General features: G+C 43.7%; 1 protein-coding gene across 1 annotated transcript; it reads right to left on the bottom strand.

Moving 5' to 3' along the window:
- Nucleotides 1–20,360: 20,360 nt before the first annotated feature.
- On the bottom strand, nt 20,361–80,983 carry pou2f2a (POU class 2 homeobox 2a). Its single transcript, XM_076106390.1, has 16 exons — nt 80,884–80,983; nt 34,044–34,109; nt 33,718–33,746; nt 32,881–32,937; nt 30,669–30,884; nt 29,495–29,773; nt 29,218–29,326; nt 28,846–28,937; nt 26,991–27,230; nt 26,754–26,895; nt 25,436–25,581; nt 24,640–24,837; nt 24,462–24,510; nt 23,686–23,827; nt 22,963–23,036; nt 20,361–20,737 (listed from the first exon to the last, which is right to left on the bottom strand). The coding sequence occupies exons 1-16, from the start codon at nt 80,981–80,983 to the stop codon at nt 20,361–20,363; spliced, it is 2,316 nt and encodes a 771-aa protein (XP_075962505.1).
- Nucleotides 80,984–111,498: the final 30,515 nt, after the last annotated feature.

The raw sequence follows: 111,498 nt of genomic DNA, 5'->3' as shown, positions 1-111,498 counted from the left end.
AATACAGTTTAAGGGTACTTGTGGTATTTCCATTTTATACCGTTCTAAACTTCCACACAATTTTAGCAAAATTTTGCTGAATGCGTCAATAACAATAAATCAATAATTTCAAAAATGTCAGAGGGCAGGATCCCAGATACAGACATACACTTCTAGTGGGTCAGAAGTGATGCTTCAGAGGGATTACTTTATCAGTTTTATGATATTTTATTATCTAAACATTGTTTTTTAGAAAAGTCCTACTCATTGTGCCTTTGAGTAAAAGTAGCAATATCTCACAGCAAAAGTCCTTCAAAAAGTATACAAATATATACAAAAAGCACTTGAACTTGAACAAAAGTAATAGTACTTTGAAAGGCGCCTCTTATTGTAATGCTACCCCATTATGTACTGTGATGCGATTATTATAATATAACATCGTTGCAGATGATTAAGGTGAAGATAATTTGAAGTGCACACGTCACTATTTGGTAGTTCAAACCTTAAAGGAGCAGTGCGTAGGATTCAGCGACATCTCGTGGTGAATAGCCCTCCTCCCGCCCCTCCCTTTACAAGTGCGTGTTTGGAGAACTACGGTGGCCTTCAGGTAATGTGAAAGGCTCTCTCCGGAGCCAGTGTTTGGTTTGGCCGTTCTGGGCTACCGTAGAAACGTGGCGGTGCAAAATGTCGGACTCTGTGAAGACGACCTGCTCCATATATAGATATGAAGGACTCATTCTAAGCTAACAAAAACACAATGATTCTTAGTTTCAGGTGATTATACATGAATGAAAACAGTTATGAATATTATATCCCATCTCTGCTAATAAATCCCACTAAATACTACACACTGCTCCTTTAACAATAGATACATTTTAGTCACTCGTTATAAGCTTTTCTGTGTTTCAATCTGAAAAGTAACTAAAGCTGTCAAGTAAATGCAGCAGTAGTAGTAGTAGTAATAGTAATAGTAAAACCTATGAAGTAGTTTAAAGGAAATACTTAAGCAAAGCACAGTACTTAAGTAAATGTACTTAGCTACATTCCACCACTGCAGACACTTAAATACTTAATAATAATAAATAAGGAACAAATAAATCGGATTTAAGTCGTCCTCTGCTCTCCTCTCGAGCTGAAAAGTGAAACACTCCCACATCACACTTCATCATAATGCATTTCATTGTATTACCGGCACTAAGTTGCAGTAGGGGATTTTGCATCAACCAGACGCAGTGGCAGAGTATGCAGTCAGTCCTACTCGGACACAAACACTCTCTGTTCCCTTCTCCCCCCCCCCCCCCCCCCCTCTCTCTCTCTCCCGCTCTCCTCCAGCTGGTATTCACACACGTGTAATGGGATTAACACGCTCCTGCACCGGGGAGGAGAGAGAGAGGACAGAAACGGGAGGAAAGAGGGGAGGATGAGGCCATGGAAGAAATGGGGGAGGAGGGTGAGGAGGGGGACAAGTAGGGGAAGGTTGAAGGGGAGGAAAGAGCGGGGTTCCTGAAAAGGAAAACAAATGTGTAGAGGAAAGAAAGAGGGGCGGCAGAGCTATTTCCATTAGCTTGTTATTAGGCTGCGGGAGGTCACGGGGGACATTCTGGGCTCATTTGAATGTCGGGGAGGAGGACAGCTCCCGAGCAGCTCCATCTGCATACAGTCAGACCAAGAAGTGTCTGAATAACAGCCTGCAGCTATCTATAAATAGCCACCTCACAAGCTGTCAATGGTCCTGTGTTGATCACTGGTGGCAGTTTATTAAAGTAAAACATGAGCAAGCAGTAGACAAGTCAGTGAGGATCAATGTGTGAATTAGAATGTGAGCGTGCAAGGGGAAGATTTGTAAGAAAGCACACGATGAGAGGATGCAAGTACAGAGTGGCTAGTGTTATGAATATTATGAATGCAAACGTTATGATATTTGACTGAGGAGCTGAGGGACTGACATCGACTTTCAAGTGTTGTCACTTTTCAACACATCCTCAGACAACGGTTTGTATGATATTCTATGAAAAGTGAATCCTCATTTTTCATATGTTTTTCTACGAAAGTCTTTTCAAAATAAAACTTCCATCTTCACAGGAAACTACTTAGTGAGGTTTAGGAAAAGATCGTGAAATACTTGATTAAGTTTAGGCAACAGAACTACTTAGTTAGGTTTAGATCATCATTTGGGTTAAAATAACTAAGGAAGTGTCGTCGCTGTAGTTCGCAAGTTACTCGACAAATAAGTCAACGTGGATTTCTCTCTCCTGGTTAAATAAAAACAATTTAGTTTGTCTTTTTTTATATTTAGTTTCATTTATTGTACCTAGTTCTTGTCCTTTCTTTTGCTTTGGGCTTCATGTCTCTGCTCTGACTTGCTGACATTCCTATATTTTGTCAGTATGTATTATTTTGATGTGTGTGTTTTTGTTTGAGATTTACTTCGATCCTGTTTCATATCTCTCTGCTCACCATCAAGTTGTGTCCAAGAAAAATTCAAATGAGCAGATCACAAAACCTGGGCAAGTAAAACCAAAACTACCAATGACTTCTTTGTAATACGGTTGACTTGAACCAAATTCTCGACCCTCCGTCTGCACTGAGCTGGTGTTTTTGATGCCTGAAAATGGCCGACCAGCATGGATTCCTCTGCAAAGCCTGCTGTTTTTCTGTGGACGAGGAAAACAGAGCTTTTAGAAAATGACTGTGAGTCAGAGATCAGAGATCACTCATTATACCCGATAATGTTGTCATTACGCCGTATTAATGATCCCAGAGAGCAGGAGGGGACAGAATGATGTCCCTCTCCTGAACACATGATGGACAGAAAAAGGACAAAGAGATTCGTCCATTTTCCTTGTGTGTGTCAGTGTGGTGGGAGATCTTTACCAAAACGGTTTCAAAAGGCTTCAGAATCTGTCCTAGGCGCTCGGAATGATTACCACGTGTCTTTTGCTCCTTCACGCAATAGTTTTGTCGCTGATGAACCTCCGCAGATCATCACTCTGCATAACGAACCGCGCGAAAACAACTCTCTCCACGTGGCCGAGCGGTGGGAACGTGGAACAAAAGCGTTTGATTACGTGCGAGTCAGCTCTTCTGCAGAGAGACAACGCAGTCCCATTAAATAAAGCTTTAATGTGGAGAGAGATAGAGTTGAGTCCCTGGAGAGGAAGAGGGACTGCAGGGAGGATTGTGAGGGTTATATTTGAACTCTATTTGCAGCCCTGTGCCAAGTCTGTACTGGAGAGAAGAAGAAGAAGAAGAAGAAGAAGAAGAAGAGGCAGAAGAAGAACATGAGCAAGGGAACCCAGAGAGGCCGAGTACACAGCCGAGAGGAGTCAGTGAGTGAAGGAGAGAAGTGTGAGTTGGCAAGAGAGGGGAGAGGAGGAGAAGGGGAGGTGTGATGGAGTGTGTGTGGGGGGGGGATTACAGAATGGAGCAGCCAGCAGTCAGTCAGTCAGACTGGAGGTATGTGTGGAACGGTGTCAGTCTATACAGAGCTCGGTGTGTATGTGTTAACAGCCTCCTCCGTCTATCTCTGGAGGAACTCCCTCTTCCTATTCCTATTGGCACCATGCAGCCGCTTCCTCCCATACTACACTCCCCCAAATACCCAGACCGCTCCGTCAACTCAGTCAATATAGCAACACAGCAACACAGCGCCTGTGGCCTGTATGTCAGAGGATATCCGCGATATGTCGCGGTTCCTTCAGCCTAACGTGATGAGGGCCTGATCACACCGAGACGCAGCCGCTGCAGGCGGGCGAGCTTCAAAAAATTCAGGAAAAACTGCATGACAACAATAGTTTTTGCGGGCAACACGGTTCAGTGTGGTTTGGGGCCTGTTGTTGCAGATTGCAACCAACTAAATACTCACACTTCCTTTTCCAAGACTGCGGCAACGTGAGCGGCAGAGTACAAAACCATAGTAACGCCATTCGCCTCCTCAGAGGCCATCCTTACAATAATAACACTTTAGGAGCAACAGGAGTCAGAAGGAGGCTGGTGGTACCGCGGCTTTGCCCTCTGCAGCTCCCGTTACCGCAGTTTCACAAGTGTGTGGGAGCCAGTGTTTGGTTTGTCCGTTCTGGGCTTCTGTAGAAGCATGACGGTGCAACATGGTGGACAAGAGGTCCCGCTCCCTATATGTAGATATGAAGGAATCATTTTAAGCTAACGAAAACACGACGACTCTTGAAGACATAAGTATGAATATAATTGTCCATTTCTGCTAATAGGTTCCCCTAAATGCTACACACTGGCCCTTTAAATGATCTCCTACATTTCCCAGGGTTACTTACAAGCGGGTTATGTGGGGAATGAATACTGCTTAAATAAAGCTGGTTAGATTGTTTTGGCCACTAGGAGTCAGAAAAAGTCCTTCTTAAACATTCCGCCGACATGAAGCTGTGTTGGTATCTCATGTTTTTGTGGCCTCCTGATTCACCGGCCTCTTAGCTAGCGTCTAGGTTCTGGGTCCACGTCGACCTTTATTCAACTGCACTACCTGTACAGCACCAAGCGGCTGACAGAATTAGCGACTAACTGGAGAACAAAGTGGAGCATCTTAAGTGACATGAATGAACATCTCTTCTTCAAAGAGTTTAATATATTTACTAGTTTTGTGTATTCTGTTTTAGTTTTATCTGTTACCACTTCAATGTTGTTGCTTTGATAGTTTGTATCAAGTGTAGGCACTCCCCCTCAAAAACCAGAGGAACCATCTTAAAGGGCTTATCCTGAATAAATAAATTAGCATATTAACATTATCAAGACATTGGAGTCATTTTTCTTCCACTTAACAAATCCCAAATTCACGTTTTTTAGTAAGATCTCTGTGATGATGGTCTTCAGCTGCTGACTAACTGTGTGTGTTGTTCTGTGCAGGACAGGGAGCCTATGTGTGGCTTTATCAGATCTGTTTCTTTCAAAAAGCAACGGACCGACGAACTAGATTAATTCCTTCAGAGCAGAATATTTGACTTTCAACAATATTTTGCCATGTTTTTGTGTCTAAGTGACAGTTTGAGAAACTGTTTCAGTATTGAAGGAGATGCTGCAGCCGGCAGCCGATAAACAGGCTCCTGTGTAACCGCTCGTCCACTGACTGGCTCAGGTTGTTATTAGAAGTGTCTGACAACATCACGGAGAGAAGCATAGAGACAAATAAAACCTTTTCTGGGGCTGATCCGCTCAGTGTGTTATTGTGTATCTTGTGTCTTATTCTGAATTCTCACATTGTGTCCACATTGTGGAAATCAGCTTAACATTCTCCATTAGTCACTTAGACACAAAAAACATGGGAAAATAGGGTTAAAAAAATACCAAAGCTTCCCTTTAAATTCATCAGATCAACAAAAGTATCTCTTCTACAAAGACTATTGCCAGATCAAACGTTTCTGCACCTCTCCCATCAGATATGGATATTTTGTGTTCATACCAGCATTCAAATATTTTTGGACCTTTCCAAAAAACTTTACAATTCTTTTTTTTTAATAAAGTAAAGTTTTTTATCTGCTACAAATCCCCCAAATACTACCATGTTACTTATTATATAAAGTGGCTGACAAACTAGTAAGGGTAAGACTAACCGTAGAAATAATACAGCACACAGTGAGCAACCAATGCACATACAAGATGCAGAAGTAGGATTGAAATGAAAATAAAACCAAGAGACAAGTGCTCTGAGTATGAACAGTGTAGAAATAAGAATATGCCACAAAGTAGCATACGTCCCTGGTAAATGCTTCCTATTCAGGATGCTTAGTCTACGTTCTCACTGACTGTAAATCACTCCCAGCAAACTGAAGTAGAGGCCAAATTGCACTGAGTAGTGATGGTGATGCTAACAGGCCAGTCGCCTCCCACAATCTCACAGTGCCTCATTCATACGGTTTTTAAAGTCTGTTGACGGCAGAGACAGAAAAGTATGTCAAAGTCGGCAGCAGCCGGCTCAGAGACGGGCCAATGAAAATACTAACGAGCTGCTCGGGTTTCGGTTCGCTGCTCCTGTGAAAGTCTGCGGCTTGGATGCAAAGCTGCCTACTTGTTTACTATCTCCTTCATTTATCTCCTTGCTTCCTTTTCCTGCATCGTCCTCTCCTTTTCTCCCTCCTGGTTCTGTTCTTCGTCACACCGTCCTCTTCTCCGGTTCTGTTTCCTATTGGACACGACTCGCAGCCTTCTTTCCCCTCATCCTCCTTGTTTTTATTGTTTGAATGTAATGTATATATTCGGACTGACATGTATAGTCTACCGTGCTGTCTTCAGGCATGCGAGGCCCCTGTTGTACGTCGACACCTTCGTGCCTCAGAGACGAGTTATAGTCGCTGTACTGGCGGATTGAGGTGACTCTGACTCTGAAGTGTTTAGTTGGCCAGTTTCACAGCCAGGACTTTTCTGTCCCACTGAACCTAAAATAAAAACTTAAAAAACTGCCTGACATAGAAGGTTTTTGGCTGCCTAGTTTTCCCCTCTGCTCAAAGACGGAAAAAAAGCCCCTATTAGTTAGTACTAGTTATTTGAATTATTGTCTTTTACACTTGGATATATTTGTGATTCATGGTTTTGGCTCTTTGCTGTCCACAGCTTCTAACACTGAGTGGTTTGTGGTCTAGACTCCTGCTTTAAGACTTTGACTGACAGACAAGTCAGCTGTCGATGTGACCAAGAGTTTGACCTTTTTAGATACGAGACGCCACCCTCTACCCACGGGGGCCATCCTGCCGCCTACAATTATGATGATTTCTTCCACTGTTTTGCAGTTCCGTCGGGGAGAGTGTTGGTGTCTCCAGTATTAAATATCAAATGCTGGGTTGGGGCCGGGTGGAGTGCGGTGGGCTTGGCTGCACACAGTTTACACTCGGGTGGCTTTGGATCGAGGCGCAGTGTGTCTGAGTCGGGTTGAGATTGGCTGGCACTGTGTTTGTGCAGGTCTGGTCGGCCTATAGGCCCAGAAATACGCAAAGAGTCCCGCTCCTCTTGGCTGCAGTGGAGAGCGCGATGGCAACAGACATCACACCAGGGCTGCGGTGATTAGCCAGCAAGACTACCCGCCATCCAGCCAGCCGGCCGCAAGCAGCCGGGCCACCTACCACACGCCACGGCTTTTGTTTCTATAGCTACAGAGGGACTGCCTGCATCAGCGCAGCCACCGGGGGTGGGGGGGGGCGTTGTGTCTGGATACTGGGAGACAGTCTGGAGAGACACTGGGTTTCCACATAAATACAGAACTTCTGACATGTTGAAAGGATCAGTGTGTAGCATTTCAGGGGAATCTAATAGCAGAAATGTTATATGATATTCATAACTATGTTTTTATTCGTGTAAAATCACCTGAAACTAAGAATCATTGTGTTTTGGTCAGCTTAGAATGAGCCCTTCATGTCTACATAGGGAGCGGGTCCTCTTCCATGGAGTCCACCATGTTGCATTGCCGTGTTTCTACGGAAGCCCAGAATGGACAAACTAAACACTGGCTCCAGACGTAGTGTTACCCGGAGGCCACCGTAGTTCTACGACAGGCTCGTGAAACCTTGTTTCCGCCAGCCGCTGTCTGACCTCCGCTGCTCTTAAAGTAGTCTTATTATGGTATGGAAGGCCACTGAGGGGGTTACAGCGGTTTTACACTCTGCGCTTCACGTTGCCGGAGTCACGAAAAGGAGGAGTGAGCAGAGGGGTTTTCAGTTGGTTGCAACTCTACACACCGTCCCTTTAGTAAAACCAGATTGAAGTAACTAAGTACATTTACTTAAACCCTGTACGAGTACAATTTTGAGGTACATGTTACCATTTACACCTGTACCTGTCAGAGGAATATATTACATGTTTTACTGCTCTACATTTATGTAAAGTTGTGTTTCAGATTAAGATTTTACATTAAAAAAACATGATTTTTTTTTTACCTCTAATTTTGGGCTCCTTGTCACGTTTCAGATGTCTGTGAGATTTAAGCAGTTCCACCAAAGACACATTTACCTCTCAACTTCTGTGACAGCTTTATTTTTTACAAAATGGTTAAAGAAAAGTCCAAATCATGAATCTCCCACTAAACATCTCACGACCCCTCAGATTTATCTGGTGACTCGTTGGAGGGGCCCGACCCCTTGTTTGGAAACCACTGGACTAAAAGTTCTAGTAAATAAGTTAAAACCAGCTCCGCCTCGAGCAGCTTCATCCATCATATTAATAATCAATAATGTCATATATGATAGGTCACAGGGTCATTTCTGCAGAAACCATAGTTTTACTATTGATGCTAATATTGATATGTACCTACATTTACTTAAACAGGATTTTAAATCCAGTGACTTACTTTTACTTGTAATGGAGTCTTTATTGGTACAGGTCCTGTACACTAACAGATCAACTAAACAACTCATTAATAGTGAGCTGTTTGCCCAGCTATTTTAATATATATTCATAATAACTCAAACCAGTGTGACATGTTTGTACCGGTTTGACAACACAGTTTAACTGTTGAGACAGAATTTACATGTGAAATACAGCAAAACAGGCCAACTGACTCTCCAATTTAGGAGCAGCTCATTTCCATTCATGATAACAGAGACGCAGAGCAGATGGAAGGACAAGTGTGTGTCTTTACCGACGGACCACCTTCAGCTTATGAACACGTGTCTTTGCTTTAAAAGGCTTCAGCTCAAGTGAAATACAAAAAAACAAAGTGCTTTCCTGTGATCGACTTCAGAAGAGTTTCATATTTGAGACAAGATTTTATTTATTAGTATTTTAGTAGAAAAGTGGTAGAAAGAAGGAGATTCGCAAGGTCACACGTTTTTTTTATTTTCTCAGCCTTCGGATGAAGATGGAGCGTGATTTTGTTATTTCTGACTGAAACAAAATGATAAGATGTGAAAACATCTACGCTTTTTAAATGCTGACATCAGAACGCCTGTTTGTCTGAGCCTAGGCATTGTCATGTAGTTCTGAAGTATGAAGTATTTCTTTATGTACATCGGAATTTGTACTCCAAGTCTTAAATGAGACAGTAAAGAGAAACACATTCCTTCACTCATAACGCAGATACTATGTACTCACATTGATAGGCAATGGAATGGTTTGGAGAAGAGTTCATATAAATCATTATAAATTAAGACCACATTGATTTATATATTCACAGAGACAAAATAAATATGATCAGTGCTTCATTTCTAGATGATCTCCAGTCTGAAAGGACAAACAAGTGACCTGTTCATGTTCCCATTGAGTCTCTTCTGTCTACGTGATCTTTTTACAGTGAACAGGCGCCATCTAGTGGTCACAAACTGCAACTCAACATACTGTTCCAAGCAATGTCAACGTCTTCAAAAAGAACAAAAGCAACAAGACTCTAGTTTCAAACAGAGGCCATGAAATCTCAAAGGAACAATGAAGAATGGAAATGATGGAAATGAGATTAAGATTAAGGCTACTTTTAATTGTTTTTTTCTCCTATATTTCCCTTTAAAAAATACCTTTTAAAAGAGGGTTAAATATTAAATAAAAATATCTAATAATAAAGTATTTTGTCTATTGTTGAAATGATAACAATCCACCTCTGTATGAATGTGGTTTATTGAGATGTTCCATTTATAAAATACATTTAATTTAAGAAAAATATGTCATTTTTTGTAAACACAAATTGTATTATCGTACTATTTTTGGCGTCTTTTTTTTTTTTTTAGCTTCTTCTCAAATAGTGTGTTTACTGCTGCTGAAACATATATCCTGTGAAACCTGGTATATACATGTGCTTTTATATGTTTCTTTAAGATCAGAGACATGAAAGCTAAAGAGATGGTTATTTGGCTCATAAATGCAACTTTTTTTATTTAAATGAATCCCTGAGATCACAAAGCCCACTAAGCAATTACACAACGTTTCTTGCTGCTCTGCCATCTCTACACTGCTCTGTGCTCCTACTGATTTCACGGCTGCCTCACACCTGGTATTTACATTTTTTTTCGGTTCCCGAAACATTTGGCTCGATCACATCTGGCACGCAGACCGTGCGAAGGTGCAAACAGAGAGGGTTGGTTCACGGAGACGGAGCCCGGGCTGGAGTGCGAGTTATAGAGACGGAGTTTGTCTCCTTGCAGCAGGAGAAGTTACTCCTGAGGGACCTGTGGGTTACGACATGTTAGTTCCCAGAAGAGAGACTGGGACTGACTGGAAACACACACACGCACACACACACACGCACACACACACACACACACACACGGGGCCACCCAGATCTGAACCACCCAGGACCGCCAGCAGCATCATTAGGCTACTTCATGGGATCAGTTCATGGATGTCACAACTACACATCATCAGTTTCACACAGAAGCCTCGTATCTGCCTTTTATTTCACCACAGCTGGCAGCTGCTGCCAGAACATATTTCACACGACTGGTGAAACATCTGAGGTTTAACGTGTTTGAGAAGAAAACACAGTGATATTAAAACTCTAAATGACAGCGTGGAGGCCTTGATTTGAGGCCTCAGATGAAAGCGTGTGTGTTTTTCCAGGTTACCGGGCTACTGGTGAGAACGGGTGCCCGGTGGACCGATCCAGTGGGTTTGACTCGACGTGTCAGCGCCCAGTCATTTGTTGGACAGGGAACTGAGGGAGCTAATTCGCACCCTGCGGCTCTCTCTGTGTGTTAGTGTGTGGAGTTGGATGCACTCGGTGTGATTTACTGGAGATGGGAGGAGCCGGGGGGGGATTTTTCGGTTTGGCAGATGTGTGACTTCACAAAGCATGCGAACCACCCTGGATCACCCTGGATCACCCTGGATCCAAGCTCATGAAAAACAGAGCAAGGAGAAGAGGCAGCCGAGAGAGAGGAGGGAGAGGAGGAAGCATGAAGAAGCCGGGTGACAAGAGGTTGTTGTTGTTTTTTTGGGGGGGGTTCTCTCCCTAAACAACGCGGCGTGGAGGACGGTGGTGCTGCCGGGCAGAAATAACTTGTGAGTGTGTGCAGGGGCGCAGCTAGAAATCTTGGAGCTCAACAACACATTAAATATATAATCCCTGTCCCGCTCCAGGCCCCCTGAATCATTCAGGGGGTTCCCTCCCAGAAGGCCCCCCCTCGAATGTGCACAACTGTCAGAATGTAGAGCTAAGTGTGTTAAAACTTCTCCCGCCATGTCAGCAACTCTCCACTAACCCAAACTGTGAGAAACATTGCAGGACAAGGAACGATGGGAGAGGGAGATGCACTTCTACTCCACTACACTTCAGACTGCATTCATTTATTCCTTTAAATTACTTTGCAGATTCAGATTAATAAAACAAAATACAAGCAAAAAAACAAATGATGATGTATTGCTATAAATAAGAACGCTTAATTGATCCTCGTAACTGTGGGTCACTGGCTTAAGAGGGTTGTCTGGCAACCGCAGGGTCAACGGTTCGATCCTCGACTGGGACGTGCCACATGTCGAAGTGTCCCTAAGCAAGACACTGAACCCCCGGCTCCCTGGGCGCCTGTCATTGGCAGCCCACTGCTCCCTATATACAGGGATGGGTCAAATGCAGAGGTCAAATTTTGTGTATATGACAATAAAAAGGGTTTCTAGGGTTTCTATAAGCTACCCAGCAGCTTGTAGCTGCAACAGTAAAGTGATGAACACATTCATCATAATCAGGCTCTTCTCATCCAGCGTTCGTAACCTACGGAAAATAGTGTGCTGAAATCTGTAGATATCCCACGAAATAATCCCGTTTGTTTTTCCCTGTAATCGTGAACGAGGAAGTATAAAGACCGCAAAAGCACACACAAGGCGAGCGGGAGGGGGATGTGTCTGTCCTCCAGGACGCTGTTCGTTCCCCGTGTGAAACAAGAAGTCAACGTTGGTTTATTTGTCACATAACTTACGTACGTAAAGTAATTCCCAATATTTTCCTAAACATAACTAAGTGGTTTTGTTGCCTGTATATGACAATGAGGAGTAAGTTTTCATAAGATATCACAGGAAATGTTGTACGAGGATACGCTGCATAAATGCATCAATAATTGTAATCCAGCTATATATTATATACAATTCTGAAATGGTTCATTCTGGATAATGAGTACTTTTACCCTTGGAACTTAAAGTGTATTTTGATGCTAATACTTTTGAACTTAGGTAAGCTTTTGGATGCAGGAGTTTTACTTGTAACAGAGTATCTCTACACTGTGGTGTTGCTACTTTTACTGAATTCAAACCCTAACCCTGGAGCATGGTGTCAGAATGATACGGCCTGTTAAGTGTAGCTACTCTGAAATGAGAAAATGATGAAAATATCATAAGTGATAAGTGAGACAGGAAAGCACCAAAACTCAGTTTGGGGGATTTGAAATATAAAAGTACTGTACTTACACAGACCGGGTCAGAGGCTTCTGTCGGCGCTCCAGCGAGTGTCTGAAGAATGTTTCTTTTTTGTGGCTATTTCTATTCATTGTGAAGAACAGCTCAACATTTCTATTTATTGACTGCATGTGAAACGGTTTGAGTGCTTTGATTAAATTGAGTTAGACACATTTCATGCCAAAATCCACCAAAAAGTATTCACTCTTTCAGTGAGAATGTTATTGACTAGAGACATAATTTAAAGCAGCATTAAAAGGTTTGTTTTTGGCTTGTGGGCAGCGGAAACACAAAACATCCTTTATCCTTTTTAACCCAAACCACAATGTGTGTTGGTTAAAACTTTGCACTTTAACAGAGATCACAACGTTTCTAACTTTCTGTTTGTTAGTTGTGTTTTTACAGCAGCCTATATTCACTCTCGTTTTGTCTGTATTTTTGGTCTACAACTTATGAGTAGATGATCTGTCTCTTTAGCTGCTGAATGCTCTATGTTCGGTTCAGTTCAGTTCAATTCAATTGTGGAAGAAGTACTCAAATCTTTTACTCAAAAGGAGCTTTAACTGGAATTCAGAGTAAATGTATCGAGGGATTGCCTCCACTTGGCTCTCAACATGGCGACGGCATAGCCGGTGGCTTGCGGCTAACGTTGCTAACAGTGCTGAAAGAGTTAACAATGTTACCTGAGGGGGGACCGGAGGGTGGGCGCTCAGTTTGCGACGACACCGTCGGTCAGGACCATAGACTGTATATGAGAAGTAGAGATAGTCATCGCTACGTCACCCATCAGTGTGTGGACTGCCGTCTTGAAACCTTGAGTTCGAAGTTTTGGCCGTCTCCATCTTGGATTTTTTTTGCCGTCGCCATCTTGCTTTTTTGCAACCAGTGAACAGAAGTGACCATATTTGGACTGTGGAGGAGTGACGTAGAGACGTCGTATACGTCTCTGTAACGACCTGTCAATCACCATGTAGCCCCGCCCTAAGGCATACTCTGCTTTATGGTCTGTTTGACTCTAAATGGAGCATAATCTACTAAATGAACATCATGCTGTATTGAAGAAGACTTGCAACCAGTAAATGGAAGTGACCATATTTGGTAATAAATCAAGAGAGAAGTAGAGTCATTCTCTCATAGACTTCTATACAACCAGAGGAGTCGCCCCCTGGTGGACAGTAAAGAGAATGCAGGTTAAAGACACTTCTGCATCAACTTCACTGTTCAGAACTGGAGGTTGCCTCCTGGATGGGATGGTGTTATACAGAGTCAGCTGATAATTGTCTGTTGGTTTATCATAACGAATAACCCCTTTCACATTATGTATAGTTATTTTTCACATAAACATATTGATTAATGCAGGTTTATTATAGAAATATCACTAGCAAATAACAGAAATACTAAATAGTACACATATATTTGTACCTTTTATGAAATGGCCTGAGTTTATTTATGTGAAACAACTACCTGCAAAACTTTATTCAGAACTCTGTGAACTCATATTCATGCACTAGAAATGTTGCATCATCTGTTTAGTGTATTCCGGGAGTCGTATTCTACTTGCTGTTTGTTTTCTATCATATCAAGACAACAAAGACACAGGAGATGACTTTGGTCTAAATTCGCACTTTATTCCTAACACTTACAGGTTTGTTTTGTCCCCGTTTCCCTGGCCCCCAAAACAACAGGCACACAGATAGCGATGAGTTCAGGGACAGTAGGGAACAGTTTCAAACTCAAACGTTTCCAACAGAATCAGGTTATAGAATCAACTCAGACAGAGAGAGCCTCGAGGTCAAAAAACAGCATATCGTAAGCATACTTCAAAACAGAAAAAAACTGACCCGAAAAACAGATACTAAAGCTTACAGAGCAGTGTTTGTTTCATCTTTTCTGTTCATCGCCACCATCATCATCACCATCATCATCATCAGGCTATAATAAAAGAATGCTTTTGGAGTTTACAGCCATCAGAAAAAAACATGGGAGTCGCACAATGCGGAGAAAAGAAAATCAAGGTGAGAAGATACAGTGGAGCTCTTTGGTTTTCACTATTGAGGTTCTTTCTTTAGCAGTAAAATCTATCTTTGCTGTCCTCTTAACCTTTGGATTTAAGCTGCATTGTAGAAAAAATAGAAAGGAAAACGTTTCTTTTTATTACTTTTCCTAAATAAATGAACGACAAAACGGGGCAAACAATATCGACTGGAGTTACTCTCTCTCTCTTTTTTTTAACGTTGTCAGGTTTTACATTTTATGATCTCAAGGCCAAAGGAAAAAACAAAGGTCTTTAATGAGTCACGGTGACTTGGAAAGTTGAACAGAGTAGTAAAATGAACATTCACAGCCACAGAAGAACTACAGTAGAAAACTGTCAAGGCCTGAAGTGCTCTTATTGTCCGACAGTGTTTTTATATCAACGACAGGCGCTCGGATGCCTTTTATTTGAGCAGATACAGTCCCTAACAAGAATCCTGGATGTGTATTTACACGTGGAATGACTGTGAGTGTGTGTGTTGTTGTGTTTGTAGTGTAGCGTCTCACTGTGGTGGTTTTAACTTTGGTATCATTCTCTGTCCACCACAGCCGAGCCGGACTGCACAGGCACACAGAGAGCTGCACTGCTGTCGGGGACAGAAAAAAAACACAAATCGTAAAAATATTAAAAAAAACTTTAGGTTTACTTTGACATCCGCGCAGTTTTCAGCTCTGCAGTGGATTTTTTTTGGGGTAAATTAGTATTTTAAGTAAAAACATGGGGGTTCAAATGTTTTCCTCCGACAGCAGTGATGAGTACACACACACACCTTCCTCTCTACAAAACACAGCCACCAGGACGTGGTGGTGTGTTCTGTGGGTTAAAGCCATAAGAACTGAAAATCTTTGTTTCTCCATAGTCAAGCCCGCCGGGGCCAGTTTCACATCCCTCGCTCCTGAGTTCAGACAGGTCACGTCTCTTTTTTTTTTAATTTTTATTTTTTTTTTATGTCATTAAAGCTTGAATGTCTATTTGGTTTTTTTTTCATCAGAGTATCAGAGGTATGAGTTAAAAGCCCCTTCGTCCCTGACGAAGAGACGAAGGGGAATCAGAAAGCTTTTTTAGAGAGCAGAGGAGGAGACGTGAACGGAGGAAACTCACTCAACGGACAGATTTTGAACCAAAACAAAGGGCGAACATTAAGAGAAGCTGCTCGTATTTTCAACGTTAGTTTAGTTTACTTCCTAACGACTGACAGCACACCAGACTCGCTATGTGAAATGTCCTGAAGCAGCAGGACCGGGTTGCACGAGCTGTTCGTAAAATCCACCCCAAAAGTGTGTTTAAGTTCTTACAAACTAATATCTAAGTTTTAGACATGTGATGAATAAATCAGGTTGCACCACGCAAATGATAAATGTCTTAGTGATGAAGACTTTAGGAATGAAGACTTTGTTTGTGAGGAAACATTTGTAGCGCCATCTCATCGAGCAACTGATAGCATCACAAGCTGTCTTAGTTCCCAGTCAAAAATGTTTCACTGCAAAGTTGGATTTCCGACTTGGAAAATTGGAAAAATATCCTGACCATAAAATCCAAGATGGCAGCTCAACATAAGTGGAGGCTGTAGTAACATGTTGTTTGTTAGCAATCCGGTGTCTCACTAAATCAGTAGTACACGCAGTACTGCCAACTTCTACCTGTGGACATGTCGCTACTGTGTTTGCGTGTGTACTGTGTACTGACGTATTGGTATTGCTAGCAATGGCTAACCTGGCTACAATGGGCGTCCATCTTGGTTTTCCAACTACTGGAATGCTATCTACTCAGGTGTGATGTCATTCCCAGCTCACATGTCAGAGGTAAATGGAACGCAGCACTAGAAACAACTAATCTAAGAATTAGTTTTTATGGTGCAGACAATTTAAATTTGTAAATCTCTACTCAGTAAACACTTACAAGGCTACGGTTGAATTAACGAAGAGCTGGTGCAACGGTAACACATAAGTCTGATCTAAAATGAGAAACCCAAAGTTTCTTTAAAAGAAAATCTGTGTTATATGTCAGTAAACATCACTGACCGAATATTTAAAAAACAGTAACACACACCCCAAACAGCATTTTCCTCCGTCACAGTTTCCCTGCTACTTTCTCTCTCCGTCTCAGGTTACAACAGTCTTTAGGTTTGGTTTTGCTTTGAAACATTCGTTTGGCATCTTCTCTTCTTGTCTCGATCTCAAGAACCCCCCCCCCCCCCCCCCCCCCCCCCCCCGCAGATAGCCTCACAACAACCCCTGAAAATACTAGTACAAAGATCCAGAAAGACATAAATAGAATCCAATAAATACATAAATAAAGAGTCAATAAATAAAGGTGAGAGACAGAGAAGTTAATAAAATACAAACGGACCATCTTCCCCATCCCCGAAAAAAGCACAGACCTCCCTCATACAATAAATACAAATTTTTTTTCCAACAAAGAGCCCATGAGAGATAAAGAGTTTTAAAGCTTTTGGTTCTTAAATCCGTCGTCGTCTCCGGTCGTCATCATCAAGAGATAATAGTCTCAGTCTTTTTATACATCAGCAACTAGTAAGAGCAGTTGAACATAGATTATTTTCCCCCTACAAAAACCTAGAAGAGCTAATGGATACATTCCCTCTAACAGTGGACGTTTTTAGCCTTTAATCCGCCTCAGTCGTCAGCCCCCCCCCACCATATCATCTTATCAATGGTTGCCTTCAGTACCTGTGTGTGTTACATGAAACTCTGTTTTCAACCTGGGCCTTGAGAGTGTTTTCCTCCCATCAGAGTGATGATCGCCTACTGCTTCACCATTAGAGGCATTGAAAGCTAATTAACTTGAATAAAACATATTTTATAATTCGTCGTTAATCAAAGTGTACCACCGGTTTTTAAATAGCTGACCGCTGGTTTGCACCGTTCCTTTTAAAAACTCTTCGTTGGTGATGCATTTAAGGAAAATGACCATATGTACCACATGTATCTCCGCTTGTTCTTCTTGTTTGCAGTTTGACTTCTAGGTTCGGTTTCCAGGTCACATTATTTGTGAATATGTCGTCCCTGCTCTCAACTGCATTACAATAGCAGAACTCTGAAGTTATCCGATTACGAATAGACTAAAAACTCAATTTGTGCATCTTTTTTGGTAACAAAATGGGTTTTAAAAAACACGCTTTGCCTTTTGAAATAGAAAATGTCTGCGCTCCAAGCGGCAGGAGAGACGAGTTGGCGACGATAGGTTTGATGGGAAAGTGGGTCCAGGTTGAAAATGAGCAGAGTTTAGCTTTTAGCTGTCTAAAGTAAGCATTAAGCGATGTTACTCTTGTCCAACATGTTTACGTGACAGAGATTCGTTTTTACGTGTTGTGTGTTTTGCGGTTTGGTTTGTATGCAAGATCATTTATCTTTATACCGACACACACACACACACACACACACACACACACACTCACACACACACACACACACACACACACTCACACACACACACACACACACACACGCTGAGCCACTCGTACAACTTGTGCATTGGTTTGGTTGTTCTATTTGGTATGGTTGTATGTCTAAAAAGTTTTGCTTTGGGTTGTTTTAGTTTTGGCTTTTTCACAACATTTTGGATCAACAACAAAAACAAAAACTTGTCTTTTATCCTGGAAGCTACATTTTCAGTTATTTACAACCGTAGAGAAGAATAAAAAAAAGGCCAGAGCACAACCGAAGAGACAAGAAGATTTGAAAGTAGGCAACACGTCGCCCAGCACCTCACCTCACCCGCCCTCCCTCCCCCTCTCCCCCCCGCCGCATATTAAGTAGAAAGCAATGAGACAAATCCATACATCATTAACAGACACACTATGGAAAGCAAAAAACAAAAATATATATATATATATTCTCAAAGTCAGTTTGTTGAGGTTATTCCATATTTGTATCCGTCCAGGAAAAAAGAAAGTGAGAAGAAAGCCGAGGTTTGCTGGCAGAGGGAGGGAGGGAAGGATTTCTGTCCGTCGATACAAGAACGGCAATCACAGCTAAAGACAAACAGACAGACAGGGCCTTACTCCCCCCTCGGCTCCCCCCGTCCTCCCCCTCTTTGTTTGTATTTGGTTTAGTTTGCGGTTCAGTCACTCACACATAATAAGTAGCAGTAGTAGTAGCTTTTGGTTTTGGGTTACTTTTTGGTTATTTGGTCCGCCGCTTCGAGCGCACCTCCTCCTGCTCCTCTTCCTCCTCTTCTTCCTGCTTAGCCCCTGCAGCTTTTTCATACCTTTGGCTCCTCCGCTCCTGACCGCTTCTTCTCCTCCTCTTCTTCTTCTTCTTCTTCTTCGTCTCCTCTTTTCTTTTGGCCCTTTGATCGGATCTTTGGAGACAAAGGAGAGGGGCAGATGGGAGGGAGGGATGGAGGGCAGGGGTTTGGGGGCAGTAAGGGGAACGCTGGTGCTTCACCTCTTTCCTTTGTTCTTTTTTTTTTGGTTTGGACTCTTTCTTATGCTTGTAGTGTGTGTGTGTGTGTGTGTGTGTGTGTGTGTGTGTTTTCCCTTTGACTCTGCTGAGGTTTTTGTCTGGACACTCGTCTCTCGGGCGAATCAAGAGACAACGCTGCCAGAGGCGATGCTTTGGTATCCAAGAGTGACTGTCTGGTGGTCGATGAGCGGTCTGGAGGATGACATGGCGATGGTGCGAGCGTGGATGGGGCGATGATAAATAAAGAAGAACAAACAACGCTGAATATAATCCCAAGACTGTCCACGTCCGCCCCTGGTGTCCTCTTTGTAGGCAGTAGAAGGAGTGTAGAGTGTGTACACTTCAGTCTGAGCAGACGTTAAAGAGAACAACGAGAATATTGATAATGGTGATGGAAAAACCTGATGGAAATGTTCTTTGTGAACAGAAAATTAAGATCAAAATAATTAAATAAATAAAATAAATAAATAAAAAACAAAAGATCAACGTGTTCATTTTCACCTTGGTCAAACACGTCCGCTTGGTTTTATTCTATTGACGTGTCAGAAGGGTAGGATTTAATGAATACCAGCCTTTTGAAGTTAAGTTTTAAACTCCAGTTGGTACGTATTGGGATCTTACCTGATGCTATTGTAATTCTAGTAGTAAACCCCACCCGTCTGCCACTCCAGGCTGTTTAAAACAAACACTGTCTGTTCTAATGTAAGGTACGTTCATCACTGTAAAGCTGTAAAGAGAGAGGTAGATATCCTGCATGTGGGATCAGCTTAAACATTTACCTTTGGGAAGGGATACCATGAAGAGCGATGAACACAAAATGATAGAAAAATAGATGTTTTGTAAAAACTGAGAATGAGACTAAAGGAAATCCTGAGTGAAATGCAGAATGCTTGGCATGAAGTAGAATGGAGCATTGAGCTGAACCTGGACAGATCAGGATGTGAAAGTCTTTTTTTGAACTAAAGCTTTTCTCTCCGTTTGTTTTTTTTCGTTTGTTGTCTTTTTTGGTTTTCAGTTTTTGGTATTTGGAGATTTTGGTTTTCATCTTTGTAAGTGTGTGTTTCTCTTCTAGCATCTTCTCTTTGTTTTTTTAAATTCGGTTACAACCACGTGACCTTCCGAGCTTGTTAAACAAATCTTTTCTGCTTGCCTCCCATTTTTCACACAGTCTCTCTTCTCATCCCTGCCCTCGGCGAGTTCGTCTCTTCCTCCAGCAGATAAAAAGCATGCTGTCGGTTTCCCGATGCCAAGCGCAAATAAAACACTCCTCAGTGCCACCTCTCCAGCTGTAGATCATTATTTGGTTTCAAATCCCCCCCCCCCCCCCTCCGCTCTTCAGTTCTCTCTATCCTCTCCATCCTCCCTCTCTCTTGGCTTCGTCCCGTCATCCGTCCGTGTATATTTTTGGCTTCAGAAGACTTCAGCGGGGACGCAGAGAGAGAGAGAGAGACGATATCGGAGACGGATCAGACAGAGAGATGGCTTTGGTTGAAAGGCGAGGTTGTAAATTTAAGATTTTTTTAAAGCTCCTTTAACTCGTCCTCTTCTTCCTCCTCCTCGTCTTCCGCTGATAGGATACTTTGGCTGTCAGTCGAGGATCACTCGGCCATGGCCCCTCCCAGGGGCGGTGGCGAGGCTTCGCTGAAGGAACAGAAAGAGGCGGGACTTGAACAAGGAGATGCGGACTCCTCGGGGCACGAGGTCGGGCTCATGAGGCCACTGGTGCCCGGGGGCGGAGATTGGGAGAAGGAGAGCCTCGGGCCGTACCCGCCAACACCGCTGACCAGTCCCATGGAAGGCGTGGAGGGTGTCGCCATAGAGCCAGTCACCATGGGGAGGAGGGTGGGGCGGTTGAGGAAGAGGGAGGGGCGGAGGGAGTGGGGTACGCCGGGACACCCGGGTCCGCCCAGAAGCATGTGAGCTGCTCCGCCCTCGAGGCCAGAGATGGACAGCTGCCCACTGCTGGCTGCCAGGGCTGCTCGGGGGGGAAGAGAGGAAGAGGAGTGCGGACAGTGATGGAGGAAGAGCAAGGAGGGGGAAGATGGAAAGAGAGATGAGACAGGAAGAGGGGAAGAGATGAAAAACAACAACAACAAAAAGATGCAAGAAACTCAAGAGAAAGCAGAGGGATCGAAAGAAAAAGGCAAAAAAGTGATGAATACAATGTGAGGGATGATGAAGAGAGGTAGAGAAAAGGAGTGAGGATAGGAGCGGTAGGAGAATGAAGAGGACACCGAGAGCAGAGATGGGACACAGCAACAACGGAGGAAGAACAGAAGAAGAGGTGAAAAGAAGGATAGACAGAGACAGGAATAAAAGAGAAGTCAGTGAACACATCAGGTAACCACAGATACAGATGATGAGGCACGACACCGTCTTATCTACACAACAGGAATAAATGATTGACAGGATGGCGTGAATGGTTAAAGGGCTCAGTTCACCAAACTCAAAACAAAACAATTTTCAAAAGAATAGAAGAAGACGAGATCTGAAAACCAAACTGTCTGCATGGATTCTTTGTTTGTAATTTTAGTGAACTGAACCTTTACAAATGAGTCTGTTTCTATCTACATTTGGAGGTGATGAATACGCAACCCCAGAATGCAAGGGGACAAATGATAGTCAGCAAAACGGTGAAGATGATGATGTTTGTTTACCACACACATGACCGTCGGCACACGAAGCCTCGCATCGCCACGGTAAAAAAAAAAAAAAGGACAGAGGTCCAGCGATTCACAAACTTCTTTTCTGGGGACCCACTTTTCGCGACCCGATTCCCGGTATAGGCCTTATCTATGTAAATTGTAAATGAACAATCCTGGCCATTTCTGCATTCATCTTTAATAAGTAAATCAGCCATTTTGAAGCGATCTGCGACACGTTTGATGTATCACAACTTTGTTTTATGCATATGTTATTGAAAACACACACATTAAATACAAAAATAAATAGTGAGAGTTACCAAGCTATTTCCTCTCATCAGTAATAATATGATATTAGATATTAAATATTATTAGTACGCTACAATTATCAGAACAATAGGAGTATTCAGGCTCCCTCGTGTGGCTGTAAAGGGTTCTGCAGATATTAAAGTTAAATAAAAGACTATGGAATAAATTCTAATAATTTGTTTGGCGACCCAAAATAATACGTCCTGTGACCCACCTGCGGGTCCTGACCCAGTCTTTGGGAATGACCGCTTTAGATATCGTAAACATATTTTCAAGGCATCGATATATTATTTACATCTTTAAGAATCTTTTCTGCAGAACTACTGCGGTGAACGTGGCAGAACAAACCCGTCAGACAGAGCTCTGCTGTAACGGAGGGAGTGAAACCTTCTATAGCTTCTATCTATTACAGCGCCATGAGTGTAAACATACATGGCGTGTGTGTGTGTGTGTGTGGGGGGGGGGGGGGCTAGGCCAGGGGGATTCAAAGCAGAAATCCTTTTTTATTTTTTTCGCTTCAACAACTTAATTTCAACCCCGGAACTCCTCTTTCTTCCCTCCTTCAGCCCGTAATGCTATCAGAGACCGGCAGTGCCAGAGCTGCAGTTTCCGTAACAGACTGTATCCTTCTCATCAACAGCGGCCTGGAGGAAGGCCGGCCCTGAACCGAGCGGGAGAAAAGGGGAAGGTCTGAATGGGCGCTATAGGGAGATGGATCACGTAAGGGATTCAAAGCTGAGCTCGACGGACCTTATTTGTGATGCTTAATTGATTTGGCAGCAGATCGCCTCCTTCAAAAAGGGGAATTTTGAGAGGAGACTAGTTATTTAGCCGACAGGCCTTGGTGTTGAAGAAGGAGGGGATTGTGCCTGTTCATCTGTTTACTGTAAGCTGACTTGGCCTCCTAAGCTTTGCCACGAGGGGCTCTTGTCACTTTGTGATAATGGCGGGGCTATTGTATGAGAATCAAATTGAATCTTTCACCACACTGAGCGATTCAACAAGTTTGTGCTGAGGAGGAGGAGGAGGAGGAGGAGGAGGAGCGTGCAGCCGGGCTCGCTGTTGGCTACGGTCGTCGGAGGCTGCGAGGAAATTAATTTTGAGCAGAATGGATGAGGGGTGAAATGGGAAGAGGTCTTTAGAAATGGAGACTCGCTGGGCTGGAGGGGGACAGCCTGCATGCACACACACACACACACACACGCACACACACACACAGACACACACGCACACACACATGCACACACACCTTGCATGGTAGCCAGGGGGTTGCTGCCAATGAGGGCCTGGTTCATCCCTGTGCTTACTCCCATCATTGTGTTCCTGAAATGTGGATGGACCGCAAATTCACACACACGCACAAAAATTCACACATGTAGAGAAAAAGTCGGCAGGTTAACGTACTTATAAGAGACCTCAGGGCTTTGAACTTGGCTTGTGTTTCGACTGAGGCATCAGCAGCTTCTCCTACTTTTTTGTGCAGCAGCTGCTGTTTTCTATCTGTCAGAACCGCATGCCTTAGCTGTGTGTGTGTGTGTGTGTGTGTGTGTGTAAACATGCAGAATTGCAGTAGAACCGGCGTGGCAGCGGTCTGAATGGCTGAATGCCACAGATTCCTTTGTAGCATGCAGCTACATATGTATCAGGTGATGTCAACTTAACATGTTTTCATTTATTTATAGATCAATTCATTATAAATTTTTTTGCAAAATGGGGATTTATTAAATCTCAATTTATCTGACCAACAGTTCAAAAAACAAATACATAAATTTTACAAAAATAAATATATATAAAAAAAAAAGTAAGACGCGGAAACTGAAGAGCGTTTGATTGTTTGGCTTTTGCTGTAACTTTGACTTAAAAAAAAGAACATGTGGGCGGATTGAAGTCGAGCCGCTATGCTAAATACTTAATAGTAAAGAAGTGCATTGTTTTGGATCTTGGATGAAAACTACAAAGCATAAACACTCACCCGGTGATAAGCCCGTGGGCCCCGAGGCTGTGAAGGGCGGAGCTAGCTGTGCTGTGAGGGGGCGGGGTCACAGAAGAAGAGGTGGAGCCCACCGTGGCGGAGCTGACGGGAGTCATGGGGCAGGATGCTGAAGAGCTTGCGGCTGAAGAGGAAGAGGAGAAGAAGAGGGATGTTGATGCCGTGCGGCGGGTTTGAGTTACAGCGTTGTTACTAAATAAGGCTCAGGATCCTGACGGTTCTTCATCAGCAGTCAGGATCCTGAGCGTCTTCTTTAACTCCATTCTACTGCGGACCGGAGAGGGAGGTTGCCGAGCGCAGAGCGCTAGCCTCGGCTCAACGGGCCGATAAATTTCCCAGCTGTGTTTGTTACCTGTCAGGCCATCTGTCATATCTGTGAAGCCCGAGATAGCTCGCACTGTAGCCTGAGGTCTATAAATCACCAAGACATGTCGTGACTCATGGAGGTAAACAACTCGAGATGGGACCCGTGCCTCCATGTTGTCGTCAACAAAACATCATGTTTTCTATTTCAATCTCCCTCTCGCGGAAATCATTTTCTTTAAAGTGATGATTCTTCAGTGTTTCATCAGACCAGCGAAAGGAAAGGCTCCGACAATACAGAAACATCAACTTCTCCCAAATAACGCCAGCAGCACTTTAATCTTCCCGTGTCCGGCCTCAGGGTTCCAAAAAAAAAGGCAATTGGGACTCTGACCTTTAATAATTAATGGACGAGACTCTGCACGGGCACAAACAGTAATTACAGCTGAGCTCACCTGTTGTGCTGAGGCAGGCGGTGACCTGGGACAGACCATGACTCGATATCTGGAGTGGGAGAGAGAGAAAAATTAGGAAATGCTTCCAAATCCATCTGTCCAGCAAATATCTGGCTACACCAAAAAAAACTAAAAAACGCGGTCGAGTAAGAGTTAGTGGACGAGCGGTGGACTGTACCATGTGCGGGCTGTAGCAGGGGGCTTTGTGTGTCATGACAGGTGAGGTTTGGCTGGGCAGGGGAGGCGTGGTGCTGCTGGAGGGGTTGATGCGTTTCTCCTTCTGCCTGCGGTTGCAGAACCAAACGCGGATCACCTCCTTCTCCATGCTGAGCTGATCCGTCATGAGAAGGATCTCCTCCGAGGTAGGCTTCTGGTTCTGAGGAGGAAAAGCGTCAGACAGATGAGCAGATGGGGAAACCCATGTGACAATGCTGGTTTTTACCCTTAAACTCCCACCTGGGGTACCTCAAATGATTTGTCTTTAACAATGTTATGGTGTAATAATAAACAAAGAGAGCCATGGAAGGGGGTAATATTTAGAGGAAAAACATATACCAATACAATTAATTTATTTGGCGGCTCACAGTACCGCAGTGTTTAACGTGGCCCCTGTGGTGTGTCCAACCGTTCAAAGAGATGAGGTTCCTTAAGAAACATAACTCATGAATTGCCAATAAAAAAAACATCAATTTGCGCGAAAAATAGTTTTTCCCCTCTAAATCGATAAGTTAAATTTGTTTTCATTTTCACGTTTATTATTACTCTAAAATTAAAGCTGAGACTCCACTCTTGAATCTGCTACCTGCACCATTTTACACAATTAATTTATCTACAATAAATACCTTACTTTTCAGATACCAGCTAAAAATGTAAAATGCATTGAGATAGGATTTTTTTTCGAATGACTTGATATCATTTCATGGATCTGTCTCCATGTGCAGATATGACCGATACAGCTTCCTGTGTTCTCCTACCATGTGGAAGTTGCGCTCTAAGGCCACTCGCACGTTGGTCTCGATGCTGGTGCGCTTCTTCCTGCGTCGGCCGGATAGACCCTCGATGCCCAGCATGGGGGAGGAGAGAGACGGGCTGGGCAGCATGCTGTCTATTGCCATGTGTTCTGTCGGAGGGAACACAGTGAGACAAGAAGGGTTTGTTTGAAGTAAAACAACCATCACGTTGTTTCTACTCATACGGTGACGGCAAAATAAAAAAATGTATCACATTGATGACTTTGGATTTATAGAACTGTTGCTGACATACAGTATAGCTGAGTAATCTGTCAGCTAAATGGATGGATTACGGCTGCATTATGGATGTATCAAAATGCCATATTATCTAGTAAGATTAAATAACGCGTTAAAGAGAGAGACTTTCAGATTGTTCAGTTTACAATATTTATTTTCAAAAATGACGGCATATTAGGGCAATTGTAGGGAATAATAAACAAAAGCAATTTGGAGGCGTGGGATGAGGGCAATATTCAGAGGAAAAACATAATACTAACAAAATGAATATATTTGCTGGCTCACGATACAGCAGTGTTTTACCTGCAAATTCATGACTTCATAATCTAAGAAGAGTTTTTTCTCTTTTCAATTTACAACTTTAATCTCAGAGAAAAACCAAGAGATTTTCTTATAAAATGCACAGCTTTAATCGTGGAAATAATATTAATAAAGTTTTTTTTTCTGAAAATGACCGCGCTCCCCTGGCTCTATAATAATTAATTGGAGATAAAACTTAGCTGAATTTCAGGAGCAGGACCACACCTCAGCCACTCGCCCACTTCCGGCCACACTCCTATAAATACCTACCCACTCTAGGCCTCGGCTCGCTCGCGTTTTCTGCATCCCACCCTCCCTCCCTCTTGTTAATAGTTATCTCCCCCCATAGTCATCATCCTCCTATCCCATATGGAGACCGGGGGATCTGCAAGGCCCGGGAGCCGCAGTGGATCCTCAGCTAAGCCTCCCCCAAATCGCATCAGGCTAAATCTCCATCAACCATTCCTCAACACTCCAAACAACTGACGAAGGCTCGCTCCGTCCGAGGTGGGGTCCTAAGCTAGTGAATAATAACAATAATTTGTTTTACCTACAATGGCCCTAATACTCCGTTGTACTGTCAATGGAAGTGTTAAGCTAACTTCAGGTCATTTAAAACTTTAAAGTCATGCAAAATGATAAAGTGCCAGGAATAAACTCTGCTTTCTCCATGTTCCTGATGACAGACCGGTGTCGGCAGTCGACCGGGTTAAGCACCGGCTCTGCTGAGTTTTTCGTTGTTTACCTGCATCTCCCAGCCACTTCTCCAGCAGCGGTTTCAGCTTGCACATGTTCTTAAAGCTCAGGTTGAGAGCTTCGAATCGGGAGATGGTGGTCTGGCTGAAGTCGTTGCCATACAGTTTTCCCATCGCCACGCCGACGTCCCCCTGGCCGAAACGGACGAAACAAAAAATCAGAAACAGAACTGAGACTCACGCGACTTACTCCGCTCCACCTTCCTCTCATCCCTGTCGGATTGTACCTGGGTGAATCCCAGCTTGATGCGTCTCTGTTTGAAGGTGCGGGCGAACACCTCCAGCTCCTCCAGGTCGCTGGGCTCCTCCCCCATGTGACTCCCGTGACCTCCGGGAGTCAATCCGGACGCCAGCGAGGAACCTATGGCGCTGCCGGACGCCGAGGTGGCTCCTACAGACGTCCTGACGCCGCTGGCAACTATGGAACCGCCGCTTCCACCGACCACAACATCGCTGCTCTTCTCCCTCTGTCATATCAGGAAGACAGTGTTATTAGGTAGGTAGGCAGGTTTGTGATTTAGCTTTGAAGTGCTTTGTAATTTTGTTTTGAAAGGTGCTATATAAATAAAGTTATTATTATTAATACTACAAAATGATGCAGAGCTGTCAAGGCATTGAAAAACATTCTCTGAAATGAAACTTTCCAAATAAACTGGATAGTGAATAAACATGCATAAAAAAACAATAATTTGACCCTGGTGCATTGACAAATCATAGAGATTACTATGAATCTATGAATCTAATATTGCGTTTAACCCTCGACGCAGGAGGAAGGAATTTGCCCCAGCATGCTTTGGGGGTATCGACTAATTGACCAGATGCATGCGTGATATCTGCTGCTGCACGCCTCGTTTACATTCACCGTCTCTGTGCATAAAATACACGGACAAGCAGGGGACGCCCCGCCGCCGCGTTTGACATGACTTCATCACGGCCTAATGAAAAAATCCATAACGGCCCCCAGGTGTGTGGAGACGCATTCATGCATCACGTTATGGCAGATAAAGGCGGAGGACACGAGGGGAGGCTGTGTGAATGCATCGTCGGGAGCCAAGATCCCCGTTGGACTGGGAGACTGCCTCTTAAGATGGAAAGAAGCAGCATTTTCCAGCAGATATTAGCTATTTGCTTAAACTACGAAGTGACTCGTGTCTCCTAAAGTGGAGCGTGACAATCGAGCGTTTTGCATTCTGCAGGTGGTCTGCAGCAGACGGCCGTTGATAGCGCTGAACGTCAGTCTGACAGAGATTCAACAGCCATTCCATTGGCACGGAAATAACACGACAAGACCCACTTATGTAGTTTCCAAAGGTCTCTTTTTCTTTTTCTCACTTCCCCTCTCTCCCCGTCTCCCCCCTTTCTCTCTCGCTCTCTCAAATTCAACTAGCCTTATTGGCATGACCACAAATTGCTGTTTTTTCTTTGAAAGGAAACAGTATAAAAAAAATCCTTAATGTGACAAAATAAAGGACATAAACAAATAATAAATTATTAGTATTATATTGATTATTATTATTATGTGTGTGCAAGATATAGTCAATTATCTATGCATTTGATACATAAATTAAATGAAAACTGTCTTCCATTTCCCTCGGTACGTTTTCTGACTGAATAAAAATGTGGATGCCTATTATTAAATATTGTTTCCAGACAGGTGTGTATTTTGGGCAGCGTGTGAGGATGTGCTGCTCCGTCTCTACCACAGGTGGCACAGTCGCTGCTCTTTAGCGTGTTTCCTTACATCTGACTCTTTCTATGTGGGAGCAGTGAGCTCTCAGTCTGTACTGTGTTAATAACATCAGTCACTGTCACAGTGAGCTGTCTGCTGTAGGACCAGGGAGCTCATTCTGTTTCTGTTCTGTTATCATTTGGTTGACTCTGATAGCTCTCATCTCTCTCTTTCTTTCTCTCTCTGTCTCTCTCTTTCTTTTCTCTTCATCTCTCTCCCCCGTCCCCTCTCTCTCTCCCTTTCTCTATATCTCCCTTCTCCCTCCCTCTCTTTCTTTCTTTCTTTCTTTCTCTCCATCCCCCTCTCTCTCTCTCTTTCTTTTCTCTCTCTCTCTCCCCCCAGACATTTCCTACCTGTGCTTGGAGTCCCAGGCGAGGTGGAGTTGTCAGTAGTCCCCCTGAGCTTTGCTGAGGTAGCTGGATCAGATTTGGTGTCGAGAGCAAACCTGTGACAGGAAGAGCAACCAATCAATAAACTAAACAATCCACCAAATGACTCAATTAATTATCCGGTAAAGCAACCAGGTAACAACAACAACGCATGCTGTAAAAAGAATCAACAAACAGTGATTTATGGCTCTAAAATGAAGTATGCATTATTTTTGATTAAAAACAGAAAGATTTAGTGAAATCTCGGTGGTTTTGGTCCTTCAGAGTTCCTGTTCTGTGGCTCAATTGCGTATTTTATTGTAATCATTAGAACTGAAGATCAGGCGATGACCTCACCCTGCTGCTGCGCCTGTGCTGGCTGAGACAGGAGGAACTGGGCAGGAGACTGGAGATGATGACCCGGCATCAAAACCAGCTGCTGGAGCTGCAACAGCTGCTGGATGTCCTGCAACGACAGACACGGACATGTGTCAGTCCACAGCACAGAGAAACCGGGCTTCAAGGAAACACAGAAGTCTTTGAAGAAGTGTTAAAGTTGCAACTCACGGGTGAGATGCTTATCTTCATGTGTATCTATCGACCAGCAGGGTGGTTTCAGTAAAAAGGTTCATACCTGGGCTGTGAGCTGGATTGGCTGTGACAGGGTCAGCTGTGGTGGAGGCGGGACTTGGATAGTTTGTTCCTGTTTGGTTTGTTGCTGCTGCTGGGATTGCGACTGGTTCTGCTGCTGCTGCTGGTTGGCCTGTTGCTGGGCGGCGGCGTGGGCTGCGTGGGCTGCGTGGGCTGCATGGGCGGCGTGGGCGGCGTTGGACTGCTGAACGGCGGCCGCCAGGAGCTGAGCCTGAGCCTGTTGGAGGAGCAGCTGCTGCTGGGCCGGGAGGAGAGCAGCAAGCTGTGTGGGGGGGAAAGAGCAGGGGGGCGAGGAGGAGGAGGAGGAGCGATGGCGTTGAGGCGAGAAAGAAACGAGATGAAGACGTACAGACGCAGGAAGGGGATGTGAAGGACAGGGCGAGGTATGACGACAAAAGGAGGAGAGAGCGGTGAAGGAAGAATGAAATGATCGGGACATGAGTGGAGACATAAAGGAAAGTCAGCAGAGAGAACAAAGAGCAGTTCCAGGAATAGAGGCGTAGACGAATCTGTTAGCGCAGAGTAAAAGCATGCCGGAGCCAAGACAAGCAAGAGAAGCCTTCCACTTAACTTACAGAACATTTAGCTCAGGTATTTCTCTTCCTACGTGTTGTGCAAGTGTTTTCATGTCCTTCAGGGCAGTTATGCCATTTTACTGAATGTTCCCCTGCGCGCGACAGTTGCCACAACATTCCTCTGAGCTTAACATGGAGAAGTGAACATAGGGTGGAACATACGAATGCTGCTTATTTCATTCACAGAGCATTTAACTCAACTTCATTTAGACACAGATGTGGACTACTGCGGCTACATCTTCTAACACGAGGCAGAAAAAGAGCAGAAGGGCTGAGCTGACATTTCAAGAGAGACTTTGAGTCTTTCAACTTGTTAAGAAAGTGACTGAAAAGATAAAATAGTTCTGATTTTGTAGATAATGCCACATTTTTCTGTACAAATGTTGCTAAATTTCCAAATGAAATCAGTTTTCATATAAAGTCAAAATGAACTGAGGGGAACTGTCCAGCTTTGAAATCAGTTAAGACAGTCGCCATGTTGGACAAGAACGGGGTCAAAACGTTCCACTTGGCAATTGCATTACAAAAAACAAAAACATTTTCTAAACACAATTTACTGTGTGTGTGTGTGTGTTGTCTCACCCCTGCTAGCTGACTGCCAGCCAGCATCATCTGTGTGTGGTGGTGTTGTTGCTGTTGCTGTTGTTGTTGCTGTTGTTGTTGCTGTTGTTGTTGCTGTTGCTGTTGTTGTTGCTGTTGTTGCTGTTGTTGCTGTTGTTGCTGTTGCTGGGAGGGAGGTGCAGGAGGTGCAGGAGGGACGGTGCTGTGGGTCATCTCCTCGCTCTCCTCGCTCTTTCCCTAAAGAAGATCACAGAGGCCCACCTTCATTCAGCAACTTCGGCATACTGCTGATCGGACTTTTAGTTGTTTTGCTGGAGCGGACAAATGTTCTCTACGTTCATGTAAACTCAAGTGGTACTGAACCTGCACAACAATCCAACGCCGAAAGAATAGGTCTGTTTTATTGCAGACGTTCAACTCAATATGACTGACTATATTTCTGCCTCCGCTTTCCGCATTTTGCTTTCTCGCACAAAACACGATGCAGTATTGAACCAACATCTGACAAACAGCAGACGTTCAGCAGCTGCATACTGAGGAACCAGTTTGGCCCCCACTCTCACAAACGTCCCATTAAACCGGGGCACAGGTTTCTCAGAATGTAGAGCCGTTAGAAGACAAACCAGATTGTGCAGGTGAAGAGAGAGAGTCAAAGATAATTCATCAGCGCTTCATCGTGTGACTCCGTGAGCTCGAGCCTCTATTGCTGCTCACTGCTGATTCAATTGTTCAAGTGTTCGTCCCGTCCAGAGGGTTGACTCAACCCTCCTCGTTTTTCGAGGTGTCAGGAACGCTGCTTACCTCTGACCTCCGGCTGTCGTTACCCATCCATCACCACCGCACTGTGCTGCTTCTTTACCTGTCAATCACTCACTGCCACCTCGTTCACATCCTTTAGGATGGACAACACTTCCACACTTTTCCAGGACTTTATCAAGGACCCTTAATAGCATTTATAACTGTACCGTATGCTCCAAATGTTAATTATTGTATGAAAATGAAGACAAACAACTTTTTCACTCTCTAATAGTTGGAAAACAGCTGCGGAAAATAAAAATTCACTGTAACAATTCATTCCGTAGCACACAACAAAATTCTTTCCAAAATGACTTTCCAAAACCTGTCACTCTCAAAAAATGAGAGTGTAATTTGATCCTCTCTTCCTTCTGCCTTCTCTCTCTCAGGGCTCTTTGGCTCTCAGTAAAGACGGACGGAGACAGATCTTATATAATTAGTGCTGCCTACAAGAGTGTCACCTTGGGCACCAACGTCATTAAACACACCACAGATGCCTTCATGCCCACACAACCACCCGCTCACACCCAGCTGCATGATCACGTCAGGCAGAAACCTCCGGTTCTAAAAAGTAAAGCCAATGCAGAAGTGCCTTAAACCTGCATTCTCTCTAATGAGGGGGCGACTCCTCTGGTTGTATAGAAGTCTATGAGAAAATGACTCTACTTCTCTCTTGATTTATTACCTCAGTAAACATTGTAAACATGAGTTTATGGTCTCAATCTCTAGTTTCAAGTCTTCTTCAATACAGCATGATGTTCATTTAGTACATTATGGTCCATTTAGAGTCAAATAGACCATAAAGCAGGGGATGCTTTAGGGCGGGGCTACTTTGTGATTGCCACAGCGTTGCTTTCATCTTAGAACTTTAACCCTTTCATAGTGTATCTTCAGTTCATGTTACCACTCCGACGTGTTATGTACACCCTCCACCCTCTCGTGTCCTTTCTGGTTTCAAAAGAACAAGTTGGTCGACAACCAACAAACCAAGATGGCGACGGCCAAAATACAGAACAGAGGCTTCAGAACGGTGGTCCACAAACTAATGGCTGATGTCACGGTAACTACCTTCTTAGATACAGTCTATTGTATTCATTGTAGGAATTGTTCTTTTCAATACGTACACAAAAACACAATTAAAAAAACATAAAAGGTATTAAAACTACATTTGTTGACAACATTCAGAAGTCGGTACAGGAAAGTGATTTTTAAAGCGTGAACGGATATAAAAAAGAATCACTCAGCTCTTAATGGCGTGTACACACACACACACACACACACACACACACACACACACACACACACACACACAAAAGGTTTGATTGCTACAGATTTTTGATGTTTAAGCTGATGACAGCCAATATTTATGAAAGGGTTATGAGCTGGGATTGACCAAAGCAACACACACACACACACACACACACACACACACACACACCTTGCTGACAGCCGGTGTGGGAGAGAGGCTGAAGGGGCTTGTTTTCATCGGCTGGACCTGCAGGAGCACACACACATACACACACACACACACACACATACACAGACACGAGTGTTACAAATACAATCATGCACATTCCCAACATCAGCATCATCAGGTGAAACACAACCCTTTAATGTGGGTCAGCGAGCTCCCCGAGGGCCTCACAGGTTCAGTTACTCTCCCCTACAGCGGACTATGGAGACGGCTCAGACTGCGTATCAGTTACTCAAACAGCAACAGAAGTGGAGATCCACATGAAACCACAATTTCCCATGACTTCCCAAGATTGAGTTAATTTTGTTTAAAAAAAAAATATATAGTTAGTTGTGTACTGTATGCGAGCGTTATGAAACAACAAAGTTCACTTTAATATTGATGTAGCAGGATCTTCGAGAAAGCAGGTGGTTGACTACACACTAAATATCAAACCACTCTGATGATGAACAGAAAAGCAACGTTAAATGTCACTGTGAGGATTTGATAGAGATATTGTTGCTGTGATTAATTCACTTATCTAAATCTATTTTGTATTGTGATAATTTATAGTCACAATAACAAATTATTGTATCCGTAGTTTGATGAAGATTCTATTTAATTTCATTCATTTGTTATGGAACAAGAGTTTCACTGTGTATGATTTGACAGATGACAATAAAACAAAAGTTTATGAAACTCAGTGCCACGCTTACTGTATTCATAATGACTCCTTTAATTAATGTAGCTAACTATTATATACAGTATATATATATGTAGAACTATTATTATCAGTCATAAGAATAAAAGAATAAAACCCACCTGGTCATCAGGGCTGTTTCTGTTAGAGTCTGAAACACAGAGGGATTGTTTATTAGAGTGTGTGTGTGTGTGTGTGTGTGTGTGTGTGTGTGTGTGTGTGTGTTCACTGGGTCGTAGAAATTGCACCATGCCAATGACTTAAAGGAAGTAACGTTCACTTAAAAACACAAGAGAAAACTGCTCAGGTTAATTCACGTGTCACATAATTGAACTATGATGATTTGACATGTGTAAATAAAATGTCATTATTATTCACATCATGAAATATGTATATATATATATATGTATATATGTGTGTGTGTGTGTGTGTGAGTGTGTTTGTGTACCTGAACTGTCCCCTGGATACTCAGCCCCAGGCTTCTCCTCCTCTGCTGCTTTAGACATCCTGATATCTGCAAGAACACACACACACACACACACACACACACACACACACACACACACACACACACACATCAGAAAGGGTCACGGAACATACACAGAGGTTTGTAAGGCGATGACGCGTGGTTAAGAACACAGAGAGGGTTGGCGGTTCAAATTCCTGGATGATGGGATAACACACACACCGTTTCTCTGCATTTATTGAAAAATAATGAGAATAAAAAAGCTTCATTCTATCAAAAAAGCAGTGGAATCGATAATGAATGTTGAAAACTCCAAACTTTTTCATAATCATAACTTGCATAATGTTTGAACTTCTCCCCTCTGGGAGGCGCTGTAGCACAACAAGCAGACAGAAGAACAGTGTCTTCACTTGACTTCATGTCATTCGCTGTCAGTAAACATCTAACAGCAAAATATCTGCTGCTGCCGTGAAAGATCATCATTTTTACAGTTTTAAATGCACTTTACATTTGTTTGTACATATCATCATCTGTCACTGTCAATATAAATCCTGCACACTCACTATATATATCCATTCAGGATTTACTTCTTTGCACTATTTATATTGTTGATTTGATCCCCTCAACTAGTTCTAGCAAATAAAGGTGTCAAACTACAATTTTATTTCATTTTTTTTAAACAGGAATCTACTGACCGAATGAGTTTTTATCATTTTAGTCAAACTAAGTAATTACTAAGTAAAGACATCCCCGGTGCAGCTCTTGCACACACACACACACACACACACACACACACACACACACACACACACACACACACACACACACACACACACACACACACACACACACACACAGATATTTTCTTGAGAATCAAACTCTTTCACCATTCAGATCCACAAACAAGAGCACAAACAATCACGGCTGTCTGAATGAGAGGTCAGTCCTGCAGTACTCTCGCAGGTCAAAGTTCAAGCGAGATCAACGCCGTCGGGAATTCAAAAGAATAGGGAGCGAAATCCGGCGAGACCGCGACAAATACTTTGCAAGCAGTCAACTGTTTGTTAAAGCAGTTGCCGTGGAGGGGGAAATAGTTTGGCTCTATTGTCCCGTGATAACCTCGCTGCTCCGGAATTGAACCCAAAGATGATCTTCTTAGTTCCTAAAAAGTTCAGGCTTGGAAGATACTATACAGCTTTCTACTCTGCTTTTCATCCCGTTTTTCATTGCAAACAACCGAGAGAAAACCCTGCTCAGCAAAATAAACCTCACATGACCCAACAGAACTAATGACACCGTCCTCTGATTTAGCTCTTTGAATGAAAACTTTATCGACCCGGGACGTGAGGGCCTTAAGGAGCGGCTTCTCGTGGCAGATATCCGCCTGACTACCGTCGCTGTGCCGCCCGTGTGCGGTGGCTTCTGGGAACCGTAGCAGTAATTGGCGGAAGACGGGGCGACGCCAGAGAAACTGCATTACTCAGCACTACCGCCGCCATCTTGGAATGAAATGCTGCTCTTTAACTGCTGTCTGTCTCATGCTTTTTCAGGACTGTTGCAGAGAGGAGACATCTCATTAACAAAAGAAAAGCGGCAAGAAAGAGCTGAAAAAAATAAAATCGAAGTACACCTGATAAAACCACAGCTAACATCCCCTGTCCTTCCCCTCCTCTTCCTCGCTATAATTACACCTATAGCTTCTGTCCTGCTGCTTCGCTGCCTCCTTCTTACCCTATGGAGCACACACACACACACACACACACACTTTGTGTATGATACAGGAAATGTGAGACAAGGATAGAATAAATACTTGAAAACAAAAGAAGAAGAAGAAGAAGAAGGGCTTATTGGAAACGATATATAAGCCTGGTGTTTGAGTGTGTGGTAATCTTATCATCAGGGTCACAGACAAGTTCAAGGTGTGATGAGGGGAGGTGGAAAATAGAGGATGGACGGGGTTGAAGGCGTAAGAGAGACAAAGAGGAAGAGACGGCGCCGCACACGGAGAACATTTAGAACCCGCGGAAAAGTAGGGGAAGATGAAATATAAGAAAAAAGACAAAAGACGAAGAAGAGAAGAAAGACAAAACAATATTTACACACTGATGATAACAGTGATGCAAACTCCATCACGCACTTCTCTTTTTCAGTTTGTCAACTTCATTTGTTTCTCTTCTCTGTAATAATGTTAACCTACGCGGTAATGTCTCGTCAATATGAGGGATTAAAGAGGAGGAAAGCAGCTGATGGCATCGGGTGAGGTTTTTATCCATTCATTTGTGTTGTCTTTCATGTGAACATCAATGAACATATTGAAAAAGTCTGTCAGTCTTAACCTCTTGCCTGGGACCAAAAAAAGGCTGTAGTTAAAATCCAGTTGCATTAATTAAAAAGGGAAATACATTTTTCTTAAAGGACTGTTAGTGGAGGTGTTGCAGTTACATCATTTAACCAGATGGTGGGAGCACCCTCCTGGAAATGCTGAGCCTCAACTTTATGTGTGTGCGCACATCAGCTATGCACTGTAGCTATCACAAAAACTACCACCTGCACAAACAGCAGCTTTCCACCATTTAAAAACACAATTTCACTAAAACGTTGGATCTGTTTCATTCACACGAGGGCTTCAATGTAATACACACACACACACACACACACACACACACACACACACACACACTCACCCACACACACACACACCCGTACACTCACACACACACACACACGTACACTCACCCACATGTCATGGGGGGGGGGGGGGGATCCCATAAAATCATTTTATCATCCCACTCCCCCCCTTTCATCTCTCCTAGCCCATAACGCCTCAACTGCCCCTAACCCCTCTGGCCATGGGGCCTTCAAAACCCCACCCATCCCAACCACTGCGTATATATGCAAACAAATCAAACACACCAACTGCCCCCTTCTCGAAAATGTCACGGCACACGTGACATTTTCAGGATTTTCAACAAACTCTTTTTTTCCCCCTCACGCAGCTACAAAAGTGTGTTGTGTGTTTTTGATAATCTCTAGAGTTTTTGATTTCAGGGTCAAATTTCACATGCCGTCCCAACGCACTCCTCCACCCCGGGGTGGCAGTTTGACAGCAGCCGCTCGGATGGAGTCCACCCCCCCCTCACTACTACTACTCTACTCATCCTATCAGTGCTAATAGCATAGAGAGAGGGGGGGGGGGGGGGGGGGGGGCAGATGATGTATCTGTCTTCTGCGGTTGACATGGCCAGTGTGTGTGTGTGTGGTTTGGAAGGGGGTGCAGGGTCACTGTCAGGGAATTAAAAAAGGGGGAATAAGTGAGAGAGAGAGAGAGAGAGAGAGGGGGGTTGGGGTTAGGATGGCTGGAGGGGTCCCAAACTCACCCCCTTCCCCCCTTCCTAGTTGCCCACCCACCCCGCCTTGGTCACGCCTGTCAGTGGCCGCTGACAGACGGCGCGTGGGTTTCTCTGTGTGTGTGTGTGTGTGTTTGAGGGAAGGGAGAGGGGGGGGCACTGTTTGGCGTGTGGAGGTCAGAGGTCAGACACATGGTCTCAGCCACTTCGCGCCTCGCAGTGACACACACACACAAGCTGCCTTTCCCACCTGTCCCCTGTCACATTCAATACCAAACACACACACACACACACACACACACACACACGCACACACACACAAATCTGCAACTGCTGTAATGAGAAGACTTTTCAAATCAGCTGTGAAACTCTGCACTAAACAAAAAAGGAGTAAACACATGATATTCAGGGCTGCAAATAACGGTTACTTGTACTATCGATTCATTTCTTGAATGTTGAGTTAAAAAATTGTGGGAAAAAAAGGTGATGTCTTCAGTTTGTTGGCTTTGTTCAATCAACAGTCCAAAACCTAAAGACATTGAATTTACTGTCACATGAGAGAAAGAAACTAGAGTATATTTGGCATATTTGCTTGAATAATGACTGAAAGAATTGAAATATTTATTGCAGCTGTAATTATGTCAGATATTACGCAGTAAAGAGAAACAGGAAAGACTTTTAATTTGAAAGCTCTCAATGATTAGAGTGTGAATTTGTTTACCTTTGGCCAAACAAACATGGCAGCAGAGAAAGTTGAGAAATCACAGCGCTAACATTTAAAAAAAGAATAAAAAATAAATTTAAAAAAGAGTTTTACAGCAGTTTGGTCTTCAGTGTTACGACCTCTGAATAACATAAAAAAGTTACACAACTTTAATGTTATAAGGTCAGAGATGAAAAACATTTAACAGTTCTACAAAAACTAAAACAACTTTCAATCTAACTGACTAAAGAATGAGGAAACATTCACAAAGTGTATTAAAAGTTTCACATTTGCGTCTTTGTTTCTTTCGCTGCTGCTTTTGAACTCAACACATCTGAGAAAACGGACGACGCGTATCGCGTCTCATATTAATGACCATCACGGCTGAAAACGAAGAGCAGAGCTGTGTTATCTGAGCACGTTGGTCCGCATTTTAATGAGAACACATTGGGCTTCAGACGAGCGGAGAACATGCGGCATGTACAAGGTAGACTGTAGCAACATTATGTCTTCCATACTGAGTCCTTCAGCAGAGATATTTGACTTACAAATGATGGCACCCTACTGTGTTTATTGTATTCCATAGTCTACATACTATGCTGTGTGTTGTTTACCATTAACAAGGTTCACAACTTGTTGGATATTTATGTGGTTAAGCAGCATGTCTTGCCTTGAAAATATGTGTTTTATACTACAAAAGAGATATCATGAGAATGTTTTTCTTTTCTTTCATATTCACACAGTAAACATTTCTCAGATTGCACCGTACTTCTGGAAATAAGACGTTTGCTCCTAATTTCTACAGCAGGTGAATACTGGGGATTTAGATTTCCATCTCGGGAGCTGCGGTCTGCTCCTGGCTCCTCTCGCCTTCACCCCTGTGCTGAGAAATGATCCGCTGCATCTGCGGCCCTGGTTTAATGAGTCCTTGTAGCTCAGCGAGAGGGAGTGAGCACAGTCACTTATAAATACAAACCCAAGTAATTCTGGATTATTGGTGAGCGTTATTGGCTCTCTGACACTCGCGTGACAACAGGAAGAGCCAGTTCGCTAGTTCACCTTCACTTTTCCTATTAGCGTCGCTCCTCCTTCACTATGTCCCTCACCTCCTACCTTTGTCCTCCACTCGGTCCCTCCTTGATTTATTCGGATCTCTCTCACACTTCCTCGACCATCTGACTTCTCTCTGCCCCCCCCCACCACCCGCTTTCTATCTCCACCTGTTTCCTTCCCTTAATTCCTCCACTCCTAGCCTCTCTTACTCACATCCTCACCTTCAATACATCATTTTTGAAGCATTCTCTTTTCATACATTTTGCGCAAACGGTCGCGGAGCTGCTCTGGAAACGGACGCGCACATTGGGGTGGAGATGATTCTCATTAGGGTGGAGGGAGTTGGCTTCTGGCAAACCTGAGGGTGAGCGAGCTGTAACTAGCTCACCTGTGACACTTGCTGTGGCTCCACCACAGTGAGAGCAAAACCGGCGCCTGGTCTCATGAAAATAACGAGTCCTTGTGATGCAAAAAAAAAAAAAGAGAGAATGCAAACGTAAATATTGTTAACATGCTTTGAAAAACAACTGTTAGTGTGGACAGCTGTTCTTTATGCAATATTCACTGTGTGCTGCGTCAATATGTATGTTAGAGCTACCAAAGGACTAAATGAAACAGATAATCTTTATTTGAAGTCATTTCTGAGACTTTCGAGAGAAGAGTCTGCTTCCTAATAATCGTCCGCTTCCTGTCTTTCTAACGGGCTTCCTCCACTGCTTCAGTCTGATGTTACTGGAGGCCTCCCATTAAGCTCCAACGTCCACCAAAAAAACCCACATGATTTCTGGTCAACGTGTCTCTCCCTTCGTGTCTTCATCCCTTCATACCGTCTGCCTCTCCTCCTCCTCCACCCCCCCTCTCCTCCAGCAGTGGTCAGCTGCAGCGGTCATGGCACCACTGGACAGCGCTCCGCTAGCACAGGACACACAGACTCGTTGCCAGGCAACAGCAACGAAAGATCACTGTGTGTGTGTGCACGCGTGTGTGTGTGTGTCCACATGTGCGCACATCTCTGTGTGTGTGTGTGTGTGTGTGCTTGTCTGCTCCTCGTATGTTTGTGTGTGCACCTGTGAGAGTGTTAATCATTAAGAATAAACATGTTTCGCTGCCTGCAGCTGTGTGAGGCACACAGAGTGCCCAATGCTAATGTCTCCACCCATGTTTACACTTTATCAAACGCTATTGAAGGAATATTACGTTTATTTTAATTAACATCACAGTCGTCCGATAAGAAAAAGGCAAAATCAGAACTGTATTTCACATTAATTCAGCCGGCAAAGTTGAACGATTTTAAAGGAATTAGGATGTTTCGTAGGTTGTTAAGAATGTGTTTCATTGTTGCAGTTTTATGTCAATATGTGAGGAAAAAACTCTTTTCAGTGTTTTCTCCAGAAATATCAACCACTTCCTGTCTTCAACAGGCCGATAATATCTTCAGGATCTGTGTGAGCAAAACGCACACACGCACAAAAACCATAATTCCAGCACGCCATGCAGGCTTCGCTAACGCTGATCTGTACGGAGTCGCTACTGCTCATAAGTGACTTGTTTCATGCTTCCATACACTGAGGAGCGTATGAGTAACGCCGTGTGTGGACGTCGTTTGTATGAGTTTGTCCACAACTGTGTATTGTGCACACATGCAGCGTGCGTGTGTGTGAGTGAGTCAGAGACAGAGAGTCATTACACGAGCGTGCTCGTACGCATGTGTGCTCGCGGGCACGCGCGAGCGCTTTCCCGAATATGTCTCTAGAGTGTTTATTATATCCGATACAGTACCTCTTTCTCGCACCACATATTTCTGTGCCGATCGATTCTTCTGACTCCCGACAAGACAATAATCGCACCTCCCTCCCTCTCTCCTTCCCTCCACCATTATTACTGCCCTCCCCGAGGAGCGCAACGCGGGGATGGAGGGATGGAAACAGAGAAATTGAAGGAAGGGAGGACAAGGGAAAAGGAGGAAATGGTCACTGTGTGTTACTTCCCCCCCCCCCCCCCCCCCAGAATCGCGCAGATGGAGGGAGAAAACGGGGAGATGGAAACGAGTGAGCAAGGAAGATGAAGACGAAGATGAGCAGATGCTGAAAATTTAGGGGGATTTTTAGGGTGGAGGCTGGTGGAGGCTGGGAGACATGACAGAGGTGCTTTCAAAGAGAGAATACAAGGGGAGGAAAGAGACAGAAAATGGCAGAGGGAGTGATGGGACAGTAGGGAGGACGCATGAGGGGGAGGGAGAAAAAACAAATGAGGAGAGAAGATGAAAAAAATGCACTAGCGAATGACAAACAGGCAACAACAACAACAAAAAAGTAGGAATCTGAGGATAATGGCTGAAGGTAGAAAAAAAATAACGAGGTGTGGTGGAAAAGGGAATTTGAGGGGAACCCCCCCCCCCCCCCCCCAAAAAAAAAGAAACGCAAGGGTGGATAGGAAGAGCAGAGTGAGTGTAATGGGTGAGTAGGGAGGACGCTGGAACAGTTAGTGAGGAATAGAGGAAGGAAGTTCATGAGCAAAAAAGAGGGACGCTAATTTAGAACATGCGGGATGAATGAGAGAATCTGCAGCAAACACAAGTGAAGTGAAAACGAAAGGAATTAAAGTGAGAAAAGAAACGCGTGTGGAGCGGAGTGAGACTGCGGTGAGACGGTGCGTCCCTGCAGGAAATAACAGGAAGTAACAAAAGATAGTGACAATTGGACTAACAAAGACACACAGCCTCACCTTGATGGTGTGTGTGTGTGAGCGATTGGACGAGGAGGGAGGGGGGGGGGGGCTAGATTGTGTGCAACAGAGTCGATGACAAAATGAACAGACAAGACCAAAAGATGAGATGAGATCAGAAGAGAGAAGAAAGAAAAAAGGTCAGATAAAAACCCGGAATTCATGTCCGAACTGTGTCATCACATTAACGCAGAACAGGAATCAAAATAAAGACTCATGGATCAAACCTAAAATCTAATTATAAAAAATGCAAAGGTGTATTGTGTCCCGAAAGAGACTGCATTTGAAACTATTTCCGTATGAAAAAAATGTGTTAATTGTATGTATTTCTGTCTGAAAACATGCAGTCCGGAAAATTGTTCTCATTAATTTGCACACAAAAATGAAACAACATATTTTTTTTAAAATACAAAAATAATAATAATATATATAATTTTCTCAGACCCTCAGTACTAACTTGACCACCGCATTCATTCAATGGGGGCTGAAAGGATCTCATAAGTCCAGAGATGGCAGAATTCTCTCCACCCATAGGAGATCATATTATCCTTCAATTTGGAGTTATGAGGTTGTCATGTGACTGCAGAGATATTTATGTTCAGACTGTTTGGATTCAGGGTGAAAATCCCAGTAGTGTGTGTGTGTGTGTGTGTCTGTGTCTGTGTGTGTGTATGTAAAAACAACAGCCCGTCTAAAAATCGAGCCTTTCCTGTCTGTCTTTGTGACATCGTTGATTCTGATCTTTCGTCTTGGTGCAAAACCAATGAATGAATGGCCGACTGTATGAGGCACGTAGAAACCAGCACCCCGTCCTCTCCTCCAGCCACGGAAACCCCGGTGATCTACTGCGCGTGCCGCGAGCCGTTGAGACGGTCGGGTTTACAGGTTTATCGATTGGACCCGACTTAAATTGGCTCCCAATTAAACAGAGCGCTTATTTGACCTCTTTACCCCCTTCCTGTCCTCTCCTTTCCTGTCCCGTTAAATACCCCCCCCCCACACACACACACCTCCATCTCCTCCTTATTCTCCCCCACCTCCCTCGCAGCCAGCTCCTCTCCATCGACACATCCATCTCTCGCTCAGTGTAATACCTCTACTCCCTTCCCCCCTCCGTCTACGGCCGTCTCCCCATCCCCATTTTCTGTTACAAGCACCTTCTCCCCCCTCTCTCTTTCTCTCTCTCTCTCTCCCTCTCCTTCACCATACCAGCACCGCCTTCGTCTCCTCCCGCCGTCCATTTCACCACCTTTCCCCACATCTGATCTTCCTCTCTTTCTCTCAGTCCATCCATCAATCTCTCCTTAAATACCAGCAATGAATTATTAAGTGTATTTATTCAAACACCATTAATTATAAAATAAAGCCAGCTTGTCGGTCCGCTCGCTTTGGCTGAGGCCCGATGAGGCCGGATGGGGAGGGAAGAGAAGAAGAAGAAGAAGAAGAAGAAGAAGAAGAAGAAGAAGAAGAAGAAGAAGAAGAAAAAGAAGAAGAAGAGGTTGGAAGTGCAGGAACAGTGGAGGGTGAGCTGGTTTTGTGGTTAGGTTTGGAAATGGGAGAGAAAAAATGAAGAAAGGGGGGGGGGGGGGGGGGTAGGAAATTGGTGTGGCTAGCGGAACAGCTCCCCTCCCTCCCCACCACCCCGTCCCTCGCTCCCTCCTCCCCCCTTCCCTTCCCCGCTCTGCTTTGTATTCTGCGGAGATGACAGGGGGAAAGCTTTATTGCTCTGAGTTGGTATCGATCGGGGCCCCACAGAGGGGGTAGCGAGACCCGCGCACACTGGAGGCCCTTTCGCAGAGGCCGCTGACTCCTGCCTACAGCCCCCCCGCCCATTTTCCCCGCCCCGGCCAAACAAACCCTTCCCTCTCCTCCTGTTTCCACCTGTCTTTCTTCTTCCTCTCACTTTAAAAAATTGCGGGCTCCTTTTTTCTCGTTTCGAGAGGTCAAGAGACGAAGCTCGGCCGGCTTCTATTTACCTGCGTGCAAACGCGCCCGGACACAGAGAGACTCGCACCGGCGGCGGTCGGAGCGTGAAGACTTTCCACGCAAACGAGCACGATCAGAGGTGAAGTGCTCACATGAATACGCTCATATATGGCGGCAACTCACACTAAGACACACACACACACGCGCGTTGCCATGACACAATCCCAGGCTGCGGGGCTGAGCTGCTGTCCTGACCAGTTGCATCAGAAAATCCCTAATCTGGGAGCGTGACCGCCCTCAGTTCCAGCAGGCAGGGATCAGGATGCTCCGGGCAGATTCAGAATTTAAGGATAAGATGGGATGGGGATGCAGGTTTCTGAAATCACCCCAAGGGACGGAGGGATGGGATGGAGCCAGGGATGAGAAGGGGTGGAGGTGGAGGGGGGGAGTTGGAGTGGTATGATTTGTGCACCTCACTGTGCACCCAACTTCCCAGCATTCCTAGGGGCCGAGGGCCAGTGGAGAACCACGGAGGTGGAGGAATTACATTTGTTTTTTTGTCTGAATGAGCTGCAATCCAAAGAAAAGCTTTGAGAGTGAGGACTTTTTACCACCTGACACAAGTGCCACTCGGGATGCAGGTGCATGAAGTGCATCGCAATTTACATTTTTTTTCTTTTAGAGATGGACAGAAAAGGATTGAGAGATGGAGAGAAAGAGTATGTTAGTTGAATTATCTTTGTATCCTTTTCATACCATTAAATCATACGAGAATGTATTTTATTGAATATTATGCTGTTTTTGTCTTAAATACTGTCACACGGAACGAGAATATTTCACAGAGAAAAGCGAATTATTTTTGATCTTTTCGCACCATGAATAAAGGCATCGACCAATCACGTTGTGAGTTGCGCCTATATTTATGAACAACACGTAGGCTCCGTAGTCTGAACCAAAACTGTATTACTCCTTTTAACCTTGACAAACTCAGACCAGATGTTCTTGCCTTTCACAATAAAAGCCCTAGACATATAATATTCGCATCCCCCCCCCCCCCCCCGCCCCCCTCAGTGTGTAAAGGCCTTAAGAGTTGTTTTCATGATCTACAAGCATGAATGGCCTATTCTGATTGGTGGAGAACGATCCAAGATATCTCCACGCACAAACAGCGTGACCAACATAGATTTCTTCAAAACAACAACAAGAAAACAAATCAAATGTTTTCCTTCAAGGCTATAGACGATGTGGGATTTAGGCCTCCCAACTCTCCGGTCGCTCTCCTACATGTGACCTCCCTGCCATTCCACTTAACAAACTCCATTTTGTTGAGGTCTGGCTGAACGAATCGGCGAGCCAGCCACGGAGAGAGGAAGAGATAGACAGAGAGAGGGAGAGAGAGATGGACGAATCGACGGCTGGAGGGAAGAATGGGTGCTCAAGGCCACCCTGCTCTGACCCCCCCCCCCCCCTCCTCCTTCAACTCTTTCGCTCCAGAGTGGCTGTTATCTCTCTATTTTTACACTCCTTCCATCAACAGACTGCCCTAGACCCACTTATGTTCACTCACCAAATGACACATGGACGGACACGCACACACCCGCAAAAAAAAACCCAAGACAATTACAGATGTAGACAATGACCGTGGTTGCTGCCAAGCCGACTGCGAGTCCTCGGAGCGAGTGTATCCTTTAATGTGGGCCGTACGCGTTTGTGTGTGTGTGCACCGCGTAACCTTTTACAGACAAATCACCTGCTGTTTGACCAGAGGGTTTTGATCAGGAGTGTTTTTTCTTCTGCATTAGGGCCGGTTTAGAGGTGCTTCTCTGAAATGTTGTGCCTCACTTTGTTTGATTTTTCAAAGGAAATCTTATATGGAAGGTGATTTTGAAATTCAACTTGAGTGGACTCCTTGGGGAAGAAAACAATGATAAAAGCTTGAGGTTTATCAAGGTTCAGGTGATTTTGTTTTTTACATATGAGATTTTTTTATTTCCCCCCATCAAATCTTTTTCACTATTTTAGAAGCAAAAAGGTTTTTTGGGCAGTTTTAGATTCCTGCTTTGATGTTTCTTATAGCACCTGAAAATATAGACCAAAACATACACTGAAAATAATCACATCAGGTTAAGCATTACACACACACACACACACACACACACACACACACACACGCACACACACACACACACACACACACACACACACACACACACACACACACACAATTACAGGCTTCCAGAGCAGAGATAATTGTAACAGCAATAGAGAGAACAGGTGTGTGTGTGTGTGCCATTGTATGGATCAGATCCATAGGGGGTAGACTATACAGTAACGACCAATTTAATGGAAAAGTCTATCTTTTGTGTCTGTGCTTTTAGACCACAACACACAACAGGGATGCCAGCTTGATGCCATTATAGGTTTCACCATAATATTATGCCTGCCTGGCGCTATGTGTCTATATTATTTCTAATATAATCATGTGTGTGTGTGTTTGCGAGCGAGCACGTTGGTCTTTATTCACTGTAGATGAAAGCCTGCTGGCACACACTGGACCACCACAGTGTGATGTCCAACTAAGACCCCTCTCTCCTTAGCACACACACACACACACACACAGACAGACAGACAGACAGACGCTGTCTGGCTGACTGACCTACCGCCATTTCACACCACTGACCAGTACAAATTGGATAAGGGTCCATTCTCTCTGCACCAGCACACTTTCACACACAGACACAAAGCGCTCAAGTACACATATCTCACTCACACACACACACACACACACACACACACACAAACACACACACAAACACGCTCTACAAAACAAGCTCAAAATGGCCGAAACGCTGCGGTTAGAGTCGGTCCCTCAGTGGCGAGTAAACTTACAGAGCACAGAGGGAAGGAGAGGCGAGATAAGGAAGGAAGGAAGGTGTGCTTTCTTCTTCTCTTTTACGCTCAACTTTGATTACATTTCGGAGATCACTGCTCAAATTTGGTGTAATTTTTCTGTCCACGATTTTCACAAAAATAAATGCAAAATTGGAAGCTGGTTAGAAGCAAAGTTAAAAGTATCCGAAATAATTTCCTGCCAGAATCACCGTCTACTGCGCGGATCAAATCTCCTTCGACCAACTACGACTCAAGAGGCTTCCCAGCACTCGCTCTCCTTCAAACTGATGACCACTCCTGTTATTGTTGTGGTACGGAGTATATGCATTGTCCGTTAATGACGCAGCGTCCCGTCATGCACGTATTCATGTATCTGCACTCTGCAGTTCGTGTTTTGTAGGTGTTGAGCTTCATGTAACATTTTATTTCACTTGATTCAACTGTAGTAGGACAGCACTGAAGGCCCAGGTATAAAATGCACGGCCCGCCACTGCTGAAATAGTACAATGCTATAATACAATAATACATGAATTTGACTTTTTATTTATTCGTGTGAATTCCCTCACATTTAGGCTGCATGTTCAGACTGCAGGCAGATCTGATTTGCTTCTCAACAGCTGGCTGTCTGAACAAGGCCTTGGAAATAAAAATATCTAGGTTTTAAAATCACCAAACATTTACATTTTCCGGCAGTACATGACACTCTGAGGCCCACCAGTGGGCTGATCTACAGATTGGTTACTGAACACTGAAGCGCCAACCAGACCCTCGAATCATCGTCTCCCAAAGACGCACTGATGAATGACTTCATTTCAATACAGCTGAAGCCATTAAACGAAGCTTCGCCAACTGACTTCACCAATGCCCATGTTGCTCGGGCTGATAAACAAGGTGGGGGGGTGTTGATTCCATCTACAAGTCTCTTTACAATTTAACCTCCAAACTTGATTCAAGTCATTTGAAGCTCTTGTAGTAAAACCCCATCCAATCATTCCACCTGGTGGTTCCCAACAGATCGCCGTTTAGATGAAACCTGAATCAGGCCAATACCCTTGTTTTGGCCCTCCCTGGTACTTTCTGGTTTCACTCAGTTGGTACAGCAACCCACTCACTCCAGTCATAACACCCTTGACTTGCTTCTGTCGCGCGGGATAGAGGCCTCTGCTCTGACCGTCTCCCTCCTGTCACACCAGTGGTATCAGATCACTTCCTTATTGAACGTGAAGCGACACCAGCCTGTCCTTGTAATGCTGGTGCTGATGTATTCACCGCTCGCCACGTCGGTCCGTCAGCTCCAACTGCACTCTCTGAGCGATGGCCCGTGGTCCCGGCTCCTTCCATCGGGGCGACAGGTCCTGTTGAACATCGCACCGGTGACTGAAACACAGCCCTTTCTCGTCTCCCGGTCCAAAACAAGAGGGTCAAAGGGTCCACTTGTCCCCTGCATCTTCAGCCTCATCTCTCTCTCTCTCCCTTTGTGTAAATTATTCATGTATTTGTTTGAGCTTTGTCTCTTGCGTGCTTGTGTAGTCCCCTTCATGTGGTTCAGGTCTTCCTCCTGGAAGTTGCTCAACGTCCTCCTGGATCCATATTCCTCTTGTTTACAATTTATCTTTAATTTTGTCATCCTAATTGTCCGTACTCTAATTTTACAAACTTGTTCTACTCTGCAGACGTGACCCCTTTTGCATGGAGGTCTGTCCTCTTCTTGGGGCTTCTTTCAAAATTGTGATTTGTGGTATTGGGCTACATAAATGAAGTTGACTTGACTCAGTGTTCTCACCTCTCTATTCACTGAGATGAAACACTATTGATTGTTAGCCAGGCTTTCAATGCAGCAGCTCGGGTCACAATGCAGCGCAGTATATAGCGCTACCCTTTGCCTCCACCCAGTCCCCACCCCACTCAGCTTCATCTAGAGCTATGTAATTATAGTGTGGCCTTGCCATACCCCCCTATAGTGTCTAATTGTGTGGATGCCGAGACCGCATGCTGTTAGGGAGGGCTGCATTGTGTACATTTCAGATGTTTGCCTTTATGTGCCGGTCTGGCGTAATAATGTCCACGAGAGCCAGGGAGCGGAGAGAAAAAGATTCATGTGTATTTCCCGCATTCTTTAAATGCTGTGCGGTATTTCTATCTGTGAAAAGACTTAAGACAAGCTGAGTTTACATTCTACAGCTTTTAAATCCAGTCTACAAAGTGTGGTGTCATTTTTTGGAATGATTTTTTTGACATAAAAGACATCCTTTTTTTTCTACTCATTTTTTAGCGAGGAAAATGTTCCACCTGATGACTGATAATGTACTAAATAGAGATGAAGAACGAGCTGAATTGGTGTATTTTGCTTTAAATTAGTTAACATCAGGTTAACATCATAACCTTCATGAAGGTGGGATTTATGGCAGAGCTGTTGTTAGGCCAGTATGTCCCAAACCTTTTTTCTGGGGACCCACTTTTTAAAAATAACAAACCGTCCAGATCTATAAATCGAGAGAACGAATTTGTGAGTAAATTAACGTTCCTGACCATTTCTACATCACTTCATATTATCTGGAATAGGTAAATCAGCCCTTTCAGAGAGATATTTGTTTGATGTATCACATTGTGTTATTGAAAACATTGACACATATTCATTAATTATAAATGAAATACATTTAGGCTAACTCATTCTTTTTATTCCCTGTCATCAGTAAAACAAACAGAATGAATGTTAGCCTGTCATATTAGATATTAAATGTTATAAGTAGGCTCCGATTATCAGAACAATACGAACGTTCAGGCTTCCTCGTGTGGCTCAAAGGTGTACTGCAGTTATAAATGTTAAATACAAACCTAATGAAGTAATTCTGCCAATTTATTTTGGCCACCCTAATAAAATCTACAGCGACCCACCTGTGAGCCCCGACCCAGTCTTTGGGAATGACTGTATTAGTTTCAGCTAGGTGGACCTAATAAACTGATGACTGAGAGTATATGTATATATAGTGTATATGTGTACACATCAACCCAAACCATGAAAATCAAAGCAGCAATTGCCTTTTGTATCAAATGACAGCTAACGACACACACTATCTGACACTGATAGAATGACATCATAGAGTCATCTTTACTGCATATGTACACACCAGCAGAGTGCTGTTTCAGTACATCTAAGCAGTTCAGAAAGTCAGCAAAAAAGTCCCCTTAAATCCTATAGAACTCATTTAAAACGGATGTCTCCCAGTCCTCATATTTGTTCCTTGGGCGGTTGTGTGTGCAACTCTTTCATGAAGCCACAGGAGAGCTCGGCCTGTAATTGCTCAGCGGCATTTGTCCTGTGACTCCATTTAATCTGGAAAATGACTCTGTTGGCATTAGTGATTGATGCTCTGATGAGGAGGTTGCTGATGACTGGTCAGGATACTAATGTTTGACTGTAAACTGTCGTTATAAAGTCAAGGAACTGTATTTTAATCTGTAGATTATTAGAGGACCATCCGTGTGATGGGAGCCACTCACTTAATAACTACAACAATGTACCCAAATTAATTTTCCTGTGATAAACAAGCTACGTTTTGACAATGCTGAGGAGCCCAAGTGATAATTCCAACAGAGCCTGTGACAAACCTAAAGTACTGTAATTACCTGTTCCAAACCCTGAGCTGCTCCAGGTAAAGGGGTAACCAGGAAGTGATGCACCGTATTGATATAAGAGGGTTTATTTACACAGAATAAAAGGAGACAGAATATTTGCAGCGTGGATTCAGACATCCGCGTATTTATATATATATATGGAATATTCTCAAACCGAAGGGCCAAGTGTGGTCATGATGTCACATCGGGATCTCTCTGGCGGCTCCCACCTGACGCTTAGTGTACATTTGTAAATCTGAATATTTGTGTACTGGCGCGGGTGTATGCACTCACAGTGGAGCCACGTGGCCCTGGTGTTTACAATTGTTGAATGGGGGCACGTGGGGCGATATCTCACGGTAATCGATGAACAAGGGAACAGGGGGGGGGGGATTGGAGGGATGGGGGAGGGAAAAGAAAATCGGTAAGGAAAGCAGGTTATCTCCTGTCATTAACGGAGGGATTCCCGCGTGGAGGGAAGGAGGGAGGGCCAGGCGGGTTGCGTAGGGGAAAGACCTGGATTCATTGAGAAAAAAACGCAGGGTGTTTGGCATGAAGAGAAAGCAGACAATTATCTATATTGATTAAAGCCAGCCAGCCAGCACAGAGAAGACAGAAAACTATGGCCGGATCAATAGAGAGGGAGAGAGGGATGTAGGGCAGAGGATAGAGGATAGAGGGATAGTCGGAGACAGACGGGGCGGCGAGGGCTGGAAGAGTGACGAGGCCGGGACTCGACAGATGAAGAAGTGAGCGGAGGGACGGAGTATTAGTACGTGAGACTAAAAACAGAAAATGAATTAAAGCTGAGACGAGAGGAGGCGTGAGAAGTGGCCAAGAAGAAGAAGAGGAGACGACCGGGAAGAAATCTCACGGCGAGGGATGAGGTCGATGAATTTAACCGATGATAATACAAGTGTTAATGAAAATGATGGGCGGGTATTTGGTGACTTGGCATGTAAGGTGCACGTGGAAGAGAGTGTAAGGAGATCAATAAGTAGACGTGTTCGCCATACATGTTGCTAGACGGATTCAAAAAGGGAAAGGGAAGAGGAGGATGAGGAAAGATGGAGAAAAAGAAGGAGGAAAGAAAGAGATGGATAAACAGAGAGATGGAACAAGGCCGACGTTTGGTGAGATGTTGGTAACATCATCCTCAGATGTTTCCGAGGGACTGGGAACCATGGCTGAGGGTGGTAACGCTCCTCGTAGACCGCCGTCTGTTTGTGTTTATGTGCTCCTGTTACATTTGTGTATCCACATCTGGATCAAAGAGACAGCCAAACACCTGGCTCGTACTCTACCTCTATAGGACGGTGTCCATACCGCACAAACACAGCTTCAGAAGGTAAGAGATGTTGGCAGCAAATATCCATCAAATACAGCATCTCAGAAATGCACCTGTTGTGGGCTAACTAGAACTTAGTTAGGCTTAGGCAACAATAGCACATGGTACGTTTTAGGCAACAATAGCACATGGTATGTTTTAGGCAACAATAGCACATGGTATGTTTTAGGCAACAATAGCACATGGTACGTTTTAGGCAACAATAGCACATGGTATGTTTTAGGCAACAATAGCACATGGTATGTTTTAGGCAACAATAGCACATGGTATGTTTTAGGCAACAATAGCACATGGTACGTTTTAGGCAACAATAGCACATGGTATGTTTTAGGCAACAATAACACATGGTACGTTTTAGGCAACAATAGCACATGGTATGTTTTAGGCAACAATAGCACATGGTACGTTTTAGGCAACAATAGCACATGGTACGTTTTAGGCAACAATAGCACATGGTACGTTTTAGGCAACAATAGCACATGGTACGTTTTAGGCAATAGCACATGGTACGTTTTAGGCAACAATAGCACATGGTATGTTTTAGGCAACAATAGCACATGGTACGTTTTAGGCAACAATAGCACATGGTACGTTTTAGGCAACAATAGCACATGGTATGTTTTAGGCAACAATAGCACATGGTATGTTTTAGGCAACAATAGCACATGGTACGTTTTAGGCAACAATAGCACATGGTATGTTTTAGGCAACAATAGCACATGGTACGTTTTAGGCAACAATAGCACATGGTACGTTTTAGGCAACAATAGCACATGGTATGTTTTAGGCAACAATAGCACATGGTATGTTTTAGGCAACAATAGCACATGGTACGTTTTAGGCAACAATAGCACATGGTATGTTTTAGGCAACAATAGCACATGGTACGTTTTAGGCAACAATAGCACATGGTACGTTTTAGGCAACAATAGCACATGGTATGTTTTAGGCAACAATAGCACATGGTATGTTTTAGGCAACAATAGCACATGGTACGTTTTAGGCAACAATAGCACATGGTATGTTTTAGGCAACAATAGCACATGGTAAGTTTCAGGCAACAAAAGTACTTGGTTAGGTTTATGAAACAAAAGTACTTGGTTAGGTAGACACGTTTTCATTTTCATAATTTACGTGTATCTGGACTCAAAGAGCTGGTTTCACAAAGCTAGACTTTGGTTGTAGCTTAGATCTAACAAACTAACAGTCAGACACATGTCAAAGTTCATTCATTGCCCAAAGTTGTCCAGTTCTTGCATATCTTAGTATGACTAATTTGCCATGAAGTCTTGGTAAATTAAACAATCAAATCAAATCGCTCAGATCCCTCCACTCAGCACGTTAACGACGTTTAACAATAAGTCAGTCGGTCTCCGGATGATATTCAAATAAAAAAGTTTGTCGTGCTCACAGCTCTATATTTCCAACAGGTTACTGCGCTCCTTTCTCATTACTCGCTCCACAACATTGTTATCGAACCACAAATTAGGAGCCATATCTTACTCTCCTCTCGTCATCTGCTGTCACTGAGTGTTACCATGGAAACGTGGCTCTCAGTTAGCTTGGGGTCGGGAGGCGAACTTTTCAGATTTAAAGCGTAAATTTTAAAAGTCCCTCATTATTTTTCTGTAACCCTAACCTGCACTAGACTGATCTAAGACTGGCCGAACAATATACAGTCTCAAATCGTTCTGTGGCACCATTCCCAAATTCCATGTCAGTTTAACTAGTGTGTATTTGAAACATTTTTGACATCCATGTTATAGACATGAACTTGAAAAAAAATGTAAGACCGAGTTCCCTTTGTATTCTTGCAACTAGCTCCTCTTTGTCGCTACATCTCCCTCCTCATCTCTGGCTTTAACTCTCCCTCCGTTATTTTCTCATTCTCTCCTGGTACCCCCCCCCCCCCCCAATCTCTTTTCTCCCACTTTCATTCACAATTCCTCCATCTCAATTTGTCTCCCTCTCTTCAGTCCGGCCTCTGCCTATTCATTGCCGCTCTCCCCCCTTCACTCCCCTCTTCCTCCACAGGGTCAGCCTGACGGTCACCAAGGTGCTGTCGTGAGCAGTACGGAGGATTGTAGGTCTGGGGCGAAATGGCCCTTAAATGGCTCTCAAACTCACACTGGCTTTATTGATGCTCTGGCCTGACGCCAGCTAGCCTCACTGCTCTCTGTGTGTGTGTGTGTGTGTGTGTGTGTGTTAGGGGGAGAGTGCTGCTGATTGCTATGTTGATTATACAGAGTAGTCCTACACCACTCTGAAAGCTTCTTAACACAGATGGTGTAGAGAGACAAGACAGAGACATGGGGCAAAACACAACGCTGGTTGGAGTTTGCATGCACTGAGCTGGTTGTTTTTAAATACACTGTATATGTCAAATGAAAAACAAGAAAAGTAAAAAATGTCAGTTTTAAAAGGCAAAGAAATGTGCCTGTATCATAAACTTCTCACTGTAACTTACAAAAGGAATATGTCAATATCATAAACTGGCAACGTAAAACAAAATGCAAATTGTGAACAGCAATAAGGTGACATTTATTTCGGAACTTTTTTCTGAGCTTTTGTTTTTACCGTGAATAAAGGCATTAACCAATCACGTTGTGCGGAACAGACATATTCAAAATGTACATTAAAGAGACAACACTGAGGCTCCGTAGTCTGAACCAAGACGGAAACTTTATTACTCCTTTCAACCTTGACAAAGGCAGCGCAGACCGGATCCACTCCCTATGTTCTTACCCTTCACAATAAAAGCCCTAGACATATACACTGTGTAACTTGTTACCAGAGGGAACTGAAATTCACTCAAGAGCATTTCACTATAAGGAAACTCGATAAAACAGCTCACAGTAGTTGAGACTATAAAACAATTTAGCTCAGACAGACTGCCAGACGCTGCTCTGGGTCAATATGATCATTGTCATGGTAGTTGCTCCTCCGTCTGCCAAAATCTATTCAAACCTATTATTGAAAACTGTCGCAAATTTGCATCGCTGCAGGTATGAATACTTTTGATTCTAAATATTCGTGGTCTAAATATACATATATATATATATATATATATATATGTAGATACAGTATATATGTTTCCGGTGTGTAAAGGCCTTATAAGGGTTCAAGGCTTAAGTTCTCCTCCTCAAAACTAATACATTACATCATGAGCTTTCAAAATAAGATGGGGAATTTTTACAAATAATGTTAAAGTACATATTGCGTACAATGTGTATCCGGCAGTTAACGTGATATCTCAGACACTGTCATTTTTCTTTGCCTGCATCTGGAGCAATGCCAGCTGACGTCGCGCTGCGGCGGTCAATCAGGTAAACCGGTGATCGGACCGGAAGGTAGATAGGAAGCAGAGCCTCGTGTGCCGCGTAGCATTGCACCGAGCAACTGTGAAGATGGAGGAGAGACCGATCACCGCCCTGATGACCTTTCCATTTAAGTGACACACGCGAGCACACAGCCCGGCACTAATTGTCCCAGCGCCTAATTTGGTGTGAAGGCAGCCAAGGGGGGTGGATGACATGAAATAGGTTGAACCAGAGAGGTTGTGGTCACTTAGTCAGCGTTTTACACCACAAGGCGAGCAGTTATAGTATATTATGTTCTGCATGCCAACAATCTGTTTTTGTACGAAAGAGAAGGTGTTTTTTTAAACACTTTAACGTGTTCATACTGTTTTCTAGTGGTTTTTAAATCCTATAATGCAAATACTATTAACACTAAACGTGCCATGAAGATGCAGCTGTTACGTAATGTGTAATCAGGGATGAGGCCTTTACATCCTCCAGTGGTCCCAATCATTTCAAAAGTGGACCTGAGCTGATAACTGCATGCTGGTGGGAAAAACTCTAGTCGCTGTGTGGAACGAAACACTGTGGTGGTCATATCTATCTCTCTCTCACTCACACACACATACACACACGCACACACACGCACACACACACACACACACACGCACGTAAAGGCTACATACGAGTGGCCTCAGTCAGTCATATATAGTTAGGAGTCTCATCCACATTGTGGCTGAATGTCTGGCTTCCTTTCCCTTCAGCTGATGCTGGCATGTTACTGTGAACACAATGCAACAAAAAGAGTGTGTATGTCTCTCTCACACACACACACACACGCACATACACAATGGCTGGTCTCTCTGCTCTCTCCCACTCCCTCACTCTTAAACAAACAGAGATGAGGTGTGTAGAAATCACAACTTTGACTTTAAATAAGGATTACAGCTTTTTGTTTCTTCAAATACCTGTCCCGTATAAACAACATGCAGATACGTTATTAGCACATCGTATTTTCATTCGGCTGAGGAAAAAGATGAACTCCTTTGACATATCTCCGTGAGGATGCCTCGGTAACTAGCCTCGCTTTCATTTTGCTTCTGACGTGCGATTGACGAATGACTGAATTCAATAAAACACAATCTACTCCGGCAGACTTGATGACATTTGGAATGCAAACGTATGTTAAAGTATGTGTTCTGTATGGCACCGGGAGGCCGGCTGCAGGGTTGCATTGGTTATAAGGAGCGGTGGGTGTGTATGTGTGTGTGAGTGTGGGGGGGGGGGGGGAGATCACGCTTTATGAAAAATAAATTTCAAAAAGCCAGCATTACCTCTGCTCAGGCCCGAGCTCCAGCCTTTGCATTTCAATGTGAGGTGCAGCCTCCATTATTTATGACGCTTTACACCTCAAAACCACGGCCTGCCTCTCTCTACCTCACCCGCTCCGGCTCTCTCTCTCTCTCAACCCCCTTATTCCCATAGTAACCACTAGCTCTGGGTCTCCAGAAAACACTGTTTGTGTGTGCAGAGGGAAAGAGGCAAGCTGCCGGTGGGATGCAGGACAACGTGCAGGAAGTTCAAAATCCACTTCAGACGATCAGCTGAATTGTCACACTAATATTTAACTTCACATGCGAGCGTCTCTGGAGACCGACAGTGGGGAGATTTTACCGCTGCAGACGACAGTTACGGATGTTTTCTCAACGTTCACGTCGGTGGTATATCTACAAGTTTGTTCAGTGATAGCACCGGCTGTCACAACGTTCACTCTTTGCTGTCTTCCTGTCCGTGTCTCTGCCTGATAGGAGGAAGACTTTTATCTTGACATGCGAGGGGAGACGCTGCCACAAACTGTATATCTACACTGAATAAAACTAACTTCTCCTCAACGCTTAGAATACTCAGACATGGAGAATCTTTAAGAAACGACATGCAGAATGTACTGTAACATTCATGTTATGAATACTTATCGCCAACTACCACAGCTTCACTGCGTTTCTCCACAGTTGTCCCCGGCAACAATCCCTTCACAATGAGGATGTAACAAGGTTTATAGGAAATGAAGGGTTACTTTAGAGAAACTGTCGCACCGACAGTATTGTTGATTTAAATGACACAAGCAGCACTTGCAGTACATTTGCCTGTAGTATTTTGTCATGGGGTTTTGAAATGGCAACAACTGATCTTGTTCAAAGGTATAAAGGTTATTTCAAAAGCAGGCTAGTAAGGCATGAAAATATCCACTTTGACAATAAACTATGGAACACCACCTTCTGTGCCGGAAAAATCACTTGAGCTCAAAACGGCACTTGGACTCTTTTCAGATGGTGAATTCTATTTCTCAAAAATTCATGAGGAAACCAAACTTCTTGGCGGAGACTCAGTTACTGTGGGATCAGCAGAGGAGTCAGAATGTCTGACTCTGAGTACATGGTGACAGGATGGCCCCAAAAAGTCTCTAAATTGAGACTAGGTCTGATATCGGTTTTCAAAGCTGTTAAACGTGATTGTGTTTAATGGTCCCATTATATGATGGAAAAGGAGTGCTGCACCAATTTGGCGTTGCACTCCTGTAACATTGTCCAACCTACAATGGATAAGTTAACAAAAAAAAAATGGAGAGGTAATTTGTTCCATTCCACACATTCCATTTCCCTGTCAAAACCTACAGCCTACATTACCCACAATGCAACGCGACCACTGACAGTTCAGGTCAGAGATTCCGGTGTGTTTTGATGATTCTGATATAACCCCGAGCCGCTAGCCTCCCACAGAGATGAGGAGCGAGCTACAGAGGTCTGGTAAGCTCTAATTCCTCATGTCCAGGTTCTTGTAGTCTTCAACCCCAACCAGCGCTGACTCAAGTGACATCACTTGAGGCACATTATCAGAATACGAGCAGTTCCCTCGGGAGCCAAAAAAAGGCTTCATACAAAGTTTTTTCACATATACAGTAGAACTCCCCACGTGTAGCATCCATTTGATTGGTTTAAGCTTGTTTGGTGGCCATTGGACTTGGCCACACATTAAGAGAATTCCACTATTTACCACTTATACTCATAAATGAGTCCATTTTGACTGTGGGTCATACTAACGCTGCACTCCACCTCCATTATTATGGAGACTCTGGCAAAAGCATGTACATAGGGCTTCCTAAATCACCACAATGAGGCGAGCGCAATAAGTTATTATGGCCCATTATCAGAATAGCCACAATTATAAAACATACCATTTTCTTTTTTCCCCTTTTTACACCATATAGTGAAAAGGAACGGTCCAGCAATTCTGATAATTCCCATCCAATATAAAGGACAGAAGAAGTTTTCTCTTACTGACCTGATAACAGAGTACAGAGTTTGCACACTTCAGTAAGCATTAGGACCGGGCAATATGTAAATGTCAATCAGCTTTTACTGCCTCACATCCGTACCTGGCCCGTGATGAGACTTGAACCAGCAACCCTCCGGTCCCCACGGACTGAGCTACTGCAGAGAAAACAGAGACTGAATGCCATAGTTTTCTGAAGAGCTGTTGTGAAGCTTAAAGTGGGCGGCTCCGGCCGTCGCCACCATAGCGGTGACGACACGGCCTGACTCCCGGCTCATCATCGAAAATGGCCAAAGAGGTAGATCGTCCTCGGGCCCAGGTGACGCAGCAGAAGACACCTAGTGGCTAGTGGCCTGATACGGCACCCTCCTGTCACTCAAAGTGGCCACGCCTGGATGTAAACATGTTTATTTCTGCTGTAAAGTTGGGCCATTATTACATGGAGGTCTATGGAGATGCACTTTTTGGCACTTCCACGTTGGCACCGGAGATAGCCGTTTGGGAGAAAATCTAATTATCTTCAGATATTGTAGGGTTGACCATTGGTGCTTTTACAAAATAGTTACATAATGAGATGTTTGATAATCATCAGTAATGTGGACATAATGACTTATTGGGTAAAGGCAAATAATAGGTAAGACAACACTTATGCCACATAATTATATCCAAAATCTAAGATGCGTAGTCTCATATTGATATAATATCAATATATTGCCCGGCCCTAGTAAGCGTTGTATATAAAAACCCTTGAGGGTCATCTTCCCTATGTTTGTGGCCTCTTTGGTGCTCAGCTGCTCCACAAACATAATCAAGAATACAAAAGAAAAAACATATTTTCACCTTCGGGCTCTGAATTATTTTCCTCAACTCAAATCCAGCTGAAGTGCATGTGTTTCCTATAATTCAACTAAAAGACAGGATGCGTGTCCCGTACATTGTCCAGAAGATTGACATGTGCGGTGCGGGCTCGGTGGCCTTGTGTGCGAGTTAAAGTGTAAAATGAAACTAATGTAATAACCGCGGAGGGCCTGGAAGGGACGAGGCTTTTCATAGGGGGGAAGATTTATAGCTTTGGAGCGCAGGAGAATCTCCATTTCCTGAATTAGAAGCGGACTGACCCCCCCCCCCCCCCCCACAACCCGCCGCGACAATAGTTGGCGTGTAGCGTTAGAGCATCTGCCAGATATTAGTCAAACACACCATTGGCTGAATGATGAGGCTTCTGAGGGGGTTGTAAATTACAATGGGAGAGAGAGGGGTAATATCCATCAGTCCATCCATCTGCGTGTGTCCGGACACTCGGACAAAAGGCCTGCTGCTGCTGCTGCTATGCTGGCCAAAAGCTCTGCTGGTCAGACTTAATGAACCTTACCCTACCCCCCACTCCATCACACACACACACACACACACACACACACACATATATATATATATATATAAACACACCGCCCATCCCCCCCGGTGGCTCTCTCTCCTATCCAGCTCTACCTTGGCCTGCAGTGGCTGTGTCACTGCTAATATTGACGACACCCCCCTCTCTTTCTCTCCTCCCTCCCTACCTCTCTCCCCCCTTTCTTTGGCCGGCAACCGCTGTTGTCCACATCTCACCTCATCCATAGTAGACAGTATTGATTTTCAGCACGGAAAATAAAAAAGGCCATGAATTTTAATGCCTCACTGTCTGTCTGTCTGTCTATCGCCCGCCCCCCCTCCCCTTTTCTCTCCCTCTCCCATTCTCTTAGTACTCATCTTCACCTCCTCTCCTTTTATTCTCAGAGCCGCCTCCCTCCCTCTCCCTTTTCTCTGATGTATCTCTCTGTCCGTCCATCCCTTTCCCCCCCCCCATCTCTCACTTTCTTTCTTCTCTGACCATCGCTATCTCTCTCTATCGCTCTGTCCTTTCAGCAAACCCACCCACCATCATTCTCTCTCCCTCTCTGTTTTTCTTCCTCTCATTTTTGTCCTGAGGGAAGGATAGGGGAGAGAAAAAAGAAAAGCGTGGGGAGGCAGGTGTGGAGGATGCAGTGATGTGTGTGTGTGTGTGGGTCATCTGCCATTTCCAAGCTTATACAGTACCAACCTTGTTAACTAATCTGGTTGTGAGAGGGAGGAAGAGTGTGGTGGGATTTGGAAAGAATTCCAATATTTCAAGATTGAAAAAAAAATCTTTCTTATGTCTTATTAAAACATTAGCTCATTAAAAAAAACCTAACAGACAGTATTTGATCATTATTTAGTAAAACCATCTGAGAAAAGTCTTGTGTTTTTACACATTCCGGCTGTAACACCAGCGTGCTGTTTCACGCCGTCTTACCTTCGACCACGGCTGCAGCAGAGCTCTATTGGATTTCTCCTGTTTTCCGATGGTTATTAAGCCTGAGAGTAGCCACTGGTGACCACTACATTTGACGCCGGCTAATGCTGGGTGAAGTGAGGAACATGCTGCAATAAGAAAGCACCCTCATCTGCTAGAATCATGGAATGGTGATTTAATCGTGAGGTATTTTTTTTTTACCATTTTCGCACATATTGAAGATAATGACGCACGCGCGGCGTGTCATTTTTATCGATATAAAAAGATAAAACCACAGCGCCGAAGGGAGAAAACGGACAAGTCGGACTGACAAGTTGGAACACAGTGATTTAGCCACTCAGGAGCAGCAGAAGGAGAAAGTGGCAATTGCCATCAATGACAGGTTGCATGCTTCTGTCGGCGCAGACCAAGTGTCCCCGTTGTCAGGTAAAATCTCTGCTTTTGCAAAAAAAAAAGCGCAGTTTTCAGAAAAATATATATTTTGTGCTGGAATTGTAATACTGGGTGTAAGCCTTCATGGTTCACTTAGTACATAAATAACAAGCTTTCGGTTACACACATTCCCTGCAAATACAGAAACTGAATCCTCGGTACAAAACGGGTTTGAATCAGTTTAAACCACCAGCTTTACTGCATATATGACACATGTGGCTCCGATATTACTGTAACCTGCAATCACAGCAGCGATCAGATGGACCGCGGACACAGAAAGATAAAGATAATCCCTAAAAACACGACAAATCTCCATCCAATTATGGGGGAGAGATGATACCTCAAGTTAAATATATCGAAACTGTATAAAAAAGAAATATATGATTTGTCTCGTATTTTACAAATTCCCACCATTTGCTTTGGATCAGGTGTCATTGTGAACAAGTCGAGGCATGTGAACGGGTTTGCTCTCTTGAATTCAATAAGTGGCGTCAGGCCTGTGGAGACTCGTATCATAGAGAAAATATAATAATGTAAATTGATTCTTTCTTTGTATTTGTCAGAGTGTGGGCATTTTGTCATATGACATGTGCTAGATATCTTGTTTTCAGCATTTGGCTACATTCTCAGAAGGATATATCTTAATGCACTATTACAGTGAATAAGTGTATTCTAGTTCAACAAATAACCTTCTGTCTCAGGAAGATTTTTCTCTGTTGAACTCATTATAGCACAGCGGTATGTGGGTCAGGGCCAGGGAGAAACAGAATGGACACACAGTCATACACACACAAAAATGCCTATATATATTTATATGTATTTACACACACACACACACACACACACACACACACACACACACACACACACACACACACACACACACACACACACACACACACACACACACAGTGTCAGGGGGCATCCCAGACAATAGCTTCACCTCAGTTAAATGTCAAACAATCAACACATCAACTATTGATTGCCAGCAAAGAAAGCGTCCAATCCAATCAAACTAATTCACACAAGTTCTAATAGAATCCGTGTTTCCACTTGCTGATATTCTGGTCTCAGTTTGGGTCTTGTGATGGTCTGAATGCTGTTGTTAGTATCTTTTTGTGCGAATCCGATTCCACCAGAATACAGTCGTTTTGTAGCCTCAGCATTCAGTGTCGGCTCACGTGAAAAATGAAAAAAGTGACTGCATACATCGGAGTACAACTGTTACCAGCTGGCTGGCTTTGGCTCTTGGAGGGCAGAAGCCATTCTCCATTTGCCGGATAACCTTCAGGCCGGCTCAATCAACTGTCAGCTGGGATGCTTTCTAAACAAACTCCGGCCCATTATCAGCCAGAACGGCCCGAACACTAGCGGCAGGTTAAATGTCAGATGCCTAAACAAATTGGTTTCACACTGAACGTATCCTTGGACTTTGTGGGGCTCTGCATCTCCTCGAGGAATGTTACTTAGCTTGTAACACAACACAAAACACTGCATATTTGTATGTTTCCTGAGGTTAATATGTGTGGAATGTGCGGTGCACAATGGTAAGAGTTTTTTTTCATTATTATTCTTCTTCTTCTTTGGCACTGAGTGGGTGTCCTCTGCAGGCTAACGGTGCTGCGCTGGGACAATGGAGGCGTTTTTTCCGTTTAATGAAAGCTTTGTTATTGTCAGTAGCTGGTTCATTCATTGCATTCATTCACCGCCACGTGAGCAAACTGAAGGACAGTGTGTGTAAGTGGATGTTTATGTGCTCTCATACAGAGATATTATAAGCCTTCTAATAAAAACAACTAGGGCACCTTTAAAAAAAAAAAAAGAAGAGTCATGAGAGCATTAACTTAGTGCTCCAAACTCACAAAAGGTCACCTCTTTCACCAGATATGAAAAATGGATAAGTGGCATAATTAATTTCTAGAACCCTATAATACACATGAATACAAATGATTGAACCACACACACTTAAATCCTCTGCCATTCACAAACTAACACAACCCTTACCCATAAAAGAAACATCACTTTCAAGCCTTCTTCACTGACAATACACTTTAACACAACGAGCTGCCCAATCCTGTTAATTCCACTCATCCACTCAATGTCAAGTCCACCGTCTGTGCGTCCGTCTGGCTGGCTGACCCCGGGCCCCACCCACCTTGACCCTGACCCCCGTGACCACAGTTACCAACCCCCCAAAGCAGGGCCCCTCAGCGAGGGCGACAATGGAGCCTCTCGACAAAAAGGGAACGACCTCAGACTGTAAAGGTGAATTAATGTGAGCCACTGCCCAACATGCTAAAAAATAAGAAAATATTACAAATTAAAACAAAGTATGTTCATGCATTATACTGCCTACCCTCATTGATATAAATGTAGAAACAACAGGAGCACCATCGTCTTCCTCCCTAAAACAAGAAGAACATTATAACTTTCATTAAGGTCGGATTCTATACAGGACTAATGGACTTCATTCATTTTAGCTTAAAGTACCTAATAAACTGGCAACTGAGTCTACATCATCTTTTTTAAATACCAGGTACCTAAACGTCAAATGACTGAGTTTAATTAACAAATAAGTCTCACTTCTAAAAAGATTTCCAGCCTTAATAGTGGATTAAATGACCAGTAAAAACCGACACGTTTATCAGAGTGAAGCTGACCCCGGCGTGTGACCCCAGTCCATCCCCAAAACACCGGCCCACCATCTATCTCTGACCCCCGCGATAAAAAAATGTGCAGCCAAACACTGGTTCTCCCCCTCCCCCTCCCTCCCTCCCTCCCTCCCCCCTGATTCCCCGGCTGCCTGCCAGGTCTGGTCTGCCGTGGCCTGGCCCCGGATGGCCTGGCCCTGTCCCGGGACTTGAACTTGAGATGGGACACAACAGCCTGGCCAGGCGTGGACGTATGAAAGAGAAGAATAGGGGCGGCTGACGGGGTCGCTTGCATATGAATCGCCGGGGCAACTGGAGAAGGGAGGGGTGGGGTTAGGGGGTTAAGGGTAAAGGTCAACCCCCACCCCCCCATGCGGTATCCCGCAGTCTCGTGCAGACCGCTCCCTAACTGACGAGTAGACAAAGGAGATGAGGAGGGGGTCCGGGATGACACGGGGCGCTGAGCGCTCGGACCCCTGCACACCCCCCTCCACACCAGGATGAAGGAGGGGAGAGAGTAGGGGTCTGGAAAATGAACACACACACATATGCATGGTTACACACACACACGGGCAGATGCGCTATGCAAACACACTTAGGCTCACATGTGCCACAGCTGAGGGACAAATACATTTGTCCATTTCATCTGAAAGTGCACACACACACACACACACACACACACACACACACACACACACACACACACACACACACACACTTTGGTTCAACTCACATGAATGAGCACACTGAGGACATTTGCATCAATATTTCATCACGTCTAAATTCAAAAGCTAACATTTGTGCACACTGCGGTGATGAGCACTTCACTCTGTGAGCATTGATTGTATTCAAATGGGCAACATCACCAACAGGCTCCTTGCAGTTATGAGAAGCTCATTGTCCATTTAAAATGAATGTAGCTTTTGGTGGTTAAATAAACCTCCATATATGATAAAACAACCACAACCCTCAAGATAAACTAGATAAAGTATCTATTTCCAAATGACCACACTCATTAACACTCCAAAAGTGGAGTTTTGGAAAATAAAAGTCATACTTTTCTTTATGTGTAGCACTCAGCTTCCCCAACAGCCCCCACCAGAATGTGTCAGCTGATTAGACAAACTGCTCCTCAGCTGAGAGGTCACCAGGATCGATTCCATCTTACGGGTCATGTGTCCTTGGGCAAGACACCAAATTTCTATCACGCTGCAGCCTGGCCCCTAATAAATGTTTGATTTTACAAGCCGAGGTGATTACGATTTACACGCCGGCCTGTATATATATATATTGCAACAAAAAACGCAATCACCTACCGAGCAGAAGGAGGAAATATATCAATTTAATGGAGATAGCTTGATGTAATGACTCTATATCTTCTGGGAGTGTGGTTATTGTGACCGTAGCACACTCTTCCTACAGTTACATGACTCACGTTACTGTTCTTTATTTCCTCTCAGAGATCATAATACACCTTCTAGTTCAGATTAAACACTGCTTGAAAGAGCCAATAATCACAGCCATAGTTGAGTCGCATTATTGAAGCGCTGTTTGATCGTGTCAGTGTTTCCCGGCTCCGCCGTGGAGGCCAACTAGGTGCAAATAAACTGAATGCTTTGTCTTCTCCGGTAACGGATGACTGACAAGACTGTCTGCGTGAGCTGCCATCCGGCCGTGTTCTCTGACCCCGGCAAGACTGGAGCCGCAGAGCTGGTAGAAAACAACCCTGTGTGTGTGTGTGTGTGTGTGTGTGTGTGTGTGTGTGTGTGTGTGAGTGTGTAACAGAACATGACGATGGTCATCGGTGATCCCTCACCGCCTCGGGCGAACACTAGCTAAATGTACGTCACTCAGTCAGCGAGACACTGACATGGATAGAGGCTTTGCATGTGTGTGTGTGTGTGTGTGTGTGTGTGTGAGAGAGAGAGAAAGAGAGCGACAGTGTAACATCCAGATAGCGATGTAGCTGTTGCGGCTCCAGCCACCATGTTGAAGCTAAGCTGCTGTGTTGTGTGCTATCACTGCTGCGGTGCTGCTGAGATAGATAGGAGGATTGTGGGTAGCCCCCCCCCCCCCCCCACCCACCTCCCCACCCCCGAGAGCGGAAAGGGAGTGAGTGCTGGGCCCTAAATGCGAAATCTCCTTAGCTTGCACCCCCGAGGGATGCGGACACAGGGCCATTTTCTGGGAGAGAATCATGCCGCCAAGCGGACAGCGGATTTACCATATTCATACCACTCTTTAGAGGGGAGGAGGGGGAGGATCTTCACCTGTCCCATTTCGCCTGCTACGACTGTGTGGCTGCACCAGCTCCCCGCTAAAACCCCCTAGGGGAAACCATTAAGGAGAAGCTCGCTTGCTCACTCCCCAACGTCTCCCCCCTCCCCCCCCCCCCCCCCCCCCCTCCGCAACATCTCCCTGCCCCCCCCCCCCCCCTTTTTTTTTTTTTCATATGAAGTATGAAGCCTCTTTCCCATTCATTCCGTATCCCCTCGCTAATAAGGAAGGGTGGTTCAGGCAAGGCCAAAGCTAAAAATCTGGCAATATCTGCCGTCTGTACGTAGAAGTGGGGGCCGTAAACAGCTATTTTCCAGGCGCGGGCCCTGATGAAAGATGTGTGGCTGCTAAAAAGTACAGCCGCTATATTGCTGCCGCTGCCGCCAGCGCGTAGAAAACAGCCCAGATTCATATCGATGGCTTTGATTGAAGCACTGGGAGAAACCTGCCGGAGGACGGTTTGTCAGGGACGTCAACGTGTGTGTGTGTGTGAGGATCGGGATGCGTCGAAAGATTTGTTTGGATACCTGCGTGGTATGAAGGGCATAAGTAGAGACTAAGTGTGACAGTGCCATTGTCTGTTTATGTGTGTGTGTGTGTGTGTGTGTGTGTATATAGATCGGGGTAGCGAGTGTAAGAGAGAGGGGCAGGCGGGCTAACAGATTCATATCCAATATGAAGAGGTTAAAGTGACGAGTCCAATCCTCCCCGCAGAGCAAAGAGAGAATGAGATTGAGATGCGGGAGGAGGAGGGAGAGCAGGGAGGAGGAGGAGGAGGGAGAGCAGGGAGGAGGAGGAGGAGGAGGAGGAGGAGGAGGAGGGAGAGCAGGGAGGAGGAGGAGGAGGAGGAGGAGGAGGAGGGAGGGGTGTAGTACAACAGATTAATTTCATTTCTGGTCTGAGCACTCCTCTGCTAAGGAAAAAAAAAGAAAAGAGGATAATAAGAGGATAAAAAAAGAAGAAAAAGAAGAGAGGAGGGTGATAAGCAGGGGAGCTGGGAGGAGAGAGAGAAAAAAAGAGTTTCTTCGCTCCTTTATCTGATGTAGTAAATGCGTACTGTATGGAGGGAGAGATTGGAGCCGCGGAGTGTGAAGACGATTATGTGTTCAGAACTGCTGTTGAGTGCGTCTGGCCTCTGTGCATCTGGGGGGGGGGGGGGGGGTACATATCAACTTCACAGGCCGACCAAGGTACTTTAAATGATGTAGAGCGGCTAAAAGCAAGTGTGAAGCCTTCTCAAATATGTCCTATTTTAATAAAAACTACACTCAATCAGCAATGTGTCCCAACGATTTTCTGTTGCTCAACAAAGGCCTTCATAGCAGACACATTCAGCGTCTCATGCAGGTCAGGCTCTCGTTCAGAAGCTTTAAGTATCAGTTTTATGTCAGCAGCCCAAGTTGAACCAGTCACCTGTTTGTTGCTAGGTAACCCTCCTAACCCGGTAAGTTTTTATTATGGTTTGATGTATAGCTAACTATGCATGAGTGTAGGTATTAGAACGCGCCCTATCGACAACGATAATGATAAATATCTCTCACGCAGGGTCTAAAAATGAACGCCCGCTAAAATGATTCAGCGTCCGATGATGACAATGATCGAGCCGTGAGTACGTTTGATGTCAAATACTTCAGTAGACTTTTGAAATCAAGACTTCTTCAATTGGTTAACCGATGATCAATAAATTAAAAACAATTTAGCTCCAGCCTCGTCTTTCAGTTTGTATTCAACAAAATCTGCGTTTTTTGACAAACACCTCCGATTTACGTGACTTTTACACAATGTGGTTTACACTTGATATAGAGCTACATAATGTACGTGTTCTGTAGCGCCAGGCAGCGGATACAGGAAGCATTGGACTATTTGCAAAGCATCATTTCCAGCATCAGGCGGTCCACGCGTGATTAAAAACGTCTCACTCGCGGACGCGCTGTCCGACGGTCGCGGACGTTCTCGGACGCGCAGGCCAGAGTCCCGCCAGCACCCCCGACGCGCTGATGGATGCGAGGGCCCGTTCATCGCTGCTCGCAGCTTTAATTCTTTTTTTTTTTTTTTCAGGTCAACCAGGAAGTTGCACTGCTTCCCTCGACAAAAAGTCAATGGGATTCTTCAATTGCCTTTTGGACAGTTGCAGAAAATAAGCTCTGTGGCAAACAAGCATTTATGATATTTACACGTTTTGTTCAGCAAGATAATCTTCACAAATGAAAAACACTTTTATGATTTTTGAAAGATGAATGCAATCACTAGAAGTAAAAAGCTAACGTTAGGCTATAAAGGAACTACACCACGGTCACATGACTTCAACACCACCACCACGAGGCTAAAGGCGGACTAGTCGGCGGGATGACGTCTTGTCTTCCCTTTCAGCCACTTGTTAGCAAACACCTTTTTTAAGACAGAAAAACCTTAAAAATGTACTTTTATATCGTAGATCAAAAAAACCATTGACTACGAGATGGGGGAACAGGAAGTGCAAAAAGACTGACGCATCTCCTGGTTTTAGGACTGTATGAAACTGAACTTGTCAGTTTAACGTGTCAGATGAACAGCGACAGCGTTTCCAGTCCAGACTTGAACCCCACCAAGTCTCACTGAGGACTCTGCAGTGGTCTCACTCTGAACGGTTGTTACATGTGTCCACAAAGAGGCCCCTTTTCTCTTTCCATCTGAAACCTGATGTTTTTACTGGTGATGCTTTTGACAGGCGAAAGATTTTTCTGCTATTAGTAGTTGCTGGGGACGTTTGTTTTTTTATTTATTCTAGTGTGTTTGGGGATTTTTTTTCCTTTAACTCAGCGGGCACTCAAACTGGATTCATTGCGTGCATTAGACGCAGCACATACAGCACATGCAGCACATCCAAGTACGTGTGCAGCTCACTGTCTAGCAATGCTCTTAGTCTGTTTTTATATGCTTGTGGAAATTGCACATCTACGGGAGAGCTTTTTTTTTCTTTTCCTTTCTGCCGTGTGGTGACGGCGGAGGCAGTTGAAGGAAAAACTGTCAACAAAGCAAAAGTTCAAAAGAAGAAAAAGAAGAAAAAAAGAGGAGTCCAAATGAATGTTAAAAACACTTTAGTTTGTCCTATTTCCTTGTCTGGTGGACGGTATCAATTAGGAGCAGCATCAGCTGTGTAGTCCGCCCAAAACACCTTCTAAAAGCCCTGGATCTCGCGGGTCTGGCGACAGCATGTGTGTGGGTGAAAATGAGTCACGGAGAGTAAATGCATGTATGTATTTGGAAGCACGTGTGTGTGTGTGTGTTTGTGTGTAATGTGGGTAGGGGGTTAGTTGAGTACAGCAGATTGAAGCACTAACCAGAGCACTCAGATTTATTAAAAAGGGCCGGACCCGAGCGCCTGTCCAACCCCTCCTTCCTCTCTCCGTCCTCTATTGTTGTCACTTTACCTCTGTCTCTGCTGCACCCCCCCCCCCCCCCCCCCCACATCCTGCATGATATTAAGTTTTTCACTAAAAACCCTTCGCAGTCACCGCTGGTCCCTCCATAAGACTGAGGAGAAGGAGGGGGGTTAAGGGGGAGGAAGGACATGGTGTTTCTGAGGTAAATGGGAAGCCCCGGGCCCCTCCTTCCCTCTCCTTCACACACCCCCTTTCTCTCCCCTCCACGTTCATTACCATATCCCCTGTTCGCTAAATTAAATTGGGAGGGTTTAAATCCCACCCCCCCTCTCAGATCGGACGGATGGGTGAAGAGAGGAGACAAAAGAGGTGGAAACCAATCTAACTAACCCCACTTTTGTCATCCGACTTTATTAGCTAAATGTATCAGCGGCGAGGGAAGGGACCCATTGTTGGCTGCGGGGATTCATATTGGCCTGGGAACACACGCACATACACATGCAAAAGAAAGGACACGCGTCGGCTCTCCGTGTGTGGTTTATTGGACACAAACTACGCTGCCGTGCATAAAACGTCCCTGCGGCGCTCAAGATTACATTACAGCGGAGCACGTAAACATGCAAACACTCGGAGGGGAGAGTGTACTCACTCACACACACACACACACACACACACACACACACACACACACACACACACACTAAACACCACTCTGTGTATCCGCGGCCTTCTCATTTTAATCTCTATTTAAAAAATAATAGAATAAAGTCCTACAGTTTGGAGACGGCGGACTCGCACGTCGAGATGAGCTTACTCACAGGAGGGTTTTTTTTGGGGGGGGGGGTGAGATCACATGCCGGCTTCATTATGTCAGAGAGCTGTGAAGGAGGACAGGAGAGCTTCCTAAGCCACGTTCTCTCTATTCATGCAAGCAGGGGGAACAACATCACTGCTCTTCAGGCTGGCACAAAAGACGCGCACTTCTGTATCGCACACAGCAGCAGCAGCAGCAGGCAGTCATGGACATTAGCTAACAGATAAGCACACACACACACACACACACACACACACACACACACACACACACACACACACCTGCTACAGTACGGCCTTCTATACACCCACAGAACATAGCATAACGTTTTCTCATTACAACTACAGTGCTTCTTAAATTTGACTACTTGATAAGTGACAAATGACTCAAAAGAATATCTAATATCTGGTCTACATCTCAACAAATTTCGCACAGGAGAAATTGTGCTTACAGACAAAAAGTCTGAAACTATCCCAATGAGTCCGTTGCTTTGTCTTACCGGCAGCAGAATGTTTAAAAAAACTAATATATTCAAGGAAGCTGGTGGACATAGGGGTCTTGTCCCGAAGACATACAGATGTTGTACTGGCTGCTGAGTTAATTTCTTGGTTCTTCTTATGCTGCGTTCAGGACAACTACTTTAAAAAAACTCGAGAAATCCATCGACCCTGACTTCACAAAAAAGTTTTCTGCGTCGGAAGTGCACATTGTGAATGGCAAACCATACAACTAAGCTGTATTACTTAAAATAATACATACTATCGTATGTAGAAAGCTGTTCTGCATGTAGATGGAGGTTAAAAGTAGTTGTGTAACAGACCACTGTCAATCCGTACAAATCCCCCCTTACAGTTTAACGTTCACCATCACAGTGTAAATAAAGTTTTACTGACGATCGTTATCCGACAATATTCAGTAAAATATGTGATCAGGACATCATTTATCTCTGATAATGTTACATTGTAAACAACCAATCCCTGTTTAAATTAATAGAAGGAGCGCTAGTAACGTTAGCAGCATCGCTAACGGCTAACGAACAAAGGTTCCGTTCGGTCACATTATGATGCGTTCAGGCTTTGTTCAGTGAAAATGAGTACTGGGCAAAGGTAAATTATAACGTTATCATGATGTGTTCAAATGTAATCTGTCAAATGTGGTGTTAGTGAGAAACTTCAATGAATCCAGTTGTTTGAAGGGGACGTTTTCACAGCAACATAAATAGATATTAGAGATGAATTATGAGCTGTTTACACTAGCTCTAAGCAGCTTATAATACGTCATTAAAAAAGATTTGTTTGAATCAATGAAAGTACAATCTTCTATTTCCCTATCATTTGAATTGTGTGTTTCTATGAAGAAACTATAGATGAGTATAACAAAGTAAAAGGATAACATTTAGAATCTTTGATGGTTTACTGACTTCAGAATGGTTGAAATGATTTTTGGGACGGATGTTGACTATAACAAAGAAAAAGGATCTGATTTTGAATTTTTGAACACTGACTAAATGATTTTTCAGGGTTTTGGTCAACAAAATCTGGAGCCTTGTATACCAGCTGCTATAACAAACAACAAATACAATTATCTGTATAAGCCGATTTGGCTCATTGACGATTAACAATCGGTATTGGCGGCAATAAAACCTGATCGAGGAATCTCTAAATTTGCTCCCTTTTTTTCTGCCTATCCGATCGGTGACTCAAAACCCTGATACGATCCCAAACCGTGAGTTTTGTGATCTGTTGCACGCCACCACACACCTCTGACTTTGTCTATAGTGTGAAATCTAATCATTCTGCTTAATTAGAAGGCGAGCAGCAGCCCAGACCTCAAGACCATCCGCCAATCAGTTGAACAGCCTTCAGGTCCGTCTCCCTCACCCTCACCCCTGTGTCCTCTTTTCTTTCCAACCGGTGGCACGCCGGGGCCAAGGTGGGGAATTATAAGGATGGAGGGAGGTATGAAGAGGAGCGCGAAGAGAAGGAATGCCAGCTATGAGACGAATGAATAGGCACGGGCTTCTTTATGGCAGTTATGTGCGCAGAGGAGAGGGCCTATCGACGGGCAGTGTGTCGGACAAAAGGGGGAGCGCACTGAGTGCATTCGATTACGGGCGTGCATCGGTGTTAAACCAAAAAGCTCCCCTGCTGTGCCCAGGATTCATTATTTAGTAGGGGTGTAAAATGGACACTGGCCTATACACACACACACACACACGGTACTAAGATGAGCCATCAGGCAAACACGGATTTACACACACACACACACACACCAGGAATAAGTACTCATAAGTACACTGGTACACATGTTTACACACCCGGAAATACCAGAAACATACTCACAAATAGCCACAAACACACACTAACACACGCGCACACACACACATTACGATTGCCGATTACAAACCCAAAGAGAGCGAGACACACGGGGGAGTCAAATATAGCCTGAGTACAGCCAATTTAGCCCGTAATGGTCTTTGTGACCATCAAGAGCACAAGACAAAGATGACTGTCCAATGGAAGGTGCACGTGTGTGTGTGTGTGTGTGTGTGTGTGTGTGTGTGTGTGTGTGGAGGAGGACAGTGTTTACTTAGATTCCTTTTCCTCCTATATGTGTGTGTCTAATGGCCTATGAATGTTTCCACGGTAACAATGACAGTTTGAGCTGGTTGGGTGGATCGACATACGGACAGCAGCGGAGGGGAAGCAGAGTTCAGGTGACCATTCCTGGTTATGGGTGGGGGGGTGGGTATTTTTTATTTCATATCCGCACAGCAGGTAGTGTCCGTAGTGTGAAATTACTTTTATCATCTACGTGTAGCAAAGACAAAAGGTTCCGCATGTGGGTGTGTGTTCCCTGCTGCAATCACAGTGTGTGTGTGTGTGTGTGTGTGTGTGTGTGTGTGTGTGAGAAGGTAATGTACAGAGAGTGTGTGTGTAAAGAGATAGATAAAATACACAGTAGCCTGGTATGAAGCTACTTACATTTGCCTTCAGTCACGTGGTGCGTGTGGGGTTTTATTTTTGCGGGACACATCTGCTGGCGCACAGGAAGTAACGCGTTCAATGCCTCCTGTTTATTCTGAATAAACTGAACATAATGATCTGGACAAATTCACTAAACTCAATAAATTCAATAAACGTACAGCAAGCTAGTGCTGGGCGGTACCGGTTTTAATTTCCCGTATGATATTCATTTTTCACACACCGTCATACCGGTGCACAGCCGAAACAACTGCTGTCACTCTTCAACAGGCAGCAGAATATATTGTTCGCCGCTAAGAGCGCTACGGTCGGAGCTAGTTGTCTTAAGTGTATTGAGAGGGACCTCTAATCATGGTTATAACTTTATAACACAACAATTAATAACCCACAACTAACGCTCTTTAACAGGGCAAAACACCACGACACAACAGTTTGTGACAAATAAACTAGGGCTGCAACTAACGATTATTTTAATAATCGATTAATCTGGCGATTATTTTTTCGATTAATCGATGAATCGGATATTAATGGGCCAAAAAAGGCGAGTGAATAATAACGTGTCTTTCGTCTTGCAAACTATACCACCCCTGCTTTACTACTGTTATTAATGAGCTAACGCTAACTTGTCATGCTTGTCAAGCTGGATAACGAGTAAACACCAGCACCAGAAGAGCTACTGGAGGGACGTTACGTTCCTCACTTCAAGACAGAACAAAAGTAGGATTCTGTAGTGACTAACGCTGCACTTGAACTCCCTTCCTCCTCATCAAGGACTCCAACATGTTTACGTTGTTGAATCAGGAAATAAATACTGTAGCCGTCTGTGTTCACCCAGAGCTCTACGATACCTCATATCAATAGAGACCGGACCAAACTATGTGCATAAATGTGTGTGTGTAAACCATATGGTACAAACAATGAATAGACGCTGCCGTATTTACGTCTACATGACGTTATTCTGAGTGTTGGTGGAGCTGCTACAATGTTAGCTTAGCCTAGCACCGATCGATCTGAGCTCCATTGAGAAGACAAGTAGCCTACAAATCGGCATCATTACGTAGTTACGGAGTCCCTTTTTGTCGGTTTATTGCCGTTAAATCACAGCCAAATCAGTTTATTTTGTGTTCATACAGCTGTAGTAAACAGCGACGTGTGGCTTGCTAGACACAGTGAATACACTTCGATAAAATCCATAGAGCTCCTCTGGACAATGTTATGAACCAGACATGACGGTGTTTAGTTTCCCGGGATATCTGTGACTTCCACAACACGTACTAAGCAGAAATAGGTTATTTTTTCCATGGTTAATGGCGGACAGTTGAACGGCTTTCAGGACGATAAGCCACGCCCCCTCTCCTGCGCGTCCTGCGCGAATGAACACAAATAGTCCCCGGCGAGACCGGCGGCGCGAATGGCGCTGAACTCAACTTTTTTTTTTTATACTCAAACATCTCCGCGACTTATTGAGTGGCGTAATAATCGCGCGACACAACGAATCGATAATGAAATTCGTTGCCAACTCTTTTAATAATAGATTTTTATCGATTTTATCGATTCGTTGTTGCAGCCCTAAAATAAACAATTTGTAACACTAATAATTGTCATTTATAAAATTACACCACCGAACGGCATGCTGGGTAGAGCTCGCTAGCTAGCCCGCTAGCACAACGGTCTGTTAACAGCTGGGAGAGGCTCCATCGCTACAGTAACGTTACATTAATGAACAGAAAAGAGCGATGCAGGATGAACAAAGACAGACCGGAGATGGACCGATAGAGTCTGTGCCCAAGAGAGGAGCTGTGCCGTCGGATTCAAGGCCGTCAACCAGTAACGTTGGCACGAGTGAAAGAGTGAAGCCAAAGGGTCACATATCGCTTGAAGAGGCATTTGCTCGAGGCACTGCATATGACAAGAAAAGCAAGCGGTGGAGCGACATTACGAACGCAATAACGATCCAGCTCTGCAAGGACATGGTCCCGCTACAGACAGTTGAGAAAGACGGGCTCAGAGCAATGATTAAAACACTGGATTCAAGTTACGTCTTACTGGGGCGACAATACTTCAGCCAAACTGCTATCCCAACATTATAGGAACAAACGAGCACACCCTATAGTAAGCAAAGCCTTTATACATGATGACATTAACATGTTTTTATATTCTATGTACTCCTGACAGTAGAGTAAGCCACTATAAACCTATATAAAAACACAGTCAAGGAGAAAAAATAATACCGTGATATACCGTGAAACTGCCAGAATCTTAAAAAATACCGTGATACAGATTTTTGGTCATACCGCATGTGTGAAAGTGAAATAGGTGTGCATGTGTGTGTGTGTGAGGGTAGTGCCGTGTGGGAACTGGTTTGTCAGCGGAGCCAATCTGTGTGCACGTTTCTTTGTGTGTGTGTGTGTGTGTGTGTAAACACTTTAATATCTGCATGTATGTATTTCAAACTACAGAGCAGATACATCCTCAGTTTGTATATGTGTGTGTGTGTGTGTGTGTGCAGAGCCCTGGGTGGGGGCGAGGCAGCTTAACACAATAAAGCATGTTGTATTGACATCTGTGTTGTGTCTATTGATTCCCCATTATGGAGCTAACAAACCCGCCTGGACGCTTTGTCATTCGCAATCACGTTAGCACCGGGAGTCACCGACGACGCGGCCCCTTTTAAAATCTGATCCATACACGTGTGCACACACACACCCACACACAAAAACACAAACGCAGGTGTCCTCACTTTTCTCGCATTCCTACACATTCGCGGCGATCGTTCCTGTCATCTAGCGCACCGGGTCCACCCACACACACCCACACACACACACCCACACACACACACACACACGCACATAAATGGAGTGGCGGGAGAATAGTCAATGCTGGCTAATCAATAGCGGTGGAAGGTTAAAACCACTCACACAATGGGCAGCCATGAGCTTGCGGTTTTCCAGATGAACCGCACATACCGGACAGATCCATAACTGACATCAACTCGCAATTATCGTCCACCTGTGCCTGCAGCGTGCACTCAAATTACCATAAATGCATGGATTTTTGTTCTTCCCAAACCAAAACATCTGCACTCTGCTGCAGACGCACAACTGTACACAGACCCGGCACAAATTCCTGCTTATGCACACCTCTTGCACACATGCTTTCCAACACATGATCATGCACACGCGCCGATAATGTATGTATGCAATCCACACGTGCACAGACGCATGGAAATAAAATGACGCTCCAACCTTGCACAAAACACAAATAAATCCGGGTACACACCCTTGCATGCAGGCTCATCCGCAAACACATGGACGGACGGACACACACACACACAGCCAATAAATCCAGGCACCGGGGCCTTTGCTCAGGCCCAGTTTGGTGTGGCCCAGACAACACAACCCCCTCCTGGGCACCGCAAGGTGAAGATACTGGGTGGGAGAGGAGGTAGTTATGGAGCAGCACGGAGCACTTTGTGTGTGTGTGTATGCGTGTGTGTGTGTGTGTGTGGGCAGGAGGCTGGGCTTTGAACTCTGCAATAAAAGTTCCTCTGCTCGGTTATTAAACAATAGAATAGGATGAAGTAGAGCAGCGGACGCACTGTTGCCACATCGCCTTATTGTTCCAGTATCTGTCGCTGTGCTCATTTGGATTTAACAGTCACGAGATTGTTGCTTTTTGTTTGTTTGGTTTGTTTTTCTGTGTGGTGTTTTTCATACCACCTGCATAAATATATTTGTCACAAGGCTCTCTGTGTTCTTCCGTGACTTTTCATCACTTTGCTTTGACTGTGTAAAGAGGTAAACTAACCAGAAAAGCAGACAGTAGAACAGAGCAGGTCGGACCAAAGAGAGTAAAAACCAACACAGTGCTGAAGAACTGCAGCTCGAGTAAGAGGCCTCTCGGAGTAGCGGCATAAATACCCCCCCCAATCCAGTCACGGGCCTTCTCTCTGTGAATTTGACAGCTCTCAGTTTTATGTGGGCCACGGTGGCCCTGGAGGATTTTACAGCAGTGTACATCAAATACAAAAAAGAGCATTTAGATTTCCTTTGTTGCGGTGCAGAGCAGCCACAGGTCACACACAGCAGAGCTAGACCGTCCGGTGACATCTCTGAGCCACACAAAGTAAAAGACAGAGAGACAAGGATCGGATGCTCAAGGTGAACGGAGGAGCGTCGGTCTCCGCTCTTCATCTGTAGTAGCTGGCCAGCACAGGTGTATTAATGAGCAGCGAACGAGAAAGAATTCAATGAGGGGCAGCGCTTCAGTGCCTCCCCTCCGGTCTCGTTTCTTTAATTCCAGCTTGTTTACAGTCGACATGGATGAGATGCCAATCGTGAATTTTAAACATGACTTCAAAAGTGAATGTATCAAAAAACAACAGAAACACAGCAACAAATGTGTTCTATTACTACTGGTCTTAAAAATCAATGCATGGACTTCGGTTTCAGGCGGTATGATATTTTTACTCAACCGCAACGACAAACGCCAAAAACGTAAAGTCAAAAAATAAATAAATAAGCTCTTAACCCGGTGGGTTTTTTTCTGCATACGTAAGGAGTTAAAGGGTCCACTGACTGTAATAATATCTGCAGTCCTGTAGCAGCACAGTCAGCTGGTTTAATATCGGTGTCATCATCTAAAACAATTAAAATGCCTTTTTATTTCAGTACTCGCAGATATTCAGCTAAACTTTTCCATTGGTACAGATCCACACACAGTTGTAATATTTCCACTAGTAGAGGGAGCTTCTAAAGCAGAATGTAGACTGATGGGTTTCCTTTAACAGTAGTAGCTAATAAAGCGACCCAGCTCATCGACTCAGGTGACAGTAAACAGCCTAATATATATTACTGGGCGATTAAGTGAAAAGATAAAACATCTCCTCCCTCCGATAACAAATGCAATCCGGTGACTGTTTCACCGCGGCGATGGGTCCGAGGCCCGGCTGAGCTGAGGCCAGCAGTCTCCACGGCGTGGTGTTAAAGAGTCGAGCTGACAAAACCCCCATAAGCCCTCGCTTTAGATCCACTGTAGAACCACTGTCTGCTGTTTAGGACCTCTCTCTCCTCCTCCTCCTCCTCCTCTCTCTTCCTCCACTGAACCTCACTCACCTCATCTTACACTTGTGACACCCCCGTCTTTGCTCACACACTGATGCAAACACACCCGGATATGTGCGCACACACACACACGCCGCTTACAGGTGCAGGCAATCGTACAGATGCACACCTTGGTCAAAGGCGCAGATCAGAGAGAGAGACAGAGAATTGTGGGTAACAGACTTAGCTAAAGTGGCTTATGGGGCCCCGGCCAAATCACACCAGGCAAATCCAATTCAACATCCTCCCCTGACCATGGGGAACGAGAGAGAGAGAGAGAGAGAGAGAGAGAGAGGGTTTGCATTTTACTGAAAAGGCTTTTGAGTCAAGTGAATACTTCACAGAAAGGAGAGAGAGAGAGAGAGAATGAGAAACAGGGGGATTGTGACTTTCTTTCTCTCCACAGATCAAGGATGAAAGTCGGAGGAAAAGTAGAAGGAAGACAAAACGGACGGGGAGATGAGGGGATGAGTGTCGGCCTTTGATCCCCTACTGAGTTTTATTTCTCTCGTGCGTATTGTGGCTGCTTTATCACACCAACAATGTTTACATTTTTTTTTTTAAAGCATCCCGCACTTTTAAAAACTGGAGGAAAGACGCACGAGGGAAGACGACTTGCTAGCTTGTGTTTTCTACTCGTTTGTTATTCACTTGCTCCGCGTGTTCGTTCAAACGATGGATTCTCATCTGTTTATTCATTCTTTCACTCGCTTTCATTAACTTGCTGGTTCTTCCAGCTGTTAATTCGCTAACCGACACTTTCAACCTTCTCATTCATCATTTATTATTTATGTATGCACTCGCTCATTCCGCCGTTAGTTCACCCCCCCCCCCCCCCTAGCCTCCACCTCTACTTCTCTTGTTGTGTCTTTCGCTTCCATTTCTTTAAGGGCCGACATAGATATTGCCCCCCTATCCACCCCCACCACGTCAGAGCCTCCAGGAGCAGCTCTCATTAAAGCCTGGACCGGTTTTCTCCTCCTGACACCTAGGTGATAGCCTAAGTTAGCCCTGCACGGCACGGCTCGCCGTACACACCTAACCCCCCCACCACATCTGTCGTTTGGAAATTTCCTCCTGGATAGATACAGTCAGCAGGGGACATAGGGGGGGAGGCACCCCGCTCTAAACATGCAGACACACTTCAGCACACGCATACGGTCTGTGTTGAAACAGGTCACTCTGCCAAGTGTTAGAAGTCCCACAGGTGGAAAGAAGAAAACGACATCAGTGAAAAGGAAAGCTAATACACTGACAGAAGAATACATTTTCTTTTTCTGTCCATCTGGTGCTATAGTTCTTTTTTTGTATAAACACGTTACTGTCGGCTCTATTATGGCTATAATAATAATAATAATATCACAGACACAGCCCTTTAGGAATATTACAGGAACATTATAGTGAGATGGAAATAAAAATACATAAACTGCTGCCCTTTATTGACCACACTGCAAGTCACTAAAGCAATATCAGAGTGATCACAGGGTATTAAGGCCCATAGAGGCATGATACGCTCCTGATAACCAACTATTGATTGACAAACTCGCTGCGAGTCCCCGCAGTGATGGGCCAATTATAGGAATATTAGTGTCACCATCATCATTAAAGTTAAGGTTTGTTTTTTGTGTGATAAATATGTTAACTTTATTTTGACAGAAATTTGAATTTCAATCACGTCATCTCCAGTAAAGACAAACTTTCTCCCTCAGCCAACTTTACTGTACTGTACTGTTTTCTCAGCGCGGCCCCCTGTCGGAGATCAATACCTAGTAATCGATAGGTGACCGTGAATATTCCAGCCCAACCTGGCCGAGGAGGACTGAAGGAGAGGAGAGGAGAGGAGAGGAGAGGAGAGGAGGCAGATGGAATGAAGGTCGAGATGGATGGATTGCCACGAATGAAAGAGGAGAAGCCGAGGGTGCCTCTCTGTGTGATGGATGCTAATGAGCCGAATATTCATGCATCCAATTTTGCGCGTTTCACATTTTGGATTCAAGTAAGTATCTCAATTAAACTCTCTGCCTTGTTAATGATAAATGCAGTTCATTTCTCTCTGAGGAGATACAACAGGAAAGATGGCAACAGGAAAAGAAAAGTGCTTTTGGGGCTGAAATATTTAGTCTTTGGATTCTTCTTCAGAAAAGGATGCACCTTTTCACGTGTTTGTGTAATTTGGAGCAAAGCAGAATAAAACTAATCACAAGAAGAGCATTAGTGATTTTGGGGAGAAGTTGATTAGAATTTCATACAAATCAAACAAATCAATTTAAACAGCTCAGCAGATTCTTTCTTTCTTAAAGAAATAACATCTGAAGCATTTTTTTAAGACATTACGTTTTGGGGTGCATATCTTTCAGCTTTAAAAAAATGACTTGAAAATATAAATGGAAAAGAATGCTTGATGTGAGTTGTATGTTGTAAAATATAGAGAGGATAAAAAATATCAATGGAATCATGAGATGTAGCCAAGTTTATTGGCCCGTTATTACATTTCAGATAAACCAGATAAGATTGGGATGTTGTGTGTAATTAAATCTACCGGGTTAGAAATAAAAAGAGATTAACTAAAGATTAAAAAACGGGCTTTATTCTTTGTGTGGGTGCACAGTGGAGATTAGAAATGGCCCAGTAGGAAAAAGAGTCTCTTACCGGGGCTGGACCGCGGAGCCAGCGAGGACTTGAGTCTCCAGGCGCTGAAGTCGGACGCTGTTCTCTGAAAGACGAAGGGGACCGGCAGGGGGACAAACATGGTCCTCTGTCGACCTGGGGTTCGGGGTTAGTTTGTTTTTTTGTTATTCTACTCTCACTTTTCTTATTTTCTCATCCGTCGTGCTTCCGTTGATCTTTGGCCAGTTCTTCGTATGCTTTCCAGGTTTGTGGAGAGCCGGTTGTAAACGACGTTTGGATGGTTTAAAAAAAACAATTTGGCTTTTTCCTTCCGTGGATCGAGTCCGTGTCTCAGCGGATTCACATCTCAATGTTGTTATTGTTTAGAGATTTGTGCGGCTCCGGGATTCCACACGGATATCACGGTCTCCCCTTTACTTGCGTCTTCTCGGAGTCAACTAGTCCAACACACACACACACACACACACACAGATACACGCACGCACGTATACACGGCGAGGTGCGGGGCGCGCAGCTATAAGCTTTGAGTGGACGATGTAAAGCTGTTATCGGTATGCAGGCTAATACGGGCTGGACGGTGGCTGACACCCGTTCTCATCGCACCCACGTGAATGTAGCGCAGTCGGTGCTTCCCGTCTTAGCCGCTCTCCATTGGACGTGTAGCGCAGACACAGCTGGACTCCATTTATTGTGTCCAGACAGTTGTGCGTAAAGACCGCGGCGGCTCTCCGTTTCCGTCTCTCCTCCTCGGCCCGGGTCTGCTTTGGTTTTGGGGTTGCGCAAAAAAAAAAGATGGGTTCCTCCTCCCCGGCACTGGCATGAAAAGTCTCAAACAAAAACACACTGTCCAACCGGTGAATCCTCCGGTACAGAGAAACGAGGAGGGGTGGGGGGGGTGGGGGGACTGTCCGGGTAGAGTTGCTTCTTTAATTTTTGGTTCTCGTAAAGATTTGGTTTAGTAGCTGGCTGGTTTATTGGAGAATACACGCACACAAAGCGACACGATATTCGGTAAAAAAAGATGGAATAATCAAATCATAAAGTAAGGCTACGCGGGCACCTCCTGTCTGACTTTCGCTCCTCCCTCTCCTCCCCTCGCTGTTTCTTCCTCTCTCTCTCGCTCTCTCGCTCTCTATACCGCGGGTCACTAATTACAGCAACAAATCGATAGATAAATAAATGAATAAATCCATATCAATAAGTACACCTGTCGTCTGCTTTCCTCCTCCAATGAAGCAGGGAAAAAAAGAGGAGGGAGAGGGGGGGGCGAGATGATACCCCCTTTTTTTCTTTCTTTTTACGCTGTAGTGTCTTTTCTTTGGCTCTGCTCCGTGTCTCTCTCTTTCTCTTTCTCTCTCCACCCGTCTTCTGTGTGTATCCTACGCGTGTGTGTGCGCACGGATCCGCGTTCCCTCCGTTTATTGTGGGAACCCCGGTGGTTTTCGGTCCTTCGACGCGCAGCCTGAACGTACTCTGGCACGGCGAAGCGCTGCGTCCGGGGAGACAGACAGATACCCAGCCCCCCACTTTTTTTTTTTTTTTACCCCCCCCCCATCTCCCTCTACCCCCTCACCCCGACACATATGCACATATACGCAGCACATACACACGGCCCCACTTTCTCTGTCCATTTTATTTCAGCGCACATTTGAACATTTGAACGTTTTATTGTTTCTGATCTGTATTAAAGTTTGACATATGATACACATGTATGTACAATATATTTCATGAACGGGATTCACTCTCCAATAGTCCATGTTGAATTACTAGTGTTTAAAAAAATACACACACACATACTCTCGCGCCCTTTCTCTGCCTACTGTGATCTCGTACACGACGATCACGGATCCGGCCAATTGAACCTCTGATTACTTCATTATAATGAAGCCAATAATCACATCATCGCCGGCCTCCGAAAAAATCGATCGCCTCTTCACAATGTGCAGACATGAATTCAAAGAGGAGGGGGGGACCTTTGATGTATATTTCTGCAGGTGGATCTCTCCCTCTCATATAGATTTACGTGGGTCTGGCTAACGCAAGGTCACCTGCAGCACTCAACTAATTTATTTCTTTTTTCCTCCACCCCCCCCCCCCCCCCCCCCCCCCCCCCATCACAGAGGTGAATAACCAAAAGCCTGCAAGAGCCACGGGTGTTAAATTAGTAATTATATTTGGGGCTCGGGAAGGCTACGTGAGTGCGTGTGTGCGTAAAATGTCAGTTGCGCTGAATCTAAATTGACTGTTTTTCCTATTAAAGGGTCGGTGAAAAGGTTGTAGTTGCCGTGGTGAGTGGAACCTGTGTCTGTGTGTGTGTGTGTGTGTGTGTGTGTGTGTGTCCGACGGAAGGTTGCCTCCCGGCCAGCAGTCCTCTCCTCTCCATGCTCCACCCGGCTGTCAAACGCGCCGCCCCGATCTGCGCTCTGCATTTACACTCCAGATTATCGCTCACATGGATTTTTTTAAATAGAAAAATCTATAGGCTAAATATCGCAGTCAATAAAAGAAAATAGAGCGAACCACACACACACACACACACACACACACACACACACACACACACACACACACACACACAAACCTATAACACTCTGAGGTGGGACTGAGCTGTTAATAAGTTATCGATCAATTATGGCCCTCGTATATGGAAAGGCCTCGGGCTCTTTGCCAATGCTAATGTCTATGCAGGGAGAGAAAGGAGACGTCAAATATAAACTGTCATCAGGAGCTTCCTGATCCATGGCCTCTACTCCAACTACTACTCCTCTTTTAGTAATACCACTTTAATAATGTGTCTACATGTATATACTACTAATATGTATTTATACTACTAACACTGTGACTGACCACTACTGCTGCAGCCTCTACTCCAACTATATTCCTCTTTTAGTAATACTACTACCACTTTTATAACGTGTTTCTCCTGCTTCTACTATTACAACTATAGTAGGCCTACTCTTAGTGCTACTAATGCCGTTATGTCTAGTATGTATACACTGCAACTACTGCTGCTACTACAGTACTTCTTCTCAAACCTGTGTCCTGTTTCGGAACATGTCCGTTACCCGCTGTAGCTTTTGATGTCATGTATGCACAGACACACGTCACATCACAAAGGGACCCCCCCCCGTCATAAAAAAATCCCACTCCCCATTGACAGATGACATCCGCGTGTCCAACGAGCAAGAGAGGGAGGAAAAAGAAAGGGCGCGAGAGGAGGAGGAGGAGGAGGAGCCGTATAAAGAAGCGACCGGTTGTCCCTCCAGAGCCCCCCTCTCCGCGCCAGGGTCGAGCGCAGAGGAGCCCCGATCCAAACTCCTTCCAGACAAAAGCAATTATTTCTTGTAGAATATAGTGTGTTTTGTGCGTCCGTCGCGGGGAGGGGAGGGGAGTGAGGGGGAGTGGAGGGGTGCGCAGATTTGAAGGAGAGGTGAAAAATATGGCGCACGGAGGGCCTCATCAATAGCAATATGTTCTTTTCCCCTTCTGTTATATCTATCCTTTTATAACTTCTCTGCAACCTGCTGCGGTTGCTTTGTCCGACATCGTGGGCTTATGGGCCATAGCGGACTTCTGATCACACACACACACACACACACGAACAGACAGCTGTATAAAAGGAGCCATAAATAGATTCCGCCCTTTTATCGTTAATCCCAAACCTGTTGTTTTCTGTATCCAGCTTTGAAACTATAGTAAACTATAATGATATTTAATTAAATATTTCATAGTCAGCGTAGAGACTTTATTTATGATTTATAATGAGATGACTGGTTCAACTGCAATCTACACACACACACACACACACACACACACACACACACACACAGTCTCCAATTAAGACATCTATATCCTATAAAAGCATGGAATCAAAAGTTTGTCGCATAAAGTAACATATTTTTTTAAAATTACATTTGTATTATAGTATCCCATCAGTAGCCTTTACTATTTTTCCAAAAAAAAATACAAACATATCTCAAGAAAACCAGAATGTGACTGCTATAAGTGAACGCATCCTTTTCGGTGCGGGAAGTCTATCGCAGAATTAGATCTTATTGCTCTCTATCTGTCTGCTCCGTGTGTGTGTGTGAGAGAGAGAGAGAGAGAGAGAGAGAGAGTTCATTGTTAAATGGCAGTGTCATGTTGACAAACGAGTTGGTTGAATTAAATTCTCCCTCATCAATAACAAGAGGGGGCCCAATCAATACCGGCTTACAATTATATCACCGCCTACCCCTCTGCTACCGCTGTAACCACACACACACACACACACACACACACACACACACACACACACACAACACACACTAAGAGATAGCGCGCGCAAGATGGAAGAATCATTACCTCGCTGAAACATCGGGCCTAATAGACACTAAAATATTCACACACACACACACTAAAGAGGAGAGAGTTATTACTTTGGTGTTACATGGATTATTATAAACACACTCCTGCACACACTAAACACAGAGGGGAATCATTCATGAGACAGTGACCCTAATAAACACACACATTATTTTTAGCACCTGACATTTGATCTATTTTCTCTCTCTCTCTCTCTCTCTCATTCTCGGTCTATGCGTCTCTCCCTTTCTTCTCGCGGCCTGACTAAGTAATCAATGCTGACAGATCGTCAATAGGCCGGTCCGGGCCTTGCCAATACCTCTCCTACATATCCATTATTCCTCTTAAGGCCGTGGAGGACGAGCACAGAGGAGAGTAAAACACGACGCTGTCGATACGCCACCTTGATGCGATCATCGAGGCGGAATCGATGCTCTTGCTTACAGCTCGTGAGCTCGCTGGGAAATCACGGCCGGCGTGGAAATCGGTTTGCGAATACGTATTTCTCTCTCGCTGGATGTCTTCCTGTGTTTCTTATCTTCATAAGCCGGGGGATTTTTTTTTCTTCTTTTTTTCATGCATATTCTCTTTCATTGTTCGCATAATTTTATTTTGACTTTGAAAATTGGCTGAATTTCCCGGTGTCGGTGTTTCACACATGTTCTGCATCCTATTTCATCCTGGATTGGTTGTAATGGATTAAAGATGTGAGATGTGAGGGAGGGGGACGGAGGGCAAGGGGGCATTATCGCCTTTTTTGTGTGCGCGCACACACACACACACACACACACACACACACAGATTCACGTGCTGGTACACGCACAGACACAAATGTATGTACATGCTTAGCAGCACACGCATGCAAACACACTGTAACGAGCAGGAAAGCACGGACACACCGGACCGACACACTCGTGCAAGATAGTCACGTACATGCAAACGCACCGTAACATGCACGAATACACGAAAAAGTATACACACACACACACACTCAAGACTCTGGCTATCGTGCTCAGAGAGGCCCAAACAGCTTAGCTTAGCACAAATGCAGCATCAAGGCTCGAGGTAATGCCGATGACATGGATGGAGCTTTCCAGCCCGTGCAGCCTGGAGTGTGTGTGTGTTAGTGTGTATGTGTGTGTGTCCGTTGTAGACGTGGGGGGAGATGAGAGCCTTAAACACTGAGAGGATCAGACCCGACTCTCCTGGACACCATGGAATACGATCAAGAGGAAAGAGAGAGTGTTTGTGTGTGTGTGTGTGTGTACGAGAATGTTAGCAAGACATAACTGCAAAAAAAAAACTACAAATTTGAGACCTGAAAGGTGTTTAAAATGTCGTCTTTCTTCAAGTATTCTGGTGCTGAATTAGCATTTCATACAGTAACGCTGAATATATTCAAAGTTAACAAATTTGATCAAAATGTTCCTGTAAAACAGATTTAAACTTTGAAGCGAATTCTTTCAAAATAAGGCAGAAACAGCTGTCTGACCCAAAGACATATTACTGTTCATATTAATATTGTATTTGCTAAGTTATATTTGTTGTATGTGAAGCAAGGAGAGGTTTCTCCATTTAAAATATATTCCTTAAATTATGGAGTAACAACCAAAGATTCCTTAGGACCTTTTCTGTCTCCAACACAGACACAGACACACACACACACACACACACACACACACACACGCCTGCATCTTATTCACACACATTATTATTATCTTATAATCCCTTTTCTTGTAGTACATAAACACCATCGACTCAAGTCTCAAATCTCTTTTTTCTCTGCATCTTTTTTCCCCATGTTTACTCTCTATCTGCTTCCCTCTCTCCGTCTTCCCCTCACTCGCTCTAACACACACGCACACACATGTTCGGCCCGTGTGGTGTTCATGGAGAGAAAGAGAGAGACAGACACACAGTGTGTGTGTGTGTGTGTGGGTAGATTTAGAAGCGAGGATCAATGAGAAATGTAGAAATCAATGCACTTAGCAGTGGGAAATCAATGGGGCCTAATCGGGATGCCAATGGCACAAGTCAAAACAATTAACAAGGAAGAAAAATGTTTAACAACCCCCCACCACCTCCCCCCACCCACTGCTTACACAGAGGCCGAGGAGAGACGGAGGGAGGAGAGAAGTAGAGAAGTAGAGAGGGCTGCAGTACACAATTAAATGCATTTACCTTGTAAACTAACTGCCTGCAGGGTTGCAGGTTTGAATCCAGGTCCATCAGCTCATGCTACTCAGCTCACTTTCAAGACCAGGTCACTCACAGTGATCTGTAAGAAAGAGGGAGGAAGAACACAATGATCAAAGAAGAAGGAATACAATTCAGAAGTAAAGAAAGAAAGTGCCAAGTCACAACAAGCTGATCAGAGGACTTAACCAGTCGGAGGTTTTAATCTCGCTCATTGAGGTTGATAGAAACATACACCTTGCCATCAGAATAGCTGCTAATCCGTGGTGGTAGCAGGCTAAGCTAGGTACCGAAGATGCTCCTGTCCCAACCATGTCCAGTTCTTCCTGGGGGATCCTAAGACCAGATGGGAGCACAAATCTTCCGACTTAGACCCCAGGGTTTCGTTCCCCAACAGGAAGAGGGCAATCAAATGTTTTTAGGCAGCGGATGGTGGAGGATGCTCTGAGGAAACCAGCAGAGCTACGTTACCCTCCACTCTTTTGGCTTCTTGGCTGCTAACTAACTCTGACGTTAAAAGTCCTCCGACTGCTGACTCTAGAGTTCCCCGGGACAATTCTAAAAAAGCAGCCTCTATCCAAATTCCACATGCAACTTTCTGAGATCAACCCACCAAGGCCTTTACCTTCCCTTTCACCTGACGGGTTACACACTAGACTTTTAGACCTGACTTTGTGGGCGGCCCCATACTGAGCCTGACCAGGCCCTTTTGGTACAAGCATGGCCACCAGGTGCTCACCTGCCCGCACCATTCCAAGGCCCGATTCCAGAGTGGTTCTGGGCTGCACCAGGAGCTCTTGCACCCCCCGACAACACAAACACGACTCCCACGCGCACCCTCGAACCACTCCAACACAATGAGCTGGCAGTCCATTGAGGGGAGTCTGTCCGTCACATTCTACTCAAACCAGATTCAGCACATCCAGCAACATTCTGACAAGTTGTAGTACGTTTTTAACTATTGTACATATTGTATCATTTGTATTATTCTTGGATGCCCAACTACATCAGGCAAAACTAGCCTTTCAGCTAACTCAGGTACTGCACATTTACAGTTGGTTGAATGTTGAGTCCCTTTTCAAAACAACATAGGCTTTAAAGGTTGCTCTGAATAATTTGCACAATTAAATTCTTATGATATTTGACCGACCACGGCTGCTTTCTCTGTGAGGAACAAAGACTAAAAATGTTTGACAGCCACCTTTCAAGTCAACAGAAGGTGAAGGTTTCGGGTCGAGTGTTCGCTTCAACGTGCCGATGGAGATGAAAAGGTAGCGGAAGCATCAGGAGTGGGGCAGAGCAGGTATAGGGAGGGAGAGGGAAGCGGTTTTGTTAGATGCCTCCCGCAACTCATAAAATCTGTCAATAAAAATATTTCTCACTAAAAAGAATTGAGTGATGGAGATGACACCGCCGCGCGGCACAAATATAGCCGGTGGCACGCTGGGAGACAGACAGAGGGCAGGTAGGTAGCGAGAGGAGAGCCATAGAAATGTAGAGAGAATCTGAAGGTATGGCAAGGCCACATGCCATAGGACTGCGGTCGGGTTTTGTGTGTGTGTGTGTGTGTAGTGGGGAGGCGTCGGTGGGGTTGATCTGGGGCCAATCAATAGCGGCAGGGCCCTCTTACGACCCCTGAGTTCCTCCTGGCTTGGCTGGCAGGCTGGAAATCAATGGACCGGGCCCATAACTCAGGATGGTGTGTGGATTAGTGAACTGTCAACTAATCAGAGAGTAACTGAATCTGACACCGCAGCTATTAACCTATCGATGTGACACTTGGCACTGACACACGTTTACACACACACACACACACACACACATATATATATATATGTATGTATTGACGAACACACACGCGTATGTAAATACCTGATACGCACACGTTTACTTTCTGGTGGGATGTACAGTACAGTACAGTCTCATGTAGAGACTTGGATCGAATGTGTATTCACACAGACACGCTGGTGTCATGGTTGGAAGAATTAAAACAGTCAGCGATTAATGCGACATCGTACACACAGACTAGGGGATGAATTATTCGGAATATCGGAGTGTAAATCAGGCCACAAAAATCCATCAATAACAAAAAACATTCAGTGAATTGAGCGAAAACGTGGTGACACATTACTATAACCCCTATGTATAATAAATGGTTTATAGCACACTATAATGTAAGCAAACACAAGTGTATTAGTGTATTGTTGTAACTGCGGAGGCTGGCGTATAAACAGATAAAGGACAAGTACGGTAAAACACAGGTGTAAATATTAGAGGTGGACGATATAATAACAATAGTTTGGAGCAGGAAAGAGACGATTAATATGAATCTCGAACTGAACATCAAACTCAAAGTGATGTCATTATTAAATTAATCTGGAGCTTAATATCAAACCAACCATAAAATAATCCAGGTGAGAGCATTAGAATGGAAGGTTTCTCACTGCCACATCAGCTGGAGTTCATAACGTGTCTTACTTCTGTCAGTGACTTTTGAATTAAACAGTATTTTTGTCACTGAGAATTGAATCATTAGTAAGAGAACACCCTGAAGTGAGATTTGGTGGATTACGTTTTTGGAATATGTTCTATTTGTTCTGCGGATTATGACTGGCCAGGGTTACTTCTATTGCTAACCGTTACTTTGTTAAATGAACCTATTACAAACCATATTCCCCGGGGTAAGGAGGGTCCTACAGTGTGCGACCCAGTGGATAGTTACGCGGCTGGATTGTTTGAAAGAGAAAGCGCCAAATAAGTATGTGCATCAAAGTAACAGTCGATTTCTTTTGCTCCGTGTCTGCAGGTCTCGTATCATGGCCAACGAGCTGATAGGGTTGCGTTATTTCTTCCAGAGATAACTTTTGTCGGGGACAAATAAACCAGAAACGAGGACAGTTGCCTTCTGAAAAAAATGTAAAGTGATGCCACAAAAGTATGACTGCACGGCTGGGCGAACACAAACTGATTCATATTGCTTTAATTGCACACATACACACAGAAACACACAAGTGGGCTGTAATAAAAAATAAAACAGGTTTGGAAAAAGGTCTCCTGCACAGAGACACGATCATATAACTCTCTGTTTTTATATACAGTGTTCTGGAGAAATAAACACTCAATATGCATTGATCCCTATTCGGTAGTCACGGTTCATTTAGAGATCATTTTAAAAATGGACAGCCACCATGCAGATGTATTACATGTTCTGTGTGGGCGCTGAATGTTGGTGAACCACAGATGTTAATGTATTCCACTGTTACAGGCATTGTGTGTCTCAATATCTCAACACTGCTGGGTGTGTTGACGATGACTAAGCCTCGTGTCCTGCATGCTAAATTATTCATTAGTGCTCACAATGTGTTTGTTTAAGCTTTAACGTGAGAACTAATATGAACAAATGCTGTAATTTCATAAAATGTTATGCAATATATATTTAAGTCCTGGACGTTTCTGTCAGCTGAAAAAAGGAGAGAGTTATCTCCCCATAATAAGGCGAGTTTAGGTGGCTTTACTCTGCACTCCAGCCCTGCTTTTGTATCCACAATTCATATCCAGATTCCTCTGTGCTTCTATATGGAGACTCTCTAATCTTTTGACATTCTCATGTTCCTCTAGTGTGGAACTACAGGCTTATTCTGTGTCAAGGGTGCTGGTTCGTTTTTACATTATTCTCTTCTTTTCTTACGTCCTTCTTTTTTTAGGGGGGGGGGAGCAAAAGGAGATTATTTTGGGGGGTAATTCCATTGAAACCGCTCTGAAATAACTTGACTTGGCATGTGCCTATACAAGGCTCCACAAAAGGCTCCAGGAATACTATTCAGTAATGGGGTAAAGCAAGAGAAGAAGCAGGACAAAAAGCCTCTGTGTGTGTGTGTGTGTGTGTGTGTGTGTGTGTTACAAGAGCAGCTGAAATGAGGGAGAGGAGAGAGAATGAAATCACCTGAGAGAAAATAAGACAGCTAGCTGGAGAAAAAAAAAAAAAAAAAAAGAGGATGAATGAGCAACAGAGAAACCGGTGGAAACTAATCAAGTGTTGAGAAAAAGAGAAAAGCACGCACTAGTTTGATACCCTACAAAAATAACACCATTTTTATTTATATTTATTAAAAGGTGCAATGTGTAAGATCTGGCCAGAATTCTAGTTCAAAACGCTCAAAAAAGAAGAACTAACATCGTCAGCAGAATGTAAAGAGGTTACAGTGTTGACGTCTATGTGCTGTTTTGCAGAGATATCTACTGAAATGAGCATGCTAACCAGCTAGCCCCGGCCCTAGCATTCAGCTAGCGCTAGTGAAATGCTGCCCCCTATTTGTTTGGAGCACGTGGCCAGATCTTACACACCGCACCTTTAAGTGGTGGCCCTGTACAGATTTGTGTATTCATCACTTTCTCAACATTAAGTTTTAGGTCTGCGTTTTTGAGTCAAGACATTTTGTAAATTAGATGAAATTGAATAGAGTTTTGATCGCGTATTTGGATCCAATAGTTTCAGTGTAATGTAAGAATCCATATAGTCGGCAGTTTGTAATTTGTGGTGCACAAAGTGTCATTTCCAAGAGAATTGGCAAAAAGGAAGAGAAGAGAAAAACATAAGAGAAGTGAGGATAAAATGCAAGAAATGAACAAAAAAAAAGAAAAAAACAGAAAACAAGAGAGGGAAAGGCGGAGGGGTGGGGGGCAGGCTAGTTCACGCTGCTGTCTAACGATAAGAGCTGCAGAGAGAAAGACAGAGAGGGAGACCAGGGCTAAAAGAAAGAGGAATGGAGGCAGGTTACAGCATTACAGCCACCAAGAGAAAGGCGAGGGTGGAGGTGGGTGAGGAGGAGGAGGAGGAGGAGGAGGAGGGGTTTATGGGCCTCCCACACACTCCGGATTAGGAAACATATGCAGTGGAGTAGCGAGGGATTAGGGGGTGAAGGAGAGCTGGAAGAAGGAAAAGGAATGTTTTTTTGGGGAGAAGAGGAGGGGTGAAGGCAGGGGGGGGGGGGGGGCAACACAAGTGCTCGGCCAGGCTTATTTCCACCCTGCTTTCATCCTACATCCCCTCCTCTACCTTCCTCCTCCTCCTCCCACCCACTCACCTTCATCTTTGAACCTCTGGGATGACGTGATTGGTGTGCAAGGACTTGCAAGGGGCGGTGGGGGTTCGACAAGGGAGTGAGGCAGTGCCATCCTTTGATTGTGGTAATTTGCTGCGAACACAACAAGCACATCGGGAAAATTGTTAGAATTAGTACCAACCTTGAACTTAATTCCTTTCAGTCTCTATACAACATCAGCGGTGACTTGGGCTTCACCTGAGTGCTGAAGGAAGAGGAAGAGCGAACAAAGCCTCTGGATTTCAAGTTGCTGTTGAAGAGACAGAATAAATCAAATGTATTGAAAAAGACAACTTAAAACACATCATTGTAATTGTGACAAATCATCGTGGGAATTTCTGAGGTATATAGTACATAAACTTCAGGACACAGCGTGGCTTAATGTGCAACAGCACCACTCGTGGAATGGATCGTGTACAAATAAACACAGGCTAAATATACCCAAAATAACAGTTGGTGCATTTACACGTACTCTAAAAATTTAACTACATTCAAAGTAAAACGGTTTCCTGATAACAGCAACTTTAATGAGTCATCCCTCTTAAAATAAGGTCCACAGAGTGTGTGTGTGTGTGTGTGAGCTAATGATTGTGTGTGTTGAATGCCTGAGTGTGTATTTCTGCGTGTGTGTGTGTTTGGGGTGTTACAGGGGGTCATGAGTCAAGGTCAGGTGATAATTTGCCAGAAAAGCTGAGGAGAGATGAAGAGATGGAGGGACAGCGGAGCAGATGGAGAGAAGAAGAAGAAGTAGAAGGAAGGAAGGACTGGTGGCAAAGTGATACTGAGAAAGACCTTGAGGCCGACCATCGCGGAAGAGTAAAACCTGCGACTGAAACTACCGTCCAATCCGTCACTGTTCTGTTTTGGCCGGTGTCTACAACATTTTCGAATTTCATTCACTGTTTTTGCCTCCGTCTCCCATCTCTCATCTTTACCATTAGACCGCATTTAGTATAAAAACTTCAATAAACACTCACAGCAGTCCTCTTGCCTTAAAAATCATCAAATCCTCCCTCCTGCCATCCTCTATCCATCACTTCTGTCATGCCACACACACACACACACACACACACACACACACACACACACACACACACACACACACGCACACACACACACACACACACACACACACACACACACACACACACACACACACGCACACACACCAGTTTTATATATCAAACAATTGACACTAAATTTCACTTGTCCACCAAATTTCTCCCTCCCTCTCTCAGCCGTCTCACTCACAAACACACACACACACACACACACACACACACACACACACACACTCCTGGCCCAGAGAGGTCAACCTTTGGTGGATGAGGTCATGTGTCTGGGATGAAGTTGACCTTTGACCTCGAGGGCATCCTAACCAGCTGGACAGAGAGCCAGCCGCCCAACCACCGCTCCGTCTCTGTAAGGCGAGTGGTATGTGTTTACATACGTGCACTTGTACCTGTCTATATTTTTGTGTGTGTTTCAGTGACGTGTGCAAATGCATGTCCTAACGCATGTGAGTGAGTGTGTCTGTGAGGAATCGGATTTACCTGGGCCATCTCAGAGGGAAGGGGGTCGGGGCTGCCTAGTCATGGATCAGTATTGATCAGGCCGGGGGTCATCCATTGATGAATCCCGCCTTTAGTCCTTACTGCAAACGCTCATCACTTCCTGTCTTCTTCCTTATTCGGGGTTAAAATCTCATTAACTGCTATTATCACCACACCGGTCACCACGGAAACAGCTGGCGGGACAAGTACTGATAGTCCCCCCCCCCTCGTAGCCCGCATCCTGCGGATCAGACAGGCAATGAGCGGATTATTGGAAATCAATCGGAGGGGAGTTACTGTTTCCCTGACCTCCTAAGCTTCATTTCCACTATTTATCGAGGAACGCGGTCAAATGTCGACTATTGTGAGCTGTACACAGACGTCAATACACGCAGCGACGAGTCGATACGTGCAATGGCTATCATGATTGCGGTTAATCATTTTTGAATTTCATAAATCAGACGTTAGCTGGAAGCCATTTGATGTCAGAAAAAAAGTTAGTTGCATGGATTAAAAAAAAAAAGATTTTATTTTGGACACGGTCAAGCAGAAATTAAAGATATACACCTAGAGATGTTATCAGTTGATTTGGGATGAACTCCCTTCATATTGCTGAGTAACACAGAGATGACAGTGAACCACGGGGGGGTAGGAGTGAGGGGCTTTTCTTCTCTTATCAGTCACTGGACAGTCCTGATCCTTATTCTCCACGGAGCAATGGAGGGAATATTATTTAACAGCCTACAGTTTGAGCTTGGCTGCACAACTTTACCGTCACAGCATTTGAATGACTACGCAATTATTTCATAATAATTTGTTGATGATAATGATCAGCTTTTCACACTGATTACATTCATACGTTTAAGGTGAGGAAGGTTAATGTAGGATGACATGTAACTTAAAAATATATAAAAAAGCTGATCAGATATGGAAGAATTGTGTATCATGAAAAAACTGTTACTGTAAATGTGTTCATTTTTGAGCCAAGTGCAAACTGTAGGTCTGCTTGAATCATATGTCCTCCATTGTTAAGCTCCAGTGCACTAGAGCAGAAGTCACATTTACAATTCATCCATAATATCGAGATTGTGTAGCCGACCTACAGAGCTTAATTAGGGGAATATGCTAGCTACTCAGTTAGCTTTGCACTAACAGAGCTAGCTAATGATTTTATAACTGAACATTTTTTTAAACATTTTGAATAGTCCAGTGAAGCTGTGCATTGCTTCCGTCTAACTGCTGGATAGCATGTGGTTTTGAAAAATGTGACGTCAACTAACGAATGCCTCCATAAATTACAGCGGTAACTCACCAGGAAATACTTCCGCTAGCTTAGCATGAACAACTGGTTTTGGCTGTAAGCTAACAGCTAATTTAGGTTAGTTTAGAAGGGAGTTATTATTGGGCCCACTGGGTACTTACCCGTAATTACAAACGAGCCGGGTCCGCCGGGTGTCTGCACAGAGCTGATGAGTTGCGGTAATGGTGGAGTGGCCGGCTGACCTTTGACCCAAGGGGTCAAGGCGTCGGGGTCTGGGCTCGCGAGGCCGTCAGTGACAGACGTTCCCCGCAAATTGATGAAAAAGCCAATCGAGACACAAAGAATCACTCCACGGCCTCAGTGGCGATAGCGGTGCTTTCTTACACAGGTCTCATGTGTATGTTGGTGTAGCAGTTTGCTGGAGAATATATATTTCCAATTACAGATATTTAAGGAGGTAGCGTTTGTGTCACAGTGCTGTGTTGTCGAGTGTTTTTATAAAAGCTAATAAATAATTCACCTCAACTGCATGTTCTCTCTCTTTTATTTATTTCTCCACAGAGAAATGTGAAGGCCTCAACTCTCTTTCTTGAGATTCACAATATAAGGAATCAATATTCAAATAACCTAAAGGTAAAGTTTAAATATCAATTTAATAATGTAGTAATAAGTTTCTCAAATGGACGGAAAAACGTTTAGAAATTCGACCCAGAAAGATATGAAGACTGTTGTAAGCATCAGGGGACTAGTGACCCCAAAAGATATGAAATTGTGGTTATTATTCATCAATTCAAATGGAAGTCAAACTGTTTGGGTTGGGATGGAAAATCGATCGATGACAAATAGACTTTTGAAAGCCGTGGCAATTTCCAGGCACAAGGAGGACATTCTTTCTTAACTTTATTCACACAATGATATTAAAATCTACATGTGAAGCCTAATGCATATTATTTAAATGTATGTTCATGTTTATGCACAAAACAAAATGAATGAACTAAATACAATAGAATACCAATGACGCAACTTTCCTGGTTGTCTTCCGGTGATTTTTTTAAATGTATTTATTTCGGATAATTTATTCATGCATTTAATTTCGTTTACGTCCATTTTGTTGCTTTTAATAAAACATTATTCTCTTACATTTTGTATATTTTTCAGTGACAAATAATCCAATTATTTCCCGTTCTTCCGACGCATCGGCGACAGGCCATTTACATTCATGCATGAATCAAACTTCTCCAGAATAAATACAAATACGTGCAGATTGCCACGCTGCGGTATGTTTCATTGTTATTTGGCATTTATTATTATACATGATAGCAAAAATGACACGTTTGCACCAACGGTGGCTTATTTGCATATAAGCAAAGTATTTAAATTCGTGGAATAAACACCAAGATCCGTGCATTTTTGTTTATATTTGACAGAAACAGACGACCTTTTAATATGCAAAACGAAAAATGATAACCGACTTCAACTACATTTTGGAGAACAATCAAGAATTTAAAACCAAAATGATAACACAGTTTTAAAGATTTAAAAAAAATCCACATCAGTTTTCTTGTATTTGCCAAAATACTTGTGAGAGTAGATGAAAGCACACTATATAAATATGCACGTTCTGATTCCTATTAATGAATCCGTATCAGACATGAAGCATGAAGAACGCTCCTGCGGATTTCTTCATTTACCAAATGACTCCTCAACCAGATTCCATTAAAGACGCGAGTATGTATCGATGTGACTGCTATAGGATTAAATCAAAGTATCACAATCATTTAGGTAAGGCCTGTATTTAATTCCACTTTCATTCATAAACAGCTCGTGATCCTCGTGGGTTAAAAAAAAGGCTGGTCGTTATGAAGAACAAAAAAAAAAGGTCTGAAATTAATTCTGATATAAAAAAATCCCGAAAGAACACAATGGCTATAATCATTAAATATAAACACATTCGGACGTTTGAACGGATCGAGGCTGCATTCGAATGTTAATTTAAAGAGAGTTAGTTTGAAACAATCCCATCACTTGCTTGAGGGTTGCGTGCACACGTGCATGGTGATGAGCTGATCATTGTGCAAAATGTATTGATTGTGAATTTAGGTGTATTAAAGGCATCAATGGCTTCTGTATACAGCGCGCGTGTCTGTCTCCATGCTGGGTTCGGATGGACAGCAGATTGTTGGACTGAGTGTGTTTACCCTTAAGATCAGGGGGAAATCCAATTGACCTGTGTGTGTGTGTGTGTGTGTGTGTGTGTGTGTGTGTGTGTGTGTGTGTGTGTGTGTGTGTTCACGTCCCTGACCGATGGGATTTCCATTCATTTACCTGCAGCCTCGAAATTTTGGGGAGGGAAAACCAAACACCTCGCCTCAGAGAACCCCATGGAGGACTTTGTTTGGTGTAACTTGTTGTGTGAGCGCGTGTGTGTTTTAAAGAGAAAAAAATCTGGATCATAAAACAAACTGATACGAGAGCTCGTATAGTGAAAAGGGAAAAGGTGAACCGGCATAAATCGTTTCTTCTCATTTTTAGTGCCAGAAGAAGAAAAGATCGAAGAGAGAGAGAGCGAGAGAGAGAGAGAGAGAGAGAGAGCGAGAGAGAGAGAGAGACTCTCCGGGCCTGCGGGTTGTCCCCCCCCCCCCCCCCCCCTCCTTTTAATTGATTTCTCATAATTAACTCAGTGTGTCCATCGATTTCACTGCGACCCCCCCAACACCGCCTCGAGATCGGCCACCTCATTATTTCCACGTTAACCCGAATAATCCCCGAATAAAGACTGACCACATTCAATAACTATTAGGAGTCAGGCAGCGCAAAATAAAGCAGTTTCCTTTAGATGACCTGGCCTCGGGACCACGCAGGCTGCACCGAAAACACAAGAAGAAGAAGAAGAAGAAGAAGAAGAAGAAGAATAATCATCTTAAAATGCAGGAAAGTCTTTGTCTTCGGACTCTTGCCTTGACTGATGTAATTCACCTATCCACCATTTCATCAATTAACCTAATTAAGTCCCAGCATGCACCAGCTCAGCCAACAGCGAGGCCCGCCGTCCTCAGCGGTCACTGTTGATGCGGAGATGTAGCATCTCTCTGTCAGGTTCAGTGGCTTTGTAAGACAGGAGGAGGAGCCGGAGCAGGAGCAGGAGGAGGAGGAGGAGCAGGAGCAGGAGCAGGAGGAGGAGGTCAAACAAGCCTGCAGGTGGTAGATCAACCGGCACTCAGCTGCGACTTCTGCATCCCTCCATCTTCATCTTCCCACCTCAAAATGACTAATGAAGAAGCTGTTTTCCATGGCCATCATCTCATGACAGTAGTAGTTTGAATGTGAACATGAGCTGAAATTTGTAAAAATAAATTCTGCACCTCTGCAGGCTGTAATCTTTTTGAACTTTTCAAGGACAAGGAAAATAAATTCAACTCTGTCTCTTCCAACAACCTAAAATGTTGCTTGAGTAGGGCAACTTACTTCTGCTTTGATGTCTATGGATGTCAAACGTGTTGTCAGATTACAGAAAATGAGCTTGTGTTGCCGTTGACTAAAGTGTGTTGCCCCTGAAAAATGAATTAATACAGTAAATTAAATTCTTGACCTTTGTCAGTTGAAAAGGGTCCAGTAATTTAGCTGTTCTGGAGCTTTTGATCATATTACAAAATCTTCCTCAGGAGACGGAGTTTACACGCTTCAAACTTATTCAGAGAATTACAAATCCAGTTTATCAAATAAAAGCTCACTAAACTATAGTCACACTATATGTGTGCACGCAGCTTATCCTGCACGTGTGTACAAAAAAAGGAGCTGTATGTTTAAAAAGAAATAAACAGAGTAAAATAGAATTCAGCAGAGAATAGGGAACAGAAAAAATGAACAGGAGAAGAAACAGGAAACGTGACAAAAAATAGAACAAAGCAGAGCAGAGAAGAGTGTAACTGAAGAAGAGATGATATAGTAGAGTAGAGGGGGCAGCGAGGACAGAAAGCAGAGAGAGAGCGTGTGGAGGGAGGGAGGGAGGGAGGGAGGGAGGTGGGTGATGGTGTTGGTCACGGGGGGTTAAAAGAAGGAGGCGTTTAAAGCTTGTGAATTAAACGCTGTGAGGCCCTGTGTCCTCGGCACGTGCACCGGGCCTCAAGAAGAAAAGGAGCTCTGGCCCATCTGGCTTTTTAGAGGCAGGAAGAAAAGGGAGAGAGGAAGAGAGAAAGAGGGAGAGGGAGAGGCCGACACAGAGGGAAAGCAGGAAAGAGAGGGAGAGGGGTCCGGTGGCTCAATGGAGAGGCCGTGGCATTAACACAGCCAGGCGTTCTTAGGGCGCTTGACACCCTTTGGGGGTCACCCAAAATATTAATAAGATAGAGGCTCTCATTGTAATAAGGTGGACGTGTGCTCTGAAAGGGAGGGGGGGGGGGGGGGGGGGGGGGGGCACAAGAAAAGAGAGGAAGAGACTAAATGGTTTGGAAAAAAAGGAGAAGAGGGAAAGCGAAAGATCTTTTTGTTTGTGTCTGAAAAAAAGGAAATCGCTTCGATGAACTGTATCATGTCAAATCATGTGTGTGTGTGTGTGTGTGTGTGTGTGTGTGTGTGTGTGTGTGTGTGTGTGTGTGTGTGTGAGAAGGTGGGTAAGAGACAGGGTCAATAAAACACACTCGCCTTTAATCTATGCGTGTCCTTCAGAAGATTTTTCTATACCTTCAGTCTCTCTCTCTCACACACACACACACACACACACACAAATACACACACACACACACACCTCACCTCTCCGCATCTTAGCTGTTTCCATGGCAATAGAGTTGAGACTGCAACCAGAAAAGGGGGGCTGTGTGTGTGTGTGTGTGTGTGTGTGTGTGTGTGTGTGTGTGTGTGTGTGTGTGTGTGTGCAGCAGCAGGTGATGAGGCTCAGCTCATGGCAGACAGTGCTTCAGCATCTGGGAAAGTGATTTCTTTCCCATCTAATAAAAGTTATATTAAAGTCATAGAAGAAGAAGAAAACAGACATTGTAACCATCAAAATAGCTGGTAAAAAAAGAGAAAACAAAAGCAACTGGACACGTGTAAGGAGGAAAAGTAAAGTAAGCAAAAAGTGAAACATGATACAGTTTTTTGTTGTTTACCTCATTTGCAACATGAAGCTGCTGTCAGTCACGCCAGTGAGGCAAGCATGCACATTGAGAGGACTTGTGAAGCAGATAAATGGATAAATGAATTGTAATATTTAACATGTGCTTCCCCTGGTGTGTCGAGGTGTCCTCTGTAAAACAGACACTTCCTGTCCATTGGTCTCGTCTTCAGTTCTAATGCACACAAGCTGCCCTGTGAAGACACTGAGAGTTCATTAAAAACAGAAGGAAGAACACAGACAAAATGAAAACACATTGTAACAAATGTAACGCATGTTTTCTGCAGCAGTCCAATGAGTGACATGTTTTTGGGCACGTGGCGGCACATTACTGTCACTTCACCAAGACTTGAGTGACACGAAATAGTGTTTTTCTAAAGGGACAATTGAATAAAATAATGTATATTGGCGTTGGTTGTTGATGCTGCTGCTGTTCGCCTCATGTGAACACCCATTGGCGGTCACCGTCACCCCCTTCTATCATAATAACCAAAGCAAGAATTCATTCAGCTATGATCACACATTTACCTGAAGATTAATTCCCGTCAAGTAAAAACCATACGATGCGCATTTGACTACTTTTAGGCCAACAATAAATAAACAATGGATTGTGCATTTCCTTCTCAGAATTTGAAACTGAATCTTAATGCTTTAGATCGACAAACATTAGTTGTGATTATTCCTGTGCATGGTTTTATGTCTTAGAGATTAATTTATGCAGTTAAAATAACAACTGTATTTCTCAAAATGTTGTAGGTTAAATCTAAAACGCCTGAACAGTCTCCGACTCTAAAGGTGGAGTAACTTTAGCTATGTTACAGGAAACCCAGAAAATAAGTCCTGTTTTAATAGGCTGCATAGTTATGTTGTGGGCTTTTGTGTACTATTTCAAAATAGTGGTGTTAAAGTCACAGTGAAATAGAATATTTGAGCGGTGTACAGTTACAAGAAGGATTTAAATAAAATCCTCTGCATGTGATTGGAGCGCTAAAAAAGTGGGCGGGCGTAGAATGTATACACCTCCTTGTCGCTAAAAGTTGCATATTATTGGTTGAAGTAGGTCGGTACTAGCTGAGGTAAGCACACATTATATTTAGTTTTGAAGAAAGAAAAGATGGTTTGAATTTGATCTTCATATATTGTTAAATATTTGCATGATATGAACGGGGATGTGATCTAAAATGCTTTTTTTCAGTTTCATCTCGACTTTAAAATAGAATTAGTAAAAAATTGAAAGAGTTATACATTTTGTTCTTTTTTCTTCCCTCATTGGGACACCTCCATGGACGCATAGCGGCCCAGCATTCACCCAAACACAACCTGGACGAACGAGGTTTTAGTATTAAACAAAAAGGGGATTTAGTTTAGTGTGATGATAAACAAAATTGAACAAGAAGCAAACCGTGTGGAAGCCCCTCCCCCGCCCCTGTTTCACGTGGGAAGAAACTTCCCGCTCACTTTCCTATCAATACGGAAGTGAAAGCCCGTAAAGCAGCAGGTAGCACTCAGGTTTTTTTCACACTCGGATTTATAAGATAATTTACATTAAAGCATCTGGGGGGGTATGGGTGAGGTGGAGGTCTCTGTAACCGAGGACGGAGCTCCAAAGGTCCAACGTAATGACGTAAGGTATGTAAACACGGCAGTCTGAGTGGAACCCGTCCATTATATACGTTCCTTTACCTCACCGTGATATTAAAGTGTTCCTAAATAATATAGGTCTTTATAACAACTGAGCGCACTTCCTGGGAATGAAACAAAAGAGCCACGAGACTCGATAGTTGAGCCGTGGTGTGTTTAATTCGACTGCATTCAAGACTTTGGATTTAAACGGGGCCGACTGACTCTCCGTGCAGCCGGTTCTCGCTCAGACGGCTGCGGCCGCAGGACTTCGAGCGCCACCGCGTGGCCGGATGGCCGAGCTGCCACCACGTCGACGAGGCCGCGTTCAACCGCGACCTGAAGGTCTTCTTCCTCACCGTCCTCACCGCTGTGGCCGTGATCAAGTAAGCCCCCCCCCCCCCCCACACACACACAGTTCACGAAAATCGTTTATTATATATAAAAAAATAATAAATGCAAGTTTTTAAATGTATGACCTGGAGTAGGTGGATTTAATTCATTTAATTTCAGAAGATCTTCAAAAACCTTTCATTGCCTTGATTTCTACCTACAATGGCTGCAACTAAAGTCCCATTTACCAATTAATCAGACATTTATTTTGTCCATTCAATGTTAATTATTAATAAAATGTCATAAAAGAGTAAAAATACCAGTTACAATTCCCCAAATAGTGAGCTGCTTTATCAAAGTGCTCATTCTGTCGACACAAGAGTCCAAAAAACGTTCTGTTTGTATAGAAAAGAAAGACGCAGCAGCACATCTCCTGGAGAATGACTTTGATTATCAAATCATTTTTAATATCCATATTTATGTGAATGAATAAATACTTTTGAGCTACATTTGACACACCCTCACCCCTACATGGTGAGGATTTAGTGTGTGTGATGGAAGACGCTTTCAGTTCGGTTCTATTCAAATGTATGAGATATTATTTATTAAAGGGGAGACACTACAGGTGAACAGGGTAAAACAATGAGCTCATAGATTTCACCATGAAACGTCCCCAGTTGATAATTTACATGAAGACAATTCTTTTTTTCAGAAAATGTAAATTGAAATATGCAAATGAGGCAGTATCTTGCGAGGTTCAAAATTCTTCTTATTTTGTTGAACTATTAGAGTGAAAGGTTTTTACAGAGGGAGTTTTGGAGATCTTTCAATCAATATATCTGAGAATACTGTCAACAGCATGAGGATTGTCCCCATGTTATTACAATACAATGTGTAAATCAAGCTATGAATGACATGCAAACAAACCTTTAAAGATATGATTAATTACATTAAGGCAATTACTTTTTGTATTACAAGCTTTCAGAAATGTTATGTATAAATATGCAAATGAGGCATTTTGGGTAACTTTTGATGAATTTAGGAGAAATCTACAGACCCAAATAGAAAGTAGTAAAATAAACACCTGAATGTGTATTTTATATATTTTCTTTCCTCTAGCCTGAAAGATGTTATGAAAGATAAATCTCTAAAACTGACCGGTGCATGAAAAACAACGTTTTTGCCTTAAAATAATAATAATAAATATATGATGACCCGTCTTCTTCTACTCCTGCAGAAGCTTCTACCTTGGATTACATATTTGAGCGAACACGGCCGTCTGGGCAGATGTGCGTTCTAATCGCCGTGTTCGGTGAGGTTGTGTTTGAATGCCGTTTAAAACGTGGATTTGTACACAAAGTTTCCTGAAACCCGCACGGTAACAGCAGCCACTGAGATGTATCTGGAATCAGTCTCACAGATGCACAGGGACCGTTTGATAACCCTGCAGTGGGTAATGCAAGATGTTAGAGGGGGGGGCTGCAGCACTGAGAGATTGGCTTTGCACGGACGCCTTGTGACTTTAAGATCCTATTTGGTCCACTGGCTTAAAATCAAAAAAAAAAAAAGGAAATCTTGGAACTAAGGTGCTTTTGACCAGATAAGTCGAGCTGGATGCGAATTTGTATTCTGAGCCACAGTCTGGAGAAAATGTTTCACTTCTCTAAACACAGACGTGTTCCTCTGTTACATCTCACAGAGCTGACACTCAGGCTGACACTGGCCAAGTGGACACACAGCATCATAAACAATCAGAGACAATAGTCCTGCAACTCATTTGACCATTCTGTGAAGATTTCTGTCTGTTTTTGTTCAAATGTGTGTGTTTTAGCTGAAAAATGGTCTGGCTTTTATCATATTATCATTATACACTTCAAAAATTGTCCTACACACTCCTTTATCTCAACAAATATGAAACATTTTTGGTGCAGTTTTATTGTATAAATAGGTTGAAAAGAAGAAGAAGGTGTTTCTCACGGGGCTTTTGTTTAATTGCAGCATTGTTTGTGAAATCTCAGCCGTTGTCCTCTGTGTGTCCTGTAGCTGCTGTCGTCGTTCTCGTGAAGAAGACGAAGAGGACGATGAAGAGCGCCACTTCGGCCCCGCCGAGGAGCGAACAAGTGCAAACAATCTCGGCTCTCCTCCAGCAGCTTTAATTAAACACAACGCAGCCGTGATCACCAGAGGATTGTTCTCATAGCTGTACAAAAAAAGAAAAGTGTTTTCGATTGTGGGACATGTGTGATATCTTTACACATTTGATAATGATTTGATGCGACATTTCCTTCCTGCTCTCACTCTAAAAAAGTCCCATGATTCATCTGGGATTTTCTTCCACAAACAGACACCTTTTTATTTCTGGCTTTTGAAATGAACCAGTGAATTAAATAACGCTAACATATTCTCCTCCAGCGTTACTGTAAATGTGATGTTCACTTTATATATATGTCACCAAGTGCAACTTACATCACTGTACTGTAAAGATGTGAGGGAAAGAAAGAAGTTGGCAGCTTACAGAAAGATAGACATACTCACTGAGACTTTTAACGATGCAGTGAACAAGAAAAAAGGTGCAAAGATCACTCTTAGAATAGATTTAATAAATCTCATTCTGCAGCCCACCAATGGTGATCCAAGTGTGAGGTAGAAGCATTTCACTGGTAAGAGAAGAAAAGGAAGAATAAAGTTGTTTTATTTCATCATAAACTGTCTCAGTGGTACTTTTCCTTTTTTTTTGTGAAAGTGTGTGTGGATTTTATCCACAAGAAACATAAATATAATAATCACACTGTTTCTGTTGCATGTTTTACTGCAGAATATATGACTTTACACTCTGAAAGGGTTCTAAGTCTCTGAAACATGGATGTGATGCCAAATCTTATACTTCTAAACAATGCGAGGAGGCATTTGCTACATTTGAATCTACATATATATATTTATATATAAATATATTTATATTTATATATATATATATTTATATATATATATTTATATAAATATATATATATTTATATAAATATATATATATTTATATAAATATATATATATATATATAAATATATATATATATATATATTTATATAAATATATATTATATTTATATATATTTATATAAATATATATTATATATATATATATTTATATAAATATATATTATATATATATATATTTATATAAATATATATTATATATACATCCATCACTGCTTTGTCTACTGCAGCTCGGCGACAAAAGTCTTCTTTATTAAAGTGTACCTTTGAAATAAAAAAAAATAGAAAACTGGACTTGAATCAAGCTGATGTTCTTCTGCTTCGTATATTATTGCGAAACACAAAAGCACACACGCACACACACACACACAGGAAGAGAGAGACACAGATGGAGGGGGAGAGAAGAGACATACAACACCATTCATTATTAACACACCCAATATAGCTGGACTGGACACTGCTCACTCCTCCACCCCCCCCCCCCCCCCCCCCCCCCCCTCCCATTAACACACACACACACACAGAGGACAAGAGAGCCCTCCAAGACCCTCCCCCTGACCCTGCGACCTAGGCACCATGGCAACCCTCTGACCCATTGCTGTTGCTGTGGTAACAACCTTGGAGCATGTCTGACCACTGCCCCCCCCCTTTCTCCAACACACACACACCCCTGCTCCACGCCGAGCCGAGGCAAACCGATCGATATTCTATCACACAGAACAGTGGAGCGAGAGAGAGGAGGCCACGGGCCAGCCAGATTACTGGGATGAGGGGTGGGGTGGGGGGGGGGGGGGGGTGGTTTGACAAAAAGAGAGCCAGTGTGTGTGTGTGTGAGAGGAAACGAAAAGGGTTTTAGGGAAGGTAGGGGATGTGTGTGTGTGTGTGTGTGTGTGTGTGTGTGTGTGTGTGTGTGTTGGGGAGGTGTGCAAAAAGGGGTTTTAGCGTGCGGGTGTAATCGGGTAGGAGATTGAGAGAAGGTGTGTGTGTGTGTGTGTGTGTGATTTGGAGGAAAGAGGTGGTGGTAGGAGGGGACTGAGAGTGTAAGTGGGTAGAAGATTGAGAGAAGGTGTGTGTGTGTGTGTATGTGTGTGTGTGTCAGAGGGAAGGTGGTTTAGTGTGGTTGTTATGGCGGATAAGAAAGGGAAGTGTGTGTGTGTGTGTGTGTGTGTGTGTGTGTCCTCATGAATTGAATACTTCTATCCGAAGGGTCACACACCCGAGGGTGCCCGGCCCACACGGGCTTATGGGATGTTACTTACATCACAGAGAGAGAGAGAGAGAGAGAGAGAGAGAGAGAGAGAGAGAGAGAGAGAGAGAGAGAGAGAGAGAGAGCACAAAGGAATAGCAGGCACAATGCAGGATGACGTGTCCGTGTTAGATGTTACATTAAACACACAACGTACGTATGATGGAGGAAAATAAACGCTTTAACGTGAGCTGAGGTCAAACGTTTATAAAGATGCACCGAGCTTTCGTGCTTCATGTACACCAACATTAGTGGAGAGGAAGTATTCAATCCTTCAACGCCACGATTAGATTATCCTACTTTTAAAATGGGTTAAATGCTTTAGATTACTGTATATGACTGAGTACTTATTTATGGGTATTTATGAAACACATATTGGTGCATGTTAAATAGTAAAAGGTTTATGGAAGGACAACTTTGTCTTTAAGATGGACTCAGAAATAAATCACAGTGTACCATCATATTTCTTTAAATAAATAATAAAAAGTATTCAATAATGACAGAAGTATACAGGGAAGGTAACATTTAATGTGTATTATATCATCATTTGTGGTCAAACTATGATTTTTTTACAAAAGGTTTCTTTGGGAAATACTAATGTAAAACATTGTTTTTACATTTTTGTTGTTGCTGGGAATGAAGGACGTGCCGTTGTAACTATTAAATAGTGTACAGTATTATGGAGTGTGTTGATTAAATACAGGGCAAGTAATTACAGTGTAATACAGTATATATGGGGTGTATTCAAGATCATTATTACGTTTTTCTTCTGAGGTTTTGAAATTTAACTGCAACACGTAGTTTGTCTCCTTTTTTACAACATCCGCTGCTACCTCGTTTCTGTTATTACTCAATATGTGCAACTTATGAATCCTCCCTAAACCGCTTTGTTTCCTGCACTTCTGCCCTTGTTACCTTTAGGTACCAACTACGTATTTCATTGATACCGTTTTAAGAAAATATGCACAATTACAACACGGTGTACTGCAATATATAAAACACAATTATTTCCCTAATGGGAAATAAAAAAATATTGCTTTTTATTATTATTGCCCCTAAAGTAAATACATATTTGCTATGAATTACACTGAGCAGAACTCCACATTTATATTACTGACTTGGTGGTAATCAAACAGAACCATGTGTGGGAGACAAGTGGTTAACTGCAGTTAATGAACAACAAGAAATCATAAAAAGGTTGCATTAAGTCCCGACAGAAAGGACCAGAAGAAAGGAAAACAAGGAAGTCACAAAGGAGGTGACCTATATCCTTGGGTTAGAAGGGTGTGTGTGTGTGTGTGTGTGTGTTTGTGTGTGTGTCAAGTGGGCTGGAGCACTCATTTGCTCTGTGAGCCTTGTAATAGTATTCATGAAACATGGACACACACACACACACACACACACACACACACACACACTCAAAGATTCACAAGTAGAAGCGTAAAACTATCGAACCCAAACCAAGTCCCAGTCTGTTTATGGGCTTGTTTAATAAAAGATACATTACTGTAATGATTTACAAAGCGTCTTATTTTGAAGGGGCTAAAAGTGAAAAAGGTCACTGATAAGCTGCATTCAGCAGAACACAATATATAAATAATGAATACAGTTTAAATAATTGAAACAATACTCTAAATCTGAAGGATCTTCTTACAACTACTGTTTTTTTATTGTGATTTTCAAAATACAAATAATGAATCCATCATCTTTTGTCCATGGATTAATAAGTACAGTTTTGCTGTTGTTCTGAGATAATTTAAAAAAAGAAGGTGGAGGAAGAGACAAGAGGGAAGATGAAAAAAAGAAAGACAAATGAGAAATACAGGAGGGTCGGTCAGCAGAACTGTCCAGACCGTAACTATCATTGAACCTGGAAGTCAAGTGTCTCTAAACCACAAAGGCTGCATGTCGGCAGATTTCAATCGAGCGTCAAATATTCATTTTTACGACAAAACTCTGAGAATTGGTGAACTTCATCTAGACAACATAGAGATGTATGCCATTTCTTTTCTACAAAGATCGATTGCTCTGTAAGTTACAGCCCATGTTGTTCCATTCCGTAGAGCGCTGCAGGAGGGCTGGCATCACACTGGTTCCCTCCACAAAAAGCCAATGAATTTTTTCCATTGGATTATGAAATATTGCAGAAAATAAACTCTGTGGCAAACACACGTTTATGATACGTGCACATTTGTTCAGCAAGATAATCTTCACTAATAAACATCACTTTAATGATTTTTGAATCGCAAGTGCAACGTTAGGCTTTAAAGAAACTCCACCACGGTCACATGACTTCACGTCAGCGCTAAGCTAAAGGAGGACTTGTGTTCTAGTGAGGACGTTTAGTCAACTCATTTACACTCTTTTAAAGTAAAAGCTTCTAAATTCACCAGAGGGGTATTTACTGACTTATTTTATATCGTAAAACCAAATATTAAAATCTCTTCAGCCGTGATTTCCAACATCCAACCCAAAAAAACCATTAAAGAAACCCATTGGGTACATCCTAAGTCTCTTAATTGTCATTTCCTCGCTCCTCGCTTGAACCGGAAGTTGTTCTGCACCGCCATATTGATGGCCGTCCCAAAGCTCTTATTTAGCTCGGAGGAGCGAGGATCGAGGAGGGAGGAGTGAGGAGTGAGGAGCGAGGATCGAGGATCGAGGAGGGATCTCCGAGGAGCCATGAGCGAGGACGCACGAGAACAGGCTTCCAGGAAGTGTTTTATGGGCCAACACGCCCCCTCATTGTTCATCAGTTCTTGGATTGGACGATGCAGCTGATCGGATTGATGAGATTTTTTAAAGTTTCATACTGAAGACAGATCAGAGATTAAACTCAAGCTTTTATGTCAATAGTTACCATGAAGATAGAATTCTAAATCCTGTCAAAAATGTAGTTTTGTTGAGATACAATTTTTAAATTGACCACACTATATGTACCATGACACCCACATGTTGTTATGTATCTCCCTGAGCATTGGCAGTGAGAATAGGCAGCAGCTGTTAGCAGTATTGTTTACAGTGAGATGTTTTGATGCACCGTGGCCACAGTTTTCTGATAATTCAAAAAGCTGGATCGTTTGTGAAGGACACAATGTCTGAGTTTGGTGTCAGTTGAGAAAAAAGAGGGAGGAGATGGGTTTCATTCATTTTAATTTCATAATTCATGCCAGCTCTACGCATCTGAACAGTTCTGCTCACTTGGGTGGCAGCATATGTGACAGACAGGAGTCACAATGTAGATGGCTGCTGAATACACAGCCCAAAGTCAAAATACAGTTGTTGAAATATTGTGTGAGAACATATGCACATGATTCATTTTAATAAGGTTTCATTTACACTGGAATGGGTTGAGAAGTATAATTCAAGTGCGACAGTAAAATGTGGCGAAAAGAAGCTAACGCCGCATCCGATGCTACGTTTGATGGTTGCTTTCTAATGAATCTAAAATTGTACAAATTTATAAATTGCTGTAAAGGTCTAACCGCTATTACACAACTGCATGCAAGCAGTTTAATCTGTTATCTGCTAGTAGGCTATTAATGCTAGAGCGCAGTGTATCTCATGTTCTAAAAGTGAACCCCGGCTCTACTGTCAGGGTAAACCTATAGAAGAGTTGTGAAGAGGATCTGTATCACATGGTGCAGCAGCATTGTTTCTATGGTTAACGATGGTTATAGACTACGATACATGAAGATGTCCTCTGTGTGTCTTTACCAACCTCAAGCCAAATATTGTCCTGGTTCTTTAGTCCAAGTCATACCATGTTTCCTCTTCCCCGAAGGCTGCAGGGTTTAGAGCAGCACTCTCGTTCCAACAGAAAACAGGGACTTACTTTGAATCACAGAGAGGAGAAAAGCAAACACATTAGAGCAGGGGTCTTCAACGTTTTTCAGGCCAAGGACCCCCAAACTGATAGAGATGGAGCAGGGACCCCCGACTATATATATATTGTATAAAATTGTGTTTTATATTAAACTTGGCCTAGTGCCGTGTATAAACATACCTCTTTATTGTGCATTCAATACTAAGCTATTCAAATAATACACAGGTTCATATATTCATGTTTTTATTATAAACATGTGCAAGGTACAGTGAGTAGGGAGGCCGTGCCACTGCCATTTATAAACACACCTTGTCAGCTGATACCAATGCCAATATCAACATTGTCTGTCAATTGCATGATAATCATGCATACAAGCTATTCAAATAGATATTTTAATTTTAAACATAAATGTGGAAACGAAAATGAGTGATGGCCTATTAGTGCCACTGCCATGCATAAACATACCTGTTATCTTTCATACAATACTGAACTAAATAAATAATGGACAGATTAATGTTTGGGGAAAAAAAAAAATATATATATATATATATATATATAAAAATATATAAAATTGTCTAATCAACTAAAAAATGTCACGACCCCCCTGCAGTACCTCCGCGTACCCCCTAGGGGTCGCGAACCCTCTGTTGAAGTTTGTTTACTGGATTAAAACCAAAGTGTCAGAAATGAGAAAATGACTCACATTTTCATTTCGTCCTCTCTGGGAGACAGACCTTCAGTCAGCATGAATTCAGCAAGCCGTGCAAACCGCAGCCCCGGGGGTCTGATCCCGGGAGACCGCCCCGACACCCCGCCGGATCAGCAAACTGTCTGTAGCTGCCGGTCACACGCAGTGCTCATCATTCTCAACTTCATTAACAGTCGCTCACAAAATAATTTTAACACAAGATCCATGTTGTACATTTTATTGTATGTTCTTCGGCCCATATGTCGGTTTTTTTTTGGGCATTTTCATGACTTCTTGTCCACGTTGGCTGAAAGGTTTTAGATCAAAAGTTCTATCTTGTGCTCGGAAACAGGAGCGATCAAAACAA

Source organism: Anarhichas minor, unplaced genomic scaffold, assembly GCF_050575085.1.
Source record: "Anarhichas minor isolate MPS153535 unplaced genomic scaffold, ASM5057508v1 ptg000033l, whole genome shotgun sequence".
Lineage (NCBI taxonomy): Eukaryota > Metazoa > Chordata > Actinopteri > Perciformes > Anarhichadidae > Anarhichas > Anarhichas minor.
This window is presented reverse-complemented; position numbering and strand designations above follow the sequence as displayed.

Coding starts and splice junctions, on each gene's coding strand:
- pou2f2a (XM_076106390.1), bottom strand. CDS start 80,983: ATGTTTGTCCCCCTGCCGGTCCCCTTCGTCTTTCAGAGAACAGCGTCC. Junction 28,938..29,217: donor AGCACAGGCGCAGCAGCAGG/GTGAGGTCATCG, acceptor TTCCTGTCACAG/GTTTGCTCTCGACACCAAAT. Junction 27,231..28,845: donor GCCTGGGACTCCAAGCACAG/GTAGGAAATGTC, acceptor CTGATATGACAG/AGGGAGAAGAGCAGCGATGT.